We start from the raw sequence: 144,179 nt of genomic DNA, 5'->3' as shown, positions 1-144,179 counted from the left end.
CGCGACGTAGAGCTGCAAGTAAGCTAAATCCAGAGGGAGAGCCCGACGCACGTCGCGACGTAGAGCTGCAAGTAAGCTAAATCCAGAGGCAGAGCCCGACGCACATCGCGACGCAGAGCCCGACGCACGTCGCGACGCAGAGCCCGACGCACGTCGCGACGCAGAGCCCGACGCACGTCGCGACGCAGAGCCCGACGCACGTCGCGACGCAGAGCCCGACGCACGTCGCGACGCAGAGCCCGACGCACGTCGCGACGCAGAGCTGCAAGTAAGCTAAATCCCGACGCAGAGCCCAACGCACGTCGCGACGCAGAGCCCAACGCACGTCCCGACGCAGAGCCCAACGCACGTCCCGACGCAGAGCCCAACGCACGTCCCGACGCAGAGCCCAACGCACGTCCCGACGCAGAGTTGCAAGTAAGCTAAATCCCGACGCAGAGCCCAACGCACGTCGCGACGCAGAGCCCAACGCACGTCGCGACGCAGAGCCCAACGCACGTCGCGACGCAGAGCCCAACGCACGTCCCGACGCAGAGCCCAACGCACGTCCCGACGCAGAGCCCAACGCACGTCCCGACGCAGAGCTGAAAGTAAGCTAAATCCCGACGCAGAGCCCAACGCACGTCCCGACGCAGAGCCCAGCGCACGTCCCGACGCAGAGCCCAGCGCACGTCCCGACGCAGAGCTGCAAGTAAGCTAAATCCCGACGCAGAGCCCAACGCACGTCGCGACGCAGAGCCCAACGCACGTCGCGACGCAGAGCCCAACGCACGTCCCGACGCAGAGCCCAACGCACGTCCCGACGCAGAGCCCAACGCACGTCGCGACGCAGAGCCCAACGCACGTCGCGACGCAGAGCCCAACGCACGTCGCGACGCAGAGCTGAAAGTAAGCTAAATCCCGACGCAGAGCCCAACGCACGTCCCGACGCAGAGCCCAACGCACGTCCCGACGCAGAGCCCAACGCACGTCCCGACGTAGAGCTGAAATTAAGCTAAATCCCGACGCAGAGCCCAACGCACGTCCCGACGCAGAGCCCAACGCACGTCCCGACGTAGAGCTGAAAGTAAGCTAAATCCCGACGCAGAGCCCAACGCACGTCCCGACGCAGAGCCCAACGCACGTCCCGACGCAGAGCCCAACGCACGTCCCGACGCAGAGCCCAACGCACGTCCCGACGCAGAGCCCAACGCACGTCCCGACGCAGAGCCGCAAGTAAGCTAAATCCCGAGGCAGAGCCCAACGCACGTCGCGACGCAGAGCCGCAAGTAAGCTAAATCCCGAGGCAGAGCCCAACGCACGTCGCGACGCAGAGCCGCAAGTAAGCTAAATCCCGACGCAGAGCCCAACGCACGTCCCGACGCAGAGCCCAACGCACATCGCGACGCAGAGCCCAACGCACGTCGCGACGCAGAGCCCAACGCACGTCGCGACGCAGAGCCCAACGCACGTCGCGACGCAGAGCTGAAAGTAAGCTAAATCCCGACGCAGAGCCCAACGCACGTCCCGACTCAGAGCCCAACGCACGTCCCGACGCAGAGCCCAACGCACGTCCCGACGTAGAGCTGAAATTAAGCTAAATCCCGACGCAGAGCCCAACGCACGTCCGGACGCAGAGCCCAACGCACGTCCCGACGCAGAGCCCAACGCACGTCGCGACGCAGAGCCCAACGCACGTCGCGACGCAGAGCCCAACGCACGTCCCGACGCAGAGCCCAACGCACGTCCCGACGCAGAGCCCAACGCACGTCCCGACGTAGAGCTGCAAGTAAGCTAAATCCAGAGGCAGAGCCCAACACTCGTCGCGACGCAGAGCCCAACGCACGTCGCGACGCAGAGCCCAACGCACGTCGCGACGCAGAGCCCAACGCACGTCGCGACGCAGAGCCCAACGCACGTCGCGACGCAGAGCCCAACGCACGTCGCGACGCAGAGCCCAACGCACGTCGCGACGCAGAGCCAAAATTAAGCTAAATCCCGACGCAGAGCCCGACGCACGTCCCGACGCAGAGCCCAACGCACGTCCCGACGCAGAGCCCGACGCACGTCCCGACGCAGAGCCCGACGCACGTCCCGACGTAGAGCTGAAAGTAAGCTAAATCCCGACGCAGAGCCCGACGCACGTGCCGACGCAGAGCCCGACGCACGTGCCGACGCAGAGCCCGACGCACGTGCCGACGCAGAGCCCGACGCACGTGCCGACGCAGAGCCCGACGCACGTCCCGAAGCAGAGCCCGACGCACGTGCCGACGCAGAGCCCGACGCACGTCGCGACGTAGAGCTGCAAGTAAGCTAAATCCAGAGGCAGAGCCCGACGCACGTCGCGACGTAGAGCTGCAAGTAAGCTAAATCCAGAGGCAGAGCCCGACGCACGTCGCGACGTAGAGCTGCAAGTAAGCTAAATCCAGAGGGAGAGCCCGACGCACGTCGCGACGTAGAGCTGCAAGTAAGCTAAATCCAGAGGCAGAGCCCGACGCACGTCGCGACGCAGAGCCCGACGCACGTCGCGACGCAGAGCCCGACGCACGTCGCGACGCAGAGCCCGACGCACGTCGCGACGCAGAGCTGCAAGTAAGCTAAATCCCGACGCAGAGCCCAACGCACGTCCCGACGCAGAGCCCAACGCACGTCCCGACGCAGAGCCCAACGCACGTCCCGACGCAGAGCTGCAAGTAAGCTAAATCCCGACGCAGAGCCCAACGCACGTCGCGACGCAGAGCCCAACGCACGTCGCGACGCAGAGCCCAACGCACGTCGCGACGCAGAGCCCAACGCACGTCGCGACGCAGAGCCCAACGCACGTCCCGACGCAGAGCCCAACGCACGTCCCGACGCAGAGCCCAACGCACGTCCCGACGCAGAGCCCAACGCACGTCCCGACGTAGAGCTGAAAGTAAGCTAAATCCCGACGCAGAGCCCAACGCACGTCCCGACGCAGAGCCCAACGCACGTCCCGACGCAGAGCCCAGCGCACGTCCCGACGCAGAGCTGCAAGTAAGCTAAATCCCGACGCAGAGCCCAACGCACGTCGCGACGCAGAGCCCAACGCACGTCGCGACGCAGAGCCCAACGCACGTCGCGACGCAGAGCCCAACGCACGTCCCGACGCAGAGCCCAACGCACGTCGCGACGCAGAGCCCAACGCACGTCGCGACGCAGAGCTGCAAGTAAGCTAAATCCCGACGCAGAGCCCAACGCACGTCGCGACGCAGAGCCCAACGCACGTCGCGACGCAGAGCCCAACGCACGTCGCGACGCAGAGCCCAACGCACGTCCCGACGCAGAGCCCAACGCACGTCCCGACGCAGAGCCCAACGCACGTCCCGACGCAGAGCCCAACGCACGTCCCGACGCAGAGCCGCAAGTAAGCTAAATCCCGAGGCAGAGCCCAACGCACGTCGCGACGCAGAGCCGCAAGTAAGCTAAATCCCGAGGCAGAGCCCAACGCACGTCGCAACGCAGAGCCGCAAGTAAGCTAAATCCCGACGCAGAGCCCAACGCACGTCCCGACGCAGAGCCCAACGCACGTCGCGACGCAGAGCCCAACGCACGTCGCGACGCAGAGCCCAACGCACGTCGCGACGCAGAGCCCAACGCACGTCGCGACGCAGAGCTGAAAGTAAGCTAAATCCCGACGCAGAGCCCAACGCACGTCCCGACGCAGAGCCCAACGCACGTCCCGACGCAGAGCCCAACGCACGTCCCGACGCAGAGCCCAACGCACGTCCCGACGTAGAGCTGAAATTAAGCTAAATCCCGACGCAGAGCCCAACGCACGTCCCGACGCAGAGCCCAACGCACGTCCCGACGCAGAGCCCAACGCACGTCGCGACGCAGAGCCCAACGCACGTCGCGACGCAGAGCCCAACGCACGTCCCGACGCAGAGCCCAACGCACGTCCCGACGCAGAGCCCAACGCACGTCCCGACGTAGAGCTGCAAGTAAGCTAAATCCAGAGGCAGAGCCCAACACTCGTCGCGACGCAGAGCCCAACGCACGTCGCGACGCAGAGCCCAACGCACGTCGCGACGCAGAGCCCAACGCACGTCGCGACGCAGAGCCCAACGCACGTCGCGACGCAGAGCCCAACGCACGTCGCGACGCAGAGCCCAACGCACGTCGCGACGCAGAGCCCAACGCACGTCGCGACGCAGAGCCAAAATTAAGCTAAATCCCGACGCAGAGCCCGACGCACGTCCCGACGCAGAGCCCGACGCACGTCCCGACGCAGAGCCCGACGCACGTCCCGACGCAGAGCCCGACGCACGTCCCGACGTAGAGCTGAAAGTAAGCTAAATCCCGACGCAGAGCCCGACGCACGTGCCGACGCAGAGCCCGACGCACGTGCCGACGCAGAGCCCGACGCACGTGCCGACGCAGAGCCCGACGCACGTGCCGACGCAGAGCCCGACGCACGTCCCGAAGCAGAGCCCGACGCACGTGCCGACGCAGAGCCCGACGCACGTCGCGACGTAGAGCTGCAAGTAAGCTAAATCCAGAGGCAGAGCCCGACGCACGTCGCGACGTAGAGCTGCAAGTAAGCTAAATCCAGAGGCAGAGCCCGACGCACGTCGCGACGTAGAGCTGCAAGTAAGCTAAATCCAGAGGGAGAGCCCGACGCACGTCGCGACGTAGAGCTGCAAGTAAGCTAAATCCAGAGGCAGAGCCCGACGCACGTCGCGACGCAGAGCCCGACGCACGTCGCGACGCAGAGCCCGACGCACGTCGCGACGCAGAGCCCGACGCACGTCGCGACGCAGAGCTGCAAGTAAGCTAAATCCCGACGCAGAGCCCAACGCACGTCCCGACGCAGAGCCCAACGCACGTCCCGACGCAGAGCCCAACGCACGTCCCGACGCAGAGCTGCAAGTAAGCTAAATCCCGACGCAGAGCCCAACGCACGTCGCGACGCAGAGCCCAACGCACGTCGCGACGCAGAGCCCAACGCACGTCGCGACGCAGAGCCCAACGCACGTCCCGACGCAGAGCCCAACGCACGTCCCGACGCAGAGCCCAACGCACGTCCCGACGCAGAGCCCAACGCACGTCCCGACGTAGAGCTGAAAGTAAGCTAAATCCCGACGCAGAGCCCAACGCACGTCCCGACGCAGAGCCCAACGCACGTCCCGACGCAGAGCCCAGCGCACGTCCCGACGCAGAGCTGCAAGTAAGCTAAATCCCGACGCAGAGCCCAACGCACGTCGCGACGCAGAGCCCAACGCACGTCGCGACGCAGAGCCCAACGCACGTCGCGACGCAGAGCCCAACGCACGTCCCGACGCAGAGCCCAACGCACGTCCCGACGCAGAGCCCAACGCACGTCCCGACGCAGAGCTGCAAGTAAGCTAAATCCCGACGCAGAGCCCAACGCACGTCGCGACGCAGAGCCCAACGCACGTCCCGACGCAGAGCCCAACGCACGTCCCGACGCAGAGCCCAACGCACGTCCCGACGCAGAGCCCAACGCACGTCCCGACGCAGAGCCCAACGCACGTCCCGACGCAGAGCTGAAAGTAAGCTAAATCCCGACGCAGAGCCCAACGCACGTCCCGACGCAGAGCCCAACGCACGTCCCGACGCAGAGCCCAACGCACGTCGCGACGCAGAGCCGCAAGTAAGCTAAATCCCGAGGCAGAGCCCAACGCACGTCGCGACGCAGAGCCGCAAGTAAGCTAAATCCCGAGGCAGAGCCCAACGCACGTCGCGACGCAGAGCCGCAAGTAAGCTAAATCCCGACGCAGAGCCCAACGCACGTCCCGACGCAGAGCCCAACGCACGTCCCGACGCAGAGCCCAACGCACGTCCCGACGCAGAGCCCAACGCACGTCCCGACGCAGAGCCGCAAGTAAGCTAAATCCCGAGGCAGAGCCCAACGCACGTCGCGACGCAGAGCCGCAAGTAAGCTAAATCCCGAGGCAGAGCCCAACGCACGTCGCGACGCAGAGCCGCAAGTAAGCTAAATCCCGACGCAGAGCCCAACGCACGTCGCGACGCAGAGCCCAACGCACGTCGCGACGCAGAGCCCAACGCACGTCGCGACGCAGAGCCCAACGCACGTCGCGACGCAGAGCCCAACGCACGTCCCGACGCAGAGCCCAACGCACGTCGCGACGCAGAGCCCAACGCACGTCCCGACGCAGAGCCCAACGCACGTCCCGACGCAGAGCCCAACGCACGTCCCGACGTAGAGCTGCAAGTAAGCTAAATCCAGAGGCAGAGCCCAACACTCGTCGCGACGCAGAGCCCGACGCACGTCGCGACGCAGAGCCCGACGCACGTCGCGACGCAGAGCCCGACGCACGTCGCGACGCAGAGCCCGACGCACGTCGCGACGCAGAGCCCGACGCACGTCGCGACGCAGAGCCCGACGCACGTCGCGACGCAGAGCCCGACGCACGTCCCGACGCAGAGCTAAAAGTAAGCTAAATCCCGACGCAGAGCCCGACGCACGTCCCGACGCAGAGCCCGACGCACGTCCCGACGCAGAGCCCGACGCACGTCCCGACGCAGAGCCCGACGCACGTCCCGACGCAGAGCCCGACGCACGTCCCGACGTAGAGCTGAAAGTAAGCTAAATCCCGACGCAGAGCCCGACGCACGTGCCGACGCAGAGCCCGACGCACGTGCCGACGCAGAGCCCGACGCACGTGCCGACGCAGAGCCCGACGCACGTGCCGACGCAGAGCCCGACGCACGTGCCGACGCAGAGCCCGACGCACGTGCCGACGTAGAGCTGCAAGTAAGCTAAATCCAGAGGCAGAGCCCGACGCACGTCGCGACGTAGAGCTGCAAGTAAGCTAAATCCAGAGGCAGAGCCCGACGCACGTCGCGACGTAGAGCTGCAAGTAAGCTAAATCCAGAGGCAGAGCCCGACGCACGTCGCGACGTAGAGCTGCAAGTAAGCTAAATCCAGAGGGAGAGCCCGACGCACGTCGCGACGTAGAGCTGCAAGTAAGCTAAATCCAGAGGCAGAGCCCGACGCACGTCGCGACGCAGAGCCCGACGCACGTCGCGACGCAGAGCTGCAAGTAAGCTAAATCCCGACGCAGAGCCCAACGCACGTCCCGACGCAGAGCCCAACGCACGTCCCGACGCAGAGCCCAACGCACGTCCCGACGCAGAGCTGCAAGTAAGCTAAATCCCGACGCAGAGCCCAACGCACGTCGCGACGCAGAGCCCAACGCACGTCGCGACGCAGAGCCCAACGCACGTCGCGACGCAGAGCCCAACGCACGTCGCGACGCAGAGCCCAACGCACGTCGCGACGCAGAGCCCAACGCACGTCCCGACGCAGAGCCCAACGCACGTCCCGACGTAGAGCTGAAAGTAAGCTAAATCCCGACGCAGAGCCCAACGCACGTCGCGACGCAGAGCCCAGCGCACGTCGCGACGCAGAGCCCAGCGCACGTCGCGACGCAGAGCCCAGCGCACGTCGCGACGCAGAGCCCAGCGCACGTCCCTACGCAGAGCCCAGCGCACGTCCCGACGGAGAGCCCAGCGCACGTCCCGACGTAGAGCTGCAAGTAAGCTAAATCCAGAGGCAGAGCCCAACACTCGTCGCGACGCAGAGCCCGACGCACGTCGCGACGCAGAGCCCGACGCACGTCGCGACGCAGAGCCCGACGCACGTCGCGACGCAGAGCCCGACGCACGTCGCGACGCAGAGCCCGACGCACGTCGCGACGCAGAGCCCGACGCACGTCGCGACGCAGAGCCCGACGCACGTCCCGACGCAGAGCCCGACGCACGTCCCGACGCAGAGCCCGACGCACGTCCCGACGCAAAGCTAAAAGTAAGCTAAATCCCGACGCAGAGCCCGACGCACGTCCCGACGCAGAGCCCGACGCACGTCCCGACGCAGAGCCCGACGCACGTCCCGACGCAGAGCCCGACGCACGTCCCGACGCAGAGCCCGACGCACGTCCCGACGTAGAGCTGAAAGTAAGCTAAATCCCGACGCAGAGCCCGACGCACGTGCCGACGCAGAGCCCGACGCACGTGCCGACGCAGAGCCCGACGCACGTGCCGACGCAGAGCCCGACGCACGTGCCGACGTAGAGCTGCAAGTAAGCTAAATCCAGAGGCAGAGCCCGACGCACGTGCCGACGTAGAGCTGCAAGTAAGCTAAATCCAGAGGCAGAGCCCGACGCACGTCGCGACGTAGAGCTGCAAGTAAGCTAAATCCAGAGGCAGAGCCCGATGCACGTCGCGACGTAGAGCTGCAAGTAAGCTAAATCCAGAGGCAGAGCCCAACGCACGTCGCGACGTAGAGCTGCAAGTAAGCTAAATCCAGAGGCAGAGCCCGACGCACGTCGCGACGCAGAGCCCGACGCACGTCGCGACGCAGAGCCCGACGCACGTCGCGACGCAGAGCCCGACGCACGTCGCGACGCAGAGCCCGACGCACGTCGCGACGCAGAGCTGCAAGTAAGCTAAATCCCGACGCAGAGCCCAACGCACGTCCCGACGCAGAGCCCAACGCACGTCCCGACGCAGAGCCCAACGCACGTCCCGACGCAGAGCCCAACGCACGTCCCGACGCAGAGCTGCAAGTAAGCTAAATCCCGACGCAGAGCCCGACGCACGTCGCGACGCAGAGCCCGACGCACGTCGCGACGCAGAGCCCGACGCACGTCGCGACGCAGAGCCCGACGCACGTCGCGACGCAGAGCTGCAAGTAAGCTAAATCCCGACGCAGAGCCCAACGCACGTCGCGACGCAGAGCCCAACGCACGTCCCGACGCAGAGCCCAACGCACGTCCCGACGTAGAGCTGAAAGTAAGCTAAATCCCGACGCAGAGCCCAACGCACGTCGCGACGCAGAGCCCAGCGCACGTCGCGACGCAGAGCCCAGCGCACGTCGCGACGCAGAGCCCAGCGCACGTCGCGACGCAGAGCCCAGCGCACGTCGCGACGCAGAGCCCAGCGCACGTCGCGACGCAGAGCCCAACGCACGTCCCGACGCAGAGCCCAACGCACGTCCCGACGCAGAGGTCAACGCACGTCCCGACGCAGAGCTGAAAGTAAGCTAAATCCCGACGCAGAGCCCAACGCACGTCCCGACGCAGAGCCCAACGCACGTCCTGACGCAGAGCCCAACGCACGTCCCGACATAGAGCTGAAATTAAGCTAAATCCCGACGCAGATCCCAACGCACGTCCCAACGCAGAGCCCAACGCACGTCCCGACGCAGAGCCCAACGCATGTCCCGACGCAGAGCCCAACGCATGTCCCGACGTAGAGCTGAAAGTAAGCTAAATCCCGACGCAGAGCCCAACGCACGTCCCGACGCAGAGCCCAACGCACGTCCCGACGCAGAGCCGCAAGTAAGCTAAATCCCGAGGCAGAGCCCAACGCACGTCGCGACGCAGAGCCGCAAGTAAGCTAAATCCCGACGCAGAGCCCAACGCACGTCGCGACGCAGAGCCCAACGCACGTCGCGACGCAGAGCCCAACGCACGTCGCGACGCAGAGCCCAACGCACGTCGCGACGCAGAGCTGAAAGTAAGCTAAATCCCGACGCAGAGCCCAACGCACGTCCCGACGCAGAGCCCAACGCACGTCCCGACGCAGAGCCCAACGCACGTCCCGACGCAGAGCCCAACGCACGTCCCGACGCAGAGCCCAACGCACGTCCCGACGTAGAGCTGAAATTAAGCTAAAATTCGACGCAGAGCCCAACGCACGTCCCGACGCAGAGCCCAACGCACGTCCCGACGCAGAGCCCAACGCACGTCGCAACGCAGAGCCCAACGCACGTCCCGACGCAGAGCCCAACGCACGTCCCGACGCAGAGCCCAACGCACGTCCCGACGTAGAGCTGCAAGTAAGCTAAATCCAGAGGCAGAGCCCAACACTCGTCGCGACGCAGAGCCCAACGCACGTCGCGACGCAGAGCCCAACGCACGTCGCGACGCAGAGCCCAACGCACGTCGCGACGCAGAGCCCAACGCACGTCGCGACGCAGAGCCCAACGCACGTCGCGACGCAGAGCCCAACGCACGTCGCGACGCAGAGCCCAACGCACGTCGCGACGCAGAGCTAAAAGTAAGCTAAATCCCGACGCAGAGCCCAACGCACGTCGCGACGCAGAGCCCAACGCACGTCCCGACGCAGAGCCCAACGCACGTCCCGACGCAGAGCCCAACGCACGTCCCGACGTAGAGCTGCAAGTAAGCTAAATCCAGAGGCAGAGCCCAACACTCGTCGCGACGCAGAGCCCAACGCACGTCGCGACGCAGAGCCCAACGCACGTCGCGACGCAGAGCCCAACGCACGTCGCGACGCAGAGCCCAACGCACGTCGCGACGCAGAGCCCAACGCACGTCGCGACGCAGAGCCCAACGCACGTCGCGACGCAGAGCCCAACGCACGTCCCGACGCAGAGCTAAAAGTAAGCTAAATCCCGACGCAGAGCCCAACGCACGTCCCGACGCAGAGCCCGACGCACGTCCCGACGCAGAGCCCGACGCACGTCCCGACGCAGAGCCCGACGCACGTCCCGACGCAGAGCCCGACGCACGTCCCGACGCAGAGCCCGACGCACGTGCCGACGCAGAGCCCGACGCACGTGCCGACGCAGAGCCCGAAGCACGTCCCGACGCAGAGCCCGACGCACGTCCCGACGCAGAGCCCGACGCACGTGCCGACGCAGAGCCCGACGCACGTCGCGACGTAGAGCTGCAAGTAAGCTAAATGCAGAGGCAGAGCCCGACGCACGTCGCGACGTAGAGCTGCAAGTAAGCTAAATCCAGAGGCAGAGCCCGACGCACGTCGCGACGTAGAGCTGCAAGTAAGCTAAATCCAGAGGGAGAGCCCGACGCACGTCGCGACGTAGAGCTGCAAGTAAGCTAAATCCAGAGGCAGAGCCCGACGCACGTCGCGACGCAGAGCCCGACGCACGTCGCGACGCAGAGCCCGACGCACGTCGCGACGCAGAGCCCGACGCACGTCGCGACGCAGAGCCCGACGCACGTCGCGACGCAGAGCTGCAAGTAACCTAAATCCCGACGCAGAGCCCAACGCACGTCCCGACGCAGAGCCCAACGCACGTCCCGACGCAGAGCCCAACGCACGTCCCGACGCAGAGCCCAACGCACGTCCCGACGCAGAGCCCAACGCACGTCCCGACGCAGAGCTGCAAGTAAGCTAAATCCCGACGCAGAGCCCAACGCACGTCGCGACGCAGAGCCCAACGCACGTCGCGACGCAGAGCCCAACGCACGTCGCGACGCAGAGCCCAACGCACGTCGCGACGCAGAGCCCAACGCACGTCCCGACGCAGAGCCCAACGCACGTCCCGACGTAGAGCTGAAAGTAAGCTAAATCCCGACGCAGAGCCCAACGCACGTCCCGACGCAGAGCCCAACGCACGTCCCGACGCAGAGCCCAACGCACGTCCCGACGCAGAGCTGCAAGTAAGCTAAATCCCGACGCAGAGCCCAACGCACGTCGCGACGCAGAGCCCAACGCACGTCGCGACGCAGAGCCCAACGCACGTCCCGACGCAGAGCCCAACGCACGTCCCGTCGCAGAGCTGCAAGTAAGCTAAATCCCGACGCAGAGCCCAACGCACGTCGCGACGCAGAGCCCAACGCACGTCCCGACGCAGAGCCCAACGCACGTCCCGACGCAGAGCCCAACGCACATCCCGACGCAGAGCCCAACGCACGTCCCGACGCAGAGCCCAACGCACGTCCCGACGCAGAGCCCAACGCACGTCCCGACGTAGAGCTGAAATTAAGCTAAATCCCGACGCAGAGCCCAACGCACGTCCCGACGCAGAGCCCAACGCACGTCCCGACGCAGAGCCCAACGCACGTCCCGACGCAGAGCCCAACGCACGTCGCGACGCAGAGCCCAACGCACGTCGCGACGTAGAGCTGAAATTAAGCTAAATCCCGACGCAGAGCCCAACGCACGTCCCGACGCAGAGCCCAACGCACGTCCCGACGCAGAGGTCAACGCACGTCCCGACGCAGAGCTGAAAGTAAGCTAAATCCCGACGCAGAGCCCAACGCACGTCCCGACGCAGAGCCCAACGCACGTCCTGACGCAGAGCCCAACGCACGTCCCGACATAGAGCTGAAATTAAGCTAAATCCCGACGCAGATCCCAACGCACGTCCCAACGCAGAGCCCAACGCACGTCCCGACGCAGAGCCCAACGCATGTCCCGACGCAGAGCCCAACGCATGTCCCGACGTAGAGCTGAAAGTAAGCTAAATCCCGACGCAGAGCCCAACGCACGTCCCGACGCAGAGCCCAACGCACGTCCCGACGCAGAGCCGCAAGTAAGCTAAATCCCGAGGCAGAGCCCAACGCACGTCGCGACGCAGAGCCGCAAGTAAGCTAAATCCCGACGCAGAGCCCAACGCACGTCGCGACGCAGAGCCCAACGCACGTCGCGACGCAGAGCCCAACGCACGTCGCGACGCAGAGCCCAACGCACGTCGCGACGCAGAGCTGAAAGTAAGCTAAATCCCGACGCAGAGCCCAACGCACGTCCCGACGCAGAGCCCAACGCACGTCCCGACGCAGAGCCCAACGCACGTCCCGACGCAGAGCCCAACGCACGTCCCGACGTAGAGCTGAAATTAAGCTAAAATTCGACGCAGAGCCCAACGCACGTCCCGACGCAGAGCCCAACGCACGTCCCGACGCAGAGCCCAACGCACGTCGCGACGCAGAGCCCAACGCACGTCCCGACGCAGAGCCCAACGCACGTCCCGACGTAGAGCTGCAAGTAAGCTAAATCCAGAGGCAGAGCCCAACACTCGTCGCGACGCAGAGCCCAACGCACGTCGCGACGCAGAGCCCAACGCACGTAGCGACGCAGAGCCCAACGCACGTCGCGACGCAGAGCCCAACGCACGTCGCGACGCAGAGCCCAACGCACGTCGCGACGCAGAGCCCAACGCACGTCGCGACGCAGAGCCCAACGCACGTCGCGACGCAGAGCCCAACGCACGTCGCGACGCAGAGCTAAAAGTAAGCTAAATCCCGACGCAGAGCCCAACGCACGTCGCGACGCAGAGCCCAACGCACGTCGCGACGCAGAGCCCAACGCACGTCCCGACGCAGAGCCCAACGCACGTCCCGACGCAGAGCCCAACGCACGTCCCGACGTAGAGCTGCAAGTAAGCTAAATCCAGAGGCAGAGCCCAACACTCGTCGCGACGCAGAGCCCAACGCACGTCGCGACGCAGAGCCCAACGCACGTCGCGACGCAGAGCCCAACGCACGTCGCGACGCAGATCCCAACGCACGTCGCGAAGCAGAGCCCAACGCACGTCGCGACGCAGAGCCCAACGCACGTCGCGACGCAGAGCCCAACGCACGTCCCGACGCAGAGCTAAAAGTAAGCTAAATCCCGACGCAGAGCCCAACGCACGTCCCGACGCAGAGCCCGACGCACGTCCCGACGCAGAGCCCGACGCACGTCCCGACGCAGAGCCCGACGCACGTCCCGACGCAGAGCCCGACGCACGTCCCGACGCAGAGCCCGACGCACGTGCCGACGCAGAGCCCGACGCACGTGCCGACGCAGAGCCCGAAGCACGTCCCGACGCAGAGCCCGACGCACGTCCCGACGCAGAGCCCGACGCACGTGCCGACGCAGAGCCCGACGCACGTCGCGACGTAGAGCTGCAAGTAAGCTAAATGCAGAGGCAGAGCCCGACGCACGTCGCGACGTAGAGCTGCAAGTAAGCTAAATCCAGAGGCAGAGCCCGACGCACGTCGCGACGTAGAGCTGCAAGTAAGCTAAATCCAGAGGGAGAGCCCGACGCACGTCGCGACGTAGAGCTGCAAGTAAGCTAAATCCAGAGGCAGAGCCCGACGCACGTCGCGACGCAGAGCCCGACGCACGTCGCGACGCAGAGCCCGACGCACGTCGCGACGCAGAGCCCGACGCACGTCGCGACGCAGAGCCCGACGCACGTCGCGACGCAGAGCTGCAAGTAACCTAAATCCCGACGCAGAGCCCAACGCACGTCCCGACGCAGAGCCCAACGCACGTCCCGACGCAGAGCCCAACGCACGTCCCGACGCAGAGCCCAACGCACGTCCCGACGCAGAGCCCAACGCACGTCCCGACGCAGAGCTGCAAGTAAGCTAAATCCCGACGCAGAGCCCAACGCACGTCGCGACGCAGAGCCCAACGCACGTCGCGACGCAGAGCCCAACGCACGTCGCGACGCAGAGCCCAACGCACGTCGCGACGCAGAGCCCAACGCACGTCGCGACGCAGAGCCCAACGCACGTCCCGACGCAGAGCCCAACGCACGTCCCGACGTAGAGCTGAAAGTAAGCTAAATCCCGACGCAGAGCCCAACGCACGTCCCGACGCAGAGCCCAACGCACGTCCCGACGCAGAGCCCAACGCACGTCCCGACGCAGAGCTGCAAGTAAGCTAAATCCCGACGCAGAGCCCAACGCACGTCGCGACGCAGAGCCCAACGCACGTCGCGACGCAGAGCCCAACGCACGTCCCGACGCAGAGCCCAACGCACGTCCCGACGCAGAGCCCAACGCACGTCCCGTCGCAGAGCTGCAAGTAAGCTAAATCCCGACGCAGAGCCCAACGCACGTCGCGACGCAGAGCCCAACGCACGTCCCGACGCAGAGCCCAACGCACGTCCCGACGCAGAGCCCAACGCACGTCCCGACGCAGAGCCCAACGCACGTCCCGACGCAGAGCCCAACGCACGTCCCGACGCAGAGCCCAACGCACGTCCCGACGTAGAGCTGAAATTAAGCTAAATCCCGACGCAGAGCCCAACGCACGTCCCGACGCAGAGCCCAACGCACGTCCCGACGCAGAGGCCAACGCACGTCCCGACGTAGAGCTGAAAGTAAGCTAAATCCCGACGCAGAGCCCAACGCACGTCCCGACGCAGAGCCCAACGCACGTCGCGACGCAGAGCCGCAAGTAAGCTAAATCCCGAGGCAGAGCCCAACGCACGTCGCGACGCAGAGCCGCAAGTAAGGTAAATCCCGACGCAGAGCCCAACGCACGTCGCGACGCAGAGCCCAACGCACGTCGCGACGCAGAGCCCAACGCACGTCGCGACGCAGAGCCCAACGCACGTCGCGACGCAGAGCCCAACGCACGTCGCGACGCAGAGCCCAACGCACGTCGCGACGCAGAGCCCAACACACGTCGCGACGCAGAGCTGAAAGTAAGCTAAATCCCGACGCAGAGCCCAACGCACGTCCCGACGCAGAGCCCAACGCACGTCCCGACGCAGAGCCCAACGCACGTCCCGACGTAGAGCTGAAATTAAGCTAAATCCCGACGCAGAGCCCAACGCACGTCCCGACGCAGAGCCCAACGCACGTCCCGACGCAGAGCCCAACGCACGTCCCGACGCAGAGCTGAAATAAGCTAAATCCCGACGCAGAGCCCAACGCACGTCGCGACGCAGAGCCCAACGCACGTCCCGACGCAGAGCCCAACGCACGTCCCGACGCAGAGCCCAACGCACGTCCCGACGCAGAGCTGAAATAAGCTAAATCCCGACGCAGAGCCCAACGCACGTCGCGACGCAGAGCCCAACGCACGTCGCGACGCAGAGCCCAACGCACGTCGCGACGCAGAGCCCAACGCACGTCGCGACGCAGAGCTGCAAGTAAGCTAAATCCCGACGCAGAGCCCAACGCACGTCGCGACGCAGAGCCCAACGCACGTCCCGACGCAGAGCCCAACGCACGTCCCGACGCAGAGCCCAACGCACGTCCCGACGTAGAGCTGCAAGTAAGCTAAATCCCGACGCAGAGCCCAACGCACGTCCCGACGCACAGCCCAACGCACGTCCCGACGTAGAGCTGAAAGTAAGCTAAATCCCGACGCAGAGCCCAACACACGTCGCGAGGCAGAGCCCAACACACGTCGCGAGGCAGAGCCCCACACACGTCGCGAGGCAGAGCTGCAAGTAAGCTAAATCCCGACGCAGAGCCCAACGCACGTCCCGACGCAGAGCCCAACGCACGTCCCGACGCTGAGCCCAACGCACGTCCCGACGTAGAGCTGCAAGTAAGCTAAATCCAGAGGCAGAGCCCAACGCACGTCGCGACGCAGAGCCCAACGCACGTCGCGACGCAGAGCCCAACGCACGTCGCGACGCAGAGCCCAACGCACGTCGCGACGCAGAGCCCAACGCACGTCGCGACGCAGAGCCCAACGCACGTCGCGACGCAGAGCCCAACGCACGTCGCGACGTAGAGCTGAAAGAAAGCTAAATCCCGACGCAGAGCCCAACGCACGTCCCGACGCAGAGCCCAACGCACGTCCCGACGCAGAGCCCAACGCACGTCCCGACGCAGAGCTGCAAGTAAGCTAAATCCAGAGGCAGAGCCCAACGCACGTCGCGACGCAGAGCCCAACGCACGTCGCGACGCAGAGCCCAACGCACGTCGCGACGCAGAGCCCAACGCACGTCCCGACGCAGAGCTAAAAGTAAGCTAAATCCCGACGCAGAGCCCGACGCACGTGCCGACGCAGAGCCCGACGCACGTGCCGACGCAGAGCCCGACGCACGTGCCGACGCAGAGCCCGAAGCACGTCCCGACGCAGAGCCCGACGCACGTGCCGACGCAGAGCCCAACGCACGTGCCGACGCAGAGCCCGACGCACGTCGCGACGTAGAGCTGCAAGTAAGCTAAATCCAGAGGCAGAGCCCGACGCACGTCGCGACGTAGAGCTGCAAGTAAGCTAAATCCAGAGGCAAAGCCCGACGCACGTCGCGACGTAGAGCTGCAAGTAAGCTAAATCCAGAGGGAGAGCCCGACGCACGTCGCGACGTAGAGCTGCAAGTAAGCTAAATCCAGAGGCAGAGCCCGACGCACATCGCGACGCAGAGCCCGACGCACGTCGCGACGCAGAGCCCGACGGACGTCGCGACGCAGAGCCCGACGGACGTCGCGACGCAGAGCCCGACGGACGTCGCGACGCAGAGCCCGACGCACGTCGCGACGCAGAGCTGCAAGTAAGCTAAATCCCGACGCAGAGCCCAACGCACGTCGCGACGCAGAGCCCAACGCACGTCCCGACGCAGAGCCCAACGCACGTCCCGACGCAGAGCCCAACGCACGTCCCGACGCAGAGCTGCAAGTAAGCTAAATCCCGACGCAGAGCCCAACGCACGTCGCGACGCAGAGCCCAACGCACGTCGCGACGCAGAGCCCAACGCACGTCCCGACGCAGAGCCCAACGCACGTCCCGACGCAGAGCCCAACGCACGTCCCGACGCAGAGCTGAAAGTAAGCTAAATCCCGACGCAGAGCCCAACGCACGTCCCGACGCAGAGCCCAGCGCACGTCCCGACGCAGAGCCCAGCGCACGTCCCGACGCAGAGCTGCAAGTAAGCTAAATCCCGACGCAGAGCCCAACGCACGTCGCGACGCAGAGCCCAACGCACGTCGCGACGCAGAGCCCAACGCACGTCGCGACGCAGAGCCCAACGCACGTCCCGACGCAGAGCCCAACGCACGTCCCGACGCAGAGCCCAACGCACGTCGCGACGCAGAGCCCAACGCACGTCGCGACGCAGAGCTGAAAGTAAGCTAAATCCCGACGCAGAGCCCAACGCACGTCCCGACGCAGAGCCCAACGCACGTCCCGACGCAGAGCCCAACGCACGTCCCGACGCAGAGCCCAACGCACGTCCCGACGTAGAGCTGAAATTAAGCTAAATCCCGACGCAGAGCCCAACGCACGTCCCGACGCAGAGCCCAACGCACGTCCCGACGTAGAGCTGAAAGTAAGCTAAATCCCGACGCAGAGCCCAACGCACGTCCCGACGCAGAGCCCAACGCACGTCCCGACGCAGAGCCCAACGCACGTCCCGACGCAGAGCCCAACGCACGTCCCGACGCAGAGCCCAACGCACGTCCCGACGCAGAGCCGCAAGTAAGCTAAATCCCGAGGCAGAGCCCAACGCACGTCGCGACGCAGAGCCGCAAGTAAGCTAAATCCCGAGGCAGAGCCCAACGCACGTCGCGACGCAGAGCCGCAAGTAAGCTAAATCCCGACGCAGAGCCCAACGCACGTCCCGACGCAGAGCCCAACGCACGTCGCGACGCAGAGCCCAACGCACGTCGCGACGCAGAGCCCAACGCACGTCGCGACGCAGAGCCCAACGCACGTCGCGACGCAGAGCTGAAAGTAAGCTAAATCCCGACGCAGAGCCCAACGCACGTCCCGACGCAGAGCCCAACGCACGTCCCGACGCAGAGCCCAACGCACGTCCCGACGCAGAGCCCAACGCACGTCCCGACGTAGAGCTGAAATTAAGCTAAATCCCGACGCAGAGCCCAACGCACGTCCCGACGCAGAGCCCAACGCACGTCGCGACGCAGAGCCCAACGCACGTCGCGACGCAGAGCCCAACGCACGTCGCGACGCAGAGCTGAAAGTAAGCTAAATCCCGACGCAGAGCCCAACGCACGTCCCGACGCAGAGCCCAACGCACGTCCCGACGCAGAGCCCAACGCACGTCCCGACGTAGAGCTGAAATTAAGCTAAATCCCGACGCAGAGCCCAACGCACGTCCCGACGCAGAGCCCAACGCACGTCCCGACGCAGAGCCCAACGCACGTCCCGACGCAGAGCTGAAATAAGCTAAATCCCGACGCAGAGCCCAACGCACGTCGCGACGCAGAGCCCAACGCACGTCCCGACGCAGAGCCCAACGCACGTCCCGACGCAGAGCCCAACGCACGTCCCGACGCAGAGCTGAAATAAGCTAAATCCCGACGCAGAGCCCAACGCACGTCGCGACGCAGAGCCCAACGCACGTCGCGACGCAGAGCCCAACGCACGTCGCGACGCAGAGCCCAACGCACGTCCCGACGCAGAGCTGCAAGTAAGCTAAATCCCGACGCAGAGCCCAACGCACGTCGCGACGCAGAGCCCAACGCACGTCCCGACGCAGAGCCCAACGCACGTCCCGACGCAGAGCCCAACGCACGTCCCGACGTAGAGCTGCAAGTAAGCTAAATCCCGACGCAGAGCCCAACGCACGTCCCGACGCACAGCCCAACGCACGTCCCGACGTAGAGCTGAAAGTAAGCTAAATCCCGACGCAGAGCCCAACACACGTCGCGAGGCAGAGCCCAACACACGTCGCGAGGCAGAGCCCCACACACGTCGCGAGGCAGAGCTGCAAGTAAGCTAAATCCCGACGCAGAGCCCAACGCACGTCCCGACGCAGAGCCCAACGCACGTCCCGACGCTGAGCCCAACGCACGTCCCGACGTAGAGCTGCAAGTAAGCTAAATCCAGAGGCAGAGCCCAACGCACGTCGCGACGCAGAGCCCAACGCACGTCGCGACGCAGAGCCCAACGCACGTCGCGACGCAGAGCCCAACGCACGTCGCGACGCAGAGCCCAACGCACGTCGCGACGTAGAGCTGAAAGAAAGCTAAATCCCGACGCAGAGCCCAACGCACGTCCCGACGCAGAGCCCAACGCACGTCCCGACGCAGAGCCCAACGCACGTCCCGACGCAGAGCTGCAAGTAAGCTAAATCCAGAGGCAGAGCCCAACGCACGTCGCGACGCAGAGCCCAACGCACGTCGCGACGCAGAGCCCAACGCACGTCGCGACGCAGAGCCCAACGCACGTCCCGACGCAGAGCTAAAAGTAAGCTAAATCCCGACGCAGAGCCCGACGCACGTCCCGACGCAGAGCCCGACGCACGTCCCGACGCAGAGCCCGACGCACGTCCCGACGCAGAGCCCGACGCACGTCCCGACGTAGAGCTGAAAGTAAGCTAAATCCCGACGCAGAGCCCGACGCACGTGCCGACGCAGAGCCCGACGCACGTGCCGACGCAGAGCCCGACGCACGTGCCGACGCAGAGCCCGAAGCACGTCCCGACGCAGAGCCCGACGCACGTCCCGACGCAGAGCCCAACGCACGTGCCGACGCAGAGCCCGACGCACGTCGCGACGTAGAGCTGCAAGTAAGCTAAATCCAGAGGCAGAGCCCGACGCACATCGCGACGCAGAGCCCGACGCACGTCGCGACGCAGAGCCCGACGGACGTCGCGACGCAGAGCCCGACGGACGTCGCGACGCAGAGCCCGACGGACGTCGCGACGCAGAGCCCGACGCACGTCGCGACGCAGAGCTGCAAGTAAGCTAAATCCCGACGCAGAGCCCAACGCACGTCGCGACGCAGAGCCCAACGCACGTCCCGACGCAGAGCCCAACGCACGTCCCGACGCAGAGCCCAACGCACGTCCCGACGCAGAGCTGCAAGTAAGCTAAATCCCGACGCAGAGCCCAACGCACGTCGCGACGCAGAGCCCAACGCACGTCGCGACGCAGAGCCCAACGCACGTCCCGACGCAGAGCCCAACGCACGTCCCGACGCAGAGCCCAACGCACGTCCCGACGCAGAGCTGAAAGTAAGCTAAATCCCGACGCAGAGCCCAACGCACGTCCCGACGCAGAGCCCAGCGCACGTCCCGACGCAGAGCCCAGCGCACGTCCCGACGCAGAGCTGCAAGTAAGCTAAATCCCGACGCAGAGCCCAACGCACGTCGCGACGCAGAGCCCAACGCACGTCGCGACGCAGAGCCCAACGCACGTCGCGACGCAGAGCCCAACGCACGTCCCGACGCAGAGCCCAACGCACGTCCCGACGCAGAGCCCAACGCACGTCGCGACGCAGAGCCCAACGCACGTCGCGACGCAGAGCTGAAAGTAAGCTAAATCCCGACGCAGAGCCCAACGCACGTCCCGACGCAGAGCCCAACGCACGTCCCGACGCAGAGCCCAACGCACGTCGCGACGCAGAGCCCAACGCACGTCGCGACGCAGAGCCCAACGCACGTCGCGACGCAGAGCCCAACGCACGTCGCGACGCAGAGCTGAAAGTAAGCTAAATCCCGACGCAGAGCCCAACGCACGTCCCGACGCAGAGCCCAACGCACGTCCCGACGCAGAGCCCAACGCACGTCCCGACGCAGAGCCCAACGCACGTCCCGACGTAGAGCTGAAATTAAGCTAAATCCCGACGCAGAGCCCAACGCACGTCCCGACGCAGAGCCCAACGCACGTCGCGACGCAGAGCCCAACGCACGTCGCGACGCAGAGCCCAACGCACGTCGCGACGCAGAGCCCAACGCACGTCCCGACGCAGAGCCCAACGCACGTCCCGACGCAGAGCCCAACGCACGTCCCGACGTAGAGCTGCAAGTAAGCTAAATCCAGAGGCAGAGCCCAACACTCGTCGCGACGCAGAGCCCAACGCACGTCGCGACGCAGAGCCCAACGCACGTCGCGACGCAGAGCCCAACGCACGTCGCGACGCAGAGCCCAACGCACGTCGCGACGCAGAGCCCAACGCACGTCGCGACGCAGAGCCCAACGCACGTCGCGACGCAGAGCCCAACGCACGTCGCGACGCAGAGCCAAAATTAAGCTAAATCCCGACGCAGAGCCCGACGCACGTCCCGACGCAGAGCCCGACGCACGTCCCGACGCAGAGCCCGACGCACGTCCCGACGCAGAGCCCGACGCACGTCCCGACGTAGAGCTGAAAGTAAGCTAAATCCCGACGCAGAGCCCGACGCACGTGCCGACGCAGAGCCCGACGCACGTGCCGACGCAGAGCCCGACGCACGTGCCGACGCAGAGCCCGACGCACGTCCCGAAGCAGAGCCCGACGCACGTGCCGACGCAGAGCCCGACGCACGTCGCGACGTAGAGCTGCAAGTAAGCTAAATCCAGAGGCAGAGCCCGACGCACGTCGCGACGTAGAGCTGCAAGTAAGCTAAATCCAGAGGCAGAGCCCGACGCACGTCGCGACGTAGAGCTGCAAGTAAGCTAAATCCAGAGGGAGAGCCCGACGCACGTCGCGACGTAGAGCTGCAAGTAAGCTAAATCCAGAGGCAGAGCCCGACGCACGTCGCGACGCAGAGCCCGACGCACGTCGCGACGCAGAGCCCGACGCACGTCGCGACGCAGAGCCCGACGCACGTCGCGACGCAGAGCTGCAAGTAAGCTAAATCCCGACGCAGAGCCCAACGCACGTCGCGACGCAGAGCCCAACGCACGTCCCGACGCAGAGCCCAACGCACGTCCCGACGCAGAGCTGCAAGTAAGCTAAATCCCGACGCAGAGCCCAACGCACGTCGCGACGCAGAGCCCAACGCACGTCGCGACGCAGAGCCCAACGCACGTCGCGACGCAGAGCCCAACGCACGTCGCGACGCAGAGCCCAACGCACGTCCCGACGCAGAGCCCAACGCACGTCCCGACGCAGAGCCCAACGCACGTCCCGACGCAGAGCCCAACGCACGTCCCGACGTAGAGCTGAAAGTAAGCTAAATCCCGACGCAGAGCCCAACGCACGTCCCGACGCAGAGCCCAACGCACGTCCCGACGCAGAGCCCAGCGCACGTCCCGACGCAGAGCTGCAAGTAAGCTAAATCCCGACGCAGAGCCCAACGCACGTCGCGACGCAGAGCCCAACGCACGTCGCGACGCAGAGCCCAACGCACGTCGCGACGCAGAGCCCAACGCACGTCCCGACGCAGAGCCCAACGCACGTCCCGACGCAGAGCCCAACGCACGTCCCGACGCAGAGCTGCAAGTAAGCTAAATCCCGACGCAGAGCCCAACGCACGTCGCGACGCAGAGCCCAACGCACGTCGCGACGCAGAGCCCAACGCACGTCCCGACGCAGAGCCCAACGCACGTCCCGACGCAGAGCCCAACGCACGTCCCGACGCAGAGCCCAACGCACGTCCCGACGCAGAGCCGCAAGTAAGCTAAAGCCCGAGGCAGAGCCCAACGCACGTCGCGACGCAGAGCCGCAAGTAAGCTAAATCCCGAGGCAGAGCCCAACGCACGTCGCGACGCAGAGCCGCAAGTAAGCTAAATCCCGACGCAGAGCCCAACGCACGTCCCGACGCAGAGCCCAACGCACGTCGCGACGCAGAGCCCAACGCACGTCGCGACGCAGAGCCCAACGCACGTCGCGACGCAGAGCCCAACGCACGTCGCGACGCAGAGCTGAAAGTAAGCTAAATCCCGACGCAGAGCCCAACGCACGTCCCGACGCAGAGCCCAACGCACGTCCCGACGCAGAGCCCAACGCACGTCCCGACGCAGAGCCCAACGCACGTCCCGACGTAGAGCTGAAATTAAGCTAAATCCCGACGCAGAGCCCAACGCACGTCCCGACGCAGAGCCCAACGCACGTCGCGACGCAGAGCCCAACGCACGTCGCGACGCAGAGCCCAACGCACGTCGCGACGCAGAGCCCAACGCACGTCGCGACGCAGAGCCCAACGCACGTCGCGACGCAGAGCCCAACGCACGTCGCGACGCAGAGCCCACGCACGTCGCGACGCAGAGCCCAACGCACGTCCCGACGCAGAGCCCAACGCACGTCCCGACGCAGAGCCCAACGCACGTCCCGACGCAGAGCCCAACGCACGTCCCGACGCAGAGCTGAAAGTAAGCTAAATCCCGACGCAGAGCCCAACGCACGTCCCGACGCAGAGCCCAACGCACGTCCCGACGCAGAGCTGAAAGTAAGCTAAATCCCGACGCAGAGCCCAACGCACGTCCCGACGCAGAGCCCAACGCACGTCCCGACGCAGAGCCCAACGCACGTCCCGACGCAGAGCCGCAAGTAAGCTAAATCCCAAGGCAGAGCCCAACGCACGTCCCGACGCAGAGCCGCAAGTAAGCTAAATCCCGAGGCAGAGCCCAACGCACGTCCCGACGCAGAGCCGCAAGTAAGCTAAATCCCGAGGCAGAGCCCAACGCACGTCCCGACGCAGAGCCGCAAGTAAGCTAAATCCCGAGGCAGAGCCCAACGCACGTCCCGACGCAGAGCCGCAAGTAAGCTAAATCCCGAGGCAGAGCCCAATGCACGTCGCGACGCAGAGCCGCAAGTAAGCTAAATCCCGAGGCAGAGCCCAACGCACGTCGCGACGCAGAGCCGCAAGTAAGCTAAATCCCGAGGCAGAGCCCAACGCACGTCGCGACGCAGAGCCGCAAGTAAGCTAAATCCCGAGGCAGAGCCCAACGCACGTCCCGACGCAGAGCCGCAAGTAAGCTAAATCCCGAGGCAGAGCCCAACGCACGTCCCGACGCAGAGCCGCAAGTAAGCTAAATCCCGAGGCAGAGCCCAACGCACGTCGCGACGCAGAGCCGCAAGTAAGCTAAATCCCGAGGCAGAGCCCAACGCACGTCGCGACGCAGAGCCGCAAGTAAGCTAAATCCCGAGGCAGAGCCCAACGCACGTCGCGACGCAGAGCCGCAAGTAAGCTAAATCCCGAGGCAGAGCCCAACGCACGTCGCGACGCAGAGCCGCAAGTAAGCTAAATCCCGAGGCAGAGCCCAACGCACGTCGCGACGCAGAGCCGCAAGTAAGCTAAATCCCGAGGCAGAGCCCAACGCACGTCGCGACGCAGAGCCGCAAGTAAGCTAAATCCCGAGGCAGAGCCCAACGCACGTCGCGACGCAGAGCCGCAAGTAAGCTAAATCCCGAGGCAGAGCCCAACGCACGTCGCGACGCAGAGCCGCAAGTAAGCTAAATCCCGAGGCAGAGCCCAACGCACGTCGCGACGCAGAGCCGCAAGTAAGCTAAATCCCGAGGCAGAGCCCAACGCACGTCGCGACGCAGAGCCGCAAGTAAGCTAAATCCCGAGGCAGAGCCCAACGCACGTCGCGACGCAGAGCCCAACGCACGTCGCGACGCAGAGCCCAACGCACGTCGCGACGCAGAGCCCAACGCACGTCGCGACGCAGAGCCCAACGCACGTCGCGACGCAGAGCCCAACGCACGTCGCGACGCAGAGCCCAACGCACGTCGCGACGCAGAGCCCAACGCACGTCGCGACGCAGAGCCCAACGCACGTCGCGACGCAGAGCCCAACGCACGTCGCGACGCAGAGCCCAACGCACGTCGCGACGCAGAGCCCAACGCACGTCGCGACGCAGAGCCCAACGCACGTCGCGACGCAGAGCCCAACGCACGTCGCGACGCAGAGCCCAACGCACGTCGCGACGCAGAGCCCAACGCACGTCGCGACGCAGAGCCCAACGCACGTCGCGACGCAGAGCCCAACGCACGTCGCGACGCAGAGCCCAACGCACGTCGCGACGCAGAGCCCAACGCACGTCGCGACGCAGAGCTGAAAGTAAGCTAAATCCTGACGCAGAGCCCAACGCACGTCCCGACGCAGAGCCCAACGCACGTCCCGACGCAGAGCCCAACGCACGTCCCGACGCAGAGCCCAACGCACGTCCCGACGCAGAGCCCAACGCACGTCCCGACGCAGAGCCCAACGCACGTCCCGACGCAGAGCCCAACGCACGTCCCGACGCAGAGCCCAACGCACGTCCCGACGCAGAGCCCAACGCACGTCCCGACGCAGAGCCCAACGCACGTCCCGACGCAGAGCCCAACGCACGTCCCGACGCAGAGCCCAACGCACGTCCCGACGTAGAGCTGCAAGTAAGCTAAATCCAGAGGCAGAGCCCAACGCACGTCGCGACGTAGAGCTGCAAGTAAGCTAAATCCAGAGGCAGAGCCCAACGCAAGTCGCGACGCAGAGCCCAACGCACGTCGCGACGCAGAGCTGCAAGTAAGCTAAATCGCGACGCAGAGCTGCAAGTAAGCTAAATCGCGACGCAGAGCTGCAAGTAAGCTAAATCGCGACGCAGAGCTGCAAGTAAGCTAAATCGCGACGCAGAGCTGCAAGTAAGCTAAATCGCGACGCAGAGCCCAACGCACGTCGCGACGCAGAGCCCAACGCACGTCGCGACGCAGAGCCCAACGCACGTCCCGACGCAGAGCTGAAATAAGCTAAATCCCGACGCAGAGCCCAACGCACGTCGCGACGCAGAGCTGAAATAAGCTAAATCCCGACGCAGAGCCCAACGCACGTCGCGACGCAGAGCCCAACGCACGTCGCGACGCAGAGCCCAACGCACGTCGCGACGCAGAGCCCAACGCACGTCGCGACGCAGAGCCCAACGCACGTCGCGACGCAGAGCCCAACGCACGTCGCGACGCAGAGCCCAACGCACGTCGCGACGCAGAGCCCAACGCACGTCGCGACGCAGAGCCCAACGCACGTCGCGACGCAGAGCCCAACGCACGTCGCGACGCAGAGCCCAACGCACGTCGCGACGCAGAGCTGCAAGTAAGCTAAATCCCGACGCAGAGCCCAACGCACGTCGCGACGCAGAGCCCAACGCACGTCGCGACGCAGAGCCCAACGCACGTCGCGACGCAGAGCCCAACGCACGTCGCGACGCAGAGCTGCAAGTAAGCTAAATCCCGACGCAGAGCCCAACGCACGTCGCGACGCAGAGCTGCAAGTAAGCTAAATCCCGACGCAGAGCCCAACGCACGTCGCGACGCAGAGCCCAACGCACGTCGCGACGCAGAGCCCAACGCACGTCCCGACGCAGAGCTGCAAGTAAGCTAAATCCCGACGCAGAGCCCAACGCACGTCGCGACGCAGAGCCCACGCACGTCGCGACGCAGAGCCCAACGCACGTCCCGACGCAGAGCCCAACGCACGTCCCGACGCAGAGCCCAACGCACGTCCCGACGCAGAGCCCAACGCACGTCCCGACGCAGAGCTGAAAGTAAGCTAAATCCCGACGCAGAGCCCACCGCACGTCGCGACGCAGAGCCCACCGCACGTCGCGACGCAGAGCCCACCGCACGTCGCGACGCAGAGCCCACCGCACGTCGCGACGCAGAGCCCACCGCACGTCGCGACGCAGAGCCCACCGCACGTCGCGACGCAGAGCCCACCGCACGTCGCGACGCAGAGCCCACCGCACGTCGCGACGCAGAGCCCACCGCACGTCGCGACGTAGAGCTGAAAGTAAGCTAAATCCCGACGCAGAGCCCAACGCACGTCCCGACGCAGAGCCCAACGCACGTCCCGACGCAGAGCCCAACGCACGTCCCGACGCAGAGCCCAACGCACGTCCCGACGCAGAGCCCAACGCACGTCCCGACGCAGAGCCCAACGCACGTCCCGACGCAGAGCCCAACGCACGTCGCGACGCAGAGCCGCAAGTAAGCTAAATCCCGAGGCAGAGCCCAACGCACGTCGCGACGCAGAGCCGCAAGTAAGCTAAATCCCGAGGCAGAGCCCAACGCACGTCGCGACGCAGAGCCGCAAGTAAGCTAAATCCCGAGGCAGAGCCCAACGCACGTCGCGACGCAGAGCCCAACGCACGTCGCGACGCAGAGCCCAACGCACGTCCCGACGCAGAGCCCAACGCACGTCCCGACGCAGAGCCCAACGCACGTCCCGACGCAGAGCCCAACGCACGTCCCGACGCAGAGCCCAACGCACGTCCCGACGCAGAGCCCAACGCACGTCCCGACGCAGAGCTGAAAGTAAGCTAAATCCCGACGCAGAGCCCAACGCACGTCGCGACGCAGAGCTGCAAGTAAGCTAAATCCAGAGGCAGAGCCCAACGCACGTCGCGACGCAGAGCCCAACGCACGTCGCGACGCAGAGCCCAACGCACGTCGCGACGCAGAGCCCAACGCACGTCGCGACGCAGAGCCCAACGCACGTCGCGACGCAGAGCCCAACGCACGTCGCGACGCAGAGCCCAACGCACGTCGCGACGCAGAGCCCACGCACGTCGCGACGCAGAGCCCACGCACGTCGCGACGCAGAGCCCAACGCACGTCCCGACGCAGAGCCCAACGCACGTCCCGACGTAGAGCTGAAAGTAAGCTAAATCCCGACGCAGAGCCCAACGCACGTCGCGACGCAGAGCCCAACGCACGTCGCGACGCAGAGCCCAACGCACGTCGCGACGCAGAGCCCAACGCACGTCCCGACGCAGAGCCCAACGCACGTCCCGACGCAGAGCCCAACGCACGTCCCGACGCAGAGCCCAACGCACGTCCCGACGCAGAGCCGAAAGTAAGCTAAATCCCGAGGCAGAGCCCAACGCACGTCCCGACGCAGAGCCGCAAGTAAGCTAAATCCCGAGGCAGAGCCCAACGCACGTCCCGACGCAGAGCCGCAAGTAAGCTAAATCCCGAGGCAGAGCCCAACGCACGTCCCGACGCAGAGCCGCAAGTAAGCTAAATCCCGAGGCAGAGCCCAACGCACGTCCCGACGCAGAGCCGCAAGTAAGCTAAATCCCGAGGCAGAGCCCAACGCACGTCCCGACGCAGAGCCGCAAGTAAGCTAAATCCCGAGGCAGAGCCCAACGCACGTCCCGACGCAGAGCCGCAAGTAAGCTAAATCCCGAGGCAGAGCCCAACGCACGTCCCGACGCAGAGCCGCAAGTAAGCTAAATCCCGAGGCAGAGCCCAACGCACGTCCCGACGCAGAGCCGCAAGTAAGCTAAATCCCGAGGCAGAGCCCAACGCACGTCGCGACGCAGAGCCGCAAGTAAGCTAAATCCCGAGGCAGAGCCCAACGCACGTCGCGACGCAGAGCCGCAAGTAAGCTAAATCCCGAGGCAGAGCCCAACGCACGTCGCGACGCAGAGCCGCAAGTAAGCTAAATCCCGAGGCAGAGCCCAACGCACGTCGCGACGCAGAGCCGCAAGTAAGCTAAATCCCGAGGCAGAGCCCAACGCACGTCGCGACGCAGAGCCGCAAGTAAGCTAAATCCCGAGGCAGAGCCCAACGCACGTCGCGACGCAGAGCCGCAAGTAAGCTAAATCCCGAGGCAGAGCCCAACGCACGTCGCGACGCAGAGCCGCAAGTAAGCTAAATCCCGAGGCAGAGCCCAACGCACGTCGCGACGCAGAGCCGCAAGTAAGCTAAATCCCGAGGCAGAGCCCAACGCACGTCGCGACGCAGAGCCGCAAGTAAGCTAAATCCCGAGGCAGAGCCCAACGCACGTCGCGACGCAGAGCCGCAAGTAAGCTAAATCCCGAGGCAGAGCCCAACGCACGTCGCGACGCAGAGCCGCAAGTAAGCTAAATCCCGAGGCAGAGCCCAACGCACGTCGCGACGCAGAGCCGCAAGTAAGCTAAATCCCGAGGCAGAGCCCAACGCACGTCGCGACGCAGAGCCGCAAGTAAGCTAAATCCCGAGGCAGAGCCCAACGCACGTCGCGACGCAGAGCCGCAAGTAAGCTAAATCCCGAGGCAGAGCCCAACGCACGTCGCGACGCAGAGCCCAACGCACGTCGCGACGCAGAGCCCAACGCACGTCGCGACGCAGAGCCCAACGCACGTCGCGACGCAGAGCCCAACGCACGTCGCGACGCAGAGCCCAACGCACGTCGCGACGCAGAGCCCAACGCACGTCGCGACGCAGAGCCCAACGCACGTCGCGACGCAGAGCCCAACGCACGTCGCGACGCAGAGCCCAACGCACGTCGCGACGCAGAGCCCAACGCACGTCGCGACGCAGAGCCCAACGCACGTCGCGACGCAGAGCCCAACGCACGTCGCGACGCAGAGCCCAACGCACGTCGCGACGCAGAGCTGAAAGTAAGCTAAATCCTGACGCAGAGCCCAACGCACGTCCCGACGCAGAGCCCAACGCACGTCCCGACGCAGAGCCCAACGCACGTCCCGACGCAGAGCCCAACGCACGTCCCGACGCAGAGCCCAACGCACGTCCCGACGCAGAGCCCAACGCACGTCCCGACGCAGAGCCCAACGCACGTCCCGACGCAGAGCCCAACGCACGTCCCGACGCAGAGCCCAACGCACGTCCCGACGCAGAGCCCAACGCACGTCCCGACGCAGAGCCCAACGCACGTCCCGACGCAGAGCCCAACGCACGTCCCGACGCAGAGCCCAACGCACGTCCCGACGCAGAGCCCAACGCACGTCCCGACGCAGAGCCCAACGCACGTCCCGACGCAGAGCCCAACGCACGTCCCGACGCAGAGCCCAACGCACGTCCCGACGCAGAGCCCAACGCACGTCCCGACGCAGAGCCCAACGCACGTCCCGACGCAGAGCCCAACGCACGTCCCGACGCAGAGCCCAACGCACGTCCCGACGTAGAGCTGCAAGTAAGCTAAATCCAGAGGCAGAGCCCAACGCACGTCGCGACGTAGAGCTGCAAGTAAGCTAAATCCAGAGGCAGAGCCCAACGCAAGTCGCGACGCAGAGCCCAACGCACGTCGCGACGCAGAGCCCAACGCACGTCGCGACGCAGAGCTGCAAGTAAGCTAAATCGCGACGCAGAGCTGCAAGTAAGCTAAATCGCGACGCAGAGCCCAACGCACGTCGCGACGCAGAGCCCAACGCACGTCGCGACGCAGAGCCCAACGCACGTCGCGACGCAGAGCCCAACGCACGTCCCGACGCAGAGCTGAAATAAGCTAAATCCCGACGCAGAGCCCAACGCACGTCGCGACGCAGAGCTGAAATAAGCTAAATCCCGACGCAGAGCCCAACGCACGTCGCGACGCAGAGCCCAACGCACGTCGCGACGCAGAGCTGCAAGTAAGCTAAATCCCGACGCAGAGCCCAACGCACGTCGCGACGCAGAGCTGCAAGTAAGCTAAATCCCGACGCAGAGCCCAACGCACGTCGCGACGCAGAGCCCAACGCACGTCGCGACGCAGAGCCCAACGCACGTCCCGACGCAGAGCTGCAAGTAAGCTAAATCCCGACGCAGAGCCCAACGCACGTCGCGACGCAGAGCCCACGCACGTCGCGACGCAGAGCCCACGCACGTCGCGACGCAGAGCCCACGCACGTCGCGACGCAGAGCCCAACGCACGTCCCGACGCAGAGCCCAACGCACGTCCCGACGCAGAGCCCAACGCACGTCCCGACGCAGAGCCCAACGCACGTCCCGACGTAGAGCTGAAAGTAAGCTAAATCCCGACGCAGAGCCCAACGCACGTCGCGACGCAGAGCCCAACGCACGTCGCGACGCAGAGCCCAACGCACGTCGCGACGCAGAGCCCAACGCACGTCCCGACGCAGAGCCCAACGCACGTCCCGACGCAGAGCCCAACGCACGTCCCGACGCAGAGCCCAACGCACGTCCCGACGCAGAGCCCAACGCACGTCCCGACGCAGAGCCCAACGCACGTCCCGACGCAGAGCCGCAAGTAAGCTAAATCCCGAGGCAGAGCCCAACGCACGTCCCGACGCAGAGCCGCAAGTAAGCTAAATCCCGAGGCAGAGCCCAACGCACGTCGCGACGCAGAGCCGCAAGTAAGCTAAATCCCGAGGCAGAGCCCAACGCACGTCGCGACGCAGAGCCGCAAGTAAGCTAAATCCCGAGGCAGAGCCCAACGCACGTCGCGACGCAGAGCCGCAAGTAAGCTAAATCCCGAGGCAGAGCCCAACGCACGTCGCGACGCAGAGCCGCAAGTAAGCTAAATCCCGAGGCAGAGCCCAACGCACGTCGCGACGCAGAGCCGCAAGTAAGCTAAATCCCGAGGCAGAGCCCAACGCACGTCGCGACGCAGAGCCGCAAGTAAGCTAAATCCCGAGGCAGAGCCCAACGCACGTCGCGACGCAGAGCCGCAAGTAAGCTAAATCCCGAGGCAGAGCCCAACGCACGTCGCGACGCAGAGCCGCAAGTAAGCTAAATCCCGAGGCAGAGCCCAACGCACGTCGCGACGCAGAGCCGCAAGTAAGCTAAATCCCGAGGCAGAGCCCAACGCACGTCGCGACGCAGAGCCGCAAGTAAGCTAAATCCCGAGGCAGAGCCCAACGCACGTCGCGACGCAGAGCCGCAAGTAAGCTAAATCCCGAGGCAGAGCCCAACGCACGTCGCGACGCAGAGCCGCAAGTAAGCTAAATCCCGAGGCAGAGCCCAACGCACGTCGCGACGCAGAGCCGCAAGTAAGCTAAATCCCGAGGCAGAGCCCAACGCACGTCGCGACGCAGAGCCGCAAGTAAGCTAAATCCCGAGGCAGAGCCCAACGCACGTCGCGACGCAGAGCCGCAAGTAAGCTAAATCCCGAGGCAGAGCCCAACGCACGTCGCGACGCAGAGCCGCAAGTAAGCTAAATCCCGAGGCAGAGCCCAACGCACGTCGCGACGCAGAGCCCAACGCACGTCGCGACGCAGAGCCCAACGCACGTCGCGACGCAGAGCCCAACGCACGTCGCGACGCAGAGCCCAACGCACGTCGCGACGCAGAGCCCAACGCACGTCGCGACGCAGAGCCCAACGCACGTCGCGACGCAGAGCTGAAAGTAAGCTAAATCCCGACGCAGAGCCCAACGCACGTCGCGACGCAGAGCTGAAAGTAAGCTAAATCCCGACGCAGAGCCCAACGCACGTCCCGACGCAGAGCCCAACGCACGTCCCGACGCAGAGCCCAACGCACGTCCCGACGCAGAGCCCAACGCACGTCCCGACGCAGAGCCCAACGCACGTCCCGACGCAGAGCCCAACGCACGTCCCGACGTAGAGCTGCAAGTAAGCTAAATCCAGAGGCAGAGGCCAACGCACGTCGCGACGTAGAGCTGCAAGTAAGCTAAATCCAGAGGCAGAGCCCAACGCACGTCGCGACGCAGAGCCCAACGCACGTCGCGACGCAGAGCCGCAAGTAAGCTAAATCGCGACGCAGAGCCGCAAGTAAGCTAAATCGCGACGCAGAGCCGCAAGTAAGCTAAATCGCGACGCAGAGCCCAACGCACGTCGCGACGCAGAGCCCAACGCACGTCGCGACGCAGAGCCCAACGCACGTCGCGACGCAGAGCCCAACGCACGTCGCGACGCAGAGCCCAACGCACGTCGCGACGCAGAGCCCAACGCACGTCGCGACGCAGAGCCCAACGCACGTCGCGACGCAGAGCCCAACGCACGTCGCGACGCAGAGCCCAACGCACGTCGCGACGCAGAGCCCAACGCACGTCGCGACGCAGAGCCCAACGCACGTCGCGACGCAGAGCCCAACGCACGTCGCGACGCAGAGCTGAAATAAGCTAAATCCCGACGCAGAGCCCAACGCACGTCGCGACGCAGAGCTGAAATAAGCTAAATCCCGACGCAGAGCCCAACGCACGTCGCGACGCAGAGCTGAAATAAGCTAAATCCCGACGCAGAGCCCAACGCACGTCGCGACGCAGAGCCCAACGCACGTCGCGACGCAGAGCCCAACGCACGTCGCGACGCAGAGCCCAACGCACGTCGCGACGCAGAGCCCAACGCACGTCGCGACGCAGAGCCCAACGCACGTCGCGACGCAGAGCCCAACGCACGTCGCGACGCAGAGCCCAACGCACGTCGCGACGCAGAGCCCAACGCACGTCGCGACGCAGAGCCCAACGCACGTCGCGACGCAGAGCCCAACGCACGTCGCGACGCAGAGCCCAACGCACGTCGCGACGCAGAGCTGCAAGTAAGCTAAATCCCGACGCAGAGCCCAACGCACGTCGCGACGCAGAGCCCAACGCACGTCGCGACGCAGAGCCCAACGCACGTCGCGACGCAGAGCCCAACGCACGTCGCGACGCAGAGCCCAACGCACGTCGCGACGCAGAGCCCAACGCACGTCGCGACGCAGAGCCCAACGCACGTCGCGACGCAGAGCCCAACGCACGTCGCGACGCAGAGCTGCAAGTAAGCTAAATCCCGACGCAGAGCCCAACGCACGTCGCGACGCAGAGCCCAACGCACGTCGCGACGCAGAGCCCAACGCACGTCGCGACGCAGAGCCCAACGCACGTCCCGACGCAGAGCCCAACGCACGTCGCGACGCAGAGCCCAACGCACGTCGCGACGCAGAGCCCAACGCACGTCGCGACGCAGAGCTGCAAGTAAGCTAAATCCCGACGCAGAGCCCAACGCACGTCGCGACGCAGAGCCCAACGCGCGTCCCGACGCAGAGCTGCAAGTAAGCTAAATCCCGACGCAGAGCCCAACGCACGTCGCGACGCAGAGCCCAACGCGCGTCGCGACGCAGAGCTGCAAGTAAGCTAAATCCAGAGGCAGAGCCCAACGCGCGTCGCGACGCAGAGCTGCAAGTAAGCTAAATCCAGAGGCAGAGCCCAACGCGCGTCGCGACGCAGAGCTGCAAGTAAGCTAAATCCAGAGGCAGAGCCCAACGCGCGTCCCGACGGGGAGCCCAACGCGCGTCCCGACGGGGAGCCCAACGCGCGTCCCGACGGGGAGCCCAACGCGCGTCCCGACGGGGAGCCCAACGCGCGTCCCGACGGGGAGCCCAACGCGCGTCCCGACGGGGAGCCCAACGCGCGTCCCGACGGGGAGCCCAACGCGCGTCCCGACGGGGAGCCCAACGCGCGTCCCGACGGGGAGCCCAACGCGCGTCCCGACGGGGAGCCCAACGCGCGTCCCGACGGGGAGCCCAACGCGCGTCCCGACGGGGAGCCCAACGCGCGTCCCGACGGGGAGCCCAACGCGCGTCCCGACGGGGAGCCCAACGCGCGTCCCGACGGGGAGCCCAACGCGCGTCCCGACGGGGAGCCCAACGCGCGTCCCGACGGGGAGCCCAACGCGCGTCCCGACGGGGAGCCCAACGCGCGTCCCGACGGGGAGCCCAACGCGCGTCCCGACGGGGAGCCCAACGCGCGTCCCGACGGGGAGCCCAACGCGCGTCCCGACGGGGAGCCCAACGCGCGTCCCGACGGGGAGCCCAACGCGCGTCCCGACGGGGAGCCCAACGCGCGTCCCGACGGGGAGCCCAACGCGCGTCCCGACGGGGAGCCCAACGCGCGTCCCGACGGGGAGCCCAACGCGCGTCCCGACGGGGAGCCCAACGCGCGTCCCGACGGGGAGCCCAACGCGCGTCCCGACGGGGAGCCCAACGCGCGTCCCGACGGGGAGCCCAACGCGCGTCCCGACGGGGAGCCCAACGCGCGTCCCGACGGGGAGCCCAACGCGCGTCCCGACGGGGAGCCCAACGCGCGTCCCGACGGGGAGCCCAACGCGCGTCCCGACGGGGAGCCCAACGCGCGTCCCGACGGGGAGCCCAACGCGCGTCCCGACGGGGAGCCCAACGCGCGTCCCGACGGGGAGCCGAAATTAACCTCAAGCCAGACGTAGAAACCAACGTACGTCCCGATGTAGAGCCCAACAGACATCCCAATGTAGAGCAGAAAGCGAGCTCAAGCCAGAGGTAGAGCCCAAGAGACGTCTCGACATAGAGCCTAACAGACGTCCCGACGCAGAGCCCAACACATGTCCAGTTGTAGAACCCAACATACGTCCCGACGTAGAGCCGAAAGCGAGCTCAAGCCAGACATATCGAAGTAGAGACCAACAGACGTTCCGACGTAGAGCCGAAAGTGAGCTACAGCCAGACGTAGAGCCTAAAAGACGTCCTGACGTAGAGCCCGAGAGATGTCCCGACATAGAGCCCAACACACGTCCCGACGTATATCCCAAAAGACATTCCGAAGTAGAGCTGAAATTAACCTCAAGCCAGACGTAGAAACCAACATACGTTCCGACGTAGAGACCAACAGACGTCCCGACGTATAGCTCAGAAGATGACCCGACGTATAGCCGCAAGACGGAGGGATGGGGGGGCATAGACAGGTGCAGACGTGGTGCGCATCCTCACGGCTGCTCGATAGTCTCACCTTCAAGTCCTAGGAAGGGAAATGCGGTCACAAACACTCCTCACAAAAAACAAGTTGCCATCCTGCAGGAAGTTCAGAATTCTGGGAAAATCCAGTGCACCTAGAACAAAACAGCACCAAAACTATCAGTTAAAAAAAAGGCTGTGTGTTTTAAAACCCTCCTGTCACCCCTGAACACCCCCTAGGAAACTGCCGACGTAAAAAAAAAAAAAAAAAAAAAAAAAAAAAAAAACACCAACCAAAAAAACCCCAAAACCCAAGCTGCATCCCAGGGCTCTCTCTCCTGTGGATGCCGCTGGACCCTGCCCAGTCCCACAGCTCTCGCCTCGCCCAGAAGGAGCTCCCTGGGCAGAGCCCGGGGCTCATCTACTCCAGGGCCCCCCGCACCGAACCGGCACTTGGGCATCCTGGAGGACTGCGGGCCCATAGAGCGCAAGTTCGGAGGACTGAGAGGCACTTCCGGCATCATGGAGGACCGCGGGGAAGCGGCGGGAGCCTGCCGGAGCCCCAGAGGAGCCAGTGAGTCCCCCGCGAAACGAGTGCCGACGGCGGCCGCGGTGGCGGCGCCGCCGTCTCAGGGCCACATCCGCGTCATTTCTCTCCGGAGCTGCGGCCGGTGCTTGGAGGGGGGCGGGGGGGGGGGGGGGGGGTATGGCGCCGCCATCTTCTGAATGAGGCATGGACAGGTGGATAGGGAGTGGCATATACAGGTGCATACATGTTGCACATTCTAATACCTAATAATCTCACCTTCAGTCCTATTAAGGGAAAAGCTCTCAGCCAAACTAGGGAAAAAAACAAGGTTACATCCTGCATGAAGTCCAGAGTTCCAGGAAAATCCAGTGCAGCTAGAACAAAAAAAATTCAGTTAAAAAGAATTCTGTGTTTTTAAAGTATCTTGCCACCCCTGAACACTCAGTATAAAATTGCTGACATCAAAACCAACAAACCGGCATCCAATGGCACTCTCTATGTGCTGCTGGACCTTGCCCAGTCCCACAACTCTTACCTCAGATGCTTCTGCTTCTCTCCGTGTCCAAACCGCAATACCCACACAGCCCAGCCAGCTCCCAAACTGCCACCGCTGATAGCACCAACAGAGCACCCACACCACAGCAACCTCAGAGCAGAATGAGCTCCCTGAGCAGAGACCCAGACCCCGACCACCACCCTTCCCACAATCACAGGGAACTGAATAAACGGAGACACCGAGAGAGGGAGACCTAGAAATGCCATTGTCACAAGCAACAGGAAGAATGAAATCAGAGCTGGTGGGGTGCCAGAAAGGAAGAGACACAGAAAGGAAAGGTAGAAGGTGATACTTTACAGGGCAATGCTAGCAGAAGAGCAAAAAGCTTTGGGGAACTAGACAGCCTGAAAGGCAGACAGAAGCAGGGACAGGCAAGGAGGCAGGCAGAGACCTGCAGAACCAGGGCAGGGATGGGCCCGGACACACACGAGGGGACACGTGGCTCCTGGTGCCAACGGCAGACCTTCACCGCCCCGAGGCTTTTCTCTCTGCTTCTGCCCCTTCCTCCTCCACAGTGCCAGCTGCCTGACCTTAGGAGTAAGCGGTGCGTGACTCAATGCACTTCTCTCACGAGGTTTCCTGGACATGCAGCAGCTCACACGTGTGCAGCCAACAGAGGCGCCAAGGTCCTGGTGTCGTGTGCTGGTGGCGTGCTCTGTTGGGGACGGCTGGGAGGGATCCTTCCTTGCCACAGGGACCGGCTGGAGACAGCTGCCTGTGGAAGCCCCTTGGTTTGACTCCTCAGCCAGCTCCTGCAGGCAGGCATGCCCAGGCAGCCCCCTTCCTAGCCCAAAGCAGGGCCAGCGCCATCATTAGCCTCACTGGCCACACCTGCCCCAGCTGGAGCCCGTCAGGAACAGGGGCCTGGCCAAATCCCCACAGCACATGGCCCCCTCCCTGGCACCTGCTCACAGCCACGAGCTCTGCACCCAGGGGCTTGAATACCATCCAGGGGCACAGAGGAGGCAGGAAAAGTTTACTCACCTCTGCCCAGAACAAATCCTGGCACTGAGCTGGCTACAAGGCTCAGTGCTCAAACGCAGCAGGACAGCAGGAGAGAAGGGAAAAAACAGGAGGAAGATAGAGAAGAGGTGGGGGACAGGCAGCGAGTAAATGGGATGCTGCAAACAGGGGAGGGACAGGGAGCAGGACAGTAGCATAGAGAGAGGAGTACTGGGACACTGAGCAAAAAACCCAGGGAGAGGTGGAGGAATACATAAGAGAGGAGGAGCAGGAGAAAGAGTCCAAAGGCACCAGCAGGACCACAAGGCAAGGACAAGACGAGGGACAGGCAAATATTGTAAAGCAATAGGGGAAAAGAAACAGAGGCAAGAACTAACACATAGGGTCAGGAAGACAAAAAGAGGGAGCCTTACAAAGACAATGTAAAAAGTGACACCATTTCCACCCACTCTTGATTTCCACATTTTCCCTGACTTCGCACCCCATCTCAGCCTCCACTTTCTTCCAGCCCTGCCACCTCCCCCTGGCTTGAGGGGAAGCCCCAGTGCCATCGGAATGGCAGCAGGGTGCCTGGCAGGCTTCCACAGCAAAGTGGCCAGGACAGAAAGCCATCGTTGGCCCTCCCCATCCCTGGGCAGCCCTTTCCCTGGCAGCGGAAGGAGCGACAGGCAGGGCAGCAGAGATGGACCAGGATGTGCATGGGAGAACATGTGACTCACCCCAGCTCCCAGCACCGGCTCAGACCTTCAGTGCCCCAACACTTTTCTCTCAACTCCCCTCCACTGCCAGGCTGGCCAGCGGCTCACACACAGCCGATGCAGGCACCAAGCTCTTGGCAACACATGCTGGTGGTCTGCTCCATCACGGACAGCTCAGAGGAACCCTTCTTCACCACAGGGACCAGCCATTCCATGCTGGAGGCACCTCCAGCTCCTCCTCAGCCAGTTCCCCTTTACCAGCTCCCTCAGGCAGCCCCTTTATAGTCCACAGCAGGGCCAGCCATGCCATTAGCCCCACTGGCCACACCTGGAGCCCATCAGGAACAGGGGCCACAGGCAAGAACAAACACCCAGGGACAAGGAGCTCAGAAGAGGGAGATGTAGGAAGAAAACGTAAAAAGTAATGCTGCTTTTCCACTCTCCCACCCACCTCTGCCCTTGGGAAAGCCTGATGGAAACCATGAGACTTCAGGGTGTCCCTGCTGGGTGCCCCTCATTCCCCCTGACATCTACTGGTGATGGCATTTTGCGGTAGTCTTAGGGATTTGGGGCCCAAGGAAGTGCCAGAGCAAAGTTCGGAATGCTAACAGTTTATTCGTGCTGTACACCTGGAGCAGCAATACTTGGAGAGGTGGGGGCAAGGCAGCTGCATGGAGCAGAGACAAGGGGGGGACAATGCATGCCCATGGGAGGCAGGTGCAAGGCAGAAGCACAGGGCGAGGACAACAGTGTGAGCTATGCACACCCATAAAGAGGGAACACAAAGCAGGCAAAGCACACCCATTGGAGGCAGGGACACGAGAAGTAGGGCCAGGCACACCCACCCTTGGCAAGGCCACCGAGTTGGGGGTGGCATGGGAAAAACCCCACCTGCAGCCACGGACGGAGGGATGGGGGGGCATAGACAGGTGCGGACGTGGTGCGCATCCTCACGGCTGCTCGATATTCTCACCTTCAAGTCCTAGGAAAGGAAATGCGGTCACAAACACTCCTCACAAAAAACAAGTTGCCATCCTGCAGGAAGTTCAGAATTCTGGGAGAATCCAGTGCACCTAGAACAAAACAGCACCAAAACTATCAGTTAAAAAAAGGCTGTGTGTTTTAAAACCCTCCTGTCACCCCTGAACACCCCCTAGGAAACTGCCGACATAAAAAAAAAAAAAAACAAACAAAAAAAAAAACCACCAAAACCCAAGCTGCAGCCCAGGGCACTCTCTCCTGTGGGTGCCGCTGGACCCTGCCCAGTCCCACAGCTCTCGCCTCGCCCAGAAGGAGCTCCCTGGGCAGAGCCCGGGGCTCATCTACTCCAGGGCCCCCCGCACCGAACCGGCACTTGGGCATCCTGGAGGACTGCGGGCCCATAGAGCGCAAGTTCGGAGGACTGAGGGGCACTTCTGGCATCATGGAGGACCGCGGGGAAGCGGCGGGAGCCTGCCGGAGCCCCGGAGGAGCCGGTGAGTCCCCCGTGAAACGAGTGCCGGCGGTGGCGGCGGCGCCGCCGTCTCGGGGCCGCATCCGCGTCGTTTCTCTCCGGAGCTGCAGCCGGTGCTTGGGGGGGGGGGGGCTGTGTATGGCGCCGCCATCTTGTGAAGGCTGAGGCTGCCCGCGGCGGGGATGGGGCCGCGCGGGCAGGAGGGGACAGGCCGCCGCCCCACCGTGCAGAGCTGCGTTCCTTGCGTGTTTCAGCAGGAATCGCTGTTGAGTCCGTCTCGCTCTCAAATCCGTCTCGCTCTCCACGGCTTCCGGGCAGTTTCTCCGCCCGCCCTGCCGGTCCGCGGTTAGGCCGGCGCGGAGCACCGGTGACGGGACCTGCGTGCGTGCGTGCGTGAGGGGCTCTTGCGAGAAGAGCCTCACAATAAGCAGGCTCAGCTCCGGGGCGGCATTAGTAAATGGCGTGGTCCTCGGGCGCCGTTAATTCGTGCCATGCATTTGAGCTGGAATTTGAGAGAATAGTCTGTTATTTAAATGGCCCGATTGAAGAGTTGACTGGTACAAAAAGCCGGTGAACGAACGGCTCACAGCCGGCGAGCGCTCCGTGTACCGCTGCTGAAGGGAGCAGGAGCAAAGCGCAGGCACCCGACTGACACAAGAGGAAAAGGTTCATTACCGTTGGAAATCACGGTTTCGGATTGTGAATTAGGACTCGAATTAGGGGCACGTTCACGACGACCGTTACCCTAAACTGCTCCCAATTGGTATTCTATTTCTGCTTCCCAAGGAGAAAATTTTCACCTGATGGTGCTGCGGGGGTATCTTTAATGCATCAGTTTAAGATGGCTAGTATTGTTAAACGGGCATTCATGATGCCCAGTTAGCGTTCGATCTGTTTCTAAAATGAAATCTAAGTTTTTGTTCGTCGGATTTAATGGGCGTCGGTTTTTTCTTTTAGCTCTACTTGGAAGGAATTGGTACCCGTCCCCTCCTCCCCCCCCCAACGGCTATGTTTAAATTTTGGCAGTCGTGACTCCCTGTTGGTTTTCTAATTTTCCTTTTATTTTAAATCTAAATCTTTTAGCGTTATGTTAGTTCACCACCGCCCGGGAATTCTTTTAGTACCTACGTTTAAACGTAGCCGTTATTGAACGATTCCTTTTTTTATTTCTCTTTATCTAAAAATCTAAAGCTTCGATTACTCTTTTGGTTCTAAGCAGGAGTCACTGTTGCCTCCCAGCTTGCTTACAGCTGTGTGATCGTTTAAGCGTTAGAGCCTCCCAATTAGTTTCCAGTTCAATTGGTTTAGCAGTGGTTATGTTTAAATGGAGCTGTTAACGACTCCCAATTAGTTTTCTGTCTTTATCACTTCAAGAGGGTCTCTAAACTATTCATTTTTTGAATTGCAGTACGGACCGGGAATCATTACTGCCTGGTTCATTAAGTAACATCTGCCACTAAATTTAGTCATTACTCAACCCTAGGTAATATTTCTTCTCTTTAGGCGCACTCTAATATTTTGTGACTTTACCACGAAGTGGATTAACTAGGACGCGTGATTTTTTTCTTTTCCTGTTAGAGTTGTTTCGCTACAGCTATTACTTCCAGTTAGTGCTCTGTTGTTGACATTCTGCTGCTTGCCCTTTGATTACATCAATGGGGAGTAAGTACTGTCTGCAAAGCGGGAAGCAATAGCTAGAGCGGACGACGGGCAGTATTTGCTCCCAAAGACTATTCTGGTTACTGTGACGGACATTTTTATTTTAAACGTTTTGACGTAAACGAGCGGTAAAAATTAAACTAATAGAAACTGACCACTTTGGAATTCCCCAGGAAAAACCACCGGAGCGCCTCGACGCGACCGGAGCCAGGACGCCTGCCGCGGTCCACTTGGGACGCTCGACGGTTTTGCACTCCGTCTCCAAAGTTTGAAGCTCATATACCCCAGGCCCTGCCCCCGGGCAAGTGGTGGGGATGGGACACAAGGGGGGGCGGTGCCGGGGGGGGGGGTGGGGGGGGGGGGTGGGCAGCAAGGCACACCAACGGGAGGGTGGGGCATGGGGCAAAAAAGTCACGCCCGGGGGGGGCGGTGCTGGGGTGGGGTGCAGAATAACAAAGGCAAACCCGGGAAGGGGAAGGGGGTGGGGGCCGGGCAGGGCACGGCCACTGTCGGGGAGGCCATGGGGGGGGCGGTGCTGGGGCGAGGTGCAAAGCAGCAAGGCCAGTGCTGGGGCGAGGTGCAAAGCAGCAAGGCACTCCCACGGGGGGAGCGGTGCCGGGGTGGGGCGCGGGGAAGCAGGGCACGCCCACGGGGGGGCGGTGATGGGGCGGGGTGCAGAAAAGCAAGGCACACCCACCGGGGGGGGGATCAGTGCCGGGGCGGGGCGAGGGGAAGCAGGGTACGCCCACGGGGGGGCGGTGCCGGGGCAGAAAAGGCTCACCCGGGGGGGGGGGTCGGGGGGGGGGCAAGCAGGGCACGCCTACAGTGGCCAGTGCCGAAGAACAGCAGCAAGGCACGCTCACGGCGGGGGGGAGGCGCCGGGTGGATTTGGGGCCAGGCACACCCACCCTTAGCAAGGCCACCGAGTTGGGGGTGGCATGGGAAAAACCCCACCTGAAGGCAGAGACAGGGGTATGGGGGGGCATAGACAGGTGCAGACGTGGGGCGCATCCTCACGGCTGCTCGATAGTCTCACCTTCAAGTCCTAGGAAGGGAAATGCGGTCACAAACACTCCTCACAAAAAACAAGTTGCCATCCTGCAGGAAGTTCAGAATTCCGGGAAAATCCAGTGCACCTAGAACAAAACAGCACCAAAACTATCAGTTAAAAAAAAGGCTGTGTGTTTTAAAACCCTCCTGTCACCCCTGAACACCCCCTAGGAAACTGCTGACATAAAAACAAGAAAAAAAAAAACCCAAGCTTCATCCCAGGGCACTTTCTACTGTGGGTGCTGCTGGACCCTGCCTAGTCCCAGAGTTCTTGCTTCACACGTAAGAAGGAGCTTCCTGGGAGAGCTCAGGGCTCATCTACCCCAGGCCCCAACCACCACCCTTCCCACAATCATAGGCAACTGGGTAAACTGAGACACGGAGAGAGGGGACCTAGAAATGCCAGTTTCACAAGCAATGAGGAAGAATGAAATCAGAGCTGGTGGGGTGCCAGAAAGGAAACGACATAGAAAGGAAAGGTAGAAGGTGACACTTTACAGGGCAATGCTAGCAAAAGAGCAAAAAGCTTTGGGGAACTAGACAGCCTGAAAGGCAGACAGAGGCAGGGACAGGCAAGGAGGCAGGCAGAGATCCAGAGAACCAGGGCAGGGATGGCCCTGGTCACACACGAGGGGACACGTGGCTCCTGGTGCCAACGGCAGACCTTCACCGCCCCGAGGCTTTTCTCTCTGCTTCTGCCCCTTCCTCCTCCACAGTGCCAGCTGCCTGACCTTAGGAGCAGGCGGTGGGTGACTCAATGCACTTCTCTCACGAGGTTTCCTGGACATGCAGCAGCTCACACGTGTGCAGCCAACAGAGGCGCCAAGGTCCTGGTGCTGTGTTATGGTGGCATTCTCTGTTGTGGATGGGTGGGAGGGATCATTCCTTGCCACAGGGACCAGCTGGAGACAGTTGCCTGTGGAAGCCCCTTGGTTTGACTCCTCAGCCAGCTCCTGCAGGCAGGCATGCCCAGGCAGCCCCCTTCCTAGCCCAAAGTAGGGCCAGCCCCATCATTAGCCTCAGTGGCCACACCTGCCCCAGCTGGAGCCCATCAGGAACAGGGGCCTGGGCAAAGCCCCACAGCACATGGCCCCCTCCCCGGCACCTGCCCACAGCCACGAGCTCTGCACCCAGGGGCTTGAATACCATCCAGGGGCACAGAGGAGGCAGGAAAAGTTTACTCACCTCTGCCCAGAACAAATCCTGGCACTTAGCTGGCTACAAGGCTCGGTGTGCAAACACAGCAAACGCAGCAGGAGAGAAGGGAAAAAGCAGGAGGAAGGTAGAGAAGAGGTAGGGGACAGGCAGCCAGTAAACGGGATGCTGCAAACAGGAGAGGGACAGGGAGCAGGACAGTAGCATAGAGAGAGGAGTACTGGGACACTGAGCGAAAAACCCAGGGAGAGATGGAGGAATACATAAGAGCGAGGAGGAGCAGGAGAGAGAGGCCAAAGGGACCAGCAGGACCACAAGGCAGGGACAAGACGAGGGACAGGGAAATATTGTAAAGCAATAGGGGAAAAGAAACAGAGGCAAGAACTAACACATAGGGTCAGGAAGACAAAAAGAGGGAGCCTTACAAAGACAATGTAAAAAGTGACACCATTTCCACCCACTCTTGATTTCCACATTTTCCCTGACTTCGCACCCCACCTCAGCCTCCACTTTCTTCCAGCCCTGCCTCTCCCCCTGGCTTGAGGGGAAGCCCCAGTGCAGTCAGGAAGGTGTTAGGCTGTCCATCAGGCTCCCACAGCAAAGGGGCCAGGACAGAAAGCCATTGCTGGCCCTCCCCATCCCTGGGCAGCCCTTTCCCAGGCAGCAGAAGGAGCGGCAGGCAGGGCAGCAGAGGTGGACTGGGACACACACAGGAGAACGTGTGACTCACCCCAGCTCCTGGCACCAGCTCAGATCTTCAGCACCCCAACACTTTTCTCTCAACTCCCCTCCACCGCCAGGCTGGCCAGCGGCTCACACACACAGCCGATGCAGGCACCAAGCTGCCAGCAACGTGTGCTGGTGGTCTGCTCCATCATGGACAGCTCAGGGGGATCCTTCCTTACCACAGGGACCAGCCATTCCATTCTGGAGGTACCTCCAGCTACCTCCTCAGCCAGTTCCCCTTTATCAGCTCCCTCAGGCAGCCCCTTTATAGCCCACAGGAGGGCCGGCCCTGTTATTAGCCCCACTGGCCACACCTGGAGCCCATCAGGAACAGGGGCCACAGGCAAGAACAAGCACCCAGGGACAAGGAGCTCTGAAGAGGGAGATGTAGGAAGAAAATGTAAAAAGCAATACTGCTTTTCCACTCTCCCACCCACCCCTGCCCTTGGGAAAGCCTGATGGAAACCATGAGACTTCAGGGTGTCCCTGCTGGGTGCCCCTCATTCCCCCTGATATCTACTGGTGATGGCATTTTGGGCCCAAGGAAGTGCCAGAGCGAAGTTTGGAATGCAAACAGTTTATTTAAAACAATTTGCGCCTGGAGCAGCAGTTCTTGTAGCGGTGGGGGCAAGGCAGGTGCATGGAGCAGGGACAAGGGGGGGGACACAAAACATGGTAATGGGAGGCAGGTGCAAGGCACACCCATGGGGGGGGGGGGCGGGGGAGGAAGGCAGGTGCACAGGGGGAGGATAGGGTGTGAGCTATGCACACCCATAAAGTGGGTACAAAAATCTGTCAGGGATAACCTGATTGAGGAAGATGAAGTTGACCTTGACAGCATTCCAGTATACCCTTGAAAAGACGGAAGAAGTGGATGAAGAATGTTGTAAACAAGTTTGAGGAAGTTATAAGAGACTGAGCAAGAAGAGACTGAGCAAGTAATACCACAGAGCAGAAACTTGGCAAGAGAACAGTAGGTACAGTGAGAAATACAGTAGGAGCTCCAGCCAATCATTATGTGAATGGAGGTGAATGGACAAAGCTATTGAGCGAATCATTTTAGCAGCCTTAGTGCATGAACAGGTGGACAGATAAGAAAGGTTATAAAAGGGTACGCTTTTTCTGCTGCACCATCTCAGCCATCTTGGTTTTTGCAACTTAATAAAGAGTGCCTTCTTACATATACTCTTGTCGTTGTCCATCCCTACCATGAAAAAAAGCAGGCAAGGCAGGCCCATGGGAGGCAGGGACATGACAAGTAGGGCCAGGCACACACACGGGAGTCAAGGCCACAAAGATCGGGGTGGCATGGGAAAAACCCCACCTGAAGGCAGAGACAGGGGTATGGGGGGGCATAGACAGGTGCAGATGTGGTGCACATCCTCATGCTACTCGATAATCTCACCTTCAGTCCTAGGAAAGGAAATGGGATCACAAACCCTTGTCACAAAAAACAAGTTGCCATCCTGCAGGAAGTTCAGAATTCCAGGAAAATCCAGTGCGCCTATGTCTTGGTTTGAAAGACAGGTGTCTGTGGAGGAAGGCAGGAGCCTCCCTTGAAATGGAAAGTGCAACCCCCTTCCCTCCAAATTATTATAATTTTGAAATTAACGGGCGTTCAGGCAAAGATATGGGGAATAGGAATAACAGTTCTTTACTAATATATATATATATATATATAAAACACAAGGCAGGGAAAAAACAAACAACCCACTGGTTTACACTGACAGAGTCAGGAATACAACCTGACACCCTGTTAGGGTGGCAGTAGCAGTCCGATAAGATGCTGGCTGCAGTCCTCCTGAAGCGATGGATGTAGTTCTGTGGAAGCAGCAATCAGGTAAAAGAGTCTGGTCTTCCTCCAAAGGTCCAGTGGTAGGTAGGTAGCTCTTGTCCTCTGGAACTCCAGTGGGGGGAAAAGCTCCTCTGGGAATCCACTGGAAGAAGGCTGCTAGGGTGTTCAAAATCTCTGTTTTTATTTGGCATGGACTGCTTGGCTCCTTCCCCCCCCGCCCCCCCCCCCCCCCCCCCCCCCGGGCGGAGCATCTCACAATGGGATGGGGAGTCGTGAGGCAGTTCCTTGATGGGCCATTAACAGGAGATAGTCCAGGAGCGAGTTATCGATGAGTCAGGCGATAAGGCATTGTTGTGCCCAGTAACAGGAGATAGTCCGGGGGGGGGGGAGGCAGAGAGCACCGCCCCACCTGGTCTCAACAGCTCCTGAAGATGGTAATAGAATATTTTTTTCTTTTGGCACATTTTGCACTGTAACCCAGGACAACCTAGAACAAAACCACAGCAAAACTGTCAGTTAAAAAAGCTGTGTGTTTTAGAACCCTCTCATCACCCCTTAACACTCCGTATGAAACTGCTGACAAATAATAATAAAAAAAAGCCCAAGCTGCATCCCAGGGCTCTCTCTACTGTGGGTGCTGCTGGAGCTTGCCCAATCCCACAGCTCTCACCTCGCCCAGAAGGAGCTCCCTGGGCAGAGCCCGGGACTCATCTACCCCAGGCCCCGCCCACTGCCTTTCCAAACATCCCCCGGGGAAGGGGCCGCCGCGGGGCACAAAGGTGAGAGCGTCCGGTGCGTAGCCCACTCACTGTAGGCGGTAGCAGGAGAGAGCGCGGCAGCGCGCACCCGGAGCTGCAGTACCGTCTTTTGGTCACAGGGTGGCAGCAGGGTGCGCGGCAGCGCCGCCGGGGCTGCATAACCGCTTTTCGGTCACAGGGTGGCAGCAGGGAGCGCGGCAGCGCCTTCGGGACTGCAGTACTGCTTTTCGGTCACAGGGTGGCAGCAGGGAGCGCGGCAGCGCCTTCGGGGCTGCAGTACTGCTTTTCGGTCACAGGGTGGCAGCAGGGAGCGCGGCAGCGCCTTCGGGACTGCAGTACTGCTTTTTGGTCACAGGGTGGCAGCAGAGAGCGCCACAAATCGGTGTCACCACACACGCGCGTGTACCACGCCCCAGTACCCAACCCTAGTCAAATCGTGGTAGCAGAGAGCGCCGCAGGGGGCCGCCAGCGCGCATGCCGCGTACCCCGGCCTGCAGTACCGCACACCCCCCACGCGCAGGCAGCACAAAGCGCCGTTTCACGCAGCACCCCCGTGCGGTCACAGCGGCGCAGCAGCACCTGCGTCTTTCTCTGACACTGGGGGTACAGGGGGACCCGGAGAGGGGTGGGGGATGACCGACACCAACGGCTCTCCCCGGCATAACCCACAGACGAGCACTCACCTGCCACAGCCCACGAGACAGAATCCATGCTCGATGCCTGCCCCCCACCAGATCATCGACGCCGGCTGCCGCACAAGCAGAGGGGTGGCAGGGCGTCCGCCAAAGGACGGTGCCATGGCTCTTGCTCGCACTCGGCTCTGCCACGTTCCCGTCTCGGACCCACGCCCGGACGGGCTCCCCAGAGCAACAACTGCCCCTTTCCCCACCGGACAGCCGTGGCAGAAAGCTTGGACAGAGACAGAGCTGGCCCCGTGGGGCGAGAGCGCTGAGCCACCGGCAGGCAAACCTGGGGGGGGGGGGGGGGGGGGGGGGGGGGGGGGGGGGGGGGGGCGCTGCTGCGCAGCACCGGACACTCACAGCAAGACATAGGGAAACAAAAGGCCCAGCCATAGTTCAGCATATTAGAAGAACAACACAGAAGCAAGGAGAGGAATTCAATAGAACGAGGGACAGGAGAGCAGTCGAACTGAAGGAGACCAGCCCGAAATACAGACACATCCTCTACAAACCAGAGTGATTTGAATACTTAACACTCCATAGAAAGACAAACAGATACGATTCCAACCCCTTCTTAGCAGAAAAGCAACTGCTCTTGCTCATGTTTGATGCCCTTCCTTAGAGCGCTGCTGCAGAACAAGGCTGTACACCCCCATCTAGATCTATGCTTACACCTGTCTCCAAAATACACAGTTGTTATTTGACTCTGCTCCTGCCCCACCTTGTTCTATCATGTCACATGATTAGAAACCAAGTACTTCAGAGCGCTCTGTCAAAACACAGGGAAGAAACTCAGTAACATGCAGCTGCCTCTGGCTTGGAAAGAGTTAGAGAAACCCCTGACCGCTTAAGTACACCTCATACATTACATGCTGTACTGATTCGGCAGCGAGTTTAAACCGCGTTAGTCATTCTGCCAATTATACAATTTTAACTTTCTCTAGAGTTTCATATATGACAGGAAAAGATCAGTGAAATAATAGATCCCCCACATGGTTTTACTCATTAAAAAGAAAAAAAAAAAAAAGAAATTCAAATCCCCAGGGCTGCAACAGGTAAGGCCACCGAACAGGACTGGCAGATGCACTAAGGCTTCTGGCTGTACCAAAGCACGCAGAGGAACATTTTTTAATCGTATCTCGACCGTTGCAACCAAGAATGTAAAGACCAGCGACGCCATCCACTTTTGGAACACTTGCTGTGCTTCAGTCTTTGGAAACAAATTGACTTTGCTGTTGTTTTGTTTTTCAAAAGAGGGCAAAAAGTCTCACTGCTCATGACTTCTACAGCCAAGCACACAGAGTCCGACAGGCAGTTCGTACAACGCAATTTCTTTGAAGGAGAAAGATTTCCATTCCAGGAAAATCCCTTTTCCAACTGAAATCAAAGTTACGCACTGCAGGACAACGGTCCCTGGTCCCTCAGCTTCGCTTCCAGAGGGCTGGGGATCCGCGTCCATCCTCAGCAGAAACCACATCAACTAACCTGATTACTCCTGCAGTTGCCACATTCCTCCTCATCGCCTACAGAAAAAAAAAAAAAAAACCACACACACCGCTGACAGTGGTAGCTGTCACACGGGTCACCACAGACCTCCTCGAAACACCCTCCTCCTCAAAAGGAACGTGGTCTTCCGCTCAACTGCTCCGCACCGATTCCCGTGTTGGACGCTGCAGCTGTCATCGCTTGCGGCCCCCCTAAGGTAGCAACAGACAGAGAAATACCGTCACGCTTGGGAGAAATCACCAGCCCCACGCTCCTCCTTGCTGCTCCTTAGCTCACCACCTCAAAAGCTCACCCAACTCCAAAGGCAGCTGCGTAACACCTGCACAACCGCACAGAAACGCTTGACCGAGCTGCCGCAGGATGCTCCGCTCTTGGACGCCGGCCCGGCTGACAACCGCCTCGCCTCCTCAGGCCGCTGGTCGGCGTGCAGCTTCGCCCCTCCGAGGCTACGTGCGTGACCTGCGAAAGCCAAAACAAAAGGCACGTGCTGAGATACCGCCCGAAACCACAGCCTGCCCGTGCCCATTCCCCTCTCCTCCTCCTCTACCTCGGCCGCCCACCCACCCTACTGCCAGCTGCCGCGTTGAGGCTCCGGTACCACCTGTAAAACACAACCCATAAGGATGCTTATAAACTTCACAAACGACACAACGCCTGAAAAGTAACTTCTCTGCTGCAGCCCACCAGTCCCAGCTCACCTCGCCCCAGCCACCCGCAGTGCCGATACCCTGCTTCGCTCGCTACTTCGTGCCTTTGGAATACAACAAACCTACCAAGACCTGTCAGCTGCTCACACAGCCATCGGCCGCATCTGCCGCTGACACTGCGTGCCAACCCACCTTCTTATGGCCGCTCCCCCGCCCCTTCCTCTAACCCTTTGGTGCACGGCTCGTCTCACTGCATCTGAAAACGCATCGAACGAGTCACCCGGCTGCGGAGCAACAGCTTAACGGTTCCGGAGATCTCCTTTCCATGTAGGAATACCCTCTAGACTCCAACAACAGCCAGCCAGCCATCACAGAAAACCAAAGCCAAAGCAACACCTGGCCCTACGCGTACGACCCTTAGCACCTTCCACCCCGGAAGTCAAATGCCACGGCCCCTGACGAAAAGATACGGCCGCGGCCGCAACCGCAACGGTGGACGCGCGAGAAGCCGGGCCCCAAGACCCAACATCCACAGGACGCGGAGAAGTCGTCGTCCCAGAAGAGGGCTCCGTGAGAACAGACCGCTCGACAGCAGATACCCCAGCGCATCCTGGACCACTCGTCACCTTCTTGGACACGAGACGTGCTGGACAGATCTGTGTGTGGAGCTTCTCGCGCGAGACGGGGAGCGCTCGGTCGGCGGTACCCCGGTGAGTCGAGGAGCACGAGACCCTCGGTGCGGCTACCGATGCACCCGCCTACCGCAAAAGAATAAACCTCCGGAGCATCGAGACCTCATTAATGTGCAGTATAGCGCACACGGAACAAGCACCACCGACCGCCTCCTTACCACTGAACCCCTCAAGGAATCACAGCGGCGGTCAGCTGACGGAAAAACCACGGCGGCTGAAAGATCTAACACAGGCACCTTACAACCACAGAAACCGGTGCTAAACACACAACAGGTGAAAAACTACACGGAAACGTAACTGCTGTGACCGGCACTACGACACGTCTCATCAGGCGCGTCATGAAAAAGTCAGTAATGGGAAGGCTCGCGTGCCCAGGCCTACGACAGAAGACAGACCCTGGCTGGAGACTGTTACCAGCGCAAAGAACGCAGACCCTCTTCTCTGAGAAGTTCTGGGGAAGATGCCTTCTCGAGAAACTCTCAAGCTCCGTATACAGGCGAGTACAAGATGCTCACCCTAACCCTCGCTGGACAATTTCACCATCAGTCCTATTAAGAGAGAAAAAAGAGCATAGATCAAGACATCAGCAACTTACACAGCACACAGTAAAAACGGTGGGGAAAAAAAACAAGGTTCCATCTCCCATAGTCAGGAATTCCAGAAAAATGCAATGCATCTAAAATTTAAAAAAAAAAAATGGCAGGCTATTAAACCATTTTGCCACCCCCAAACCCTCAGCGGAAAACCGCCAGCCTGAAACAACAAAAACAACTGCATAAAAGGGTACTTCCTACTATGCCTACAGCCGAACCTCGGCCGGTCTCGAAACTCTTCCCTCACACCGACGCCTCCGCTTCTTGCCGTGAGCAAACCCCCGACGCCCGCGCAGCCCAGCCGGCTCCAAGAGCTGCCGCCAGCGACCAGACCAGCGGAGCGCCCGCACCGCAGCAGCCCCGGAGCAGAACGGGCTCCCTGTGCAGAGGCCAGGGCTCGTACACCCGGGGCCCTGCTCACCACCCTTCCTGCAATCCCCTGGGAAAGGGGCTGGGGCGACCCCCAGCAGACACAAGGGCGGCCGGAGGAGCAGCGGGGAGTTTCCTCACCTGCCTCCGTGTCACGGGGTACAAAGCACTGAGCAAAGACAGCGACCCATACCGCAAAGGCCGACACCTGCTCTTCTACTGCAGGTATCTGCGGCACCAGCAACGTGACCGGGCAGGGAATTAAACTAACGGAACCGCTTTAACTGGGAGAATAAGGACACAAACCTGAGCCAGGTGCAGTCAGCAACATCCCCGGGGAGGAACCAGCAACCAAGTCCTCAGCGCTGCCCCTGGGAGACACAAAGAACGGCCAACTGTTGTCCACAGCGACGGCCACCCCTTTCCCCAGGCAGGAACCCCTCCTTCTGCAGGAGCTCCTGGAGACGCCCCCTCCTGCCCCAGACCATTGCCAACGGCACCCGTGCTTATGGGGCAATAAAGCACGTTCGCGGGTCAGCTTGCTGCTGCGAGGGCAGGGTCTGGGGTGGTCAGGGGCTACGGGACAGGTGCTGGAGCTGTGGGCAGCTGCATGGGGCGCGCAGGCCGGAGCACTTTTCCAGGGGGTGGGAAGGCCTCCAGGTGCCCGGAGGCAGCCATCTGCCCCTCTTCCTCCTTCCTCTCCACCAGCTCACAAAACCCCTGGGAGCTGCCCTGACGGGGCCCGACGTCTGCTGTCGGCACTCTCGGGCAGGCGTGCCCTAGCAGCACCATCCCCTGGGGCTGCGGCCCCATGACACAGAGCGGCCATCGCCATCAGCCTCGCTGGCTCCCTCCGGGGCTCCTCCGGCACCAGCCCGCAGCTGCAGCCATGGCCCCTTACCCCCGCTGTGTACCTGCTCCCCTGGACTCTCTGACCGCTGCTCAGCAAGTACAAAGGAGACAGAGCGAGGGTTTATTTGCAAACCCATCTAAGTGCGAGGAACACGCCTGCTCTGGGGCTCAGAGCCCGTCCACTCACCCTTCCCTGGGACCGCTCGGCAGTCCACGCTGGGGCAGCAAGTACGGAGAACGAAAACACAGCCATGGGGAGCTGGGCAGAGGAACAGAAAGAGAAAAATAAGGTGAGGGAGAGGAACTGAGGAGCAGAGAAAGAGAGGTACCGGGAAAAGAACAGAGAGGGGGAGACATAGATAAAGAAAGGACACAGAGTCCTGGTCTGTGGAAGGAAAACGGGGTCAGGGAGCCAGGCGGGTGAAAAGAGCACGCCCACCAGCCCTGTGCCCAGGGGGCAGCAGCGGCCTTTCCTCACAGGGAAGTGGCAGCGGGCACGGCGGCCCCATCCCACAGGCCCTGCAGCATCGCGCGGCCGTTACTGGCGGCGCCCGCCGGCAGGACAGCCTGCTGCTCGCCGGATGCAGCGCTGAGCATGGTGCCCGAGCCGGACGCCCGCAGGCAGCCATGCGGCCCTGGCAACGAGCCCACAGCTCGTGCGGCGGCTGTGGTGAGGGCTGGGCCGTGCCGCAGGAGCGGGGGGCCATCACTCGACCCCCGCAGCGCAGCACCTCCTCCCCTGGGCTCCCTCACAGCCCCTCGCCTGCTGTGAAGGGACTGCAAACGCAGCTGGGAGGGCAAAGGAGACTGCGAACGTTTCTTCAGTCACGCAGGTAGCGGATGCAGCGAGAGCGCCTGAGGCAGGGAACAGGATGGCGAGAGAAAGACAGGGACAGGGAGCCCGACAGGTGGAGAAAGAAGCAGCAGGGAGAGAAGAAGAGAGGCAGCAGATAGAGGGAGAAGGGAGCAGGGCAGAGACCGACAAAGGAGGACGGAGACGCAGGACAAAACTGGGACAGGCAGCACGACAGAGAGGAAGGAAAGAAGAACAGGGGCAGGAAGCTGGACCGAGACACATGGAGAAAGACAACAAAGAACAGGGCAGAGAGGGAGGATGAAACAACAGGGACAGGGAGCCAAGACAGCCAACGATGGAGGGAAGGGGCGGGGGTGGGGGGAACAACAACACGGTACAAACCACAGAGCTACACACTACAGGTGGAAGAATTAAAAAATAGAGCCGGGGAGCCAGGAAAAAAAAAAAAAAAGCTGGAGAGCAAAAAGTATAGCGATTCATACAAAAAGGGAGGGAATATTAAAATAGCGTCATCAGGGAGCCAGAGAAAGCGAGACGGAGAAAGGACAAAAGCAACAGGCTACAGGGCAGAGAGGGAGGAACTCATGAGCAGCAACAGAGCTCCGGCCAGAGAGAGACAGAAAAAAGTACAAGACTGCAGGGGCTGCAGGGCAGAGAAGGAAGAATTGACCAACAGGGACAGGGGACCAGACAGAGCGTGATCGAGAACAGAAAAAAACAGCAGCGGGCTACAGGGAAGAGGAATTCAAGAGCAGGGACTGGGAGCTGGACAAAGAGACAGAAAAAAAAAAAACAAACCACGAAACAGTGATGGGCTATGAGACAAATAAGGAGGAAAGAAAAAACAGCAGCAGGGAGCCAGACAGAAGAGACTGAGAAACACAGACAAATAGCTTGGGGCTATGGGACAGAGAATGTGGAATGAAAAGGCAGAGAGAGGGAGCCAGACAGAGAGCAGGGGGAAAATCCAGACAGGCTACGGAGGGGCAGAAGAAGGAATTAAAATCTGGGGACAGAGAGCTGAACAGAGAGGGATGGCGACAGCAGGGAATAGCAGCGGGTGCAGGAGTAAGAGGGAGAAAATAATCGATAGGGACAGGGAGCTGGACACAGAGGGTCAGAGAAAGGTGAAAATAGGGGTAGGGTAGAGGGCAGAGAGTAAGAATTAAAAAATGGGGGCACTGAGACACAGAGATGGAGAAAAGAAAAAAGCAACAGGCTACACAGCAAAGGAGGAGGAATTAAAAAACACGGACAGGAAGTGCGAAAGTGAGAAGGGGCTGGGGGGGGGGGGTGGGCCGGGGACTCCAGGACACACGACTCCTGACAGGCAACAGGACAGAGAGGGAGGAATTAAAAGGGAGGGACTGGGAGCTGGGAGAGGGGGAGAAAGAAAAAGAATCACGGCACACTACAGGGCTGAGAAGGAAGAAACTGAACAACAGGGACAGGGAAACGGCCAAAGAGAGCCCAACGAAAGAAAATGTGCCGATGGGCTACAGGACAGAGAGGGAGGAGTGAAACAACAGGGAGCCAGAGCCAGGCACAGAGAGATCGAGACAGAAAAAACAGCCAGGAGCAACGAGGCGGGGCAGGGGTGGGGGGAAGCTGCGAGGATCTGGAGCCAGACAGAGCAACAGCAAAAGAAAATGACAGCGACAAGCTCCAGGGAGGAGCGGGAGGAATGAAAAGACAGAGATGAGGGGCCGGACCCAGTGTGACACACGCAGGAAGCACAGCAACAGCTGGAGGGCAGAAAGGGAAGAATTAAAACACAGGGACAGGGCGCCAGAGGTGGAGTGGGGAGACAGATAAAGGGGGAGAGGGCAGACAGAAAGACAGGCTACAGGGAGAAGCAGGAGGAATTAAAGAAATGGGATCCACAGCCGGACAGAGAGAAGGAGAAAGCAGCACAATCACCACAGGCTACAGGGCCCAGAAGGAAGAAACTGAAAAACAGGGAAGCGGGAGCCGTCCAGAGAGAGATATGAAGAAAGGGAAGATAGCGGGGAGCCGCCACACGGCAGCAAGGGAAGGATTAAAAAGATGGGGCAGGGAGACGGACAGGGAGCGATGGAGAAAGAAACAAAGCCCCTTGATGGGCTACAGGACAGAGAGGGAGCAACTGAAGACTCGGGGAAAAGGAGCAGGACAGAGAACGGAAAACCAGTGACGGGCCACAGGGCAGAGGGAGGAACCACATATGTGGGGAGAGGCAACTGGCCAGAGAGAGATGAGGACAGACAGATAACAGCAGTGGGCTACAGGGCTGAGAGAGAGAAACTGAAAAACGGGGACCGAGAGCCGGGAACAGGAGACACGCAGAAACACCAAATCGCAACAGGCCACAGGACAGAGAGGGAAGAAATAAACATCTGGGACCAGGAGCAACCTACAGAGAGACGTTGGGAAACGGAAGTTTCAAGAACAATGCATACGAGGCAGAGAGGAAGGCATTTTTAGAAGTGGGTCAAGACAGGGACAGGGAGCCCAACAGAGACAGAGAGAACAAGAAAGCAACAACGGGCTGCGAGACAGACAGGGAGGAATTGAAAAATCCCAGCAGGGAGAGACGGCAAAAGGAATGAAATCGCAACACGAACTTCGAAAGCGACAGGCTGCAGGGCAGAGAGGGAGGAATTTTAAAAAATCCGGATCTTGTGCTGGACCAAGAGAGACCGAGCAAATAAAAATGGTGAGGCCTAAAAGGGCACACAGGAAGGAATTAAACAACAGGGACAGAGAGCCAGACAGAGAAAAGTCCTGACAGGCTTCCAGAGAGAGAGGGGAATTTAAAATTAGAGACCAGGAGCTGGACAGAGAGAGACTGAGACAGGGGAGGGAAAAAAAAAAAAAAAAAAAAAAGACGGGGGCGGGCAAGGGGGAAATCACAGCACCATGTGAAAGACAGGGGGCCAGGGGAGGGGGATAGGGAGGGCCTGGGACACACAAGTGGGGCGATGGGGCCCCGAGGGCCCAGGACTCACCGCATCCCTTGTTCTCAGTGCTGCCAGGAGAATTTGCCCGTTCAGACGCTTCCTTCTTTTCCTCTCCTCCCTTCCTCTTCTGCAGCTCCGGTCACATGGTGGTTCTCCACCTAAAAGATTACATGGCTGTCTCAACTCTTGCGAGACAAGGCTTCCTAGACATGTAGCCTCGCTCGTTCATGCGTCACACGGCCGTACCACGCCGTGGGTTACGCACATGGACTCTCCGCTTGCCTGCGGTGGGAGGCAGCTGCCGGCCGGCCGGCCTCTGATTCCTTCTTCTTTACCTTTCTCTGGCCTCTCCAGCTTCAGCCGCAGCAGCTCCTGTCCACTGCCCACAGCCAGCAAGCGCTCCGCCCGCCCCTTTTTGCCCCCACGCCGCGACGAGAGCGAGGTCAGGCAGAGACAACCCAGGCAAGACCGAGGCGGGTGCAGACAACAGCATCCTCAGGGGAGGAAGGGACACCTGTGCCCTCAGTGCAGCCTCTGGGAGACAAGGAGAATCAGTGACCATTATGACCGTAGATCATCCCCGGCCAAATCGCCTCCTTCCACAGCAGCTTCTGGAGATGCCACTTTTTCCCTGCACTGCAGCTAATGGCATCCACGTTAAGGCAGAATCAAGTGCATCCGAGGGCCAGCTTGCTGCCATCACAACAGGATGACCTGGGGAGACAGGCTGCAGGGGAGGTGCTGGAGCTGGAGGCAGCTGCGCGGGGCCAGCGGGGCCGGGGAAGGCTCAAGGGGAGCTCTGGCGAGTTGGGAAGGCACCCGGCGCCTGGAGGGGCGTCCGCCTCCTTCCCCTCTTCCCTCCCACCAGCTCCCGGGAGCTCCCCGGGGCTGCCCGCCGCAGCACGGGCCTTGAGGCTTCCCGTCCCGCCACCCCCGGCGGCCAGCGGCCAGCAGAGACTCCCGCACCAGCCGAAGGAGCTCGCTCGCCTCACCGCCGGCCTCGCCCCTCACCCGCCGCCATGCTGCTCTCGCGCACCGCGCATGCGCGAGCCGCCGCCGGCGCGCCGGAAGGGCCACGTCCGGCGCGCGACCGCCGCGCTGCGGGACCGCGCTTTGGCCGCGCGGCAGCAGCGCCCGCCGGGCGGCGCGTGCCCGGGGCGGCCCCGACGCTGCAGCCCCGCGCGTTGCGCGCCGAGCGCCCGCCGGCCCCGCGCCCCTGGGGCGGGAGGACACGCCCCCGGCGGGGCGGGAGCAGGGAAGGGGCGGGTCTGAGCTTGGGCTGGGGGGCGAGGGGCAAGTCGGCGGGTGCAGGCGGCACCCGAGGGGCGGTGGGAGGGCGGTGCCGAGCATGGTGGGGCGGAGGGGGCACAAGGTCGGAGGGCAGGGCGTTCGGGGGCACGTCCCGCAAAAACCTCGCATGGGGCAACATCTCCATGGGAATCACTTGGGGGGACGGGACGGGACGACACGACGGACGACAGGGATGGGGGGGGCGGGGGCGGGCAGAACAGCGGGGAGGAGACCCTCTGGGCCCCGGACTCTCCCCACCGGACAGCCCCGGCTGCAGCACCCGCAGGTCCCCGCTGGAGACAGAGCCAGGAGCCTCCGGCCGCAGGGCTGGCGCCGCCGGGCGAGCACGCTGAACGGCCGGCAGGCAAACCTGGGCAGGGGGAGCTGCCGAGCAGCACCAGACACAACACGGCAGCTCAAGAACAAAAATCCCAAGTTATGTCTCAGCATATGAGAAAAGTAACACAGGAGAAAGCAGAAGAATTCAGTGAGAATGAGGGATAGGATAGCAGTTGAGCTAAAGGAGGTCAGCTCAAACTACAACACATCTGTTCAAAGCCAGAGCCATCGGTACGCTTAAAAAAAAATTTAAAAAAAAAAATCAATACTAAGACTCATCAATACAATTTTGAAAGCATTCTCAGCATAAAAGCAAACACCCTTGATAGTGCTGGAAAACGTCTCGTCCCTTTCTCACAGCACCCCTGGGGGGAGATACACACCCCCCCCCCCCCCCGCCCGTGAGACCGCATGAAGACCTCGTACCATCCTCGGACTCACCACAACAGCTACAGCCCTTGCGCCACTGCCGCTGCTGCTGCACATCTCGCTTGCTCAGTCAATAAATCTGCAGAGTGAAGTGTAAAACTCTAAATAAACATAACAAAGTCATGTTTAAAACGTTCTTTAAAGAAAGAACAAATCTCAGTCGTTCACTTTATACCGAAAAAGCACGTGGATGTTCATGTACATCCAACAAAAACGCTTACACTACCAAAGTATTTGATTTGATGTTTGCGTTAACTGCACTCACCCAGCTGCAAGCAGATACCATTAAATCACCTGTCTCCAAAATACACCGTTCCCATCCGACTGGGGGGTTTCTTGTGCATTACACCATTAGGAGGGACATCTGGGCAGCTGCACCGCCCAGGAGAGATGCCACCAAATGGCCAGGGAAATGCACCACCGAAAGCCAGACAGAAATAAAGTACTTTGGAGTGCTCCCTCCAAATATGGGGAAAACCACCCATAACATTCAGCAGCCTCTCTTTTTAAACACATAGAAGAAATACCGAATTGCTTAAACACCCTCTTCAATCGTACCCTGAAGCTCGCGGGCGGTTACAGTTTAAACAAGGCAAGTTCATTTGTATATTACACAACATGAACTGTTTGGGGTTTTTTCCTATCAGAAATGAAACTTATAAAAAATTAGTAAGATAAGAGATCCCCATACTATTTTACTTTGGGGGACACACACACACACGACACACACACGGACGGGACGATGACGGACAGGGATGACGACACAATGCAGAAATCAACTACCCAGTTCTGCAATGCTTAAGGCTACCAAACAGGACTGGAAGATTTGCCAGAGAGAGGTGGGGGGAAAAAACCCACCAGACAAGCAAAAAAACCCCAAACAACAAAACAAAACAACACAACACAAAAAAAACCCCAACCCACGACCTTGATTGCTCTTAGTACAGATGTCAGTATCTCAGTCAGGTTTTCACGTACCCCTATGAGATATTTTAAACACTTAAGGACTGAAAAAGGAGAAAGCTTTTATCTGGAACACAGTCCATTTCTTCAGAACATCCAAACTCTGACACACAGTTTCTTTCCCCTTTCAGCACCACACGATTCTCACAGAATCGTTTCTCAGCAAGCACACAAAACAGAAAGCTACGCACGCTCTCAGGAAGAGCAAATAAACGGAGGGGAGTACACTTCACACAGGCACAACGTGCTCCAGAACAGATCTTATTTTGACTGTTTCTGCTGAAGCACTTCCTATCAAAACTAGAGAAGGAGAGCTGGCACGTTCTTCACGTTCACTTTAAAGTCCGTACTACAAGTACCTGGGGAAAAATGCAGACGCACGGGGCAGATGTACCTTGTCCTTGCAGGCCACTCGGGATCCTCTGGGCCAGTCTTGTACCTCCAGGGCAGAAGAAAGGGTCACCATGGTGAAATGATGCCAGTTGATAGTCTGCTGAGAGAGGAAAAAAAAAAAAAACAAGCCACCTTTTAGCACAAAGCGGGCTAGGAATCAAAAGCTTCCTATTTCGGCGAAGGTTTGCAATGACTACAACCGAGTGGAGGAAAAAGCATTTTGCATCATCTTTGGTACAGCTGTTGAGACAGGCCACTAGAGATTTTGGTTTTCATAGAAAACTGGGTGCTTTCTGCCTTTTTTTTTTTTTTCTTTTTTTTCCTCCTTCTGACTCATTGGCAGCTTCAGTCTCACCAGAACTCCCTTCCTTAGATCGACACAGATAACTACGCACCTTTTCTCAAGCCTACACAGAGCCAGGGTTTCCTCACCCTAGACATCCCAAATCGAATACTATCCTTAAAATGTACAGCGACCCACCTGTCCTTGTCAACCGCCTCCTTGCAGAAACTGCCCCTTCACAGCTCGTCCCCGTCTCGGCGGATTGTCCTGCTGGAGGATGAAGTGCAGAAGATGCGTATCCCCACAGCATTTGTCTGTGAGGGTACATGTTCAGAAATACTCCGAATCTGTAAGACAGACAGGTGTCATTTCTGTGATTTCAATCATCAGAACTCAATTGTGAGGAAACAAACTAACGTTTAAATGAAGGGTCTGTACGCTACAGTCCTAGGAGAGGGGCAGGGGGGAGAAAGGCATTACAAATTGGAAAAAAAAAAAAGGGCATGATTCGGAGCTCCCAATCATGACGGAGCGGTGGGGACAGTAACAAAAGCAAAGACAAACAGCAGCAACGTTAAGTGAAATCCAGCTTTAATTCTGATCACGTCTTTAAGAGACTCCCCAAGTCTATACCTCAGTCCTACGAAGGACTAGTTCTTTTTTTTGAAGGACAAGCTTTTTTTTTTTTAACACATAAAAGTCCCAGACTGAGGGCTCCACGGAATAGCATGTGGACTGAACCACAGGACAAGCAGTCATCAACACTCTAATGAAAAAACCAAATCGACTATAAACCAAGTTTAAACATCACTGTCCATCCTGTGTCTTTGGTTACATTTCTACCGGCATCTAGGTGCTCAAGAGTTCACTGTCCTCACACCACAGGTTACTGACAATGTACTCGGGCATCTAAAAATAAAAAGCCATCTCCACCCCACCCATAAAATCAGGGTGAACCACGAGAAGAGAAACTCTCAAGGCGGCAACAGGCAGCTCTGCACTTACCACGGAGGAAAGTCTGTTCCTCGGCCCGGAAAAAAAAAACACTCTCGACTCCCAAGAGACCTCCCGGGGAACGAACCGTGCTCCATTAACGGCGTTTTGTCTCCAGCTTCTCTGCCCCGGGCTTGGGTGGGGAGGGGCGGCGGGGCCCTTCCACTCGCCCTGGCCCCTCCGCGCTCCCCCAGCCCCACGTGGGCCATCGCCCAAGCACCGACCGCATCCGCCCGCGCGGGATCTCCCTCGTGGGACGCGGAACGCGACGCCGGGAAGAGGCGGCGGAACAGGAACCTCTTGGTCAGGTCGCCCGGCCAGCGGCGAGAAGACCGAGCAAGGTTCTGCCCGAGGGGCCGGGCAGGGCCCCCTGGAGCCCCAGCCGGCCCCTTTCCGTCCCCTTTGCCCGGCACCGAGCAGGCCCCGCCGCCCCGCCCCAGACACCGGCGAGCACCGCCCGGCCCGCTCCGGCGCACCGGCAGGGCAGCCCGGCAGCGCCGCGCCCCGGGACCGCCGCTCCCGCCGTGTCGCGAGAGGCGCCTGCCCGGCTTCCGGCCCTGCGGGGACATCGCCCTCCCCACCCTCCCCCCCACGGCGCGGCTCCCCCCCGCTCCTTCCCACACGGCGCGGCTCCGCCCGCAGCCCCCCCCCGCTCCGCGCCTCCGACACGGGCCCCGCCGGCCTGGCCGCCCGCCTCACGGCTTTCCCCGGGACCCACCGGTCGATCGCCCGCTCCCCACTCACCCGCTCCCCCGGCGGAGCCCGAGCCAGAAGAGCCCCAGCCGCAGCCCCAGCCCCACAACGTTCGGTGACCGCGCCGCTCCTGCCGCGACTCGCACTGCCGGGCGGTGCACCGGAGAGTGCAGGAAGCCACGCGCCCCGGAGGGGCGGGGAGAGAGGCGGAAGTGACGCTTCCGGCGGCGCGACAGGATGCAGGAACACGCGCCCACCAGGACGGGGGGATGCGGCAAAGCGCGCCCCCTGCCGGGCGGGGGGAGCATGGAAGACACACCCCTGGGCGGGCGGGAGCACCGCTGGGCAGCGCCAAAGCACGCGCACCAGGGGCGGGAGAAGGGAGCGGGACGGCACCTCCGGGCCGCCGCCGACCAGGAGACCCCGCGCACCCGCCGAAAGGGATGACTCACTCGCCTCACCGGTGGCCTCGGCCCTCCCCCGGCGCGCCGCCGTGCTGCTGCCGGGCACGCGTTTGCCCGGCACGCGCTTGCCCCGCCCACCACCGACGCGCCGGAGGGGCCGGAGCCGGCGCGCGAACGGGCAGAGGGCGAGGGGCAGAACGGCAGCGCCGGCCCCGCGCCCGCGGAGCGGCAGCGGGGCTGCCTTACCGGGAGGCAGCAGACGGCGCCAGGCAGCCCCCGCGGTCTCGCATGGCCGCTGCGGGCGAACGGCAGCGTGGAAACAGCGAGCGACACCGCGCATGCGCGGGTCGGGGCTGCAGTACCTGCCCTTGGCCGCATGGTGGCAGCAGAGCGCGGGCTCTGAGGAAATCCGGGGGCGATGGACAGAAAAGGCAGCGAACGTGCCCCTCCAGCCCGTGTCCGGGGCTACACGGCAACAGCTGCCCTGTCCCCCGATGACCCCTCACTAGCCAGGGAGGGGCGTCGAGAAAAGGGGAGGAGACCTGCGGGTCGAAGTGAAATCGGGTTTAACGAGACAGCACCACTACCAACAGAGGCATGCAAAGTTACACTGGGCCAAATGAACGTGCAGCAGCCACGATCGACAGGAGAGGGGTCCTCGGGAGCAAGGAGAAGCAGGGAAAGGAGAGAGCCCTGCAGGAGCCCTGCGGGAGATCCCCTTCCTCAGCAAACCTTCCCGCTTTATACTGAGCATGACACAATGGTCCGGGCTACACCTGTAGCTGACTCAAACTGCTAACAGCCTGCTGAGCATTGCTGGGCTGTGATTCTGGACCAGCCAAACCGTGACAGTGAAACACAGACAAGCAAGTCTGTAGACAGAAACTTTTAAAAGTGATGGGGATTAAGGAAATAAGGGAAAAAAATAAAAATAGTAATGGAGAAGTAGAAAGAAAAATCTATAAAGCAAAGGCACTGAAGAAAAAGAAAAAGTTAAAACTTAAGATATCAAAAAGCAAAGAGTAGATGTAGAAAATACAGTGTAAGCAATAGGGATTAGGGAAATAAAGGGGAAAGATATAAAAATACAGAAAGTGACAGCCAACAAAAATGGAGACAGAGAAAGAAAAATTTAAAAGGATGGTGGTAAGGAAAGATAAGGCATAATTAAAAAATAAAGACAGGATGTGGGATAAAAGTAGATAGAAATCTTTAAGAGCAACAGGGTACAAGAAACAGAAATAATTTAAAAATAGGGTTGGGGAGGTGGATAGAAGAAAATTGAGGAAGAATTTTTTTTTTTTTTTAAGTGAGAGCATACAGGACAGAGAGAGGAATTAAAAAAGGAGGGACAGGGTGCCAGAGGGAGGGAAAATGAGAAAGAGAAATTGCAATGCAGTGAGGCACAAGAAACACGGGAAAGCATTAAGAAATTGGGAGAGGGAGCCAGAAAATGGGACACCATGAACAAGAGAGGGATGGAGAGGGGGACAAGGGTGTAGAGAGGAGAGCTGAGAGATTGCACCAGAAAATAGGGACTGAGAGACAAATGGGAGAGATGGGGAGTGAGGCAGAAGGGACTGACGAGACAGAGGCAAAACAAGGGCCAGGGACAAATTCTAAAGCAACAGGGGAAAAGAAACATAGGCAAGAAATTAAAAATAGAAACAGGGAGCCAAATAGAAACACATGTAGAACAAATATTTCAAAAAGCGATGGAGTACGGGAAACACAGGCAAGAAATAACACATGGGGGCAGGGTGACAGATGGAAGAAGCAAAACTGAAGAAGTGGTTGGGTAGAGGACACAGAGGGAAGAATTAAGAACTAGAGACAGGGAGATGGACAGAGGGAAAAGCAGAAAGAATATTTTAAATGTGAAAGGGTACAAGAATTAAAAGAATAGGTATATGGACCTGCGTAAAGGGATGCAGGCAAAAATGTGAAAAACAACAGGAGACGAGAAACATAGGCAAGAAATTAAAATTAGGTCAGGGAGGGGGAGAGCAAGAGAGAGGTTGCAAGAAAATTTAAAAAGCGGCTGGGTTCAAGAGACTTAAGTGAGAAGTTAAAAGACAGGAACGGAGAGGTAGAAACTTTCAAAAGCGATGGGGTACAAGAAACATGCAAGAAGGAAAAAACAGGAACAGAGAGCCCAGTAGAAGCAAACTGCCATGGGTTGACCTTGGCTGGCTGTTGAGTGCCCACCAAGGTGCTCCATCACTTCCTTTCCTCAACCAGAGGAAGAAAATACAACAAAAGCGCCAGTGGAAACCCACCACACTTCCCACAATCAACAGGGACCTGGATAAATGGAGGCAGGGAGAGAGGGAGACCTAGAAATGCCCTTTTCACAAGCAAAAGAAACTTTACAGCAAACTGAAGTCACATCCACTTCCTGTCACCCCAGTTTTGGCAGGAGAGCATAAAGCGCCTTTAATCCTCAGTAGTCCCAGAGTTTCAGGAGCTTGCCCAATGATTGCTGGAAAGTCAGTGTCATAGGGAAGACCAGAGCCCCATTGCTAGTCCCTGCTCTGACTGGTCTGCTAACATGAATGAAAAGAGACTCAAGCAACTAAAACAGTTCATAAAATAAAACCAACTTAGAAAGATGTCCAAAGAGGAACAAATCTGAAGTAAGGAAAATCCGACAGTGAAGCACTTATCATATGCAGCTGTAGTGCACAGTTGATTTTAAGGACTCCAGAATTAGGACTGCAGTGTGCTGTGTTGATCAGCATGCGACACACTGGCAAATCACATTGAGTGCACTAGAAATCTTTTTGCATGTGCACTTGCCTTTTGGTAATAATCATATTTCACACAATAAGTGCAAAGCCTTTGGTCTTTTGCACGTGCATTGATGTGGCTTGTGCTTGCTTTGGTACTGCACGCCTGTTTCTTGTGTCATGCTGAAGTACAGCAAAACACTCGAGTATCTTTTTTAAGAACAAAGCCAATCAGATGCAAATTTGGACACAGGCATATGCATCTTTTTGAGTCAGAGTTAAGCAGACGTGTATGCTTTTCAGTGATGCAGTTATTCCCTCTGCTTTGCCTGATGCCATGAAGCTGCCTGCTTAATCCAGCGCTTTTATAAACTGTATTTTTCAGCTCCACTTTGACACCACCAGTCATTATAATCTGTTTTAAACATGTATGCTGATTAATCCAAGGTGTCTTGTTTGCAGCAACCTAGAACTTTGAATCTTATTCTCTAACTTAATCTCCTCATTAATTTTGAGGCTTAATTTTGGAATACAAATGACAGTGAGCAGGAGTGAGCCATGGAAGATGCCAGGCACTGCTTGCTGGCATAGGAAATGGTCTCCCAGTGGAAGCCTTGAGCCATCTTGCAGGTTGCTGCTTAGACTCTGGTAGCCTGGTACCTGTCAGAGGAAGGGGAAAGAAGCACATCCTAACAGCTGGACATGTATCCTGGTGGTCTGTCATAGTCATCAAGATTCCAAGCCTAAACCTGGGAATGTGCCGAGAGCTGATGGGTTAAGCTGGTGGTTAGGATGGCATGCTGCCTTATGAATGGTGCCAGTGTTACAAGTACTTCTTTTATTATAGGAGTACTGAGAGTTCCCAGTTATGCTGGATGCTGCCCAGTAATTCATGGGGTAAAAAATAGTCCACGACCAAAACAGCTGACCACGATATTCAGCAAGACAGTCAATGGAAGGTGCTTTACTTGAGGGGATGTTATTAGCTGTATTCTGCATATAGGTGAACTGAGGTAGAGGAGGGATGAAAATTACTAGTGCAGGGAGGATGTCTCTGACAGAATGGTTGAAGCGATTCAGGCTACAGCATGAAGCAGTTATGCCTGTAGTTTTTGAAGTGTCTGGCCTGGCATAAAAAAATAGGAAAACTGCTGTCTTGAAAATGAATCCGAAAGAAACATTTCCCATCCTTAATCCATTACACCTCTACATCCAGTCTGTACACTGCATTTTGGACTCCTTTGGAACCAAATCTTGCGGGTGGTTGTTGTTAGTATGAAAGGATACTTTCTGTAATAAATTCCAAGACTGCTTCTTGCTGGAAAAGCCTGATGTGGCATCCTGTACACCACTGGCAAATCTCCTACTGACTTGGCCAGCAGGATCTCACCTGAGCCATTTTTACAAAGCACAGCATCTGGCATTGAGCAGAAGCTGGTTGATTGTTTTATTTTTTTAGCTAGTTTCCCAGTCCACTCTGGAAAAAGACCAGCCTATCAGAATTGGCAGAGGACAAGGGTATGTTAGGATGGGGCTTGGCAGAGAAAAAAAATGGGCAAAACATGCTGCCATGTGACCTACTTCTTGCCAGGAAAATTGATTCTCTCCCTTCCCAGAGCTCTCCCAGCTGGGATGCCAGGGAGAGGAATAGCAATGGTTTTGGCATATAAATTGCAGTGAGCACTAGGATAAGCTGAGGAAGGACTGGCATCATTTGAAGCGTGCACGTTTGTCAGAGGAATAGAAACCATAATGTTCCTCCATCGCAGATCCAATGCATCCTTGCTACAAAATTGGCTGGCTCATGAACAAACTGCCCCCGACAGCCGTAACCTCTTACTTGTCAGTACGAAATGCACACGCATGCCGCCATTCAGTTTAAACATTAGAGAAATCTTTTGCTAAGGGCCGATTGCCAGAAGGGACAGAATTTGTGACATACTTGCTCTGGACTGAAACTCTTAAACAGTAAACACTCGTGCAATAAACCTTTCTATGGGAGTCTTCTCTAAAAGAAGGCATTTTGCAGGTAATTGGGAAATGGAGAGTCAGCAAGAGGATGAGCAAATACCTGCTGCAAAAAAAAGCCTGCCACATTTTTCCTCTAAAAATTCCAAGTGTTCCCACGTGCTTGCCACCTGGCTGTCTGTGAAGGTCATCTGTTTGCAGGAAGACAACAGACTCTGTGGGAATCAGGTATGTGTTGGCTCCTCTCTGAGCTTCCCTATTTGCCAGTCCTTGTCAGACTACCATTTGCTGAGGTGAAATGTCAGTATCTGCAAAATTCAGTCATTAATGTTGCAGAAGTAGGAGCCCTGAACTGAGTCCTCTTTGAGGTCAGACACTGTGCTTCTGCTCTGCCCCAGCAATGGCAGGAAACCAATGACTCAATACTCTCAGGAGTTTCCTCACCAGAGGGAAGCAACACAGACTGACCTGTCAGTCTGTGCACAAAAAACAGAGACAGCTTTACTTTCAGCTTTTAGCTAGAGATAGTGCTTTCTTGCCAAGCGGAAAAGGTACAGTATGAGAAGTGGTTACACATCTGCAGGCAACACTAAATTTATTCTCACAGCCCAGTTTAAGAGTAAGTGGAGTGTAGATGGGATAGACCCAGGCATACTGAAACTCCAGGTGCTCATACAACACCACAAATCACACATATCCATTCTTCCTACTGCATGCTCTTCAGTCCTTCATTTCAGCTTCTATTCTCACTTCTTTGCTCCTTAGTTGCTTTCAGTACAGAGACCCTGAGGATCCTGCTTTATTCTCACTCCTCTTTTGGCAGTGGCAGAAGAGAGCGGTAGTGGAGAGATATAGTCTTAGTCTCGTCACGAGCAGAATTTTGGCTGGCAGGAGTACGGAGGTTGCCAGTACCAGAACTGTCCAGCATCTTTCACAGCAAGCCCTTTAGACTCTTTTGATGGCAGAGAACAAGGCCTTCGATTACTTTACAGAATTTAAGGTATGTTTTTCAAGCTGTTGAGGAGAGAAGGGGGAAGGGAGAGGCAGACTTGACCTGGGAAGCAATGTACCATAGGAGATAAATGGCCCTGCTCCAGCCAGATAAAGCGCACAAGTAACTATGTGAGAAGAAAAGATAGAAAGAGACATGGAAATCATATGTGGCTGGGGCTGGTGACAGCATTGTTCTCTGACACCTTGCTGAAAGCAGCATTCCCACAGGGAAAACATTTTCCACCCCAGTGGGTACCTATGAGAGAATACAGCAGTTGTGTCTCACTGCCTTTCTGGAAGGAAAGCATCTCTTCTTAGATTTTTTTTTTTCCCTGTCAAAGCAGAGACAGCTTCCCTGCTGGCATTGATCCCTGCTGCCCTATTGGTTTATGAAGCTTTGCCAGCGTGAGAAGAGCTATGTCTGCCATTGGAAGTTACTGCGCAATAAGGTATGATACAAATTTGCTGTGCACTAATTAATCAGCATGCTTTGTGAAGAGTGAGACTGAGGAACTGATTCCATTCAAGGGTAGTCTTACTGCATGCCAAGAACCAGACTAGCCACACACTGCTGCCCAGTGAGAGTGGTCTTCTTCCTTTCCAGTCGCCACTCTCAGTGCCACTCTCAGTGCTACCAGTTCTTTCCTGCTCTGTCCGTTGCTGACTGAGCTTACTAGCCCAGAAGAGGGCAAATCCATTTCTTTTTTGCTTGGACTGGTTTTCTGTTGGGTTGAATGATTGAATTGCCTCATGAAGTGTTCTGATGAACCCAGAAATGGCATGACACAAACAGTGGGAGTGAGGATGGTAACAGGAGACTTGGCTTTCCGTCTTGGCCACAGTGTACCATTAGATTAGATCAACCATATCATCTCTCTTAACCCCATGAGTGTCTGTATAAGGAACAGGTGTAGCATATGCCGTATGCTGCACATTCATGACCTCCCTCACTCTGAATGAACTTCCTTTTAGATGGGAGTTCCTTCCTTCGAGAAGGGTGTGCTTTTCTGGTCAAATTGCAGAAGAGGATCTTTTTTTGATTACTCCTAGGTGCATTCACATTAAATTTCCGTCTTTTTCATTATCTCCTCTGTGTTGTCGTGTACTTCAAAGGGGATGGAGGAGAAAGGCTGCTATATTGTGTCTGTTCTTCAAAGGGATAAGATCCATTATCCTTTTCTCACTTGTGTTGGCAACCAGCCAGAGTCTTAGTCTCCTGAAAACACGGGCACTGTATGTGAGTTTTATGCTGGTCCCTAAAGGCCAAGGGAGTGTGTCCTTTAGAAGACTGCTCTTAACAAATCCGTAAGCAGAGGAGTCTGACTTTGTGGACAGTAATAGGGGCATCAGCAGAGGTAAAGCTCTATCAGTAAATGATACTATAACCCAGGAGAACTTTCCAGTTGCTCCAGAGTTTCTCAAGGCCTTGAACCTTAACATGCACTTTGCCAGTTTGAGCCCTAAAAGAGAAGGAAAAAAAAACTGGCCAGTTTTACGCCGGAACAGGAGAAGCGAGTTGCCTTGTGTGTGATGGCAGTAACCAATGAGGAAATGATCAGTATGTATCTTTTCACTGAAGAAAGAGGTTTTGCAGTCTTAGAGTATGGCTTTCCAAGTTGTCCCTGTCTTGCAGACCCATCTTTCCACCTCACATGGTCTCTCTTTCTCTTGCCTGAGAGCATTGCTCTAAGTTCCTCCTTAATTCAAAGGCATTTTGATGACCAAAAAGGACACGGAAGATGTATATGGGCAAGGAGCACTTGGAATCCTTGAATCAATGTATTGTGTCTCATTGTTTTCATTACTGTCTCAATTTTGCTTTTCCAATTGGGAAGGAAGAGACAGAATGGAAAGGTAAAAATAAAATGTGTGTTGGGAAAGGGAGCTGTTGATCCCATGGGTTACTCAGAGTGCACAGCTTTGCCCTAAACCTCATTGTTATCTGGGCCGCAGGCCAAATGTTTGGCTGAAAAAAATATGCATAGTTCCAAAACACTGTGTTAATTTATGTCCTCTATTACAATACCACTGAGTAAGAGCATAATTCTTTTTAGTAAACATCTGATAGCATGATAAATACAGTCATCTTTTCAGAGAAGCTACCCTAGCTCCGGCCGTGGTATTTATCAGAGCAAGCAAGAACAGCCAAACAATTTTGCATGTCTGGTTTTCTTCTTGAGCCTGTCTCCTCTTTAGGTCAAATCACATCTTACCCAGGAAGGTTTGGATGGATACCAAAAAATAACTCCTAATTTACCTTATGTAATGTCATTACCAAAATTCAGCATTTCTTAAAAACTGAAAGATGGAATCCAGGTTATGCTGTCTTTAGGTGTCTTTCCGCTCTTATACTTGCAATGCATTTAATCTCTCGAGCCTTACAGGCCTTTAGATGCAGCTGTCCAGGTGAAAAACAAGGGCAGTGACCCACGAGTTTTATAAAAACATGAAGGTAGAAGTTCTTAGTATGACAGTCCTCCGCTTCTTTCCTTCCCTTCAAAATATTTCAGAAGGGCAGAAACTATATTTGGCTTAAATTTTACTGAGGAGCTGCCTCCAAGTCCTATTTTCAAGCAATGAACGGATGTCCCTTCTTCACACAGGGTTGAAGTATAACGGTAGAATATCTCTCCTAGGTAGCAGAAAGACTGCTTTTTCTGCAGTCGAGTTTGCCAGATTGTTGCAGGTGACTGAAGAAAAGCTGGAGGTGATATCCCCTACCACTGAAACAGAAGAATCCTGAAGGGGACATCTGTCCACCACGTTTGATACCTACATGCTGATTCTCTTCTCATTCAGCTTTATACAGCCACAATTCCACTGAGCACATCGAATTAGTCTAGATTTACACCACAGATAAACAGAACCTGGATCAGATCTTTGGAACTAGACTGTTAACAGGCATAAGAACCCATGACTTTAAATCCTCTATATTACTGTGCTAAGCCTGTTTACCCTCTAGTTCAGTAGTCACAGTGAACGCAGTTGTAGTTTATGTCCTTAACAATTATGTTAGGAGGAGGAGGCAGCAAGATCTATGCTTCATCTCAGGACCAGCTTGCAGTAACCTGAGTAAATGGGAGTCATTAGAGTTACTCCAGTTTTAATTACAGTGGTGCACCTGCACAGAGAACGTGGCCCATGCTGGAAGGAACAAACTAGCTTTGCTCAAATCCTTTTGCAACTAAAGGGAAGAACCACGAGAAAATCACAGGCAATTGCTGTATGCAGCATTGCCACAGACTTCTTAGGGGGAGCTCCATGGAGGTATGCTAGCATCTGTGTGCGTAGAGCCCCTTTGAGAAAAGGCAGGCAGCTCAAGCATTTCTGGGTCCTATCCTATGAGAAGCCATGCGTCAGACTGTGTAACAGGGCCATGCATGTGTATGCCAATGCCTTGCAGCAGGGAACAGTCAATGGCTGCATCCAGAGACAGGATGCCTTTCAGTTGGGCTCCTTCAAATTAAAGACCTACTTAAACGGCACGCCTTCTCTGGCTACTCCTCAGCACAGATGCAGTTAGGCCGGTGTCCCTTCAACTACGCTGGCCTTTGGGCAACAATGCTGAGCACATAACTCACTACAGGCCATCACTCCTCTCTCCTCGGTTGGCCTGGGCTGTAACTGTAGAAAGTAAACATCTTCCAGATGTTTACACCAAGTGAACATTTAGATCAGATCCAAAGTGTTAAAAAATTCCCTCAGTGATTTTGGAGTGAGACCCTCATTCAATGTAGCCGGTCCTTTGCGGCTTTACCACTTCATGTATATTTAAGAAGTGACCCATTAAATCTCCAAAGAAAGCACCCCCAATATATTCTTGTTCTGTCACCATTTGCCATTGAAATATATCTTTCAGCATACTCTTTAAATGCATTCTGGCAAAATGATACTATAGTTACGCACGTATTTTTAACACCACAGTGCTATTAAAATACCATGAAAAGCAGTTTACTATGCAGTGGACGTAATCCGTGAACACTCAAGACTAAAAGAAAACTTTTTCTTTCCCAAATCTGAAGCTCAAATGCGCATGTTAAAGGGAACCTCTGGATCATTCAGAACTTGCCAACTAATATTAGCTTATATTTATTTTTGGTGCATTTTATGCCAGTGATTGAGTAATCACCTGTTTTATCACGTTCCATATATGCTAGCAAATAATTCGAAACAATGTAAAGCCAAATGCTTGGATATAAATTTGCTTACTGTGTTTACAGGAGTGGGTTCAATTGTTTGGATGAAGTTTAATTTGGATGATCTTGTGGCCTGTTTGATGTGCCAAATTTTCACTCTCAAACCACAGGGAAAACAATTTAGACCTTAGCACTAGAAATTGAACTATTGTACTCTAGTATTTTTGTACTAGAGCACTGGGTTGGTGTCAGAGATTTGAACCACTGGGAAAAAAAAATTATGGCAATGGATCAGTGCAGATCTGCCAGAACAGCTACACAGGTTTTTACAAAAACACACACACACATATATAAAACCATTGGCATTGAGCTTTAGTGTGAAGTAAAGCTTGGAACATTTAATGGGTTATGTAATACGGTGTTATTTCCTGTCCCCATCAAATAAGACAGACTTCTTTCTTTGCTTTTCCTTTTACCATCTTATCAGGAATCTTAATAGACTTGCGGAAGCGTTTCTATTCTCTGCTTAGAAATGCAAATACAATGAACTTCCCTGGGCAATGCTGGAAAAATGATCATGCAACTGTTGTATACCCTAGCTGTTCTACTGGGCGCAGATCGGTTTTCAAAAGGATTGTTAATACTTGCACGAGTCACTCATAATGCTCTAATCCATAGTTCCTGTCCAGGACCAGGGAAGGCAGTGGACTTACAGAGAAGGCAAAATGGGCATCTTGTAGCCTGTTGTACATTATCACTCCTGGTGGGGCACTAGATGGAAAGAACTCAAACTTGTTTATGGGAGCCTGTGGTGAGCATGTTGGACTGGCATTTATCTAAAGAAAAACTCAAGACTCCTCTATACATAAATTGAGCATATTTTGTTCTGGACTGAAACTTTTTTGTTCTTTTCTTAGTTTGGTGCCTGGCCATACCATTTTTCAATGACAGTTTTCCAAGCAGAACCTTGCCTTAAGAGGGCTAAACTAGCTATTTGAGAGAGGGGCTATGGAATGTAGTATGTTCCATGGATGCTGGTTTGCTTGTAGGTTAGATTAGATACTGTAGAAATGCCATAAGGCCCTTACAAGAAACATGTGATACTGCTACACAAATTGTTCAAACTATCACATTACTGTAGGCTGTTGTATTTGGACCATTGCTAACAGAATATTGACAGGGTTATCATAAGTCAGGTTTTCCTGGGTGTTTCCTCTTATCCTGCCAGGAGATTTTGCCAAATGAGGTTTTGAGGATTTTGTAGTTCTTGTCTAGGTTTCCCACATGCCAAATATCTTCAGTCAGGCTATCCTTCCTCTGGAAACCCTGGATGTAACCACTTATTCATCCTCCCCATGACATCCAGCCAAGCCGTGTTACCAGCTAATTTAGCTGGAACTTTGTGTTCTTTAAGGTTCTAAATCATGTCTGAAGGCATGCTAACTGGGACCTCTTTCTTGCTGAAAAAGAGCACCAGATACTGAGACAGAAAGAGGGAAGGACAGCTGAACATCAAATGCCTAGTGTGCCTTGGGCATCAAAACCTCTCAGGTAAAATTAAGCTCTGAGAATCTGTGTGTCATCTTTCCATCTTTGAATCATATCATTTGGTTTGGGTTTCACTTATGGTATTTACTTACAATACTATCTGTTTTGAGAGGCTTTTGAAGACTAATGTATTCCCATGCTTTGTCCAGCTGCAAGAGCTCAAAAGCAGGAGATTTCAAACAGGAACAGAAAGGGGGGTGTGGTTTTAGAGTACTGAAGTATGAAGCCAATTCCTCATCTGTGGCAGTGCAGACAGACAGAGAGAGTGAAAGTTGCACTTAAATTTGCTGCGAGGTTAGGAAGTATCTGAATTGTTTGTATCCTAACTTGTACTGTAAATTGTTCTAAATGCATGAATGAGAGGCAGTTTTAAATATACTAGGCTTTTATGATTATCCTGTGGTTGCTGAGTCTGGAAACAACAAAAGAATTTGATTTTCTTTGCTCTGATAGATCCTGCTGAGAGTGGGTTGAAACTTTTCTTTCGAAACACTTTTTGTCAGAAAACTGAACTTTCAACTAAATTAATATTCTGTGAAAAAATATAAGCTTTCCTTAGTAATTAAAAATATTATAAAAATGGAAATCTTTACCATAGGAGGAGGAATATTTTCCAAAGATTTACAGTATTAGTAGCATTAGCTGATAGCTGTGAGCTGTGAACTTTAATATTCACATATACACACACATATATATTATTATGAGGTAGGGTTGTATATGTTAAGAAATTACCTATGAGCAAGTGGTATTGACTTCCGTTACTTTTGCTGTAGGGTTTTACACATCCTGACTTAAACACTCTGCAACCTGGAGATGGGGTTAAAAGTCAAGGCAGAATGTCTCCAGCTTTCTCTGCTCATTCTAGATTTACAGGCTCAGCTATTAAGAGAACGATTGTTGACCACTGTTAAATGATGACTCTTTTTTGTAAGAAAGCACTCATTATCTTGTAAGACATTGGCATTTTTCTACAGCAGTGTTTCAATGCTGTAAAATAGATCCCACAAAAGAGCTCGAGGTAAGAGAAGGGGAGAGCAAGGAAAAGCAAGGATTACAGTGGTACTGGAAAAAAGGAAGGGATAAGTTGGTATGTAAAGTTATCGGTAGCTTAGATAAACGGGTTATTACATACAAATACACACACATACCCATGTCCACAGAGGAGCGTAAGCTTGTACATACAAAAATTATCAAATGCAAAAAGCTTTAAATGACAGTGTGCATCTTTGTCCTGCTTCACTGCTGGAGGGTTCTGACACAGACCTGCAGGGTTTATCTCTGTAGTGTTCTGGCAAACATCCAGGAGTCTAGGCATGCTTGTAAACATGTGTGTAAGTCAATGAGTTTTGCCTGTGAATGCAGTGTTCCTGACAGAAAGAGGCAATGATTCTGTAACATGGTAAATCCTGTATGGTACCAAAAAGCGCTGAACGTAAAGTGCTGAACACATATAGACTAACTGATGGTGTAAATTTGCTTAAAATATATTCCAGATTTCCTTTTCCTATGAGGCTTTATGCACGAGGTACTGCCTGGCACTGCACTAGGCAATAAAGAATAACCCATTGTGACTCTGGCTAATTTGACAGAAATGTGTATCTCATCCTCTATGCACACACACTGGATCTGCTGAGTGCTTTGGCAGCTTAGTATTAATGCCCATCAAATTGCAGCCCACAGGGGGAAACTCTTCAGCATATGGGTGAGCATGGTGGGTGTGGGTCCAAGTTTGTATGCGTGAAGGGACACGTCAGCCTTCAACTTGCATGTCTAAAGGTGCATGCGTGTGCATTTCTGTCTCCGTTCTGCCAGAATCACTCTCCTCTCCCTTTGCCTCAGCGCTCCCCCCGGAAAAGATAAGCTGTGCTTGCTTTGGCATTGTCACGTAAGCAACCCTAGAAACAGCACTCACCTCTCCTCTCCTCACTCTCTCTTTCCCGTTCCTCCCCGACACTCATCTCCGACTCCTTCCTCTCCCTTCCCCGCACTGGCGCGGCGACCCGCTTCAGGCCGTCCCCCTCCCGCGGCCCCGCCCACAGCCCACCGCGCCCAGCCCTCTCAGCCCCGGGCAGCTGTGAGCAAGCCCGTGCCACCGCCCCTACTCCCGCCCTCTTACGCCGTTGCCTCCTGAAATTACACCTCCTCCGCAGAAGGAGCACAGGCGCTCCGCTCTCGCGCGTGCGCCGTCTGTGCCCCCCCCCCCCCCTTCGCACCGAGGGCGCGGGCCGTGGTCCGCCGGCAATGGGGGCCGGCCAGCGCGGGGGCCGGGCTTAGAGCCGCCGGGTGGCAGAGGGCGCCCGCCGCGAGGGGGAGAGACGGCGGCGGGAGGGGAGGCGGCCGGGCGTCCGCCGCTAGCGGCTCCTGAGCCGCCCGACGGGCCGCGCCGCGCAGCCTGCGGCCCGCGGAGGCCGCGGCCGGCGAGATGGAGGATGCGCACAGCCGGGAGGCGCAGACTGTCTGCGAGGCCCTGGGCCGCTACGAGGACACGCTGCGGGGCACAGTCCGGGAGATCCACGGCGACATCCAGGTGTTCAAGCAAGGGGTGGGCCGGCAGGTAGAGGAGGTGCTGCGCCTCGCCAGCCCCCTGGCGCGCTCCGTCTCCGAGCTGCAGCAGGAGAACCGGCGCCTGCGGGCGCAGCTGGAGCGCCTGTCCCGGCAGGTGGAGGCCCTCGGCCGGTCGGCGGGGCTGCCGCAAGAGTGGGCGGATGAGGCGGCGGGGAGCTCTTCGGCGCAGAGTTCGCCCGGCGGCGGGTTCTCCAGCCATGCCAAGCTAACGGTCACTGGCCGGAGCCACGTAAGTGCTGGCCGCGGCCAGGGAGGCGGCGGGAGGGAGGGCCGAGAGGGAGCGTGAGCGGGTGTTTCGCGGGTGTTGCCAGGCGCTACGCTGGCATGGGGGAGCGTTTAGGGACACGGGGCTCGTTTTTTGCAGTGCAGGGTCAACGGGCTTTTGGGAGGTGCTGTGATAAATGGTCTTGGCCCTGATACCGCCTGGAGCTGTTCCTGATTGTAGCACTGCTTGGTCAAACAGGGATCTTGGTTAGAGTGGTAGCAACCTATCAGTTCAGTGTGGTTAGAAGTAAGAAGAGAAGCGGCAGCTGTCTCAGCTATCAACATACATATGTATGCGAATATCTGTGTATCCTTTCTGGACTCGATTCAGGGGGATCTGTGTGCCAGCAATGCTGTTTGGCAGCTGGCAAGCTCACAAAGGAGAACAGCTCAGCATATAGCAGGGAGTAACATGTTTTCCTAAGACAGTGATTTAATATCCTGCAGTGAGACTGTTTTGTTGCACAACCACTGACCTGCACTGCTGCAGCTCATCCCCGAGAGGTGGGCCTCATGCAAGTTGTCATGGTTTCCATGACCTAAACTACCACAAACACGCACGTTCCCCCCAGCCTTGTTACTCAGTATATGGAAACCCTAGTTAGTGGAAAGCTCATCTGGAACCGAGATGTTTTGTGTAATACTTTTTCTATGTGTCCAGCTCTATGGAAAGAATTGGGAGCTCCTGTACAATCCTTGACACCAGGAGGTGGCAGCCAGGCAGTACACATGATTTAGTCGCATAAAACTGCAGTACTGGAGACTTGCTTTTCACAGATGATGGCCTATTTCATGTAATCTTCAGTAAGCCATGTGTTAGGGTGTCTTTAAGACTGTTGGAGCATGAAAAGCTGGTCTGTAGTCTGTCGAGGCTTTGGAGCTGGAAAAGAAAAGCTTGAAAATGAAATTCAGTCACTTAAATTGGTGGGAGCGAACAGAGTCTGTATTGTATTCCAACCCTTTTCATTCCTGCTGATTCAAGAATGGGGGCATAGGGCTTCCTACAGCTGGGCGAGTGAAAAGGTAAAGCTGCTGCTTGATGCATTGTTCCAACATAGTGGTGGCAACTGCTGCCTTTTCCCCCATGTGACAAAGGTGTTCAGTACACATGCAGCTTTCAGATCCGTTGCTTTTTGTTTCATGGAGCCATCCACGCTTGTTTGTATTGCAAGGAGCAGAAGTGAGCCAAGTGACATGGAAGGGACAAGGGGGTGTGGTCCCTCACACCATCTCACCTGTTCCATCACCACTGCCTACATTGTAGTGTGTACTTCACGTTCTGTGAAAAGTCTTGCATTGAGGTTATGGCAATATCTAGCTTCAGGTATTGGTCTGTGCTAAAGCACAGAGTGTGCTTTTGTTTGAATTGGAGCCTTCCCGCTTTGCTTTAAGGGTTCAGGGAAGATCATTTGAGTAATGGTAGTTCTTCAGTGCCCTTGCAACAATTTTCCCTGGACAGTTGCACAACTTCCCAAGTTAGCATAGCTGACCGAGAAGGAATTTCAGTACTGAGAACTACGGGAGACGCAGCTAGATCTACACACACCAAATACATGCAGTGAAAACATGATTTTGTGGGTAAGGCTCTGAGGTGGCTGTGCTCAAATGGCTAAAGAGCAAGCCTTGGTCTAGTCACCCAGATTCTCTATAATGAAGAAAGTGTTCCCTCAGTTGCTTGTGATTTCTGGTTATGTGACCAAAGCACTTGAAACAGGGTACCGTATGTGTATGTTTTCAGATAAACGAGTACCTGTGATAAAATTAGTGACACTTACTAGCCTTAGTAAATACTTCTATAAGTATGAGATATGAGGAACCAATAATACTGACCTGGAAATAGCAGCGAATCAAGATATGCTATTTTGCTCTTAAAAAGATTTATTGGTTGAGTTCTTTTTTTACTGTGTGGTCAATGCAGTGTTTACCCCAACAAAACGCTGGGTTCTGTTGCTTTCAACTTTTCTAGCAAAATACTTGGGGTAAGAGTTAAGACTGTCTTGCAGATTGGATACTGGAGAGTCCGAGCATCTTCAGTGTTTGAACCATTATTTTCTAATATTGCTAGATTATTTTTCAAGGTAATTTGATTGAAAAAAGTAAAGCCAGGGAGTTCCAAACATAGCTCAGAAGTAAGGACACAAAGCTTTTAATTCTAATCTTCAGTCAGTCTCTGCTCTGCTGTCCTTGAATCTGGTATACCACAGTTTAAGTGCTGATTTAGATGTAATTTTAAATGGCTATTAGCCACTGTGATTTGCAGGTGAACCTTTCTGATATTTTGATACCGAACTTTAATTTGGCACTCTAACCAAGCCAGAATCTGACAGCTGCTTCTGCAAAGGTGGAAAATAGGGTGTTCAAAGAATTAACTTTAAAGTAGGATCCTGGAGCCATAGCTGCACTACTGAGGATTTATCCCTCACTGAGCAGTTTGTTGCTGTTTGTCATCCTTTGCAGTCACTGAGGTCTCTCTCCTACCTGCCTGTGATTATTAGAAAGGAAGATTTTGACCTTTTTTGTTGGTCAGATCTTGCATTTTGTCAGGAGCTTTATCACTTATGATCTTTCCGTGGTGTTTGTGGTTGAGCAAACAGGAAAGACTAAAAATACCGTAAGGGTGTTCTATTTTTATGCTGTCAGAAGAGTTTCTGTACAATGTGGACAGTCTGCTGGACAGACTGCTGCAGAGAACCTGCCCGCAGTGGTCAGGACAGCAGAGAGATGAGTAGTAGGTTATGACCACATGGGAAGATCTAAACAAATATTACTCGTTGGTGTCTCTCTGTGGTGACCTGATGGCACCCAACAGTCAGCCTTGGAGTAACTGCATGAGACATAATGACCTAGGGTATACAGGCAGGGAGATTAACTGTTCCAGCAATCACCTGGCGTTGTATACTATGATTCTAAACCATCTCGACTCTTCAACTTCCTATAATAAAGGAAATCTGGTAGTTCCATTTCCTTCTTACTGTTCTCTTGCACTTCCTGCAAGTGTCCTTTTGGAAGGGTGGCATTCATTCCAAGCTTGCCTTCATACTTATCTGGATTATTTTTTGTTGTGTGGTTTGTTTTGTTTTAATTCAGTGTGACATAGCTGTGGGCACCTGCTGAAACTGCCAAGGTAGAATTGTTCCCTGCTGTCCACTTTTATCCAGTGTTGCTTCAAAAAAGGTTCTGTGAAAACTGCTTCTACTGTTGTTTTTCAGTGATTACTTCATCTGCAAAAGCTTTCCTAATAAGCTCGTGGTGTTCAAGGCTTTTTCTTCAAGCTGCAGGGTCAGTTACAGATAGAGAATTCTGGTGTTTTCTGAGGGACAATGGCTTTCCAATAGAAGAATTAAGGGGTAAGTGTGGTGCAGTTCTTGCTGGTGTCTAGGAGCCTTGTTTGCATTTCCTCAGACATTTCATCATTCCCCATTTCTGATGCATCAGTGATCTCTTTCTATGAAAGGAACAGCGTCAAATCTTGCCTTGCAGAAGTCAGTGGTGCTTTTGCTGTTCACCGAAGTGAAGCATCAGTTTCATCCAGTATGTAACAAGAGAGGGAGGTACTTCTCACAGATAAACAGCATTTCTAGATCCAATTATTTTTATTGTAACCCTTTTGATAATTGGTGCTTTTATGAAAGGCTTTGGATGACTGATGCCTCATTTGAGAGAGAGTAATCTCATTTTTCTGTCATTCTTCCACAATTTGACCTTGTTGCAGGCAAAAGCTTGACGAGATAACACATGTGCACTTCAGAGTCTCAGAGAGGAAATAAAAATTGTTTTTCTTTCTGATCTCATGATCTGGTGCTTACTCTTTTCTGAATGTGTGTGATTTTCATTACTGGGTTATGATATTTGCCAGTTTGATAGCAGCTTCCCGTTGTGGATCCCCAAGGTCCAACATCTTTGCAGTGAAGGAGGAATTCTGGCAGCCCTGTGACTATGGAAAGTATTATCACCCTACATGACATGGAGACTTCTGAGCTACTGAGAGATTAGTTCTAAGAGTAAGCCTGAGTAAGACATGCAAAACATTAGCGTTAACTTTCTTTTCTTTAACCAGTTCCTCATCATGTTGTTGTAACCTGAGTTGTACAAATGGGTGCTTCTCATTATTAAGCACGGATATAGGTATCTGTGTCCCCCGATGTTTACAATCTGTGTAGCCAGCATTGACAGAGGAAGTAGTGTTACACACTTGTCAGAATGCTGCCCTCTCCAAACAAAGTGGATTTTGAAGTACTTTAGCCTGACACCACTAAATGCATGGTAGAATCTGATCACAGATCCTCCCAGTGTTTCATCAGCACATGGGGCTTCCCTGTCCTCGAGCGTGGAATCAAGTTTCTTCCTGAGCATTGTTAACCAAAACGTAATCAGGTTTGCATAAAATAAATTGATGCGGCACCTGTTACTGCGTTAAGAAACCAGTTCAGTGTGTAGGATGCTACATGATCTTTGGAATGACCACCTCATTTGACTGTTTTGCTCACCCCCAAAGCTTGTAAAGTAGGTTCGTGTTTATAGTCTATATCAGCATTTGACATATTCAGGTCATAATGGCTGACATGAATGGATAAACAATTCTATATACCGCAGGTACGTTCTAGGGAGCTGCATTAGCTGTGCTTTACATTTCAGTTCTAGATATGGACAATAATTGTTGACTGGGATCTCAGTTCCATTAAATACAGCATTAAAAGTTCTGAACCCCTGATTCTGCGTGGTTTGTATAATTAATATTTTGTGTGCTTTTCTTAGGTTAATCCTGGCAGCTAGTCATAACTGAATTTATTAGTGCATAGTGCCTCCTTCTTGACAAGTATAAAAGTTTTAAAATAATTTTATTATCTCAAATTAAAAGATCTGCATATAAGGACACAAATCCAGTTTAGCAGCAGTAAGTCAGACTGTGTGGAATGGAAGCATTCTTTGTGGGGTAGCAGATGGTATAAAAATGAAAAATATTTTTGATTATTGGAGAGACAAATGTTATTTTAAAGAAGCTGTTCTTCTGGTGATCTGTTGTGAAAGAAGTTTGGAGACTAGCTTTGCAAAAGAACTTGTCACTCCTTTTGGGCCTAAGCTGAGTAACTATCTAAAGAGTGCGGCTTTGTTGGATGTGACTTCTTCTGATAACCTGTCTGTAATGAGGCCGCCAAATGCAAGAGGTCCCACAAAAATCAGTGGAGCCTAGATACCTGAATTGTAATGCTTCCGCTTGTAAGAAAGTTTTAGATATTGGGAAAGAGTGAGAATTATGAGGGTTCCCAATTCCCCAATCTAGTTTATGTTCCTTTCTTTTTAAATAAGAAAGATAGAGGAAAGTTAAAATGAAGGAAAAGTTCCCCTTGTTCAGATTGATACACTAAACTTCATTACGGGTTTGATTTGTAGCACTTGCAGTGTGTCTTAAGGCAGGCTAACCTAGTTGTGGAATGGACATTCTAACTCCCAGCTGTCTTAGGTGCACCTGCAGCCTTCGTTGGGCACCAGTGGAAATTTGTCAGTCTTATTAACCAACATTGTGCTAGAACATGGTGTTGTGCGTCTTTGCTTGTTTGAGTGGTGGTTGCTTTTAAAAAATAATAAATTTTTTTAAAAAAAAGCAGCCTCTTGTGCATTTTCATGGTAAACAGACTAAGGAATGTCTTGGCTCATCGTATAACATCTGCACTCTTATCTAGCAGAGCACATAAGTGCCTATATAACCCCAGGAAGATCATTGAAAACTTGGCAAGAGAATTAAATGAAAGCTCCTGGCTGAGAAACCTTTAAAAGTCGTCTTTTCTGAGAGTACATCTTCCACATTTTTGGAAAGTCTCCAGTCCTTTTCTGGAGAATTTTGTATTGTTTGGTTTGAAAATCATATTCAGGTGATGCTATCTCTTTTCGTCACCTAGCATGAAAAAAATTGACCTGAGAATCTGAATTTTTTTGGTTAAAAAAATAGTGTAAACCCCAATATAATAAAATACACCATCCAAGCTGAGCCTTAAAGACAGTTCATGGTATCTCAATGTCTTCCTGCCATTCCTTTCTGTGTTTTATTGTAATTCATCTTTGTAAGATGCTTCCTTACAAGGCAGTAGGTCCTCATCTTGAAGTCAGATTAATGGAGTTTTACCACACTTTAATGGTTTCTCCAAATTACGCTGTAGTCTTGAAAAGCCTGGATACCTATTGTGATCTGAGAATGTAGGGCCCAACCTTAAGGAGGGAGATATTTCTCAACTTCAGTAGTGTAGGCGTTTACCTCAAATTCTGCTCTGTACACCTGTGTTCTGTTGGAATCAGTTGAAAGTTGACACTTAAATACCTAGGAGGATCAGAATCTAAGCCCACAACTGAATAGTCTATGACAAAATTGTGTTTAGGCTACCTTACTGTAATCTAATACTAGTTAACAAATTCTTAGCAAGATCTCAGACTGTAGTTACCAGGAGTTGACTGGGATTGGACTACTTGAGGTAGTAAAAGTTCTAGTATCTCAAGTAACAGATATTAAAACAGTCTGTGAACTCTGCAGCATCTGACAAGATTGAATGCTTTTAAAAAATCTCAAAGGTGGTTAATGTTGTTATCTGGTGTTCTTAATTAAGTTTGGATGAGTGTAAACAGATGCATGGTAAACAGCAGACAAGTTCCAAGAAACTCTTTCTGTTGATTTATCTTGAATTGATCATAGGGTTTTTGTGTCTTACATGAGATGTAGTTTTACACCCTATAAATAAATTATTCTAATAATTTGTGATGAAGCTATGGAATAAATAAGTAAAATCAAACCATTGGTTTGCCTCATATTTCCTGTGTATGGAAAAGCAGAGACAAATTAAGTTATTACATGCATACGCCCTGCCTCTTTCCTTTCCTGTTATGTTCTGTTGTTTCTGTACTTACCTGCAGTGTAAAAATCTTCTTCAGTATCTATCTTCAGTCTTTCTGTCTGTCTTTAAAAACAAAACAACCCAGAACTTGTTTCGATTGAGTTTATGAGAAATTTGAATTACGTTTATAATGGCACGGTAGAATTTTTTTTTATTCATCATTTTTTTGGCCAATCTAGTAGTTAGATACTTGTCTGGAATCAATTAAAACTTTTTCTTGAACTTTGTGTTGAGGAATTTCACTCTACTGCTTCTATATGCTGCTTCTTGGAAGCTACACTTTTTTAATTGATGTAATTGTGTGTCTGTGAAGCAGTTTCTACTTTCTCTAGTTCCTGCTAAATCGCAGAGTCCTTGTGATTTTTTTTGCATGTGCGCACACACACAAAAAAAAAAGCCAAAAAAATTCTTGGCTGATTTTTCTGGAATTATGTTGGCAAACATTATGGGGAAAATTGGTGCTTTTCCCAGGAAAAAACTACCCTTACAGAAGTTGCAGATTATAATGTAGCGGTAAAGTTCTAGGGTCATACTTGCTTTATGTAATGCTGTTACAATATGTTATCAGAATGTTTTTGGTTTTGTTTTTCTGTAGCAAACAGGAAAAAAAAACCTGCAGAGCATTAAGGGTTTATGCAATCTCAATCAATCTCCCCACTATTCCGTGGAGTCTCCTGATTATCACCTTCACAGTGGATGGTGATACCTTTATCTAACAGAAGTGGAAGACCCTCCCTAGGTGCATGGGGTCTGTGAGGACAAGTATGTAAATATTGATGCAAGTCCTGCGTTGCCAGTGCTCGGTTTGCAGTTTTGGCTCTTGGGGTTAGATAACTGTTCCCACCTTGTGTTGTGGTCACTAACACAAGGAAGACCTGTTCTTGGCAGGTATTTCTCGATAGTCTTCTAAATCTTGCTGCTGTTTAAAATTTAGCTTTTGTGTCTATTGTCTGTTCTGACAGAGTGTAGACCTGGAGTCAGTCTACCACAAACCTGAGTTTAGAAGAGTTTTTAGTTCTTCAGTCATTGAAAATGGGCATCAGTCTTCATCAGGTAGGAACAGAGCATGAAATGACGTAGCACTCCTTGTAAAATACCTGATCCTGGCATTCACAGAGCAGCTCTCACGTGTTGGAAGCATTGGAATCTGCTATGGTTTCAGCATGGATATTGTGCTGTGGCACTAATGCCATTTAAGTTTATTTCCTACTTAGGAGTTTAACTTTTAAATTTTACGTTTATTGTTAAGCTTGCACTATAGTGTTTCATAAATTAGAAACTATTACTGTCACATTATCTTGGAGCACTAGTGATAATAAGGCCTGCTATTCTGGATGCCATTGTAGCCCTGCATCCCCAAACATTTTGCAGATTACCTGTGTGCTTCCATCCTCCTTCAGTGGAGGAAGGACTTACTCTCTCCATTTTAGAGAAAACTGAGGAAGCGTTTCATAAAACCATGAGAAGAGCAAGAATGCTGGCTTCTAACCCATGGCAGGAGATTGGGGGTGGGGGCTGCACAGAGGAAGAGGCGTAGCTTACCGAATGCAGATGATAGCGGATTAATGATCTGAAGAAGTTGTTCTTGCTGAGATTCGTGTAGGACAGGTATGATCGCTGCAAGGATCACTTACACTAGAGTTGTTTCTGCCGCGTGCTGTAAATGGTATAATGCCCCACAGGGAGAACTAGGTGGAATAATCCGAACAAAATAGAATATTGAAAAATAAAGTTGTTGCATGGAAATTGGTTTGTTAGTAACTTTGTTACAAATCTTCAAATAAACTTACTTCCTCTCTCCTTTTTCTTTTTATTCGCTAGGTCAGGCAAAAGTCTCCTGTGAACTGACCTCTTTTCAGATGTCAGACTCTTCCCCTGAAGCCCATGCCCCTGCAGTGACCTTGCAGATGCCCCATCTTCCTGTTACTGCAGTAACCAGGATATCGGAGAAGTTTTCAGGAGAGACCATCAGTTCAACAGGAACAACTAATGCATCTGCTGGCCTGCTGGAACAGAGCAAGAGCAAAAATGGAATGGCAGTGAAAACTTCCAACCAGTCAGGTAAAAGAGACCAAAGTAACTTGTTTGCTGAAGCTGTGTCCCGTTTCTTTACTTCAAGAAACTGGTGCTACGGGGTTTGTCCTGTGGTAATTATGAAACCTCCCTTCTACGGCTCCATATCCCATGGTGGGACACTGATTTAGAATATTCTGGGTCTTAGGTGGAGCTTCAGGCTATGATGTCACATCTGCTGAGAATTTTTGCTGCCTAGTATAGTTGAGTGCATAGTGCAGCCTAACTTCTAGCACAGTTACTGTATCTCTTCAATGTGTCCAGCTATTTTAATAAACTATGCAGGAGTTTTTAGTGCTTTGAGACCTGAGGCCCCTTGAGAGGCTAGACAGATATTTGTCAAACGGATTCAACAGTCATTTGGGGGGAGGACTGACTGACAGCAGACTGACACATATACACAAGTCAGAATGATTGCAGAATCTTATTTATATCTAAATTGAGTTTAAAAAAAACCCTTATTTCATTCCTATTGAAGTCATTCATCTTTGAGCTGTATTTCATATACATTTAGTGATAGCGATGCTTACAGATCAGACTATGTATAGAGATCAGAAATTAGAGAGAGACCAGATGCAATTGCCAGCAAGAGATAGAGATTATTTGCAGATTATTCTTTCAACTTTCATCTTAAAGCTAAGAATGTAGCAAAGCCTTCCTTTGTCTTTTTTTCTGCTCTTTCAGTGAAGACCTGGAATTCAAGTACAGTGAGAACATCTGTGGGTTCACCTGCCACTGGAGGTGAGTGTTCCTATCCGCATGTCCTTATGCAACATAAATTGAGAGGGATTCCGTGCTCAATGTCTGGGGGATTCAGATCTGAGCATGTAGTTCCAATTGGTAGGTACATGGTAATATTAAAATTGCTAACAAGACTGCATGCAGATTCAGTTTCCCAGGTATCACAGAAACTTGTTCTGCTGTATCAGATTCTCAATCAGTTCAAAAAGCAAGGGGTAGTTATCCTTGTCTGCACAGTGGTGTACATGTGTACTGTTAGGCAATCTCTGCAGTAGAAACAATAGATGCCAGAAAAGTGTGGCAGAACAGACAGCTTGAGCAGTGAGTATTTCAGCTAACCAAGTGAAAACTGTGACTGAATGCAAGGTAATGGCAGTTGGAAAGTGGTGCGCCCACCCTATGGATGTTGAAGCAAATTCCTTTGAGCAGAATAGCAGTAAGTAGTCTCCTTCATATATGAATGTGTCAAAGGATTAAATGCCTTAAGGACTTCTGATTTCAGTCAAAATCGATGGGTTGAGCTCTATGCAAAAGTACTTCTGATTGATGTCACCAAGCTGTTACTGTCTATACAGTGTACTGGTATTTCACAGTGGTCTCAAGTGTCAGTTTAGTGAAGATGTAGCTCATCCAGAGTAGGGATCACACTCTTTCTCAGCTTAAAACCACTGAGATTTGTACATATATCTGGCAGTTGTTTGTGGTCCCAAATTTGTGACATCCGTATGCTGGCATTTACCAGGGTGTTTTATGTGAGAAGTCTAGTTGATCTGGATCCCTTCTATAAGTTCAGGACAGTTATGAGGTTGGATTGTTTCTAAGATGCCAGTCTTTCTTCTTTGTTTATAGAAGAAGCCTTCAATAAATGAGTTGCTGGCTTTTGCAACAAGTTTTGGTTTTAGTGTGTTAAAACTGGGCAAGCCACTCCGTTGCGTTTAGAGGGTATAGCTGGAGTCCAGAGCTCAGCTCTTAAAAGGCAAAGTACTAAAGGTAGAACCTCAGGGGTAGGGGGAGGAAGATGCAAAGCTAGTTTTAAGCTACCTTTGCAACCTTTGGAATCTGTTCTACTTTACAAACTAAAATGTTTCCTGGTGGAAATCGGGTCATTTAAATTATGCTGTCAGTCATAGCAGACTTCCCAGACTCCTTATGTCTGCCAGAATGATTGTTGCAAGCTGAGCTCTATCACCACTTCTTCCTTTCACTGAAATGTCCATGACAGCGTGCCCTCGTCTGAGGTCTGCACAAGGGCCTGGAATGATCCAGCCTTCTCAATGCAGTTTTATCAAAGGCATCCTCTCACAGCCCTTTCTAGTATGTTTACACCATCCTCGCTGCAGTGCAGCAATTTTGCAGAGGGATTGAACCCCTGGAGAAAATCCCTGCCCAGCTTGTTAGCTCATGCTGGAAATTAGACAGAGACCTGCAGCTTTTCAGTGTGGTGAGTAAAAATCAGTTGTAGCTATCAGGAAATAGTTTGAAAATGTATGAGAAAAGGAGATAAAAGAAGTTTCTGCCCTGATATATCTTGTTTTTCCTGCTGTTGTACAGAGAACACCACTTCTGTCACTGAGTCTGTCTCGACTGTGAGCTATGGGATGAGTAGTGGAACCAAAACTGGTGAAAGGTACACTTTTTCTTGACATTTTGTTAGGCTGTTGTGGTCAGTATGGTCTCAAGGGACAGGTGTTCTAATGGCTTGGAGAACAGGTGAGTCCCAGATGCTGTGGTTTAAGCCCATTAAAGGTTGTGAGCTTTCCTCAGGGCTAAGTGGAACAGAGATGGGAAGGGATAAATATCTTTTGTAGAGCAGTTTAAAGCAGATCTAATTGTGGATTTCAGCGTGGTTACAGTGTTAGTCAGTAAAACTCTCAGTGCCAGCAGTGGATCTTTGTTAGGAGGAGCAAGTTGTCAGGCCCTTTGAAAACACTTGTAAAAATACTCAGCTGTGTGAAATTTGTAGTTTGGGCTTATTTTTGTAGGCCCAACATATGACTGCCATCAAATATCCTTTGTTTGTCTAGCCTAGAGTTTGGTTGGTAGATAAATGCCTTGCTGAGGACAGAAGACTGTTACGCATTCTTGATTAACTCAAAGATGCAGTTGCTTAGTATAGGATTACATGGTATCACAATTATTACTGGCATATCCAGGCATCCTCAGCATGCAAAATATCCATCAAGAAAAATAGGAGGGCAGCCAATTTAAATCTTTTAACTTGGGCTTGCATCTGCCCTGAAAATTATCCCAAATTTGCCATTATGTTTCTTCTGATTTAGTTCCAACATCAGCATTTTGATATTTGAGTCATGATATACTGAGCACCTTAGAGAACTTGCTGTCAGATTTGACCTCCAGCTGTACCAGAAATTAATGTGTGACAGTGGTGTCATTGCTCTTTGCCTCAGTTTCCCCAGCTCTGTCATGGGGAACATTTCCAAATGCTATGTGTGCCTTACTTCATTAATGCTGATTAAGTGGTTTATGGCTCAAATAAACACAAATTAGAAGATAATTCTGTATTTCTGGATCAAATTACCAGTTTGCGGTCAGTGAAGCAACACTGACATGAGCTCAAAATTATGCATACTAGAAGTAAAAATTTCAAAGGTACTTCATCGAATCATTGAATGGTTTGGGTTGGAAGGGACCTCAAAGATCATCTAGTTTCAACACCCCTGCCATGGCAGGGACACCTCCCACTAGACCAGGTTGCTCAAGGCTTCATCCAGCGTGGCCTTGAACACTTCCAGAGATGGAGCATGCACAGCTTCTTTAGGCAACCTGTTGCAGTGTCTCACCACTTCAGGGTGAAGAACTTCTTCCTTGTATATAGTCTAAACCTGCCTTCTCCCAGCTTCCAACCATTACCCCTCGTCCTGTCACTGCAGGCCCTGGCACAAAGTCCCTCCTCGGCCTTCTTGTAGGCCCCCTTCAGGTACTGGAAGGCCACTAAGAGGTCTTCCCAGAGCCTTCTCTTTTCCAGGCTGAACAAGCCCAACTGTCTCAGCCTGTCCTCATAGGAAAGGTGTTCCAACCCTCTGACCATCTCGGTAGCCCTCCTCTGGACTCGCTCCAACAGCTCCATATCTGTTTTGTGTTGGGGGCTCCAGAGCTGGATGCAGTATCCCAGGTGGGGTCTCACGAGGGCAATGCTGCCTGAATTACTCTTCAAGTTACATTTTTTAAAATGTGACTTACCCTCCAGGAACCCCACAGTTGTAAATTAAAGGGATTCAGAGCTCCTGTGTGGCCATGTCTTTTTTTTTTTTTTTTAATTATTATTATTTTTCTTTTCTATTTTTTTCTTAAAAGTGTTTAAGTGTTGTTCTACTTAGTGCTTTGTCACAAAGCATTTGTGACTTGGCCAGCTGTGTCTCATTTGTAAAAGTACCTTAGACTCTTCTATACTTAAGTGCTGTTGTTTGTCAATAAAACTCTGACTTTTACTTAAATTGCTTTTGACTCATTCAGGTACTCTTGAGGTTGTGGGAGGTTTCGAGTAGGCAACAGTTGGACTTTTATGCTGATTCCTGGCACTGCAGAGAGTTATTTTTTTTCTTTAACCACATACTTTTCATGTTTTGTTTCTCCAGTGCCACTGGCAGCTGCTGTGATGTGACCCCCAGCTCTCGCTCGTCTCCTCCCACTGTACATCGCCGAGTTGAAAGGAGGAGAGAAGTGGTGCGGTCTCAGACACTCCCACGGACTACAGGAACACAGGCCAGGAAAGCGCTTTTTGAGAAATTTGAACAGGATGGTGGAAAGTATGTCACACACCTTGTCTCCAGAATGGGTTGGCTAATGGGAAACTAATTTGTCAATTATTACCAGCAGAGGACAGCTGGGTGGGAGGACTCTCTCAGTGTAGGATTTTGAGCTAAGAGACAATATGTGGTCATGTGTGGATAGCTTCACTGACTTCCCAGGCTGAGCCCTGGAAATTCACCGCTACAGATTCCTCTGGCTTTGGAGTTCTTCAGCTGAAGAAGCAGGTATGTTTTATCAGGAAAGAGTGCTGTGAAAGCTGCCTTCTCCGTTATTATAAAAGACTGGGAATATAGTGACTTTCTGTTGCCACTTATTAAGGAACAAAAGCATGGACTATTCCTTATGCACAGCGATGGGGGTATGATTTAAATAGAAGAGGGCTTGGAATACTGGCTTTAGTGAAATGAAAATGAGTTTTTCTTGGAGGACCAGCAAGTTGAAGTTTCAGCAACGTGTTTCTCAAAGATCACCTGGACAGGTGCTGACTTGGGCAAGGTTGCATAGATGTTGCTGACAAATAAGTTTAAGTTTTTCTAGAATTTAATTTAATCTCATCTCTGTTAATTTTCCAGAGGAAAAGGAGAATCCAGAGCTAAGCTGAAGAGGTCGCAGAGTTTTGGGGTTGCCAGCGCTAGCAGCATTAAACAAATTCTGTTAGATATATATATATATATATATAGGATACAAGGTGAAGACGTGTTAGCATTTTCAGTGTGCTTTTTTTGGGAGAATTTTCCAAAAAAATATACTCAAAGTGAATGTAAAACATGCTAGACAATGAGCTAACTTCCTCAAGATCATCAAGTTCTGTGTGGGTAACACAAACATCATGGTTTGTATGGGCAGCACTTCAAGACAGTCAGTGATTGCATGAATGAGATTCTGTATGTCTGTCAAAGCAATGCATTAGTGTTTGTCTGAAAGCCTACATTTTTGTGCTTATGGATGTAGACTTCAGTATAAGCTCACATTTTTTTTTCTTAGTTTCAGGCTATTATTTTTGCATTCTTATTATATAGGGCAAGATCTGAATAACATTTTGCCAGTACAAGGAGACTATGGCCCTTTTTCTACACAGCAGACCAAAATACTCTCTACTGGTATTAGACAAGGGAATTTGTAGTAAATGGTTGAGGTTGAATCCCATGGTGTTAATGACCTAATTTCTATGAGGTAACATCAGTGTAGCTAAAAGAATTCAGCAGTTGAGACTTTTGTAATTTTACCTGGCCTTAAACTGCAGGTGCCAAAGCAATTTCCAGGAGAAAGAAAATAGTACAGGCTTTTTTTCTGTAATATGTTTCACAACATTATTTTAAAATGTTCATTATTAGTGCTAAACTCTAAATTATAGTATTCACAAGCAGAACTAGTGAAAATTACTGTTAGTTGCTTACCAGAAAAGCTGGGGCTTGAATTTTATATGACGGAAAAGCAGTGTGAGACAAAAGCCCGAGTACGTTTCTTTTGAATGTGGTGGTAGAAAGTAACAATAAGCGTTTGTTCCAAGAATCTGATTTTGCAGTAGGCGTTAATTCTTCCTATATTTCTACTGATCTGTGTAAACAGGCATTGAATTGGGCCTTACTGAAAAGCAAAGCAAGCAAACATAGTCCTTATCTAGTGTTATTCACAGCCACAAAATGAACCATTCTTCCATTATAAATACCTCACAGGGATAAGCGGTGTCCTTGGTTTCTGCAGATACTGGTGCTTTGGGCCTGCTCCAGAGCTCACTGACATCGACAAGATTCTTCCCAGTATTTTCTTCCTGGGCTTTGGATCAGGGTCCTTGACTGTATGTCTGCTTTGCATCTGGTCATTTCAGGCAAAAAGGCTTTAATTGCTGAGTGTGCTGTTTTGTTTTTTTTTTCCTCAGAATACAAATAATATAATGGATCTACAAAGAGGGGAAGAGAAACATAAAACCTATGCTCTGTTGCTTTGGTTAGTGGGATAGAAGGATAGAAAACTGCAGTGAGCAAAATCAGCTCTTCCCTCTTCCCCCATGCTGCATTAACATGCATATTTTTTTCATCATGACAGCACATTGATCTCCAAAACTTCTCCTCAAGCTGGAATGACGGGATGGCATTCTGTGCTCTTGTGCATTCTTTCTTTCCTGAAGCTTTTGATTATAATAAGCTTGACCCAGCTAATCGCAAGCAGGACTTTGAGCTGGCCTTCACCATGGCTGAGTGAGTATCACATTAGATCTCTGTGAAGTACTTCCAGTTCAAGTCTAATGTGGCTGGGCAGCAGTAAAAAGTTTAATCATTCTTCTTGTAGATCCTGTATCACCAGCTTACACGTGTCATGCCAAAAAAAAGATAATAAAGCTCTGCATAGAGAAGGCATAGAACAGGTGACTCGGCAGTCTAAAATCAGAGGTGGTTTTATGAGGCACAGGATAGTTCATGGAGTCCTGGGTTCAGGTCATTCATCGTCTTCAGGCAGTACTTGAATTCTGCTTTCTCACCTCTGTGATTCTCACTAGTCTTAGCACTGACACTTGAGAAATCGGCCTCATGAGTTATACTTGGACAGAAGAGGAAAAAATGCTACTTCTTTCTGGGTTTTGTTTTGTTTTTTTAATTATTTTATTCAAGTAATGAATGATTCTTAATGATTTTGCCAATATTAATTGTTAAAAAAGACGTTTGAGTTCATAGAGCACAAGGCATCCAATGTTTACTAACCAACAGTCCATAGAAACCGGATATACAACTGGTATTTTCTTAGCCAATCCCACCTGCTTGATACCAAATTTCAACTTGAGGCATGTTAATATATCCATCCAGTCTCTCTGGAAAAACTGTGACGCCCTGAACGGCAGGGAGCAAGTAGATTAACTTTTGGAATTGGGTTTTGTGGCAGGGTTCACATCTCTCTCCGTTTCTTTGGTTAAACAAGAATAAAGGTTAAATTCAGTGTAAGTAGAGTTAGATCAAGGCTGAGAGCTGCTCAACCTGGTAACTGCATTTTTGTAAAACAGAGCTAATACCCTCAGTCACACTGACCTGATCCTTTCTGATGCAGTATACCAGGCAATTAAATGGTAACTTGTTTATTAAATTCATCATGAGTGTGAACTTGTCAGCTAGAAATAGTAACTTTCTGAACCCAGTATCAACATGATTCTTACTTACTGTTTTATTTGACTTGTGTAACAGTAAACACTCCATGTGGTATGCAGCTGGGTTTGGTACACTTTCCAAATACTAACAGGATGTGGGAATACATGGCTAGTTTCCTGCAGCTTCTCATACAGCTTCAAACATTGGTACCACCACACTGAAGCTCTGGGGTTCATTCAGAGTGTTTTTTTTCTTTTTTTTAAGTAATAACTTACAGAACTGGATTTGCCATTTGCCATTCCAAAGAAAAGCTTTGAAAATTCTTAGCGTAATGTTGGCTCTCCTTATTACAGCCCCTAGCAAAGGAATTCATTTGGGAATTACAAGGTGTTAATACACACATATCTATACGTATATATAAAAAAATTTTGTTGCTTGTCAGTGAGTTGAAAGAGATTCTATGACACTTTTAGGTGGTTGATCTCTAAAGTAAAACTATCCAAACTCTCAAAGGAAAGTTGCAGTGTTTTTCTATCTCAGTAAGTATAGGGGAGAACAAAAGACAGCATGCGCACAAGAGTAAGAAACATTAGGTAAGAGTATCTACAGAAATTACTACTTCATAGGTGTGATTGCCTTTAAACTAACTGTTCTCTTCTAGTGCCAGAAAAGGCTTTTCTCTGTTATTGCTGTTCACCTCAGTATGAGCTCTGCTGATCAAATTGCTTCCTGCTCTTGTGATTTTTCATCTTGGGCCTCAGCAGATCTGTTCCTTTCTGTTGGGCCAGATCTCAGTCAGGCTTCTGCTCTCCAACCTGATCATCTGAGACTGTTGTCCAAGTCACACACACCTTGAAGATATGGAGTGGTGGAGAAGAAACAGCCCACAGCCACGTGGGCCTTCATTGGCACATATCATCTCTTCTCATGTTTTGCCATTCTTTTGGAGCTTCCTGAGTAATAACCAGAAAAACTCGTGATTTGCGAACTCGCATGACCTTGCTTACTGAGACTTGGACAGGGGAATGTGAGATTGGGCTACATGCTACAGATATCAGGGATGTGAATGGGAGTCAGTAGATGAAAAAAACCCAATGACCTACAGGGCTTTGGATCAGATCCCAGTATAGAGGAAGGAGGAGAAAGAATAGGAATATTCCATGGTCACAAAAATAATCTCCAACCTGAGCCTGACCATTTCATTGTGAAATGAAATCTTGCTGCTAAACCTCAGGATTTCTCTAATGCCTCAGTGATGCTCAGCGTGATCAGAGCGGCAAATGAGTCTTGGAAGTAGTTACAGGCCTTAGATTTAACTCTTGATTCACTGTGTCTGTTTTATTATTGCTACAGGAAAATGGCTCACTGCGATCGTCTGATAGAAGTGGATGACATGATGGTGATGGGTCATAAGCCGGATCCCATGCGTGTCTTCACCTATGTCCAGTCTTTATACAATCATCTGCGACGCTTTGAATAAAATCATTGACACCTCTCCAGCCAGAAGGGTCAAGTACAGTGTGCTAGTGGGAAGAGTGACATTTTGCAAATGGAACGCAGTGTTATTTCTTGCTTTTTACTGTCCCTTTGCTTACATTCAACTGCATGGCTGGCTGACTGAAGTGTTGCTGAGCAGCGCCCGAAGTGTTGATCACATCAGCATGTCAGTAAGACAGAAATATGTTTGGAAAAAAAGACAAAAACATAGGGAAAGGTAAACGCTGTCATTTTGGTGCTAGTAGTAGGTTGGACTTTTAATATTACTGTGTTTAAAGGTCCCAGGAACCTAATTTGCTGCTCGTATATCTGTTAGGCTGGGGACACAGTTTTATGCAGTGACAGGCAACTCTGCTATGAAGGTGTTCCCTCTTAAAATGCAGGTAAAACTCCAGAAGGTAGCACCTTCAATTCCACTTGTCCATTGAACATAGCACAAAAGAAATGGCATATGAACAAGGAAATTTCCATTTCACAAATAATAACCTGAAGTACTCAACCACTAGGGCAATACTGCCTCTCCTCCAACCCTGCACCCCACTCTACCGTATATGCACACACACACATGCCTCAAACAGGCATTGTTCTGTTCTTTTAAAGCAGAAAGAGAACACAGGCTCTTAATGTGCAGACTGGGGGGACAGATAACTACCGTGTTACATAATATTGTTCATCTGTAATGATTAAATCTGAAGTGATTTGCTTAGAGGCTTGCTAAAGCCTCTACTGGCAGTACTGGATTAATTTCTTGATCACAAAGGATAGCAACAGGTGGGGCTGTTCTGTGTATGACATTGTGTGTTTGCACGATTGAAGATTACAGGAAAGGGGGGCAGCTAGCAAGGTACAAAATCCTTTTAACAGTTGCATAGAAGCAAGACTGTAGCATGCTTTCATCCAGACTCTGGGTGACAGCAACTCTCCAGTGTGGACAGGAATGAAGCCTTTATGATTTGCTGGGTCCTCATGCTGACACTGAGGTGGACAGGCAATATGCTAAAAAAAAGTATGGAAGATGGGGTTTTGAAATGCTTTGGACTAGCTTCTGTTTTCAGTTAAATTAGCATTAAACCCACAGTACAGTGGGATTATTCCAGATTTACTGGACAAAAATGTCATGTGTCACCCTTTCTGGTTTTCTCTTGGATAAATCAACAGAGCTTTGTTTTCACATTGAAAGTTAAAAACAAAACCACTAAAAAAGCATACTTGAAAAAAAAAAAGCCTATTAAAATTATTTCTTTCCTAAGAACAGGCTCATAGAAAGTAAAAAAAAAAAAAAAAAAGCCCCAAGCCCTCTGCTCACTCTAGAGAATGTTTTTTAACCTGCATTTGTGCTTTTTGTAGCTATTTATAAAGATTACTTTGGTTCTGTATTCATGACCATTTATAATAAAATATGTCAAATGCTCTTCAGATTTACTGCTTCTCCTTAGAGTGAAGTGACAAATAACAAAGTAAAATCAGTGAAAAGAACCCAGAGCTTTTGCTTAGAAGATTTTTGTTCTAGTCGTGATGCTGTGTGCTCTGAATTCAGTTTTAAAACCTATAGATGTTCAGTGGCATTTGGAATAGGATTTTAGTTCAGCCACCCTTTCTAGTGAAGTTTACTTAAGAAACCATGAATGAAGCAACCACTTTGTTAGCAGTCTCAGAAAAACAAATGAACGAACACCGAAAGTGTACAAAGGTGAAGTATAAGTTAACTGCTGAAGGTCTGGATCATGAAGTTCTGTTTGAAGTGTAGCTAGGCTGTTGCTATGACACTATGGAAACAGTTTGAAAGACTTTTAAATATACATCTTAATAGAAGTAGCCAAAAGATACTTGGTCAAACTAGCAGGATCCTTGATATTGCTAATCTCACAGCTTTAATGCAAGTGGACAGAGGTTGGGTGGATTGTTCATATTTGTCATATGACTGCCATTGTATTCAGTTTTTGACTTTGTCTTGAATGACCATAATTCTGAGTAGTAAATGCGTGCCTGTTGCTCTACCAAATGCTCTGTAAGGATAAACACACTGTACTTGTGTTTTGGAGAAGCGATTAGAGTAAGCATGATGAGAAATCTGTCCACAACTGGCACACATGATACACATATTTACATTCTCAGAGCAGAATACCTCTCATTGACTAGCAGAGCGAAGTTCCATCCTAACTACAAGAAGAGGGACAATATGGCTTTATATTCACATTCCTTCACAGTCCCAGGTCATGGATGATATTCCTGTGTGATGTGAGTGCTAAAGACAGAGGTAAGTGCTTGGCCAGTTTAGGCCTAGTAGCAAATAATTATGTAAAAGAAGTTGTAGACTGCAAGATTACTGCCAAGTCACCAGAGGGGGGTTTACATCTTTTCTAATTTAGCTTGTTTTCACAGCTACCCAGAAGCTATTTGTACAGGTTTTCTAAAGTCTTCCCACTTCAGAGAGGTGAAGGTAAAGATAAGTGGTACTTGCCAGCAAACTGATTGCAGGGGAATGGAAGACTGTAAGCTGATTTCAGCTTCTGGTGGTTTGCGTGTAAGCAGATGAGGGAGATGGTGCTATGACACAATTTTAGAAAAAAAAAAACAAACTACAGCTTTGTGCATTAAGAGAATATGAATAACCTTGACTATTAGATTGTATGATTAAATTAAAGTATGTAATCTATGCCCCCTGCTGGTTTTTTTAGTATTTTTAATTTTTAAAAAAAAGCAGAGTTTGTGTATATATGATAGAAAATGTGTTAGCATGAGTGAGAACAATATATTAAGTTGCCATAGTGTGTATTTTACACAGATGGACTGTTGCCAGCTTTTCCAATGTTTCTGCACTGTGTCTAAAATTCAGTACTGTCAAAGGTGGTTTACTGGCAACTTGATCCTACTTGTAAAGGCTAGATTAATTTGTTCTGTGCAAGATTTTCCAAATAATCTCAGCAGAGACATCACCTAGTTTTTAAAATTATGTTTGCATATAGCTTCCCACAGCAGGGAAGTCCTCCTCCTTGAAAGTACAGTAATTGGGTGGATGACTTTCATCGCTTCTCCCTTTGTGTGACATTTCCAATAAAGCGTTTAATCTAAACATATGCTCAAACCAGTGCAAACTCTTGGATACACGTCATTAGGTATAAAATCAGCCTACATGGTTCAACATGTGTCACTAACTTAAACCTGGCCTGGCTTACACAGATAGTTTTAAAGTGTTCAGAACAAAAATTGGCATTGCTTTAGGTAAGGTGCGCCTAAAAGGCACTTTTGGTTATGCTAAAATAGCTCTATGTCTAGATAAAGCCTCAGTGGAGTTAGTAATGCAGAATCAGAAGAGTTTGGGCTGGAAGGGACCTTTAAAGACCATCTAGCCCAACAACCCCCACCAGGAGCAGGGACATCTTTAGCTGGATCAGGCTGCTCAGAGCCCCGTCTGCCTTGGCCTTGAATGTTCCCAGGACTGGGGCATCAACCACCTCTCCGGGCAGCCTGTGCCAGTGTCTCACCACCCTCACCCTAAATTTTCTTCCCACTATCTAGTCTAAACCTACCCTCTTTCAGTTTGCAACCCTTACCCCTTGTCCTATCACCACCCTCCCCGATCAGGAGTCCCTCCCCACCTTTCCTGCAGGCCCCCTTTAAGCACTGGGAGGCCGCTATAAGGTCTACCCCGGCGCCTTCTCCAGGCTGAACAACCCCAACCCTCTCAGCCTGTCCTCAGAGGGGAGTATTCTGGGCACTAGTGGAACACCAGAATTCAGACCTCTTACGTTAGCCTGCTTTGCAATTTCAGCAACATTGAAAGCAAGCAGTTGATGCTGCAGCATCAGCTCAGCCTAGAGACTTTCCCCACTTCGATGCTGCCACAGCAGTTTGGGTGACAGTCTAATCCTCTGAAGACTGAGACTATCTGTGTTATTTTGAAGGCATCTAATAAGGAACACGGCAACATATTTAATTTAGATCTAGTCTCGTGAATGATGGTTATTTAGACTCGTCCACAGAAAACCTATTTTTCCACACTGAAGACTTGAGCCACTTTATAAATAACGAACCCGGTTTCTATATCCAGACACAAATTGCCAAGGTGAAGACCTGCTCCTTTGCAAAAATCCTTTGTAAAAGCGCCAGTACGGGCTGTGGGAGGTTAGCCGTATTTCGGCAGCGCCGAGGCCGGCGGTCGCTCACCAGCACTTCCTGCCGAGGAGGTGTCGCTTTCCCGCCCCTGTGCCCGCTGCCCGCGTGTAGGTCGCAGCGCGAAGTGTCTCCCAGCGCCGCGCTCGGCCCTGCCCGCGGGCCCGCCCCCGCCGCGCGCGCCGGCCTGTGGCCGTTGGCGGGAAGCGCGGCTGCGGGGACAGCGGTTGGCTGCAAGCAGGTGGGGCCAGGGGCAGAGGAGGGAGCTGGGGGGGCGGGGGAAGGTGAGGGGCGGGGAGGGGCGGGAGGGGGAGCTGAGGGGGCAGGGGGCGGGAGCTGGGCGGGCTGTTGCAGGCGTTGTGCTGCCCGCGAGGGACCTGGGCCGGCGCGGCGCGCGGCGGAGCCCCGTCTGCCGCGGGATCGTTTTCTCCCTTATAAACCGCTAGAGGTTCTCAGGAATTAACAAGCCTATTTGTTTTCATTCTTTTCCAACCTGTCCTCACTGCTAAGTTGGTTTTACCTGTGTTATTTGAAGAGTAGCGCACTGTTGTCAGCCTCGGAAGTCTACAATGATTTAACCCCTGAAAACCACCTAAGGTAAAAATAAAAATTTCTTATGTCATATAGTTCATATTGAAGGATCAGTTGTAAGTTTCGTATTAACAGATTAAAAGGAAATAACCTTTTTATGGTAAGTTAACCATGAGGAACAGATTCAGGGTGGGTAACTACAAATTAAATACTTTATGATGGTGTTGCTCACAAGTTGGGTCAGGACAGCACCAGATACTGGGTTTTCAGAATGAAACTGCATGGAGTCCCATGGGTCTCACAACAATGTCTTGGAGGACCGTCATTCAGGGATTCCTCACCTTTCAAAGTGTCATGGATTAGGGTTGGGCTGGCCACAAACGAATGGCAGATGCTCTTTATTACGTGACTGAGCACATTTTCAGAAACCTAACACATTAATTGTTCTCAACCACCATTCAGCTATCTCAGCATTTCAGTTTATTAGAAACCATTTTGTCATCGCTCTTTAATTTGGTCAGATTTCTAAAAGCCTTGGAATGTTACTGAGAGTACAGATAATAAAATGTTGTGGAACATGACTAATATGCAGCCTGATAACTTATTCTGTGACTTGCACTGGTCAAAGTAAACAAAGTTCAAACTAGTTTTTGAGTTCAGATCTACCTAAGTCATTGGAAAACTTTCAGTTGTTATGGAAATGGCTCCAGTTCCTGCTCCAGCTGTTCATGTGACAAAAATTACTGCTTTCAACTAGCTCTTTTTAGCATGTTATGTTAAGAAGCTGTTAAAAAGTACTCATTAGAGGGGAAAAACAAAAAAAGTACATCTAGTCCAAAGGGGGCCAGAATGTAGAAATCAAGGGCCAGCCCACAGGAGCATTGCTCTCTTGTACAAATAGTTGCAGACTTCATGTGTGCAGTACCATATAAATGGATTTACAGGTCTGCCCCAGTAGTGGTCTATGTAATTGATACTAATCAGTGTTCAGCCTAGTCATAGTTTTGCTTTGCCTCATGAATTGGGAGCATGCTGAGTGTCTGTGATCACAGCTTTCCATCCTCCTGCGTCAGTTAGCATGAATCATTCACTTTCCTTGCTTGCCTTGCGCCCCATTCTTTGCTGCTTCTCGAGTCTCTAGGTCCTTCTCTGAGGCTAATGGCATCAGTAATGTCAACCCTGTTTTCTGAAGCTTGTATTTTTCTTTGTCTAACTCTGAAATAGCTGCATTTTTCTTTAAGACGGTGTTTCTTCATCTGCAACCCCTTTTTTGTTCCTCTGGAGTACATGCAGATTTCTTTTTGCACAGCAGCTGGCATGACAGGCACTGTAGTTACCAGTTTTAATGATCACTGACAGAATTTAGGTACCGTTTGAAATTAAAGATCATCATTAACAGCTTTCTAGCTTTCACCGTGCTGTATTTGCAGCAATTGCAGTTGCTTCCCACTTTTCTGTCTTGGATCAGCTGAAGTTCTTTTGACCAATGCTACTTGCTGCTTTATCACGTTGATAGCTCTTTGAAGCTTGTTGGGAACTCTGAGCAACCCTGCTCTGATCTAAACTGGTAGGAGGGGGCACAACTGTACCATCTGGCGTGCTACTCTTTTTGTCTCCCTCATTTCTTCTGCCTGGCTCCTAATCTCTTTTGTCCCAGGAAAGCTTATAGTTGCCACAAAGGTGGAGCATACTGCCAAGGATATTTTATGGCTGACATTTTGGATAGCTAGGTGTACTTAACACACCTTTCATTTGCTTTCGCTATCTTTACGCATTTCTGCAATAAATCGATCAAAAATTACTGCCCGAAGCTGTGGGAACTATCTCAATTAATGTACAAAGAATACGTTTTTCTTTCCAGGCAGATCTTAACCGGGAACGGCTGGAAGGAAGCGCCGTGGCTGCGCGGGCGTGCTGCCTGCCGCCGGTGCTGCGGCAGGAGGCTGCTGGAGGCGGCGCTGCCCTTCCCGCCGCAGCTGGTCTGCGTTCCCGTGGCAGCCGGTCTGTTGGCCTTCCGCGCTGTTCTGGGCCCCTTCCGGAACACTTCGTCACACATTTAGAAAGAAATGATGTGCTGCTGCTGTGGAGATTGAAGCTGGGACACGGCTGGGAGCAACGCCCCTCCCTGAAGGGGAACGGAGGACGTGGCCATTAGCCAGAGTTAGGCCTTGGGAGCAGCATCAGCGAGAGGTGTGTGAGGGAGAAGGGGGATGGTTTTAAGGGTACCTGTGCTGGAGTGTGGACAGAGCTGTGTGTTGCTGAGGACCAGCTGTGTGCATTTGGGGTGAGGATTTGTCTCAGAAGACTGCATGAGCGTAGTGTGAGAATAGGAAAATTGACAACCAAACTGCTGTGACTTTGCACATATTTTGGGCATTGGTTTCACCCTACATTAAACCATTATCCCGAATGTGCTTTGTTCTTTGTTCTGCTTCAGTCCTTCCTAGGCTTTTCCATTTCCTCATTTACCTGCTGTATTTCCTCCTTCAGTTTTTCAGGTGCTGTTTTCTCTCTCTTTTTTATTTTTCTAATGACCATTATATTTCTTTTTTACAACCTAGAGTTCATCCACCTCTCCAGCCATATTTTTAAAAGGTGTTTACTTCTCCAACCTATGGGAGAATATTTATATTTCATATTTGTTCACTTCTCATTTTTCTGTGACTGTCCATTTAGTAATTCCATCCTTCCTCACGGGTCTCCTTTTCTTTCTCATCTCCCTCCTATTGCAGACAACCCATCTTTTCCTCTCAGTTCCACTTTCAAGCCTCTTACCCTCTCTCCTCCTAGCTTCCATTCCCAAATTCTTCTGTTTCTTCCTTCTCCCACTTCAAACTCTCTCCCTTGCACCTTAGCAAATTCTTGGGAAGCCTTGAACGAGAAGTCTTTTCATACCAGTGTCATTTTGCAGGTAAAAGGGGCAAGAATTTTTCTCACCCTTATGGACCTGTCTTCTCCCCTTCTTGCTTCTGCAGACAAATACAATACTATTCCCATTTTTAGGTTTCACATTCCAAGAACTGACCCGCATTATATCCAGAAACTTTCCAAAAAACAATGGCCAGACTGTTGCAAGCTGTAGAGACGTCGGAACATCTGTTGGGCTTTACGTTGGGACGTCTCTTGGGCTCTACGTCTGGTTTTAGCTCATTTGCGGCTATACGTCCGGACGTCTTCTGAGCTCTACGTCGGGACGTGTGTTGGTCTCTACGTCGGAACGTACGTTGGTTTCTACGTCTGGCTTGAGGTTAATTTCGGCTCTACGTCGGAACGTCTCTCGGGCTATACGTCGGGACGTGTGTTGGGCTCTACGTCGGAACGTACGTTGGTTTCTACGTCTGGCTTGAGGTTAATTTCGGCTCTACGTCGGAACGTCTCTCGGGCTATACGTCGGGACGTGTGTTGGGCTCTACGTCTGGCTGTAGCTCACTTTCTGCTCTACGTCGAAACATCTGTTGGTCTCTACGTCGGGACGTCTGTTGGTCTCTACTTCGATATGTCTGGCTTGAGCTCGCTTTCGGCTCTACGTCGTAACGTCTGTTGGGCTCTACGTCGGGACATCTGTTGGGCTCTACGTCGGGACGTCTGTTCGGCTCTAAGTCAGGACGTATTTAGAGATCTAAGTCGGGACGTCTCTTGGGCTGTACGTCTGGCTTGAGCTCACTTTCAGCTCTATGTCGGGACGTCTGTTGGGCTCTACGTTGGGATGTACGCTGGCTTCTACATCTGGCTTGAGGTTAATTTCGGCTCTACGTCGGGACGTCTGTTGGGCTCTACGTCGGGACGTGTGTTGGGCTCTAGGTCGGGAAGTCGCTTGCGCTCTACGTCGGGATGTCTTTTGGGCTCTACATCTGGCTGTAGCTCACTTTCGTCTCTACGTTGGAACGTCTGTTGGGCTCTACGTCGGGACGTATGTTGGGCTCTACAACGGGACATGTATTGGACTCTACGTCGGGACGTCTGTTGGGCTCTACGTCGGGACGTCTCTTGTGCTCTACATCTGGCTTGAGCTCGCTTTCTGCTCTACGTTGGGATGTCTGTTGGTCTCAACGTCAGAACGTCTCTCGGGCTATACGTCGGGACGTGTGTTGGGTTCTACTTTAAGAAGTCTGGCTTGAGCTCGCATTCGGCTCCACGTCGGGACGTCTGTTGGTCTCAACGTCGGAACGTCTCTCGGGCTATACGTCGGGACGTGTGTTGGGTTCTACTTTAAGAAGTCTGGCTTGAGCTCGCATTCGGATCCACGTCGGGACGTCTGTTGGGCTCTACGTCGGGACGTCTGTTGGGCTCTAAGTCGGGACGTGTCTTGGGCTCTAGTTTGGGAAGTGTGTCTTTAGCTCGCTTTCGGACCTACGTGCGGATGTCTCTTGGGCTCTACGTTTGGCTTTAGCTCATTTGCGGCTATATTTCCGGACGTCTTTTGAGCTCTACAACTGGACGTGTGTTGGGCCCTACGTCGGAATGTACGTTGGTGTCTACGTCTGGCTTGAGGTTAATTTCGGCTCTACGTCGGAACGTCTGTTGGGCTCTACGTCGGGACGTCTCTCGGGCTCTACGTCGGGATGTCTTTTCCGCTCTACGTCTGGCTGTAGCTCACTTTCAGCTCTACGTCGGAACGACACTTGGGCTCTGCGTCTGGAGGTCTGTTGAGCTCTACGTCCGGACGTCTCTTGGGCTCTATGTTTGGCTTTTGCTCACTTTCAGCTCTACGTCAGAACATCTGTTGGGCTCTACATCGGGACGTCTCTTGGGCTCTACGTCTGGCTTTAGTTCATTTGCGGCTATACGTCGGGACATCTTCTGAGCTCTATGTCGGGACGTCTGCTGGGCGCTGCGTCGGAACGTACGTATTTTCTACATCTGGCTTGAGGTTAATTTCAGCTCTACGTCGGAATGTCTCTCGGGCTGTACATCGGGACGTGTGTTGGGCTCTAAGTCTGGCTGTAGCTCACTTTCTGCTCTACATCGAAACATCTGTTGGGCTCTACATCGGGACGTCGCTTGAGCTCTACGTCGGGACGTCTTTTGGGCTCTACGTCTGGCTGTAGCTCACTTTCGTCTCTACGTTGGAACGTCTGTTGGGCTCTACGTCGGGACATCTGTTGGGCTCTAAGTCGGGACGTCTCTTGGGCTCTACATCTGGCTTGAGCTCGCTTTCGCCTCTACGTCGGGACATCTGTTGGGCTCTACTTCGGGACGTATGTTGGGCTCTACTTCGGGACGTATGTTGGGCTCTAAAACGGGACATGTGTTGGGCTCTACGTCAGGACATCTGTTGGGCTCTAAGTCGGTACATATCTTGGGCTCTACTTCTGGCTTGAGCTCGCTTTCTGCTCTACGTTGGGATGTCTCTTGGTCTCAACGTCTGGACGTCTGTTGGGCTCTACGTAGGGACATGTATTGGGTTCTACTTTAAGAAGTCTGGCTTGAGCTTGTTTTCGGATCTACGTCGGGACGTCTGTTGGGCTGTACGTCCGGACGTCTCTTGGACTCTACGTTTGGCTTTTGCTCACTTTCAGCTCTACATCGGAACATCTGTTGGGCTCTACGTTGGGACGTCTCTTGGGCTCTACGTCGGGACGTCTCTTGGGCTCTACGTCGGGATGTCTGGCTTGAGCTTGCTTTCAGCTCTACTTCGGAACATCTGTTGTGCTTTACTTTGGGACTTCTGTTCGGCTCTACGTCGGGACGTCTGTTGGGCTCTAAGTCTGCTGTTGTCAACAGACATCCCGACTTAGAGCCCAACAGACGTCCCGACGTAGAGCCCAACAGACGTCCCGACGTAGAGCCCAACAGACGTCCCGACGTAGAGCCCAACAGACGTCCAAACGTAGAGCCCAACACACGTCCCTACGTAGAGCTGAAAGTAAGCTAAATCCTGATGTAGAGCCCAACAGACGTCCCGACATACAGCCCAACAGACGTCCCGACGTAGACCCAACCAACGTCCCGACGCAGAGATGAAAGTAAGGTAAACCCTGATGTAGAGCCCAACAGAGGTCCCGACGTAGAGCCCAACAGACGTCCCGACGAAGAGCCCAACCGACGCCCCGACGTAGAGCTGAAAGTAAGCTAAACCCTGATGTAGAGCCCAACACACGTTCCGACGTAGAGCCCAACACACGTTCCGACGTAGAGCCCAACCGACGTCCCGACGTAGAGCCCAACCGACGTCCCGACGTAGAGCTGAAATTAAGCTAAATCCTGATGTAGAGCCCAACAGACGTCCCGACGTAGAGCCCAACAGACGTCCCGACGTAGAGCCCAACACACGTCCCGACGTAGAGCCCAACAGACGTCCCGACGTAGAGCCCAACAGACGTCCCGACGTAGAGCCCAACAGACGTCCCGACGTAGAGCCCAAGACACGTCCTGACGTAGAGCCCAGAACACGTCCCGACGCAGAGCTGAAAGTAAGCTAAATCCTGATGTAGAGCCCAACAGACGTCCCGACGTAGAGCCCAACAGACGTCCTGACGTAGAGCCCAACAGACGTCGTGACGTAGAGCCCAACACACGCCCCGACATACAGCTGAAAGTAAGCTAAATCCTGATGTAGAGCCCAACATACGTCCCGTCGTAGAGCCCAACAGACGTCCCGACGTACAGCCCAAAAGACATCCCGACGTAGAGCCCAACAGGCGTCCCGATGTAGAGCCCAACCGACGTCCAGACGAAGAGCCCAACCGACGTCCCGACGTAGAGGTGAAAGTAAACTAAACCCTGATGTAGAGCCCAACACACGTCCCGACGTAAAGCCCAACAGACGTTCCGACGTAGAGCCCATCACACGTCCCGACGTAGAGCCCAACAGACGTCCCGACGTAGAGCCCAACACGCGTCCCGACGTAGAGCCCAAACGACGTCCCGACGTAGAGCCCAACCGACGTCCCGAAGTAGAGCCCAACCGACGTCTCGACGTAGAGATGAAACTAAGCTAAACCCCGATGTAGAGCCCAACCGACGTCTCGACGTAGAGCCCAACACACGTCCCGACGTAGAGCTCAACATACGTCCCGACGTAGAGCTGAAAGTAATCTAAATCCTGATGTAGAGCCCAAAAGACGTCCCGACGTAGAGCCCAACAGACGTCCCGACGTAGAGCCCAACAGACGTCCCGACGTAGAGCACAACCGACGTCCCGACGAAGAGCTCAACCGACGTCCCGACGTAGAGCTGAAAGTAAGCTAAACCCTGATGTAGAGCCCAACACACGTCCCGACCTAGAACCGAACAGATGTCCCGACGTAGACCCCAACACACGTCCCGACGTAGAGCCAAACACACGTCCCGACGTAGAGCTGAAAGTAAGCTAAATCCTGATGTAGAGCCCAACAGACGTCCCGAAGTAGAGCCCAACACATGTCCCGACGTAGAGCCCAACACAGGTCCCGACGTAAAGCCCAACACACGTCCCGACGTAAATCTGAAAGTAAGCTAAATCCTGATGTAGAGCCCAACAGACGTCCCAACGTAGAGCCCAACAGACGTCTCGACATAGAGCCCAACAGACGTCCCGACGTAGAGCCCAACAGACGTCCCGACGTAGAGCCCAACCGACGTCCCGACGAAGAACCAAACCGACGCCCCGACGTAGAGCTGAAAGTAAGCTAAACCCTGATGTAGAGGCCAACACGCGTCCCGACGTAGAGCCCAACACACGTTCCGACGTAGAGCCCAACCGACGTCCCGACGTAGAGCCCAACCGACGTCCCGACGTAGAGCTGAAAGTAAGATAAATCCTGATGTAGAGCCCAACAGACGTCCCGGCGTAGAGCCCAACACAAGTTCCGACGTAGAGCCCAACAGACGTCCCGATGTAGAGCCCAACAGACGTCCCGACGTAGAGCCCAAGACACGTCCTGACGTAGAGCCCAACACACGTCCCGACGTAGAGCCCAACAGACGTCCCGACGTAGAGCCCAACAGACGTCCCGACGTAGAGCCCAAGACACGTCCTGACGTAGAGCCCAACACACGTCCCGACACAGAGCTGAAAGTAAGCTAAATCCTGATGTAGAGCCCAACACACGTCCCGACGTAGAGCCCAACAGACGTCCCGACGTAGAGCCCAACAGACGTCGTGACGTAGAGCCCAACACACGTCCCGAAGTACAGCTGAAAGTAAGCTAAATCCTGATGTAGAGCCCAACAGACGTCCCGTCGTAGAGCCCAACAGACGTCCAGACGTACAGCCCAACAGACGTCCCGACGTAGAGCCCAACAGGCATCCCGACGTAGAGCCCAACCGACGTCCAGACGAAGAGCCCAACCGACATCCCGACGTAGAGCTGCAAGTAAACTAAACCCTGATGCAGAGCCCAACACACGTCCGGACGTACAGCCCAACAGACGTTCCGACGTAGAGCCCAACACACGTCCCGACGTAGAGCCCAACACACGTCCCGACGTAGAGCTGAAAGTAAGCTAAATCCTGATTTAGAGCCCAACAGCCGTCCCAACGTAGAGCCCAACAGACGTCCCAACGTAAAGCCCAACAGACGTCCCGAAGTATATTCCAACAGGTGTCCCGACGTAGAGCCCAACCGATGTCCCGACGAAGAGCCCAACCGACGCCCCGACGTAGAGCTGAAAGTAAGCTAAACCCTGATGTAGAGCCCAACACACGTCCCGACATAGAGCCCAACGGACGTCCCGACGTAGAGCCCAACCGACGTCCCGACGTAGAGCTGAAAGTAAGCTAAATCCTGATGTAGAGCCCAACAGACGTCCCGACGTAGAGCCCAACAGACGTCCCGACGTAGAGCCCAACAGACATCTCGACGTAGAGCCCAAGACACGTCCTGACGTAGAGCCCAACACACGTCCCGACGCAGAGCTGAAAGTAAGCTAAATCCTGATGTAGAGCCCAACACACGTCCCGACGTAGAGCCCAAAACACGTCCTGACGTACAGCCCAACAGACGTCCCGACGTAGAGCCCAACAGGCGTCCCGACGTAGAGCCCAACCGACGTCCAGACGAAGAGCCCAACCGACATCCCGACGTAGAGCTGAAAGTAAACTAAACCCTGATGTAGAGCCCAACACACGTCCCGACGTAGAGCCCAACAGACGTCCCGACGTAGAGCCCAACAGACGTCCCGACGTAGAGCCCAACAGACGTCCCGACATAGAGCCCAACACGCGTCCCGACGTAGAGCCCAAACGACGTCCCGACGTAGAGCCCAACCGACGTCCCGAAATAGAGCCCAACCAACGTCCCGACGTAGAGATGAAAGTAAGCTAAACCCCGATGTAGAGCCCAACAGATGTCTTGACGTAGAGCCCAACACACGTCCCGACGTAGAGCTCAACAGACGTCCCGACGTAGAGCTGAAAGTAATCTAAATCCTGATGTAGAGCCCAACAGACGTCCCGACGTAGAGCCCAACAGACGTCCCGACGTAGAGCCCAACAGACGTCCCGACGTAGAGCACAACCGACGTCCCGACGAAGAGCTCAACCGACATCCCGACGTAGAGCTGAAAGTAAGCTAAACCCTGATGTAGAGCCCAACACACGTCCCGACCTAGAGCTCAACATACGTCCCGACGTAGAGCTGAAAGTAATCTAAATCCTGATGTAGAGCCCAAAAGACGTCCCGACGTAGAGCCCAACAGACGTCCCGACGTAGAGCCCAACAGACGTCCCGACGTAGAGCACAACCGACGTCCCGACGAAGAGCTCAACCGACGTCCCGACGTAGAGCTGAAAGTAAGCTAAACCCTGATGTAGAGCCCAACACACGTCCCGACCTAGAACCGAACAGATGTCCCGACGTAGACCCCAACACACGTCCCGACGTAGAGCCAAACACACGTCCCGACGTAGAGCTGAAAGTAAGCTAAATACTGACGTAGAGCCCAACAGACGTCCCGAAGTGGAGCCCAACACATGTCCCGATCTAGAACCCAACACAGGTCCCGACGTAAAGCCCAACACACGTCCCGACGTAAATCTGAAAGTAAGCTAAATCCTGATGTAGAGCCCAACAGACGTCCCAACGTAGAGCCCAACAGACGTCCCGACATAGAGCCCAACAGACGTCCCGACGTATATTCCAACAGGTGTCCCGACGTAGAGCCCAACCGATGTCCCGACGAAGAGCCCAACCGACGCACCGACGCAGAGCTGAAAGTAAGCTAAACCCTGATGTAGAGCCCAACACACGTCCCGACGTAGAGCCCAACACACGTTCCGAAGTAGAGCCCAACCGACGTCCCGACGTAGAGCCCAACCGACGTCCCGACGTAGAGCCCAACAGGAGTCCCGACGTAGAGCCCAACCAACGTCCAGACGAAGAGCCCAACCGACATCCCGACATAGAGCTGAAAGTAAGCTAAACGCTGATGTAGAGCCCAAGACACGTCCCGACGTACAGCCCAACAGACGTTCCGACGTAGAGCCCAACACACGTCCCAACGTAGAGCCCAACACACGTCCCGACGTAGAGCCCAACACACGTCCCGACGTAGAGCTGAAAGTAAGCTAAATCCTGATGTAGAGGCCAACAGACGTCCCGACGTATAGCCCAACAGACGTCCCGACGTAGAGCCCAACAGGCGTCCCGACGTAGAGCCCAACACACTTCTCGACATAGAGCCCAACACACGTCCCGACATAGAGCCCAACACACGTCCAGACGTAGAGCTGGAAGTAAGCTAAATCCTGATGCAGAGCCCAACAGACGTCCCGAAGTAGAGCCCAACAGACATCCGAACGCAGAGCCCAACAGGCGTCCCGACGTAGAGCCCAACAGGCGTCCCGACGTAGAGCACAACCGACGTCTCGACGAAGAGCACAACCGACGTCCCGACGTAGAGCTGAAAGTAAACTAAACCCTGATGTAGAGCCCAACACACGTCCCGATGTAGAGCCCAACACACGTCCTGACGTAGAGCTGAAAGTAAGCTAAATCCTGATGTAGAGGCCAGCAGACGTCCCGACGTAGAGCCCAACAGACGTCCCGACGTAGAGCCCACCACATGTCCCGACGTAGAGCCCAACACACATCCCGACGTAGAGCCAAACACACGTGCCGACGTAGAGCTGAAAGTAAGCTAAATCCTGATGTAGAGCCCAACAGACGTCCCGAAGTGGAGCCCAACACATGTCCCGATCTAGAGCCCAACACAGGTCCCGACGTAAAGCCCAACACACGTCCCGACGTAAATCTGAAGGTAAGCTAAATCCTGATATAGAGCCCAACAGACGTCCCAACGTAGAGCCCAACAGACGTCCCGACATAGAGCCCAACAGACGTCCCGACGTATATTCCAACAGGTGTCCCGACGTAGAGCCCAACGGACGTCCCGACGAAGAGCCCAACCGACATCCCGACATAGAGCTGAAAGTAAGCTAAACGCTGATGTAGAGGCCAACAGACGTCCCGACGTAGAGCCCAACAGACGTCCCGACGTAGAGCCCAACAGACGTCCCGACGTAGAGCCCAACACACGTCCCGACGTAGAGCCCAACACACGTCCCGACGTAGAGCTGAAAGTAAGCTAAATCCTGATGTAGAGGCCAACAGACGTCCCAACGTATAGCCCAACAGATGTCCCGACGTAGAGCCCAACAGACGTCCCGACGTAGAGCCCAACACACTTCTCGACATAGAGCCCAACACACGTCCCGACACAGAGCCCAACACACGTCCAGACGTAGAGCTGGAAGTAAGCTAAATCGTGATGCAGAGCCCAACAGACGTCCCGAAGTAGAGCCCAACAGACGTCCGAACGTAGAGCCCAACAGGCGTCCCGACGTAGAGCCCAACAGGCGTCCCGACGTAGAGCACAACCGACGTCTCGACGAAGAGCACAACCGACGTCCCGACGTAGAGCTGAAAGTAAGCTAAACCCTGATGTAGAGGCCAACAGACGTCCCGACGTAGAGCCCAACAGACGTCCCGACGTAGAGCCCAACACACGTCCCGACGTAGAGCCCAACACACGTCCCGACGTAGAGCCCAACACACGTTCCGATGTAGAGCCCAACACACGTCCCGACGTAGAGCTGAAAGTTAGCTAACTACAGACGTAGAGCCAACCACACGTCCCGACGTAGAGCTGAAAGTTAGCTAACTACAGACGTAGAGCCCAACACACGTCCCGACGTAGAGCCCAACACACGTCCCGACGTAGAGCTGAAAGTAACGTAAACCCTGATGTAGACCCCAACATACCTCCCGACGCAGAGCCCAATGCACGTCCCGACGTAGAGCTGAATCTAAGCTAAACTGCGACGTAGAGCCCAACACACGTCCCGACGTAGAGCTGAAAGGAAGCTAAATCCTGATGTAGAGACCAACACACGTCCCGACGTAGAGCCCAACACACGTCCCGAAGTAGAGCCCAACACACGTCCCGACGTAGAGCTGAAAGGAAGCTAAATCCTGATGTAGAGACCAACACACGTCCCGACGTAGAGCTGAAAGTAAGCTAAATCCTGATGTAGAGCCCAAAATAAGTCCCGACTTAGAGCACAACACATGTCCCGACGTGGACCTGAAAGTAACCTAAATCCTGATGTAGAGCCCAACACACGTCCCAACGTAGAGCCCAACACATGTCCCGACGTAGAGCTGAATGTAAGCTAAACCCCGACGTAGAGCCCAACACATGTCCCGACGTATAGCCTAGCACACGTCCCGACGTAGAACTCAGCACACGTCCAGACGTAGAGCCCAGCACACGTCCCGACGTAGAGCTGAAAGTTAGCTAACTACAGACATAGAGCCCAACACATGTCCCGACGTAGAGCCCAACACACGTCCCGAAGTAGAGCCCAACACACGTCCCGACGTATAGCCCAACACACGTCCCGACGTAGAGCTGAATGTATGCAAAACCCCAACGTAGAGCCCAACAAACGTCCCGACGTAGAGCCCAACAGACGTCCCAACGTAGAACCCAACACACGTCCCGACGTAGAGCCCAACACACGTCCCGACGTAGACCTGAATGTAAGCTAAACCCAGACGTAGAGCCCATCACACGTCCCGAAGTAGAGCCCAACACACGTCCCGACGTAGAGCCCAACACACGTCCCGACGTAGAGCTGAATGTATGCAAAACCCCCACGTAGAGCCCAACAAACGTCCCGACGTAGAGCCCAACAGATGTCCCAACGTAGAGCCGAACACACGTCCCGACGTAGAGCCCAACACACGTCCCGACGTAGAGCTGAATGTAAGCTAAACCCCGACGTAGAGCCCAACACACGTCCGGACGTAGAGCCCAGCACACGTCCGGACGTAGAGCCCAGCACACGTCCCGACGTAGAGCTGAAAGTAAGCTAAACCCTGATGTAGAGCCCAACACACGTCCCGACGTAGACCTGAAAGTAAGCTAATTCCCGACGTAGAGCCCAACACACGTCCCGACGTAGAGCCCAACACACGTCCGACGTAGAGCTGAAAGTCAGATAAATCCTGATGTAAAGCCCAACACACGTCCCGACGTAAAGCCCAAGACACGTCCCGACGTAGAGCCCAACACACGTCCCGACGTAGAGCCCAACACACGTCCCGACATAGAGCTGAAAGTAAGCTAAATCCTGATGTAGAGCCCAACACACGTCCCGACGTAGAGCCCAACACACGTCCCGACGTAGAGCCCAACACACGTCCCGACATAGAGCTGAAAGTAAGCTAAATCCTGATGTAGAGCCCAACACACGTCCCGACGTAGAGCCCAACACACGTCCCGACGTAGAGCTGAATGTAAGCTAAATCCTGATGTAGAGCCCAACACACGTCCCGACGTAGAGCCGAACACACGTCCCGACATAGAGCTCAACACACGTCCCGACGTAGTGCCCAACACACGTCCCCACGTAGAGCCCAACACACGTCCCCACGTAGAGCCCAAAACACGTCCCGACGTAGAGCCCAACACACGTCCCGACGTAGAGCTGAAAGTAAGCTAAATCCTGATGTAGAGCCCAACACACGTCACGACGCAGAGCCCAACACATGTCCCGACGTAGAGCTGAAAGTAAGCTAAATCCTGATGTAGAGCCCAACACACGTCCCGACGTAGAGCCCAACGCACGTCCGACGTAGAGCCCAACAGACGTCCCGACGTAGAGCCCAACAGACGTCCCGACGTAGAGCCCAAGACACGTCCCGACGTAGAGCTGAAAGTAAGCTAAACCCTGATGTAGAGCCCAACACACATCCCGACGTAGAGCCCAACACACGTCCCAACGTAGAGCTCAACACACGTCCCGACGTAGAGCTGAATGTAAGCTAAACCCCGAAGTAGAGCCCAACACACGTCCAGATGTAGAGCCCAACACACGTCCCGACGTAGAGCCCAACAGACGTCGCGACGTAGAGCCCAACAGACGTCCCGACGTAGAGCCCAACACATGTCCCGACGTATTCCCAACACACCTCCCGACGTAGAGCTGATAGTAAGTTAAATCCTGATGTAGAGCCCAAAACACGTCCCGACGTAGAGCCCAACACACGTCCCGACGTAGAGCTGAAAGTAAGCTAAATCCTGATGTAGAGCCCAACACACGTCCAGACATAGAGCCCACACACATCCCGACGTAGATCTGAAAGTAAGATAATCCTGATGTAGAGCCCAACACACGTCCCGACTTAGAGCCCAACACACGTCCTGACGTAGAGCCCAACACACGTCCGACGTAGAGCCCAGCACACGTCCTGACGTAGAGCCCAGCACACGTCCCGACGTAGAGCCCAACACACGTCGGACGTAGAGCCCAACACACGTCCCGACGTAGAGCCCAACACACGTCCCGACGTAGAGCCCAACACACGTCCCGACGTATTCCCAACACACGTCCCGACGTAGAGCTGAAAGTAAGTTAAATCCTGATGTAGAGTCCAACACACGTCCCGACGTAGAGCCCAACACACGTCCCGACGTAGAGCTGAATGTAAGTTAAATCCTGATGTAGAGCCCAACAGACGTCCAGACGTAGAGCGCAACACACGTCCCGACGTAGAGCTGAAAGTAAGATAAATCCTGATATAGAGCCCAACACACATCCCGACGTAAAGCCCAACACACGTCCAACGTAGAGGCCAACACACGTCCGACGTAGAGCTGAAAGTCAGCTAAATCCTGATGTAGAGCCCAACACACGTCCCGACGTAGAGCCCAACACACGTCCCGACGTAGTGCCCAACACACGTCCCCACGTAGAGCCCATCACACGTCCCCACGTAGAGCCAAAACACGTCCCGACGTAGAGCCCAACACACGTCCCGACGTAGAGCTGAAAGTAAGCTAAATCCTGATGTAGAGCCCAACACACGTCACGACGCAGAGCCCAACACACGTCGCGACGTAGAGCTGAAAGTAAACTAAATCCAGATGTAGAGCCCAACACACGTCCCGACGTAGAGCCCAACACACGTCCCGACGTAGAGCCCAACACATGTCCCGACGTAGAGCTGAAAGTAAGCTAAATCCTGATGTAGAGCCCAACACACGTCCCGACGTAGAGCCCAACGCACGTCCCGACATAGAGCTGAAAGTAAGCTAAATCCTGATGTAGAGCCCAACACACGTCCCGACGTAGAGCCCAACACACGTCCCGACGTAGAGCTGAAAGTAAGCTAAATCCTGATGTAGAGCCCAACACACGTCCCGACGTAGAGCCGAACACACGTCCCGACATAGAGCTCAACACACGTCCCGACGTAGTGCCCAACACACGTCCCCACGTAGAGCCCAACACACGTCCCCACGTAGAGCCCAAAACACGTCCCGACGTAGAGCCCAACACACGTCCCGACGTAGAGCTTAAAGTAAGCTAAATCCTGATGTAGAGCCCAACACACGTCACGACGCAGAGCCCAACACATGTCCCGACGTAGAGCTGAAAGTAAGCTAAATCCTGATGTAGAGCCCAACACACGTCCCGACGTAGAGCCCAACGCACGTCCGACGTAGAGCCCAACAGACGTCGCGACGTAGAGCCCAACAGACGTCCCGACGTAGAGCCCAACACACGTCCCGACATAGAGCCCAACACTTGTCCCGACGTATTCCCAACACACCTCCCGACGTAGAGCTGATAGTAAGTTAAATCCTGATGTAGAGCCCAAAACACGTCCCGACGTAGAGCCCAACACACGTCCCGACGTAGAGCTGAAAGTAAGCTAAATCCTGATGTAGAGCCCAACACACGTCCAGACATAGAGCCCAACACACATCCCGACGTAGAGCTGAAAGTAAGATAATCCTGATGTAGAGCCCAACACACGTCCCGACTTAGAGCCCAACACACGTCCTGACGTAGAGCCCAACACACGTCCGACGTAGAGCCCAGCACACGTCCTGACGTAGAGCCCAGCACACGTCCCGACGTAGAGCCCAACACACGTCCGACGTAGAGCCCAACACACGTCCCGACGTAGAGCCCAACACACGTCCCGACGTAGAGCCCAACACACGTCCCGACGTATTCCCAACACACGTCCCGACGTAGAACTGAAAGTAAGTTAAATCCTGATGTAGAGTCCAACACATGTCCCGACGTAGTGCCCAACACACGTCCCCACGTAGAGCCCATCACACGTCCCCACGTAGAGCCAAAACACGTCCCGACGTAGAGCCCAACACACGTCCCGACGTAGAGCTGAAAGTAAGCTAAATCCTGATGTAGAGCCCAACACACGTCACGACGCAGAGCCCAACACACGTCGCGACGTAGAGCTGAAAGTAAACTAAATCCAGATGTAGAGCCCAACACACGTCCCGACGTAGAGCCGAACACACGTCCCGACGTAGAGCCCAACACACGTCCCGACGTAGTGCCCAACACACGTCCCCACGTAGAGCCCATCACACGTCCCCACGTAGAGCCAAAACACGTCCCGACGTAGAGCCCAACACACGTCCCGACGTAGAGCTGAAAGTAAGCTAAATCCTGATGTAGAGCCCAACACACGTCACGACGCAGAGCCCAACACACGTCGCGACGTAGAGCTGAAAGTAAACTAAATCCAGATGTAGAGCCCAACACACGTCCCGACGTAGAGCCCAACACATGTCCCGACGTAGAGCTGAAAGTAAGCTAAATCCTGATGTAGAGCCCAACACACGTCCCGACGTAGAGCCCAACGCACGTCCGACGTAGAGCCCAACAGACGTCCCGACGTAGAGCCCAACAGACGTCCCGACGTAGAGCCCAAGACACGTCCCGACGTAGAGCCCAACACACGTCCCGACGTAGAGCTGAAAGTAAGCTAAACCCTGATGTAGAGCCCAACACACATCCCGACGTAGAGCCCAACACACGTCCCAACGTAGAGCTCAACACACGTCCCGACGTAGAGCTGAATGTAAGCTAAACCACGAAGTAGAGCCCAACACACGTCCCGACGTAGAGCCCAACACACGTCCCGACGTAGAGCCCAACACATGTCCCGACGTAGAGCTGAAAGTAAGCTAAATCCTGATGTAGAGCCCAACACACGTCCCGACGTAGAGCCCAACGCACGTCCGACGTAGAGCCCAACAGACGTCCCGACGTAGAGCCCAACAGACGTCCCGACGTACAGCCCAACACACGTCCCGACATAGAGCCCAACACACGTCCCGACGTATTCCCAACACACCTCCCGACGTAGAGCTGAAAGTAAGTTAAATCATGATGTAGAGCCCAAAACACGTCCCGACGTAGAGCCCAACACACGTCCCGACGTAGAGCTGAAAGTAAGCTAAATCCTGATGTAGAGCCCAACACACGTCCAGACGTAGAGCCCAACACACGTCCAGACGTAGAGCTGAAAGTAAGATAATCCTGATGTAGAGCCCAACACACGTCCCGACGTAGAGCCCAATACACGTCCGAAGTAGAGCCCAACACACGTCCTGACGTAGAGCCCAGCACACGTCCCGACGTAGAGCCCAACACACGTCCGACGTAGAGCCCAACACACGTCCCGACGTAGAGCCCAACACACGTCCCGACGTATTCCCAACACACGTCCCGACGTAGAGCTGAAAGTAAGTTAAATCCTGATGTAGAGCCCAACACACGTCCCGACGTAGAGCCCAACACACGTCCCGACGTAGAGCTGAATGTAAGTTAAATCCTGATGTAGAGCCCAACAGACGTCCAGACGTAGAGCGCAACACACGTCCCGACGTAGAGCTGAAAGTAAGATAAATCCTGATATAGAGCCCAACACACGTCCCGACGTAGAGCCCAACACACATCCCGACGTACAGCCCAACACACGTCCGACGTAGAGCCCAACACACGTCCGACGTAGAGCTGAAAGTCAGCTAAATCCTGATGTAGAGCCCAACACACGTCCCGACGTAGAGCCCAACACACGTCCCGACGTAGAGCCCAACACACGTCCCGACATAGAGCTGAAAGTAAGCTAAATCCTGATGTAGAGCCCAACACACGTCCCGAAGTAGAGACCAACACACGTCGCGACGTAGAGCCCAACACACGTCCCGACGTACAGCTGAAAGTAAGCTAAATCCTGATGTAGAGCCCAACACACGTCCCGAAGTAGAGCCCAACACACGTCCCGACGTAGAGCCCAACACACGTCCCGACGTAGACCTGAATGTAAGTTAAATCCTGATGTAGACCCCAACAGACGTCCAGACGTAGAGCCCAACACACGTCCCGACGTACAGCTGAAAGTAAGATAAATCCTGATGTAGAGCCCAACACACGTCCCGACGTAGACCCCAACACACGTCCCGACGTAGAGCTGAAAGTAAGCTAAATCCTGATGTAGAGCCCAACACACGTCACGACGCAGAGCCCAACACACGTCGCGACGTAGAGCTGAAAGTAAGCTAAATCCAGATGTAGAGCCCAACAGACGTCCCGACGTAGAGCCCAACACATGTCCCGACGTAGAGCTGAAAGTAAGCTAAATCCTGATGTAGAGCCCAACACAAGTCCCGACGTAGAGCCCAACGCACGTCCGACGTAGAGCCCAACAGACGTCCCGACGTAGAGCCCAACAGACGTCCCGACGTAGAGCCCAACACACATCCCGACGTAGAGCCCAACACACGTCCCAACGTAGAGCTCAACACACGTCCCGACGTAGAGCTGAATGTAAGCTAAACCCCGAAGTAGAGCCCAACACACGTCCGGATGTAGAGCCCAACACAGGTCCCGACGTAGAGCCCAACAGACGTCGCGACGTAGAGCCCAACAGACGTACCGACGTAGAGCCCAACACACGTCCCGACATAGAGCCCAACACATGTCCCGACGTATTCCCAACACACCTCCCGACGTAGACCTGAAAGTAAGTTAAATCCTGATGTAGAGCCCAAAACACGTCCCGACGTAGAGCCCAACACACGTCCCGACGTAGAGCTGAAAGTAAGCTAAATCCTGATGTAGAGCCCAACACACGTCCAGACGTAGAGCCCAACACACGTCCAGACGTAGAGCCCAACACACATCCCGACGTAGAGCTGAAAGTAAGATAATCCTGATGTAGAGCCCAACACACGTCCCGACTTAGAGCCCAACACACGTCCTGACGTAGAGCCCAACACACGTCCGACGTAGAGCCCAGCACACGTCCTGACGTAGAGCCCAGCACACGTCCCGACGTAGAGCCCAACACACGTCCGACGTAGAGCCCAACACACGTCCCGACGTAGAGCCCAACACACGTCCCGACGTAGAGCCCAACACACGTCCCGACGTATTCCCAACACACGTCCCGACGTAGAGATGAAAGTAAGTTAAATCCTGATGTAGAGCCCAACAGACGTCCCCACGTAGAGCCCAACACACGTCCCGACGTAGAGCTGAATGTAAGTTAAATCCTGATGTAGAGCCCAACAGACGTCCAGACGTAGAGCGCAACACACGTCCCGACGTAGAGCTGAAAGTAAGATAAATCCTGATATAGAGCCCAACACACGTCCCGACGTAGAGCCCAACACACATCCCGACGTACAGCCCAACACACGTCCGACGTAGAGCCCAACACACTTCCGACGTAGAGCTGAAAGTCAGCTAAATCCTGATGTAGAGCCCAACACACGTCCCGACGTAGAGCCCAACACACGTCCCGACATAGAGCTGAAAGTAAGCTAAATCCTGATGTAGAGCCCAACACACGTCCCGACGTAGAGACCAACACACGTCGCGACGTAGAGTCCAACACACGTCCCGACGTAGAGCTGAAAGTAAGCTAAATCCTGATGTAGAGCCCAACAGACGTCCCGACGTAGAGCTGAAAGTAAGCTAAATCCTGATGTAGAGCCCAACACACGTCCCGAAGTAGAGCCCAACACACGACCCGACGTAGAGCCCAACACACGTCCCGACGTAGAACCCAACACACGTCCCGACGTAGAGCACAACACACGTCCCGACGTAGAGACCAACACACGTCCCGACGTACAGCTGAATGTATGCTAAACCCCCATGTAGAGCCCAACAAACGTCCCAACGTAGAGCCCAACAGACGTCCCGAAGTAGAGCCCAACACACGTCCCAACGTAGAGCCCAACACACGTTCGGACGTAGAGGTGAATGTAAGCTAAACCCCGAAGTAGAGCCCAACACACGTCCGGATGTAGAGCCCAGCAGACGTCCCGACGTAGAGCCCAGCACACGTCGCGACGTAGAGCTGAAAGTAAGCTAAAACCTGATGTAAAGCCCAACACACGTCCCGACATAGAGCCTAACACACGTCCCGACGTAGAGCCCAACACACGTCCCGAAGTAGAGCTGAAAGTAAGCTAATTCCCGACGTAGAGCCCAACAGACGTCCCGACGTAGAGCCCAACAGACGTCGCGATGTAGAGTCCAACACACGTCCCGACGTAGAGCCCAACAGACGTCGCGACGTAGAGCCCAACACACGTCCCGACGTATTCCCAACACACGTCCCGACGTAGAGCTGCAAGTATTTAAATCCTGAAGTAAAGCCCAACACACGTCCCGACGTAGAGCCCAACACACGTCCCGACGAAGAGCTGAATGTAAATTAAATCCTGATGTAGAGCCCAACACACGTCCAGACATAGAGCCCAACACACGTCACGACGTAGAGCTGAAAGTAAGATAAATCCTGATGTAGAGCCCAACACACGTCCCGACGTAGAGCCCAACACACGTCCCGACGTAGAGCCCAACACACGTCCCGAAGTAGAGCTGAAAGTCAGCTAAATCCTGATGTAGAGCCCAACACACGTCCCGACGTAGTGCCCAACACACGTCCCCACGTAGAGCCCATCACACGTCCCCACGTAGAGCCAAAACACGTCCCGACGTAGAGCCCAACATACGTCCCGACGTAGAGCTGAAAGTAAGCTAAATCCTGATGTAGAGCCCAACACACGTCACGACGCAGAGCCCAACACACGTCGCGACGTAGAGCTGAAAGTAAGCTAAATCCAGATGTAGAGCCCAACACACGTCCCGACGTAGAGCCCAACACACGTCCCGACGTAGAGCCCAACACATGTCCCGACGTAGATCTGAAAGTAAGCTAAATCCTGATGTAGAGCCCAACACACGTCCCGACGTAGAGCCCAACGCACGTCCGACGTAGAGCCCAACAGACGTCCCGACGTAGAGCCCAACAGACGTCCCGACGTAGAGCCCAACACACGTCCCGACGTAGAGCTGAAAGTAAGCTAAACCCTGATGTAGAGCCCAACACACATCCAGACGTAGAGCCCAACACACGTCCCAACGTAGAGCTCAACACACGTCCAGATGTAGAGCCCAACAGACGTCCCGACGTAGAGCCCAACACACGTCCCGACATAGAGCCCAACACACATCCCGACGTATTCCCAACACACCTCCCGACGTAGAGCTGACAGTAAGTTAAATCCTGATGTAGAGCCCAAAACACGTCCCGACGTAGAGCTCAACACACGTCCCGACGTAGAGCTGAAAGTAAGCTAAATCGTGATGTAGAGCCCAACACACGTCCCGACGTAGAGCCCAACACATGTCCCGACGTAGAGCTGAAAGTAAGATAATCCTGATGTAGAGCCCAACACACGTCCCGACGTAGAGCCCAACACACGTCCCGACGTAGACCTGAATGTAAGTTAAATCCTGATGTAGAGCCCAACAGACGTCCAGACGTATAGCCCAACACACGTCCCGACGTAGAGCTGAAAGTAAGATAAATCCTGATGTAGAGCCCAACACACATCCCGACGTAGAGCCCAACACACGTCCCAACATAGAGCTCAACACACGTCCCGACGTAGAGCTGAATGTAAGCTAAACCCCGAAGTAGAGCCCAACACACGTCCGGATGTAGAGCCCAACACACGTCCCGACGTAAAGCCCAACAGACGTCGCGACGTAGAGCCCAACAGACGTCCCGACGTAGAGCACAACACACGTCCCGACATAGAGCCCAACACATGTCCCGACGTATTCCCAACACACCTCCCGACGTAGAGCTGAAAGTAAGTTAAATCCTGATGTAGAGCCCAAAACACGTCGCGACGTAGAGCCCAACACACGTCCCGACGTAGAGCTGAAAGTAAGCTAAATCCTGATGTAGAGCCCAACACACGTCCAGACGTAGAGCCCAACACATATCCCGACGTAGAGCTGAAAGTAAGATAATACTGATGTAGAGCCCAACACACGTCCCGACGTAGAGCCCAACACACGTCCTGACGTAGAGCCCAACACACGTCCGACGTAGAGCCCAACACACGTCCTGACGTAGAGCCCAGCACACGTCCCGACGTAGAGCCCAACACACGTCCGACGTAGAGCACAACACAAATCCCGACGTAGAGCCCAACACACGTCCCGACGTATTCCCAACACACGTCCCGACGTAGAGCTGAAAGTAAGTTAAATCCTGATGTAGAGCCCAACACACGTCCCGACGTAGAGCCCAACACACATCCCGACGTACAGCCCAACACACGTCCGACGTAGAGCCCAACACACGTCCGACGTAGAGCTGAAAGTCAGCTAAATCCTGATGTAGAGCCCAACACACGTCCCGACGTAGAGCCCAACACACGTCCCGACATAGAGCTGAAAGTAAGCTAAATCCTGATGTAGAGCCCAACAGACGTCCCGACGTAGAGCTGAAAGTAAGCTAAATCCTGATGTAGAGCACAACACACGTCCCGAAGTAGAGCCCAACACACGTCCCAACGTAGAGCCCAACGCACGTCCCGACGTCTTCCCAACACACGTCCCGACGTAGAGCTGAAAGTAAGTTAAATCCTGATGTAGAGCTCAACACACGTCCCGACGTAGAGCCCAACACACGTCCCGACGTAGAGCACAAAACACGTCCCGACGTAGAGCCCAACACAAGTCCCGACGTACAGCTGAATGTATGCTAAACCCCCACGTAGAGCCCAACAGACGTCCCGACGTAGAGCCCAACAGACGTCCCGACGTAGAGCCCAAAACACGTCCCAACGTAGAGCCCAACACACGTGCCGACGTAGAGGTGAATGTAAGCTAAACCCCGAAGTAGAGCCCAACACACGTCCGGATGTAGAGCCCAGCACACGTCCCGACGTAGAGCCCAACACACGTCCGGATGTAGAGCCCAGCAGACGTCCCGACGTAGAGCCCAGCACACGTCGCGACGTAGAGCTGAAAGTAAGCTAAAACCTGATGTAGAGCCCAACACACGTCCCGACATAGAGCCTAACACACGTCCCGACGTAGAGCCCAACACACGTCCCGAAGTAGAGCTGAAAGTAAGCTAATAACCGACGTAGAGCCCAACAGACGTCCCGACGTAGAGCCCAACAGACGTCGCGACGTAGAGTCCAACACACGTCCCGACGTAGAGCCCAACAGACGTCGCGACGTAGAGCCCAACACACGTCCCGACGTATTCCCAACACACGTCCCGACGTAGAGCTGCAAGTAAGTTAAATCCTGAAGTAAAGCCCAACACACGTCCCGACGTAGAGCCCAACACACGTCCCGACGAAGAGCTGAATGTAAGTTAAATCCTGATGTAGAGCCCAACACACGTCCAGACATAGAGCCCAACACACGTCCAGACGTAGAGCTGAAAGTAAGATAAATCCTGATGTAGAGCCCAACACACGTCCCGACGTAGAGCCCAAGACACGTCCCGACGTAGAGCCCAACACACGTCCCGAAGTAGAGCTGAAAGTCAGCTAAATCCTGATGTAGAGCCCAACACACGTCCCGACGTAGAGCCCAACACATGTCCCGAAGTAGAGCCCAACACACGTCCCGACATAGAGCTGAAAGTAAGCTAAATCCTGATGTAGAGCCCAAGACACGTCCCGACGTAGAGCCCAACACACGTCCCGACGTAGAGCTGAAATTAAGCTAAATCCTGATATAGATCCCAACACACGTCCCAACGTAGAGCCGAACACACGTCCCGATGTAGAGCCCAACACACGTCCAGATGTAGTGCCCAACACACGTCCCCACGTAGAGCCCATCACACGTCCCCACGTAGAGCCAAAACACGTCCCGACGTAGAGCCCAACACACGTCCCGACGTAGAGCTGAAAGTCAGCTAAATCCTGATGTAGAGCCCAACACACGTCAGGACGCAGAGCCCAACACACGTCGCGACGTAGAGCTGAAAGTAAGCTAAATCCAGATGTAGAGCCCAACACACGTCCCGACGTAGAGCCCAACACACGTCCCGACGTAGAGCCCAACACATGTCCCGACGTAGAGCTGAAAGTAAGCTAAATCCTGATGTAGAGCCCAACACACGTCCCGACGTAGAGCCCAACGCACGTCCGACGTAGAGCCCAACAGACGTCCCGACGTAGAGTCCAATAGACGTCCCGACGTAGAGCCCAACACACGTCCCGACGTAGAGCTGAAAGTAAGCTAAACCCTGATGTAGAGCCCAACACACATCCCGACGTAGAGCCCAACACACGTCCCAACGTAGAGCTCAACACACGTCCCGACGTAGAGCTGAATGTAAGCTAAACCCCGAAGTAGAGCCCAACACACGTCCGATTGTAGAGCCCAACACATGTCCCTACGTAGAGCCCAACAGACGTCCCGACGTAGAGCCCAACAGACGTCCCGACGTAGAGCCCAACAGACGTCCCGACATAGAGCCCAACACACGTCCCGACGTAGAGCTGAAAGTAAGCTAAATCCTGATGTAGAGCCCAACACACGTCCAGACGTAGAGCCCAACACACATCCCGACGTAGAGCTGAAAGTAAGATAATCCTGATGTAGAGCCCAACAGACGTCCCGACGTAGAGCCCAACACACGTCCCGACGTAGAGCTGAAAGTAAGCTAAATCCTGATGTAGAGCCCAACACACGTCCAGACGTAGAGCCCAACACACATCCCGACGTAGAGCTGAAAGTAAGATAAATCCTGATGTAGAGCCCAACACACGTCCCGACGTAGAGCCCAACACACGTCCCGACGTAGAGCACAACACACGTCCCGACGTACAGCTGAATGTATGCTAAACCCCCACGTAGAGCCCAACAAACGTCCCGACGTAGAGCTGAAAGTAAGCTAAATCCTGATGTAGAGCCCAACACACGTCCCGACGTAGAGCCCAACACACGTCCCGACGTAGAGCCCAACACACGTCCCGAAGTAGAGCTGAAAGTCAGCTAAATCCTGATGTAGAGCCGAACACACGTCCCGACGTAGAGCCCAACACTCGTCCCGAAGTAGAGCCCAACACACGTCCCGACATAGAGCTTAAAGTAAGCTAAATCCTGATGTAGAGCCCAACACACGTCCCGACGTAGAGCCCAAGACACGTCCCGACGTAGAGCCCAACACACGTCCCGACGTAGAGCTGAAATTAAGCTAAATCCTGATACAGAGCCCAACACACGTCCCAACGTAGAGCCGAACACACGTCCCGACGTAGAGCCCAACACACGTCCCGACGTAGTGCCCAACACACGTCCCCACGTAGAGCCCATCACACGTCCCCACGTAGAGCCAAAACACGTCCCGACGTAGAGCCCAACATACGTCCCGAAGTAGAGCTGAAAGTAAGCTAAATCCTGATGTAGAGCCCAACACACGTCACGACGCAGAGCCCAACACACGTCGCGAAGTAGAGCTGAAAGTAAGCTAAATCCAGATGTAGAGCCCAACACACGTCCCGACGTAGAGCCCAACACACGTCCCGACGTAGAGCCCAACACATGTCCCGACGTAGAGCTGAAAGTAAGCTAAATCCTGATGTAGAGCCCAACACACGTCCCGAAGTAGAGCCCAACACACGTCCGACGTAGAGCCCAACAGACGTCCCGACGTAGAGCCCAACAGACGTCCCGACGTAGAGCCCAACACACGTCCCGACGTAGAGCCCAACACACGTCCCGACGTAGAGCTGAAAGTAAGCTAAACTCTGATGTAGAGCCCAACACACATCCCGACGTAGAGCCCAACACACGTCCCAACGTATAGCTCAACACACGTCCCGACGTAGAGCTGAATGTAAGCTAAACCCCGAAGTAGAGCCCAACACACGTCCAGATGTAGAGCCCAACAGACGTCCCGACGTAGAGCCCAACAGACGTCCCGACGTAGAGCCCAACAGACGTCCCGACGTAGAGCCCAACACACGTCCCGACATAGAGCCCAACACACGTCCCGACGTATTCCCAACACACCTCCCGACGTAGAGCTGACAGTAAGTTAAATCCTGATGTAGAGCCCAAAACACGTCCCGACGTAGAGCTCAACACACGTCCCGACGTAGAGCTGAAAGTAAGCTAAATCCTGATGTAGAGCCCAACACACGTCCCGACGTAGAGCCCAACACATGTCCCGACGTAGAGCTGAAAGTAAGATAATCCTGATGTAGAGCCCAACACAAGTCCGGATGTAGAGCCCAGCAGACGTCGCTACGTAGAGCTGAAAGTAAGCTAAAACCTGATGTAGAGCCCAACACACGTCCCGACATAGAGCCTAACACACGTCCCGACGTAGAGCCCAACACACGTCCCGAAGTAGACCTGAAAGTAAGCTAATTCCCGACGTAGAGCCCAACAGACGTCCCGACGTAGAGCCCAACAGACGTCGCGACGTAGAGTCCAACACACGTCCCGACGTAGAGCCCAACAGACGTCGCGACGTAGAGCCCAACACACGTCCCGACGTATTCCCAACACATGTCCCGACGTAGAGCTGAAAGTCAGCTAAATCCTGATGTAGAGCCCAACACACGTCCCGACGTAGAGCCCAACACACGTCCCGACGTAGAGCCCAACACACGTCCCGACATAGAGCTCAAAGTAAGCTAAATCCTGATGTAGAGCCCAACACACGTCCCGACGTAGAGCCCAAGACACGTCCCGACGTAGAGCCCAACACACGTCCCAATGTAGAGCTGAAAGTAAGCTAAATCCTGATATAGAGCCCAACACACGTCCCAACGTAGAGCCGAACACACGTCCCGACGTAGAGCCCAACACACGTCCCGACAGAGTGCCCAACACACGTCCCCACGTAGAGCCCATCACACGTCCCCACGTGGAGCCCAACACACGTCCCGACGTAGAGCCCAACACACGTCCCGACGTAGAGCTGAAAGTAAGCTAAATCCTGATGTAGAGCCCAACACATGTCACGACGCAGAGCCCAACACAGGTCGCGACGTAGAGCTGAAAGTAAGCTAAATCCAGATGTAGAGCCCAACACACGACCCGACGTAGAGCCCAACACATGTCCCGACGTAGAGCTGAAAGTAAGCTAAATCCTGATGTAGAGCCCAACACACGTCCCGACGTAGAGCCCAACGCACGTCCGACGTAGAGCCCAACAGACGTCCCGACGTAGAGCCCAACAGACGTCCCGACGTAGAGCCCAACACACGTCCCGACGTAGAGCTGAAAGTAAGCTAAACCCTGATGTAGAGCCCAACACACACCCCGACGTAGAGCCCAACACACGTCCCAACGTAGAGCTGAATGTAAGCTAAACCCCGAAGTAGAGCCCAACACACGTCCGGATGTAGAGCCCAACACACGTCCCTACGTAGAGCCCAACAGACGTCCCGACGTAGAGCCCAACAGACGTCCCGACGTAGAGCCCAACACACGTCCCGACATAGAGCACAACACACGTCCCGACGTATTCCCAACACACCTCCCGACGTAGAGCTGAAAGTAAGTTAAATCATGATGTAGAGCCCAACACACGTCCCGACGTAGAGCCCAACACACGTCCCGACGTAGAGCTGAAAGTAAGCTAAATCCTGATGTAGAGCCCAACACACGTCCAGACGTAGAGCCCAACACACATCCCGACGTAGAGCTGAAAGTAAGATAATCCTGATGTAGAGCCCAACACACGTCCCGACGTAGAGCCCAACACACGTCCTGACGTAGAGCCCAGCACACGTCCCGACGTAGAGCCCAACACACGTCCCGACGTAGAGCCCAACACACGTCCCGACGTATTCCCAACAGACGTCCCGACGTAGAGCTGAAGGTAAGTTAAATCCTGATGTAGAGCCCAACACACGTCCCGACGTAGAGCCCAACACACGTCCCGACGTAGAGCTGAATGTAAGTTAAATCCTGATGTAGAGCCCAACAGACGTCCAGACGTAGAGCGCAACACACGTCCCGACGTAGAGCTGAAAGTAAGGTAAATCCTGATATAGAGCCCAACACACGTCCCGACGTAAAGCCCAACTAACGTCCCGACGTAGAGCCCAACACACGTCCCGACGTAGAGCCCAACACACGTCCCGACGTAGAGCCCAACACACGTCCCGACGTAGAGCCCAACACACGTCCCGACATAGAGCTGAATGTAAGCTAAATCCTGATGTAGAGCCCAACACACGTCCCGAAGTAGAGACCAACACACGTCGCGACGTACAGCCCAACACACGTCCGACGTAGAGCCCAACACACGTCCGACGTAGAGCTGAAAGTCAGCTAAATCCTGATGTAGAGCCCAACACACGTCCCGACGTAAAGCCCAACACACGTCCCGATGTAGAGCCGAACAGACGTCCCGACGTAGAGCCCAACACACGTCCCGACATAGAGCTGAAAGTAAGCTAAATCCTGATGTAGAGCCAAAAACACGTCCCGACGTAGAGACCAACACACGTCGCGACGTAGAGCCCAACACACGTCCCGACGTAGAGCTGAAAGTAAGCTAAATTCTGATGTAGAGCCCAACAGACGTCCCGACGTAGAGCTGAAATTCAGCTAAATCCTGATGTAGAGCCCAACACACGTCCCGACGTAAAGCCCAACACACGTCCCGACGTAGAGCCCAACACACGTCCCGACGTAGAGATGAATGTAAGCTAAACCCCGACGTAGAGCCCAACACACGTCACGACGTAGAGCCCAACACACGTCCCGACGTAGAACTGAAAGTTAGCTAACTACAGACGTAGAGCCCAACACATATCCCGACGTAGAGCCCGACACACGTCCCGACGTAGAGCCCAACAAACGTCCCGACGTAGAGTCCAACAGACGTACCGACGTATAGCCCAACCCACGTCCCGACGTAGAGCCCAACCCACGTCCCGACGTATTCCCAACACACGTCCCGACGTAGAGCTGAAAGTAAGTTAAATCCTGATGTAGAGCCCAACACACGTCCCGACGTAGAGCCCAACACACGTCCCGACGTAGAGCTGAATGTAAGTTAAATCCTGATGTAGAGCCCATCACACGTCCAGACGTACAGCCCAACACACGTCCCGACGTAGAGCTGAAAGTAAGATAAATCCTGATGTAGAGCCCAACACACGTCCCGACGTAGAGCCCAACACACGTCCGACGTAGAGCCCAACACACGTCCGACGTAGAGCTGAAAGTCAGCTAAATCCTGATGTAGAGCCCAACACACGACCCGACGTAGAGCCCAACACATCTCCCGACGTAGAGCTGAAAGTAAGCTAAATCCTGATGTAGAGCCCAACACACGTCCCGACGTAGAGCTGAAAGTAAGCTAAACCCTGATGTAGAGCCCAACACACATCCCGACGTAGAGCCCAACACACGTCCCGACGTAGAACTGAAAGTTAGCTAACTACAGACGTAGAGCCCAACACATATCCCGACGTAGATCCCAACACACGTCCCGACATAGAGCCCAACAAACGTCCCGACGTAGAGTCCAACAGACGTCCCGACGTATAGCCCAACCCACGTCCCGACGTAGAGCCCAACCCACGTCCCGACGTAGAGCCCAACCCACGTCCCGACGTATTCCCAACACACGTCCCGACGTAGAGCTGAAAGTAAGTTAAATCCTGATGTAGAGCCCAACACACGTCCCGACGTAGAGCCCAACACACGTCCCGACGTAGAGCTGAATGTAAGTTAATTCCTGATGTAGAGCCCATCACACGTCCAGACGTACAGCCCAACACACGTCCCGACGTAGAGCTGAAAGTAAGATAAATCCTGATGTAGAGCCCAACACACGTCCCGACGTAGAGCCCAACACACGTCCGACGTAGAGCCCAACACACGTCCGACGTAGAGCTGAAAGTCAGCTAAATCCTGATGTAGAGCCCAACACACGTCCCGACGTAAAGCCCAACACACGTCCCAACGTAGAGCCCAACACACGTCCCGACGTAGAGCCCAACACACGTCCTGACATAGAGCTGAAAGTAAGCTAAATCCTGATGTAGAGCCCAACACACGTCCCGACGTAGAGCCCAACACATGTCCAAACGTAGAGCCCAACACACGTCCCGACGTAGAGCCCAACAGAAGTCCCGACGTAGAGCTGAAAGTAAGCTAAATCCTGATGTAGAGCCCAACACACGTCCCGACGTAGAGCGCAACACACATCCCGACGTAGAGCACAACACACGTCCCGACGTAGAGCCCAACACACGTCCCAAAATAGAGCCCAACACACGTCCCGACGTATTCCCAACACACGTCCCGACGTAGAGCTGAAAGTAAGTTAAATCCTGATGTAGAGCCCAACACACGTCCCGACGTAGAGCCGAACAAACGTCCCGACGTAGAGTCCAACAGACGTCCCGACGTATAGCCCAACCCACGTCCCGACGTAGAGCCCAACCCACGTCCCGACGTAGAGCCCAACCCACGTCCCGACGTATTCCCAACACACGTCCCGACGTAGAGCTGAAAGTAAGTTAAATCCTGATGTAGAGCCCAACACACGTCCCGACGTAGAGCCCAACACACGTCCCGACGTAGAGCTGAATGTAAGTTAAATCCTGATGTAGAGCCCATCACACGTCCAGACGTACAGCCCAACACACGTCCCGACGTAGAGCTGAAAGTAAGATAAATCCTGATGTAGAGCCCAACACACGTCCCGACGTAGAGCCCAACACACGTCCGACGTAGAGCCCAACACACGTCCGACGTAGAGCTGAAAGTCAGCTAAATCCTGATGTAGAGCCCAACACACGTCCCGACGTAAAGCCCAACACACGTCCCAACGTAGAGCCCAACACACGTCCCGACGTAGAGCCCAACACACGTCCTGACATAGAGCTGAAAGTAAGCTAAATCCTGATGTAGAGCCCAACACACGTCCCGACGTAGAGCCCAACACATGTCCAAACGTAGAGCCCAACACACGTCCCGACGTAGAGCCCAACAGAAGTCCCGACGTAGAGCTGAAAGTAAGCTAAATCCTGATGTAGAGCCCAACACACGTCCCGACGTAGAGCGCAACACACATCCCGACGTAGAGCACAACACACGTCCCGACGTAGAGCCCAACACACGTCCCAAAATAGAGCCCAACACACGTCCCGACGTATTCCGAACACACGTCCCGACGTAGAGCTGAAAGTAAGTTAAATCCTGATGTAGAGCCCAACACACGTCCCGACGTAGAGCACAACACACGTCCCAACGTAGAGCTGAATGTAAGTTAAATACTGATGTAGAGCCCAACAGACGTCCAGACGTAGAGCCCAACACACGTCCCGACGTATTCCCAACACACGTCCCGACGTAGAGCTGAAAGTAAGCTAAATCCTGATGTATAGCCCAACACACGTCACGACGCAGAGCCCAACACACGTCGCGACGTAGAGCTGAAGGTAAGCTAAATCCAGATGTAGAGCGCAACACACGTCCCGACGTAGAGCCCAACACATGTCCCGACGTAGAGCTGAAAGTAAGCTAAATCCTGATGTATAGCCCAACACACGTCCCGACGTAGAGCCCAACGCACATCCGACGTAGAGCCCAACACACGTCCCGACGTAGAGCTGAAAGTAAGCTAAATCCTGATGTAGAGCCCAACACACGTCCCGACGTAGAGCCCAACACATGTCCCGACGTAGAGCTGAAAGTAAGATAATCCTGATGTAGAGCCCAACACACGTCCGGATGTAGAGCCCAGCACACGTCTCGACGTAGAGCCCAACACACGTCCGGATGTAGAGCCCAGCAGACGTCCCGACGTAGAGCCCAGCACACGTCGCTACGTAGAGCGGAAAGTAAGCTAAAACCTGATGTATAGCCCAACACACGTCCCGACATAGAGCCTAACACACGTCCCGACGTAGAGCCCAACACACGTCCCGATATAGAGCTGAATGTTAGCTAAACCGCGACGTAGAGCCCAACACACGTCCCGACGTAGAGCACAACACACGTCCCGACGTAGAGCCCAACACACGTCCCGACCTATAGCCCAACACACGTCCCAACGTAGAGCTCAACACATGTCCCGACGTAGAGCTGAATGTAAGCTAAACCCCGATGTAGAGACCAGCACACGTCCCGACGTAGAGCCCAGCAGACGTCCCGACGTAGAGCTGAAAGTAAGCTAAACCCAGATGTAGAGCCCAACACACGTCCGGACGTAGAGCCCAGCACACGTCCGGACGTAGAGCCCAGCACACGTCCCGACGTAGAGCTGAAAGTAAGCTAAACCCTGATGTAGAGCCCAACAGACGTCCCGACGTAGAGCCCAACAGACGTCGCGACGTAGAGTCCAACACACGTCCCGACGTAGAGCCCAACAGACGTCGCGACGTAGAGCCCAACACACGTCCCGACGTATTCCCAACACATGTCCCGACGTAGAGCTGAAAGTCAGCTAAATCCTGATGTAGAGCCCAACACACGTCCCGACGTAGAGCCCAACACACGTCCCGACGTAGAGCCCAACACACGTCCCGATGTAGAGCTGAAAGTAAGCTAAATCCTGATATAGAGCCCAACACACGTCCCAACGTAGAGCCGAACACACGTCCCGACGTAGAGCCCAACACACGTCCCGACAGAGTGCCCAACACACGTCCCCACGTAGAGCCCATCACACGTCCCCACGTAGAGCCCAACACACGTCCCGACGTAGAGCCCAACACACGTCCCGACGTAGAGCTGAAAGTAAGCTAAATCCTGATGTAGAGCCCAACACATGTCACGACGCAGAGCCCAACACAGGTCGCGACGTAGAGCTGAAAGTAAGCTAAATCCAGATGTAGAGCCCAACACGCGACCCGACGTAGAGCCCAACACATGTCCCGACGCAGAGCTGAAAGAAAGCTAAATCCTGATGTAGAGCCCAACACACGTCCCGACGTAGAGCCCAACGCACGTCCGACGTAGAGCCCAACAGACGTCCCGACGTAGAGCCCAACAGACGTCCCGACGTAGAGCCCAACACACGTCCCGACGTAGAGCTGAAAGTAAGCTAAACCCTGATGTAGAGCCCAACACACATCCCGACGTAGAGCCCAACACACGTCCCAACGTAGAGCTGAATGTAAGCTAAACCCCGAAGTAGAGCCCAACACACGTCCGGATGTAGAGCCCAACACACGTCCCTACGTAGAGCCCAACAGACGTCCCGACGTAGAGCCCAACAGACGTCCCGACGTAGAGCCCAACACACGTCCCGACATAGAGCACAACACACGTCCCGACGTATTCCCAACACACCTCCCGACGTAGAGCTGAAAGTAAGTTAAATCATGATGTAGAGCCCAACACACGTCCCGACGTAGAGCCCAACACACGTCCCGACGTAGAGCTGAAAGTAAGCTAAATCCTGATGTAGAGCCCAACACACGTCCAGACGTAGAGCCCAACACACATCCCGACGTAGAGCTGAAAGTAAGATAATCCTGATGTAGAGCCCAACACACGTCCCGACGTAGAGCCCAACACACGTCCTGACGTAGAGCCCAGCACACGTCCCGACGTAGAGCCCAACACACGTCCCGACGTAGAGCCCAACACACGTCCCGACGTATTCCCAACAGACGTCCCGACGTAGAGCTGAAGGTAAGTTAAATCCTGATGTAGAGCCCAACACACGTCCCGACGTAGAGCCCAACACACGTCCCGACGTAGAGCCCAACAGACGTCGCGACGTAGAGTCCAACACACGTCCCGACGTAGAGCCCAACAGACGTCGCGACGTAGAGCCCAACACACGTCCCGACGTAGAGCCCAACAGACGTCCCGACATAGAGCCCAACACACGTCCCAACGTATTCCCAACACAAGTCCCGACGTAGAGCTGAAAGTAAGCTAAATCCAGATGTAGAGCCCAACACACGTCCCGACGTAGAGCCCAACACATCTCCCGACGTAGAGCTGAAAGTAAGTTAAATCCTGAAGTAAAGCCCAACACACGTCCCGACGTAGAGCCCAACACACGTCCCGACGAAGAGCTGAATGTAAGTTAAATCCTGATGTAGAGCCCAACACACGTCCCGACGTAGAGCCCAACACACGTCCCGACGTAGAGCTGAAAGTAAGCTAAATCTTGATGTGGAGCCCAACACACGTCCCGACGTAGAGCTGAAAGTAACCTAAATCCTGATGTAGAGCACAACACACGTCCCGAAGTAGAGCCCAACACACGTCACGACGTAGAGCCCAACACACAGCCCGACGTAGAGTCCAACACATGTCCCGACGTAGAGCTGAAAGTAAGCTAAATCCTGATGTAGAGCCCAACACACGTCCCGACGTAGAGCGCAACACACGTCCCGACGTAGAGCACAACACACGTCCCGACGTAGAGCCCAACACACGTCCCGAAATAGAGCCCAACACACGTCCCGACGTATTCCGAACACACGTCCCGACGTAGAGCTGAAAGTAATTTAAATACTGATGTAGAGCCCAACAGACGTCCAGACGTAGAGCCCAACACACGTCCCGACGTATTCCCAACACACGTCCCGACGTAGAGCTGAAAGTAAGCTAAATCCTGATGTAGAGCCCAACACACGTCACGACGCAGAGCCCAACACACGTCGCGACGTAGATCTGAAGGTAAGCTAAATCCAGATGTAGAGCGCAACACACGTCCCGACGTAGAGCCCAACACATATCCCGACGTAGAGCTGAAAGTAAGCTAAATCCTGATGTATAGCCCAACACACGTCCCGACGTAGAGCCCAACGCACATCCGACGTAGAGCCCAACACACGTCCCGACGTAGAGCTGAAAGTCAGCTAAATCGTGATGCAGAGCCCAACACACGTAACGACGCAGAGCCCAACAGATGTCCCGACGTAGAGCCCAACACACGTCCCGACGTAGAGCCCAACAGACGTCCCGAAGTAGGGCCCAACCCACGTCCCGACGTATAGCCCAACACACGTCCCGACGTAGAGCCCAACACACTTCCCGACGTAGAGCTTAATGTATGCTAAACCCCCACGTAGAGCCCAAAAAACGTCCCGACGTAGAGCCCAACAGACGTCCCGACGTAGAGCCCAACACACGTCGCAACGTAGAGCCCAACACACGTCCCGACGTAGATCTGAATGTAAGCTAAACCCCAAAGTAGAGCCCAACACACGTCCGGATGTAGAGCCCAGCACACGTCCCGACGTAGAGCCCAACACACGTCCCGACGTGGAGCCCAACACACGTCCCGAAGTAGAGCTGAAAGTAAGCTAATTCCCGATGTAGAGCCCAACACACGTCCCGACGTAGAGCCCAACACACATCCCGACGTAGAGCCCAACACACGTCCCGACGTATTCCCAACACACGACCCGACGTAGAGCTGAAAGTAAGTTAAATCCTGATGTAGAGCCCAACACACGTCCAGACGTACAGCCCAACACACGTCCCGACGTAGAGCTGAATGTAAGTTAAATCCAGATGTAGATCCCAACACACGTCCAGACATAGAGCCCAACACACGTCCCGACGTAGAGCCCAACACACGTCAGACGTAGAGCCCAACACACGTCCCGACGTAGAGCCCAACACATGTCCCGACGTAGAGCCCAACACACACCCCGACGTAGAGCCCAACACACGTCCTGACGTAGAGTTGAAAGTAAGCTAAATCCTGATGTAGAGCCCAACACACGTCCCGACGTAGAGCCCAACACACGTCCCGACATAGAGCCCAACACACGTCCGACATAGAGCCCAACACATGTCCGACGTAGAGCCCAACACACGTCCGACGTAGAGCCCAACACACGTCCCGAAGTAGAGCTGAAAGTAAGCTAAATCCTGTTGTAGAGCCCAACACACGTCCCGACGTAGAGCCCGACAGACGTCCCGACGTAGAGCCCAACACACGTCCAGAGTAGAGCCCAACACACGTCCCGACGCAGAGCTGAAAGTAAGCTAAATCCTGATGTAGAGCCCAACACACGTCCCGAAGTAGAGCCCAACACATGTCCTGACGTAGAGCTGAAAGTAAGCTAAATCCTGATGTAGAGCACAACACACGTCCCGAAGTAGAGCCCAACACACGTCCCGACGTAGAGCCCAACACACATCCCGACGTAGAGCCCAAGACACGTCCCCACGTAGAGCCCAACACACGTCCCCACGTAGAGCCCAACACACGTCCCGACGTAGAGCCCAACACACGTCCCGACGTAGAGCTGAAAGTAAGCTGAATCCTGATGTAGAGCCCAACACACGTCCCGACGTAGAGCTTAAAGTAAGCTAAATCCTGATGTAGAGCCCAACACACGTCACGACGCAGAGCCCAACACACGTCGCGACGTAGAGCTGAAAGTAAACTAAATCCAGATGTAGAGCCCAACACACGTCCCGACGTAGAGCCCAACACATCTCCCGACGTAGAGCTGAAAGTAAGCTAAATCCTGATGTAGAGCCCAACACACATCCCGATGTAGAGCCCAACGCACGTCCGACGTAGAGCCCAACACACGTCCCGACGTAGAGCCCAACACACGTCCCGACGTAGAGCTGAAAGTCAGCTAAATCGTGATGCAGAGACCAACACACGTCCCACGTAGAGCTGAAAGTCAGCTAAATCGTGATGCAGAGCCCAACACACGTCCCGACGTACAGCTGAATGTATGCTAAACCCCCACGTAGAGCCCAACAAACGTCCCAACGTAGAGCCCAACACACGTCCCGACGTAGAGCCCAACACATGTCCCGACGTAGAGCCCAACACACGTCCCCACGTAGAGCCCAACACACGTCCTGACGTAGAGTTGAAAGTAAGCTAAATCCTGATGTAGAGCCCAACACACGTCCCGACGTAGAGCCCAACACACCTCCCGACCTAGAGCCCAACACACGTCCGACATAGAGCCCAACACATGTCCGACGTAGAGCCCAACACACGTCCGACGTAGAGCCCAACACACGTCCCGAAGTAGAGCTGAAAGTAAGCTAAATCCTGTTGTAGAGCCCAACACACGTCCCGACGTAGAGCCCGACACACGTCCCGACGTAGAGCCCAACACACGTCCAGAGTAGAGCCCAACACACGTCCCGACGTAGAGCTGAAAGTAAGCTAAATCCTGATGTAGAGCCCAACACACGTCCCGAAGTAGAGCCCAACACATGTCCCGACGTAGAGCTGAAAGTAAGCTAAATCCTGATGTAGAGCACAACACACGTCCCGAAGTAGAGCCCAACACACGTCCCGACGTAGAGCCCAACACACATCCCGACATAGAGCCCAAGAGACGTCCCCACGTAGAGCCCAACACACGTCCCCACGTAGAGCCCAACACACGTCCCGACGTAGAGCCCAACACACGTCCCGACGTAGAGCTGAAAGTAAGCTGAATCCTGATGTAGAGCCCAACACACGTCCCGACGTAGAGCTTAAAGTAAGCTAAATCCTGAAGTAGAGCCCAACACACGTCACGACGCAGAGCTCAACACACGTCGCGACGTAGAGCTGAAAGTAAACTAAATCCAGATGTAGAGCCCAACACACGTCCCGACGTAGAGCCCAACACATCTCCCGACGTAGAGCCCAACACACGTCCCGATGTAGAGCCCAACGCACTTCCGACGTAGAGCCCAACACACGTCCCGACGTAGAGCCCAACACACGTCCCGACGTAGAGCTGAAAGTCAGCTAAATCGTGATGCAGAGCCCAACACACGTCCCACGTAGAGCTGAAAGTCAGCTAAATCGTGATGCAGAGCCCAACACACGTCCCGACGTACAGCTGAATGTATGCTAAACCCCCACGTAGAGCCCAACAAACGTCCCAATGTAGAGCCCAACACACGTCCCGACGTAGAGGTGAATGTAAGCTAAATCCTGATGTAGAGCCCAACACACGTCCCGACGGAGAGCCCAACGCACGTCCCTACGTAGAGCCCAACCCATGTCCCGACGTAGAGCCCAACGCACGTCCCGATGTAGAGCCCAACGCACGTCCCGACGTAGAGCTGAAAGTTAGCTAACTACAGACGTAGAGCCCAACGCACGTCGCGACGTAGAGCCCAACACACGTCCCGACGTAGAGCCCAACACACGTCTCGACGTAGAGCCCAACACACGTCTCGACGTAAAGCCCAACGCACGTCCCGACGTAGAGCTGAAATTTAGCTAACTACAGACGTAGAGCCCGACACACGTCCCGACGTAGAGCCCAACACACGTCCAGACGTAGAACCCAACACACGTCTAGACGTAGAGCCCAACACACGTCCCAACGTAGAGCCCAACACACGTCCCGACATAGAGCTCAAAGTAAGCTAAATCCTGATGTAGAACCCAACACACGTCTAGACGTAGAGCCCAACACACGTCCCAACGTAGAGCCCAACACACGTCCCGACATAGAGCTCAAAGTAAGCTAAATCCTGATGAAGAGCCAAAAACACGTCTAGACGTAGAGACCAACACACGTCCCAAAGTAGAGCCCAACACACGTCCCGACCGAGAGCCGAACACACATCCCGAAGTAGAGCCCAACACACGTCCCAACGTAGAGCCCAAAACACGTCCGAACGTAGAGCCCAACACACGTCCCGAAGTACAGCACAACACACGTCCCGACGCAGAGCTGAATGTATGCTAAACCCCCACGTAGAGCCCAACAAACGTCCCGATGTAGAGCCCAACAGACGTCCCGACGTAGAGCCCAACACACGTCCCGACGTAGAGCTGAATGTAACCTAAACCCCGACGTACAGCCCAGCACACGTCCCGACGTAGAGCCCAGCACACGTCCCGACGTAGAGCCCAACACACGTCCCGAGGTAGAGCCCAACGCACGTCCGACGTGGAACCCAACACACGTCCCGACGTAGAGCCCAACACACGTCCCGACGTAGAGCAGAAAGTAAGCTAAATCCTGATGTAGAGCCCAACACAAGTCCCGAAGCAGAGCCCAAGACACGTCCCGACGTAGAGCCCAACACACGTCCCGACGTAGAGCTGAAAGGAAGCTAAATCCTGAAGTAGAGCCCAACACACTTCCCGACGTAGAGCCCATCACACTTCCCGACGTAGAGCCCAACACACGTCTCGACGTAGAGCCCCACACACGTCCCGACGTAGAGCCCAACACACGTCCTGACGTAGAGATGAAAGTTAGCTAACTACAGACATAGAGCCCAACACACGTTCCGACGTAGAGCCCAAAACACGTTCCGAGGTAGAGCCCAACACACGTCCTGACATGGAGCCCAACACACGTCCCGACGTGGAGCCCAACACACGTCCCGACGTAGAGCTGAATGTATGCTAAACCCCCACGTAGAGCCCAACAAACGTCCCGACGTAGAGCTCAACAGACGTCCCGACGCAGAGCCCAATACACGTCCCGACGTAGAGCTGAATGTAAGCTAAACCCCGACGTAGAGCCCAGCACACGTCCCGACGTAGAGCCCAGCACACGTCCCGACGTAGAGCCCAGCACACGTCCCGACGTAGAGCTGAAAGTATGCTAAATACTGATGTAGAGCCCAACACACGTCCAGACGTAGAGCCCAACACACGTCCCGACGTAGAGCCCAACACATGTCCCGACGTAGAGCCCAACACACGTCCCGACGTAGAACCCAACACACGTCCCGACGTAGAGCTGAAAGTAAGCTAAATCCTGATGTAGAGCCCAACACTTCCCGACGTAGAGCCCAACAGACGTCCCGACGTAGAGCCCAACACACGTCTCGACGTAGAGCCCAACACACGTCCCGACGTGGAGCACAAGACACGTCCCGACGTAGAGCCCAACACACGTCCCGACGTAGAGCTGAAAGGAAGCTAAATCCTGAAGTAGAGCCCAACACACTTCCCGACGTAGAGCCCATCACACTTCCCGAAGTAGAGCCCAACACACGTCTCGACGTAGAGCCCCACACACGTCCCGACGTAGAGCCCAACACACGTCCCGACGTAGAGATGAAAGTTAGCTAACTACAGACATAGAGCCCAACACACGTTCCGACGTAGAGCCCAACACACGTTCCGAGGTAGAGCCCAACACACGTCCTGACATGGAGCCCAACACACGTCCTGACGTGGAGCCCAACACACGTCCCGACGTAGAGCTGAATGTATGCTAAACCCCCACGTAGAGCCTAACAAACGTCCCGACGTAGAGCCCAACAGACGTCCCAACGTAGAGCTCAACAGACGTCCCGACGCAGAGCCCAATACACGTCCCGACGTAGAGCTGAATGTAAGCTAAACCCCGACGTAGAGCCCAGCACACGTCCCGACGTAGAGCCCAGCACACGTCCCGACGTAGAGCCCAGCACACGTCCCGACGTAGAGCTGAAAGTATGCTAAATACTGATGTAGAGCCCAACACACGTCCCGACGTATAGCCCAACACACGTCCCGACGTAGAGCCCAACACATGTCCCGACGTAGAGCCCAACACACGTCCCGACGTAGAACCCAACACACGTCCCGACGTAGAGCTGAAAGTAAGCTAAATCCTGATGTAGAGCCCAACACACGTCCCGACATAGAGCCCAACACACGTCCCGACGTAGAGCCCAACACACGTCTCGACGTAGAGCCCAACACACGTCCCGAGGTAGAGCCCAACGCACGTCCCGACGTGGAGCTAAACACACGTCCCGACGTAGAGCCCAACACACGTCCCGACGTAGAGCTGAAAGGAAGCTAAATCTTGATGTAAAGCCCAACACACTTCCCGACGTAGAGCCCAACACACTTCCCTACGTAGAACCCAACCCACGTCCCTACGTGGAACCGAACCTACGTCCCGACGTAGAGCAGAAAGTAAGCTAAATCGTGATGTAGAGCCCAACACAAGTCCCGAAGTAGAGCCCAACACACGTCCCGACGTAGAGCCCAACACACGTCCCGACGTAGAGCTGAAAGGAAGCTAAATCCTGAAGTAGAGCCCAACACAATTCCCGACGTAGAGCCCAACACACTTCCCGACGTAGAGCCCAACACACGTCTCGACGTAGAGCCCCACACACGTCCCGACGTAGAGCCCAACGCACGTCCCGACGTAGAGCCCAACGCACGTCCCGACGTAGAGAACAACGCACGTCCCGACGTAGAGCCCAACGCACGTCCCGACGTAGAGCTGAAATTTAGCTAAGTACAGACGCAGAGCCCGACACAAGTCCCGACGTAGAGCCCAACACACGTCCCGACGTAGAGCCCAACACACGTCCCGAGGTAGAGCCCAACGCACGTCCCGACGTGGAGCCCAACACACGTCCCGACGTAGAGCCCAACACACGTCCCGACATAGAGCTGAAAGGAAGCTAAATCTTGATGTTGAGCCCAACACACTTCCCCACGTAGAGCCCAACACACTTCCCGACGTAGAGCCCAACACACGTCCCGACGTAGAGCCCAACAGACTTCCCGACGTAGAGACCAACACACGTCCCGACGTAGAGCTGAAAGTAAGCTAAATCCTGATGTAGAGCCCAACACACGTCCCGACGTAGAGCCCAACACACGTCCCGACGTAGAGCCCCACACACGTCCCGACGTAGAGCCCCACACACGTCCCGACGTAGAGATGAAAGTTAGCTAACTACAGACATAGAGCTCAACACACGTTCCGACGTAGAGCCCAACACACGTCCCGACATGGAGCCCAACACACGTCCCGACGTAGAGCTGAAAGGAAGCTAAATCTTGATGTAGAGCCCAACACACTTCCCGACGTAGAGCCCAACACACTTCCCGACGTAGACCCCAACACACGTCCCGACGTAGAGCTGAAAGTAAGCTAAATCCTGATGTAGAGCCCAACACACGTCCCGACGTAGAGCCCAACACACGTCCCGACGTAGAGCTGAAAGTAAGCTAAATCCTGATGTAGAGCCCAACAAACGTCCCGACGTAGAGATGAAAGTTAGCTAACCACAGACATAGAGCTCAACACACGTTCCGACGTAGAGCCCAACACACGTCCCGACATGGAGCCCAACACACGTCCCGACATGGAGCCCAACACGCGTCCCGACGTGGAGCCCAACACACGTCCCGACGTAGAGCTGAATGTATGCTAAACCCCCACGTAGAGCCCAACAAACGTCCCGACGTAGAGCCCAACACACGTCCCGACGTGGAGCCCAACACACGTCCCGACGTGGAGCCCAACACACGTCCCGACGTAGAGCTGAATGTATGCTAAACCCGCACATAGAGCCCAACAAACGTCCCGACGTAGAGCCCAACGCACGTCCCGACGTAGAGCCCAACACACGTCTCGACGTAGAGCCCAACACACGTCCCGAGGTAGAGCCCAACGCACGTCCCGAAGTGGAGCCCAACACACGTCCCGACGTAGAGCCCAACACACGTCCCGACGTAGAGCTGAAAGGAAGCTAAATCTTGATGTAGAGCCCAACACACTTCCCGACGTAGAGCCCAACACACTTCCCGACGTAGAGCCCAACACACGTCCCGACGTAGAGCCCAACACACGTCCCGACGTAGAGCCCAACACACGTCCCGACGTAGAGCTGAAAGTAAGCTAAATCCTGATGTAGAGCCCAACACACGTCCCGACGTAGAGCCCAACACACGTCCCGACGTATAGCCCAACACACGTCCCGACCTAGAGCTGAATAGAAGCTAAATCTTGATGTAGAGCCCAACACACTTCCCGACGTAGAGCCCAACACACGTCCCGACTTAGAGCCCAACACACTTCCCGACGTAGAGCCCAACACACTTCCCGAAGTAGAGCCCAACACACGTACCGACGTAGAGCCGAAAGTAAGCTAAATCCTGATATAGAGCCCAACACACGTCCCGACGGAGAGCCCAACGCACGTCCCGACGTAGAGACCAACGCACGTCCCGATGTAGAGCCCAACGCACGTCCCGACATAGAGCTGAAATTTAGCTAACTACAGACGTAGAGCCCGACACACGTCCCGACGTAGAGCCCAACACACGTCGCGACGTAGAGCCCAACACACGTCCCGAGGTAGAGCCCAACGCACGTCCCGACGTGGAGCCCAACACACGTCCCGACGTAGAGCCCAACACACGTCCCGACGTAGAGCTGAAAGGAAGCTAAATCTTGATGTAGAGCCCAACACACTTCCCGACGTAGAGCCCAACACACGTCCCGACGTAGAGCCCAACACACGTCCCGACGTAGAGCTGAAAGTAAGCTAAGTCCTGATGTAGAGCCCAGCACACGTCGCGACGTAGAGCTGAAAGTAAGCTAAACCGTGATGTAGAGCCCAACACACGTCCCGACATAGAGCCTAACACACGTCCCGACCTAGAGCCCAACACATGTCCCGACGTAGAGCCCAACAGACATCCCGACGTAGAGCCCAACAGACGTCGCGACGTAGAGTCCAACACACGTCCCGACGTAGAGCCCAACAGACGTCGCGAAGTAGAGCCCAACACACGTGCCGACGTATTCCCAACACACGTCCAGACGTAGAGCTGAAAGTAAGTTAAATCCTGATGTAGAGCCCAACACACGTCCAGACATAGAGCTCAACACACGTCCCGACGTAGAGCTGAAAGTAAGATAAATCCTGATGTAGAGCCCAACACACGTCCCGACGTAGAGCCCAACACACGTCCCGAAGTAGAGCCCAACACACGTCCCGACATAGAGCTGAAAGTAAGCTAAATCCTGATGTAGAGCCCAACACACGTCCCGACGTAGAGCCCAAGACACGTCCCGACGTAGAGCCCAACACACGTCCCGACGTAGAGCTGAAAGTAAGCTAAATCCTGATATAGAGCCCAACACACGTCCCAACGTAGAGCCGAACACACGTCCCGACGTAGAGCCCAACACACGTCCCGACATAGTGCCCAACACACGTCCCCACGTAGAGCCCAAAACACGTCCCGACGTAGAGCCCAACACACGTCCCGACGTAGAGCTGAAAGTAAGCTAAATCCAGATGTAGAGCCCAACACACGTCACGACGCAGAGCCCAACACACGTCGCGACGTAGAGCTGAAAGTAAGCTAAATCCAGATGTAGAGCCCAACACACGTCCCGACGTAGAGCCCAACACATGTCCCGACGTAGAGCTGAAAGTAAGCTAAATCCTGATGTAGAGCCCAACACACGTCCCGACGTAGAGCCCAACGCACGTCCGACGTAGAGCCCAACAGACGTCCCGACGTAGAGCCCAACACACGTCCCGACGTAGAGCCCAACACACGTCCCGACGTAGAGCTGAAAGTAAGCTAAACCCTGATGTAGAGCCCAACACACATCCCGACGTAGAGCCCAACACACGTCCCAACGTAGAGCTCAACACACGTCCCGACGTAGAGCTGAATGTAAGCTAAACCCCGAAGTAGAGCCCAACACACGTCCGGATGTAGAGCCCAACACACGTCCCGACGTATAGCCCAACAGACGTCCCGACGTAGAGCCCAACAGACGTCCCGACGTAGAGCCCAACACACGTCCCGACATAGAGCCCAACACACGTCCCGACATAGAGCCCAACAAAAGTCCCGACGTAGAGCCCAACACACGTCCCGAAGTAGAGCTGAAAGTCAGCTAAATCCTGATGTAGAGCCCAACACACGTCCAGACGTAGAGCCCAACACACATCCCGACGTAGAGCTGAAAGTAAGATAATCCTGATGTAGAGCCCAACACACGTCCCGACGTAGAGCCCAACACACATCCCGACGTAGAGCCCAACACACGTCCGACGTAGAGCCGAACAAACGTCCTGACGTAGAGCCCAGCACACGTCCCGACGTAGAGCCCAACACACGTCCGACGTAGAGCCCAACACACGTCCCGACGTAGAGCCCAACACACGTCCCGACGTAGAGCCCAACACACTTCCCGACGTAGAGCCCAACACACGTCCCGAAGTAGAGCTGAAAGTCAGCTAAATCCTGATGTAGAGCCCAACACACGTCCCGACGTAGAGCCCAACACACGTCCCGAAGTAGAGCCCAACACACGTCCCGACATAGAGCTGAAAGTAAGCTAAATCCTGATATAGAGCCCAA

This window comes from Leptosomus discolor, chromosome 25 (genome assembly GCF_034619465.1).
Source record: "Leptosomus discolor isolate bLepDis1 chromosome 25, bLepDis1.hap2, whole genome shotgun sequence".
Lineage (NCBI taxonomy): Eukaryota > Metazoa > Chordata > Aves > Leptosomiformes > Leptosomidae > Leptosomus > Leptosomus discolor.
Note: the sequence above shows the minus strand (reverse complement) of the source record.